This window comes from Pongo abelii, chromosome 2 (assembly GCF_028885655.2).
Source record: "Pongo abelii isolate AG06213 chromosome 2, NHGRI_mPonAbe1-v2.0_pri, whole genome shotgun sequence".
Classification (NCBI taxonomy): domain Eukaryota; kingdom Metazoa; phylum Chordata; class Mammalia; order Primates; family Hominidae; genus Pongo; species Pongo abelii.
This window is the reverse complement of record NC_085928.1, coordinates 176,614,126-176,736,021: the sequence shown is the minus strand read 5'-3', so window position 1 is coordinate 176,736,021 and position 121,896 is coordinate 176,614,126. Positions and strand designations below refer to the sequence as shown.

The following is a 121,896-nucleotide window of genomic DNA, read 5'->3' as shown; positions in this document are numbered from 1 at the left end:
TGTGAAGAAGTATTCTCCAAGGCCTGAATAACATTCCGTATGTGAATGAATGTTTTAGGTCACCATGCGATGTACTAAAGATTACATGCCGAGTGATGGAGGCATCTATGTGTTCTTAAATAACATTTTTTACTTCCTGTGGATAGAGGTGGTAAGCTTTATGACTTGTATATGCCCCCAGATACAAGTAAATATGATTATTCCTAAACCTCATCATCTCTACTTCAAGGTTGGCATGATGGAAGGTGGAAATGAGTATTGGAGCTTTGATTCCTTAGGATTCCTTTTGTTGCACTCTCTCATTTCACTGCTTCGGATCAGGGAACACATGGAACTCAGAGGTTGTGGGCTTGAACAGCTCCAAATGCCATAGCTGAAGCTGGATGCTTTTTTTTTCTTTGTCTATTAAAGGATGTAAATATTGAAAAAAGAAAATCAGGGCTTAGAAGTTAGTTAGTTCCATCCTTCTTTACTTCATGACACCTTATATTTCCTAGAACTAAAGAGATAAGCTGGCATCATTTTTATGCATTTCTGATATTCAGAATTGAATCAAGACCTACTTTCTAAGGACTCAAGTGGCAAACTGAATAGTTTGTTTAAGGTTATTTCTCAGATACTTATATTTTTTGTGACAATCGAAAAAATTGAATTAGAATGAGGATATTTGAGGAGAAAAATAATTTCTTTGCTAAGTGGAATTCAATATAAGTGCCATTTAGAATTTAGATATTTTCAGATACTTATTTTTCCATGCATGTGAAGTTGAATATTATGCTGAATATGAGAGTCAAGAAAATATTTTATAAAATGAATTTAATCATTTTTAGTTTGGTTGCATAAAAATATGTTATCAGAAGCTATGGCAAATTGATTTTTGGATGCAGAGGGATTTCCAAGGCATTAAGCGATTTGCCTTTGCTTGTCAGCAACATGGAAGCAAGAAATATTTTATCTCATTTGGGCCAGTAGTTCTTGTCTGGTTCATTAGTTTTCATTGAAGTTCATCTACTTGCCACGGTTAATACACTAATGCTTTAATGAGTGTGTATAAATAAGCTGAGGCTGAATCTGGCCTGTAAATTTCTAGGGTGTAATTGCCTCTAGAATATACATACATAGTTGTCTTTCTTCTAATTGTTTTCAATTAGTATAGAATATAAGCCAAACTAGTACTTTTTACGTACAAATGTGTGTGTGTTTGTGTGTGTGTGTGTGTGGGTGGGTGGTCACTGCATTATTCAGAACTCTGGAAATTGGTTAATTAGAGTTTAAGTAGTTGATGGTTTCATGAGCACAAAATCTAACCGTTATAAAATTAGAGAAAGTTCAAACAGATTTGATAAAATATCAACTTCCTTCTAAAATTTTTTAACTTCTTCACCTCAGCACGGGTATAAATAGCTTCTTTATTCCATGGAAACTTTACTAAGTTTTCTATTTTAACATACATCATGTTTACTATAATTTTAATGTCATTGTCACAAAGAAAACATGGGCTTCTTGGGGGCAGGAACAATAAAGCATTCACTGATGTTTTCAGTAAAAAACTGCAATGGATAAAGCCAAGTAAGCTTAGCAAATATTTATTGACTCTTATTATGATCTTCTACCTCTTATTGCTTCCTTATAAATAGTTTTCCTCCTCTTTCTTTGTCCCTCCTCCCAATATTTAGTACTAAAACTTATGGCCTTATACATGTTTATTATATCTGTCAGAGTTCATCTCTTTTCATAGCTATAGCTGCTACGTCCAAAGCATAGAGCCATGTATTTAGCCTGTCCTCTCAATTGCATCCTGTCTCATATTAAGCTTGTCACGGAAGGATTCCATATCTGTCTGATGCATTTCCCCTGTTTTCTTCACTGCTTTTGCTTCCTAAAATCTCGCCTACTGGTATAACCACCTTTTAATTTGTCTTCTTCACTTCAGTACTTTTTCCTTCAGTCTATCTTTATTGTTTGTTTATTTGGAGATTATAGAACTGATTTTATTAAGATAAAAACTGACAGCATGCATGGCATGAAGTTTACAATAAAACAAGGTTTTCACAGAAACCTAACAAATGACTAAAAATATTTCACAATGTAGTACTAGATTCAGATCTAGACAATGTCAAGAGCCGGTTGTTCTCATGATTCAAGACAGAGCATTTTAGGTATCAGTTAATTATTAGAATATTTTTTAAAAACGTTTTTCTGTTTGTGTGTGTGTGTGTGTGTGTGTGTGTGTGTGTTTTAAAGTGAACCGGTGACCCAGTATGAAAGTTTAAACTTCTCTTGAGGACAGAACTTTTGAAATTATTCAAACTTTGAGTAGATTTAATGAAAATTGTGCTGTCTGTGGCTGATCCCTTCCACCAGTGGTTTCAGAGTTTGAAACTCAAAAAACAGAGACGCTTCAAGAATTCTAACAGTGTGGGTCTTTTCCTTTTCCTACTCTTCCGTCTACTATGCCACCTTCTTCCCCTCCCCAAATATCTCAGCCAGTGCATTCTATGAACAAGTTGATATTTATAACTTCATAATTAAAAAATCAAGGGTCTTGTCTAATTTCAAGAATTAACTCCTCCAAGACAGAATGATAAGCTTGTTTATACTCTCCAATAAAAGACTTTCCTCCTCAGTCAGTTACCATCTTCAAAATGGCAGCTTTGGAACTTATGAAATGGTCTTTGTGGAGAAGAGCATTAAGCTCAGGCAGGGAACACCTTCGCTTATAGATTTCAGGTATTTACAACATCTAAACAGTCTATTATAGTCCTCATTTATGGTGTCAATGACATTTTTTGAAAAAGTAAAATATTGTGAGCATAGAAGCAAGTAGTTAGTTACCTGTTCTTTCCATTGTTTTACCATTTCCCGAATCAGGCCCCAAATTTTAACCCAAAAGAACCTGTCCATCTCCCTTCCTCCCTCCACATCCCTCCCACCCCCAAATAATACACCAATAATAGCCCAAAACTACACACATGCTATGCTGTAAAAAATACATAGTTAACACTACTGGGAAGAGGACTGTGGATTGTAGAGATGCTCTTTGAAGATCTACAGTATCTTTTTTGCTCTCCCACACATCCAAATCTGCAGATTTTGTTCATCATTGAAGACCCTTTGTTTTTCTCAGCAAAGTGCAAAACCGGTTGCCTTGAAACATTTATCCCATTCCCCTTCCATATGTGCACACTATATAGCTCCGAAGGATGTTAAAGCACTTGTGTTGCTGCAGGACACAGAAAGCTATACTTACTCTTCAAGGGACATCTTCTCAAGTCCCTTCCATGGTGTCAAGACAAGTAGAACTCTTTCCCTTCCCTCTTGAAACCCACGGTCAGATGTCACAGAAGCTGGTATTCAGAAGGATTAATTCTGGTCATCATTCTTGTTATCATCCTCTGAGGGGTAGAAATACCACACTGGCCTTTCCTCACATAAGGATATGTCAACCTGTGAGCACTTGACGTTGGCTTCCTTGGCACAAGCCAGGTCAGCCTCATCGGAGGCTTTCCATTTCATCAGGAACATGGGCTGTCTCTCCACTGGAGTCAGTAGCTCCAATAATCCTCTGTGACTCAAAACCCAGGGCAAAGACTCTTGGCTTTTCTGACTTACTTCTTCTTCTTAGGTTTGACCTCCTCTCCTTTAACTTCAGAATCAGAAACAGCTTTGTGCTTGCCTCCCTCTGACTCATCTGTCTTGTGCTGTTTTCTGTGACTGCAGAAACTCAGCAATGAGGTTCTCATCTGGCTCCCCCTGTGTTTGTCATCCTCATCTGAGAAACCCTTCCACTTTAGTGGCTATCCCACTTTACCCTTTACCACACAACAGTGGAGAACTTCTTCCACCACACACTCCTCCTCCTCATTCGGCACCTCTACCACATTTTTTTCTTGTTTAAATTTTTCCCCATGGTACCTGCCAGCTTTCTGGTGATGCTGAAAGGGTGACGCTGCTCAAAGCAGCACCCAAGAGCCAGAGAAGAATCGATGCCATGCTGCTGGCTTGGTGTGGGGCTCGCTGGGGACTGGCGCCCAGGAAAGCAGCAAACCTGGTGGTTGCGATGGAGCCCTTCACTGAGGCGGTGAACCGCAGGCCCTGGACAACCACTGTCTCCTCTTCTGAGCCCCTTTCATCTATCTTTTATCCTAACAAAAACATTTTTATCTAAAATATATAATACCCGTGCTCTTTCATAGCACCATAGGGTGATTATCATCAATGATGATTGTATATTTTAAAATAACTTAAGGAATATAACTGGATTACTTGTAACTCAAAGGATAAATGCTTGCGGGAATGGATACCCCATTCTCCATGATGTGCTTATTTCACATTGCATTCCTGTATCAAAACATCTCATGTACCCTATGTATATATTTCTCATGTACCCCATGTAAATATATATTCCCACTATGTACCCACAAAAATAATAAAGTATTCAAAATAAAAAATAAAGTACATATTAATTTATATCACTCTTCTGTTTCAAAAATCTCCCACATATAGCCCTTTGATATCCACTATGAAACTTAAGCCACATTTCCTTACTCATTTCTCAAAACTTTCCACACTCTATAATTCACTATTCTCTAAATATTGCCATGGGATTATTTAGCTTGATGTATTTTATTATGATTTATTTTGTATATCAAAAAAATTCTCTCATCTATTAGTCATTTTCAAACAACTAGCTTAAATATGAAGACTTTTCTGCAGTTGGATTTAATCTTATGTTTTTGGAAATCACATTTTATTTGAACTTCACATCATACCTTGAAAATAATCATTTATGTAAATATTTATCTTTTTTGCTATATTGTAATCTTTCAAAAGACAGACAAGACAGTGCTCAGTTTAGTGGAACATTTGTCCAGTATGAGTGATGGTAATGTTCTCCAGCCACATCTTTCTCTCTTGATTGAATCTCTCTCTCTATCACATTGAAAAGGACCAGGAAGACTTTTATCTCTGAACCCTCTAGACTTATGACATTAAAAAGCATGAACCTAGCTCATAGTTCTATGATTTTACCAATTCTTGATAAGCAGTCAGAGACAGTAATACAATTGACAAAGTAAATGTTACTAACAGAGTAACATTTAGTTGCATTTCACATCATCTTATTTCTTCTTTTTTGTTTTTTGTTTTTTGTTTTTTGTTGGTGGTGTGCTACTTATCTTTGTTGACTTAACCAGGAAACTCCTGCATGATAGCAAACCTGTTCTTACCTCTTATTCTCTCCTGACAGATACTACTGATAATACCCAACGGAGTTCTGTAAACACAATATAATCTGACTAGGTAATTGGGGTTTTTTTTTTTTTTTTTTTATCCCTTTGATTCTTGTCAATATGTTACACGTAAAACTATGTTATACGGACATTTCTAGTTCTTTAAGCCACATACAAATTCAGTAAATGTTCTGCCACAATTAAATATACTAGATGCTTAGATGAGTATATTCTTATTTTATCATTTATATAATATTTTAAATTACTTTATCTGCTTTTTAAAAGCAATTGTGCTATTAACTTTTTCTTTCTTTTCACTCAGATTTCATCAACACATTGGAAATACAACACATTTGCAAATAAGTTGTGATAAAAATACTTATAATGTGGCTGGAGTTTTTATTTTTAGTTTTTAATTTTTATGGGTACATTGTAGGTATAAATATTTATGGAGTACATGAGATTTTTGATACAGGCATACAATGCATAGTAATCACATCAGGATAAATAAAGAATCTTCATACCCCATTGTGTATCAAAATATCACCTCAAGCATTTATCCTTTGTTTGTGTTACAAACAATATAACTTTTTAGTTATTTTGAAATGTACAATAAATTATTAAGTATAGTCACCCTATTGTGAAATGTACAATAAATTATTAACTGTAGTCATCCTATTGTGCTATCAAATACTAGATTTCATTCATTCTATCAAGCTATTAATATATTTTGGTACCTACTAATTATCTCCACTTCACCCTCTCCCTAGCTATCCTTCCCAGCCTCTGGTAACTGTTACTCTATATCTCTGTAAATTCAATTGTTTTAATTTTTAGCTGCTGTAAATAAGAGAAAACATGCAAAGTTTGCTTTTTGTGTCTGGCTTATTTCACTTAACATAATGACCTCTAATTCCATCCATGTTTTGCAGGGTCTCATTTTTTAATGACTGAATAGTACTCCATTGTGTATATATACTACGTTTTTTTTTTAATCCATTCATCTGTTGATGGACGCCTAGAATGCTTTGAAAGCTTGGCTTTTTGGAATAGTGCTGCAATAAACACGGGAATGCAGATATCTATTCAATGTACTGATTCACTTCTTTTTGGGTATATAACAAGCATTGGATTTCTGGATCATGTAACAGTTTTATTTTTATATTCCAGGAACCTCCAAACTGTTCTCCATAGTGATTGTATCAATTTACACTCCCACCAACAGTATACTATGTTTCCTTTTTCTCCACATTCTTGCCAGAATTCATTATTGCCTGTCTTTTGGATGAAAGCCATTTCAACTGGGGTGAAATTATATCTCACTGTAGTTTTAATTTGCATTTATCTGATGATCAGTGATGTTTAGCACCCTTTATGTGTCTGTTTATAATTTCTATGTCTTATTTTAAGAAATGTCTATTCAGATCTTTTGCCCATTTTTTAAACAGATTATTTGATTTTTTTCTGTAGAGTTGTTTGAGCTTCTCTTTTTCACAGTAAACATATATTTTAGTTATGAATTCCTTGTCAGAATGATAGTTTGAAAATATTTTCTCTTATTCTGTTGGTTGTCTTTTCACTTTGTTGATTGTTTCTTTTGCAGTGTGGAAGCTTTTTAACTTGCTTTGATCTCATTTGTTCATTTTTGATTTGGTTTCCTGCCTTTTGCTTTTTGCCAGTTCTTGTAGGGTACTCCTCAAGAAATCTTTGCCCAGAACAATGTCCTGGAGAGTTTCCTCAATATCTTTTTTTAGTCGTATCATAACTTGAGGTCTTATATTTAAGTCTTTAATCCATTTTGATTAGATTGTTTTTTACATGGTGAAAGGCAGAGTTTTAGTTTCATTCTTTTGCATATGAATATCCAGTTTTTCCCACACCATTTAATGAAGAGACTGTTCTTTCTTCAATGTATGTTCTTGGTATCTTTGTAAAAGATGAGTTTGTTGTAGATGTGTGGATTTGTTTCTGGGTTCTTTATTCTGTTCCATGAGTATAAGTGTCAGTTTTTATGCTAGTATCATTCATTTGTTTGTTACAGCTCTGTAGTATAACTTGAAGTTATACCGTAAATGTGATTCCTTCAGTTTTGTTCTTTTTTCTCAGAAGAGCTTTCACGATTCTGGGTCTTTTGTTGTTCCATATAAATGTTAGATTTTTTTTCTATTTTTGTGAAGACTGTCATTGGTATTTTGATAGGAATTGCATTAAACCTGTAGATTGCTTTGGATACTAAGGACATTTTTAACAATATTGATTCTTTCAATCCATGCTCGTATTTTTTTTTTTTTTTTACATTTTTGGATTTCTCATTAATTTATTTAGTCCATGTCTTATAGTTTGCATTGTAGAGACTGTTAACTTCTTTGGTTGAGTCAATTCATATACATTTTATTTTATACTTAGCTATTGTAAATTAGATTATTTTCTTGTTTTTGATTTCATATTGTTCACTGTTGGCGTAAAGAAATGCTATTGACTTTTGTATGTTGACTTGTATCCTGCAACTTTACTAATTTTTTTTTATCATTTCTAATAGTATTTTGTGAACTCATTAGATTTTTAAAAATATAAGATCATATCATCACAAACAAGGATAATTTAACATCTTCCTTTCCAATTTAGATACCCTTTATTTATTTCTTTTGTTTAATTGCTCTAGCTAGGACCTCTATTACTATGTTTAATAACAGTGGTGTGAGTGGGCATCCTTGTGTTCCAGATTTTAGAGGAGAAAGGATTTCAGTTTTTCCCCATTCTGTATCACACTAGTTATGTGGCTTTTATTATGTTGAGGTATTTTCTTTATAGACCCAAGTTTTTTTAGGGTTTTTATCATAAAGGGATGTTGAATTTTTTCAAATGCTTTTTCAGCATCAATTAAAATTACCTTAGGTTTTCATTTATATTTTATTGGTATGGTGTATCATATTGATTGATTTTCATACATTGAACCATACTTGCATCCCTGGGGATAATCTCACTTGGGGGTTCTCTTGTAGGTGACCTGCACCTTAAAGTTGCCTTTAAGATTTTTTTCTTTTGCATTTATCTTAGAGATATGATGGCTGTGGGTCTAGGGATGGTCATCTTGCATGGTATCTCACAGTGGTTCTCTGAATTTCATGAGTTTGAATGTTGTCCTCTTCAGTGAGGGGGAAATTTTCTTGGACAATATCCTCAAATATGTTTTCCAAGTTGTTTGCTCTCCCTTCCTCTCTGCAGTAATACTAGTGAGTTGTACATTTTGTTTCTTTCTATAATCCTATTATTTTCAAAAGTTTTTTTTCATTCTTCTTTCTACTTTTTTTGTCTGATGTGTGATTTGGAGAACTGTTCTTTGCCCTAAGATCCTTTTCTCATCTTGATGTATTCTCATGTTAATTCTTGATTCTTCTATAAAATTCTTGTAATCAGTTTTTCAGCTGTATCAGATAAGTTTGATTCTTTCTTAAAATGGCTATTTTGTCTTTCAGCTCCTGTATCATTTTATTGGATTCTTTACATTTCTTGCATTAGGTTTCAACTTTCTACTGAATCTCAATTATCTTTGTTGTCTTCCAGATTTGGAATTATATGTTTGTCATTGGAGTCATTTCAGCCTGGTTAAGAAATATTCCTGGTAAGCTAGTGCAGTCATTGGGAAGAAGACACTCTGGCTTTTTGAGTTGCCAGAGTTATTGCACTGGTTCTTTGTCATCTGTGTGAGCTGATATCCCTTTTATTTTTAAGTTTCTGTCCTTTGATGTGGCTTTTTGTTTTTTATATTATTTGATGCCCTTTAGGATTTAACTGTGGTATAAGTTGGGAACAGTCAATGGGCTCCATTACTGGATGATTTTAGGGGGTAAAGACTCAGCTCAACACTCCTGGGCTGTGTGTTCTCAGCCTGGCAGTGGAGCCAGGCCCATCTTTGTTCTCTGGACCCTCTAAGTTAAGCACCTGCTGCACTGCAGGGTCTGAGGTGTTCCTGGTCACTGGCAGCAACACTCAGATGGTAGGTGCCAGCAAAAGCACTTTGTTGAGACAGTGGAAGCAGGGTATACTGTCATGTGTGCATGTACCAGTGGGGGTGGGGCAGTGGAAGCAAGATCCATGCAAGCATGTGTTCCAGCAAAGCAGAGGGTGAGTGGTGGGTAAGTGTATTCCAGCAAAGCAGTGGTGAGAGGCTTCGGTTGAGCGTATTGGCAGGAACCTGTGGGCAGGTGCATGATGGTGGGGACTTGTCTGCAGAAGCTATCTGATGGTTTTGTTTGCTGGCAAAGGAACTATTGTGGTGGCCACTGTGAAATATGCTGGCTGGGCATCTGAAGCCATGCTGCAAGTGGCCATGACCAGGCAGGGATCCCAGTAGAGGACAGCAGACACAGCGGTGCTCACATAGACTGGCCCCATCCCCTGTGCAAGACAACTGTGCTCTTTCTAGGTCTGACAGTCAACCAAAGACCAAAGCCATCTAGAGGAACATAGCAAGCCTTGGGTGATAGGTGTTCCTGGCTGTGCTCCACTGCAGCTGTTCCCATGAGTTTCACTCAGGCTGGAGGTCTATCCTTGCCACCTTTCCAAGCAGCTCTTGCCTCCAGCTCAGATGTTTGTGGTGATCATGGGGTATCCTGCAGCTTGGGTTTCAAAAGTCTGTGGAGACTGTGGGCCAATGCTCTCCTATTTAACTCACTCCCCCTCCAGGGGCTCCTGGGAGGCCAGGAATCAGTCCTGGTGCTAGGAAGTACCTTGCAGGGTTCTCAGCTTCCTCTCCAGTCAGTCCATGGTCTGTATCCTCCCTCTGTCTACTCTCAATGCCTTCTCTTTGAAGATCTGATTGCAGTGTCCCAGTCTTCTTGATGATATGGTCTCTCAGTGGGAGATGCTCATCCTGGCTGCATCTACTTGGCCATCTTGGCTCTTCTCACCAGACTTGTTTTAATGCCACAAAATTGCTCACAGTTTCCTTATTGATTCCATTCTTTCTTTGTCCCTCCAGGCCATTCTTTCTCTTCTACATGCTGCTTCATATACTGGGAAGCTAAACTGATCTATTTACAAAATTTGGTATTAGTCTGCTCAAGAATTTAGTATTTTCCAGGTTTATTCTTAGAAGGTTGTAGTTTCCACAGTTTTTTAATTTCCCCTAGATTTTTATTTTGTATGTATAGAAGTGTTCATAATGATCTGTGAGGATCTTTTGTATGTCTGTGGGATCTACAGTAATGTGACCGTTGTCATTTCTGATTGTGCTTATTTAAAAACCTTTATTTTAAAATAATTACTATGGACTTTAGTTAATAATAATATTTAAATACTGGCTCATCAGTTGTATCAAATATATAACAACAATAAAACATATTTAAAAATAAGGGAAACTATGGGCTGGAGGAAATGAGTTATGTACTAACTCTCAGTACTTTCTGCTCAATTGTTCTGTAAATATAAAATTAATTTTATTACAATGTGATCAGAATGTTGTTTGCAATGTTTCTATTCACTTATGTTGTCTTTGTGATCTAATATAAGTTCACTGTTTCAGATGTTTTGCACTCACATGAGAAGTTGCATTTTTCATTATTAGGGCATAAAGTTAGAAATACATAATCATAACTGTTACACCATTTTTTTGTTATATCTTTTCATGTCTATTTAGCCTGCCTCATAGCAAGAGTGATGTGTTAAAGTTTTCTGTTTTTAATATGGTTATTGCTAGTTTCCAGGAATCTCCTTCAGTTTTTGTTTTATAAAAGTAGCTAGTATGTTATTTGGGGCAGATATATTCATAATTGTTCTATCTTTTTTTTTTTTTTTTTTTTTGGGGACGGAGTCTTGCTCTGTCACCCAGGCTGGAGTGCAGTGGCGTGATCTCGGCTCACTGCAGGCTCCGCCTCCTGAGTTCACGCCATTCTCCTGCCCCAGCCTCCAGAGTAGCTGGGACTACAGGCACCCGCCACCACGCCCGGCTAATTTTTTGTATTTTTTTAGTAGAGACGGGGTTTCATCGTGTTAGCCAGGATGGTCTCCATCTTCTGACCTCATGATCCACCCGCCTCGGCCTCCTAAAGTGCTGGGATTACAGGCATGAGCCACCGCGCCCGGCCAATTGTTCTATCTTTATTTTAATTCATAGGCTTAAGTTTTACCTTATAGTCTCAGGAAAATAAGAAAGAATTGCAAGATATTTTAAAATTTAGCCCCAGAGTTCACATAGTACTACTTGTACTACTTTGGTCATACCCTTTTGTTCAAGGCAGCCACAAATACACCTACATTCAATGAGATGGGCATAGATATCACCACTTGATTGAGGGATTTTTAATATCATATTGTAAGTAAAGCACTTGAGAGAGATTATGTGGTAGGTAAAATCGTTGGAAAATTCTATCTGCAAAAAAAAAGGCATACAAAAAAGTGGGAAACACAGATATACACACATATATAGGTATAGATATACATACATACAGTATAGAAACAAAGAAATCAACAGAACAACTCAGAGATGACCCAGATCTTTGAACTATCAAATAGTGGCTGTAAAAAACTCATGTAAAAAACTAATGTTAATGTATGTTTAACATTTTTGAAAGCAAAGGTGGGCAGCATACATGAACACCTGAGGAATCTCAGCAGGGAAATGGAAATCATAAAAGTCTAAAAATACACAAAACACCATTTATTGCCTACCTATCAGATATGTGAAATGTTTAATACATGAAACCTAAAATAATAATATATTCTCTCAGTACATCTGTGATGATACTGGCACTCATACACTTGCGGTGAAGAGGTGCACTCATAGAACTAATATGGAAGTGAATTTGCATGTCTAACAAAACTCCCAATTGATCCAGCAATCTCCACTTCTAGGAATTTATCCTGAGAATAAATTTCAATATGATAAAAGCGCACATGGTCAAGTGTATTTTTTGCAGCACAGTTTGTAATCAGAAAAATGGGAAACAACATATGTTCATATGTGGGGAGGGTGAATAGACTATATATAATATATTATTCAATAGTCAACTAAGTAAAAATAATGATAAATAGTTCCATGAACTGATATCTAATTTTCAGAGTATATCTTGATAATTTGCTGTGACAAAAAGCAAATTAAGAAAGACTGTGAACTAACACAATAGAAAGAAGAAGCAAGATGACATTAATAGAAACAAATAAGAATGGTTATCTATGGGGGTGGATGGGTATGAGACACAAGCACAGAGGCATGGAAACATAGTAAATAAATTGGGGGTTACATTTCTTTCAGAATACTTACTTTTTAAACAGTGCTGATTTTTAGATCTAGGTTAATATTTTATATACTTACCAAATAAGTCAATTATAATAAATAAATAAATGAGGGTGAAATTTTAAGTACAGGAAAAAAACTACTCATTTTTAAAAATAAGATGGTCTCGGAGGGGCGCGGTGGCTCACACCTGTATTCCTAGCACTTTGGGAGGCTGAGGTGGGCGGGTAACGAGGTCCGGAGATCGAGATCATCCTGGCCAAAATGATGAAACCCGGTCTCTACTAAAAATACAAAAATTAGCTGGGTGTGGTGGTGTGCGCCTGTAATCCCAGCTACTCCAGAGGCTGAGGCAGGAGAATCACTTGAACCCGGGAGGCGGAGATTACAGTGATCTGAGATCGTGCCGCTGCGCTCCAGCCTGGCCACAGAGCGAGACTCCGTCTCAAAAAATAAATAAATAAATAAATAAATAAATAAATAAATAAAATAAAATAAAATAAAATAAAAAGATGCTTTCTCTCTTTTCTTATGTCACTCTTTCTCTGTTCTTCTCTCTCAAAACTTTGTTTGAAACAGTAACACAATGGACAGTTTCTATATAATCTTTATCTTTTAAATTTTCTGACCAGCCATGGAGAAATATTATACACAAGTAGAATAAGTACTAAATTCTGATTTGGAAGCTTTAAGTTCAGACTTAAGAAAGTCATAATATTTACGATCTTCAGAGTCTATATTTATATACAAAAAATACTAATTCTTATTTCTGGAAAATATGATTGAAAAATTTGTAAGATAACACATTTAAAAATAATCCTTGAGGGAGTAAGGTTCTGAATAATCAACTCAATTTGTTTTCTGGCTGTCTTTGTCAGAATTATTGAATAATTTATTATATAATCATGCTTATTAATTCAGCAAACTAAAATCAAACAGCAAAGGATTGTTGACTTTTTATTTTTCTCAATAATTCTATTTAGCTAATTTTAGGCTAATTGGCTCAGTAGTCTTGAAAAAGTTTCTCAAAGAGCATGGACCACAAGTGGTTTGGAATCTTGGATTCCTGATTTTAGTCAGGTACGAAATTCCTACCTATGCTATATTCTTATCATGTAGCATAGTACATTTTTCTTAAATTTCTTAGGCTTCTTGATTTCTTAAGCAGTCTTAAATTTCTTAAGCTTCATGTACTATGATATTAACAAAACAAGAGTGCCTACTTAGCAGGGTAACATAACAGTAATTGATTAACCATAGGCACTCAGTGAATTTTAACAATTTATTATTGAATAAACTAAGACATAGATTATTATTTTATAATGATTTAAATCAATATATTTTAAAACAGAAAAAGGTAGGTCTGTTAAATATAAAAACAAGATATTCAAAAGAAATGTAAAATAAATCAACCTACTATATTATATCAAGAAAAACGGGAGAAAAAACAAATTCATAAACAGGAAATAATAATAGAGAAATAACTAGTCAGAGAGCTATTTCAAAGAATCAGGAATGCTTTGCATATAGTTCTGAAAACATGTATTTAATGTGTGATTTTTTTTAAAGATAAATGTACATGCCAAGAACTGATTTTATTAGCATGGAAATCTAAACAGAAAATTACCATAAGAGAAATAGATTAAGCTGTCAAAATGCAATACTTCATTTCCTTTAGAAAGAAAGCACTTGAATAAACAGTTTCATGTGATAATAGTACAATGCATTTAAGTAAGGAATAATTCTAATGTCCTTTTCACTGTTTCTGAGAAAAAAGAAAAATTGCGAATTATTTCTATAAACTTAATCTGGCTTATTTTTTTTTAATCTTTAGAAAGTTTTATTGAAATTTTTTTCATTGTTTCTTCCTATATTTTAAATTTGGATACTTAAATCCTTTATAACAATTATTTCTCATTTCTTAATACAATTGTATCGGGTAATGCATTTTCCTCCCCACTTATTTGGCTATATCCTTAAAAAATATATTGATACATAATAATTGTATACATTTCTGGGATACATGTGATATGTTGATACATGCATGCAAAGTATAAGGATCAAATCAGGGTATTTAGAATATTCATAGTCTCAAACATTTATTTTTTGTGTGTTTTGGAAAAATTTCAGACCTTCTCTCCCACTGATTTTGAAATATACAATGAATTATTGAACACAAAACTTATTTTTTCTATTTAACTGTGTATTTGCACCCATTAACCAATCCCTCTACTCTCCCCTCATTCAATCTCTGGTGAAGATTATTGTATTTTCTACCTCCTTGAGATCACCTTTTTAACTTCTCACCTATGAATAAGAACATGTGAAACATAATGACTTCCAGTTTCATCCATGTTGCTGTAAATAACAGAATTTCATTCTATTTTACAATTGAATAGTCTTCTATTATGTGTGTATTTATACCACATTTTCTTTATCCATTCACCCACTGATAGGAAGTTAGGTTGATTCTATATCTCGGCTATTGTGAGTAGTGCTGCAAGAAATATGGGGATATGGGTAATACTAATTTCCTTTCTTTTGGATAAATAGCCAGTAGTTGGATTGCTGGATTGTATGGTAGTTTTAATTTCAATATTTTGAGAAAACTCCATACTGTTTTCCACAATATTCTCTCCAACAGTGTATAAGAGTTCCCTTTTCTCTGCATCCTCACTATTATTTGTTACTTTTCGTCTTTTTCACAATAGCCATTCTCACTAGGGTAAAATGATAACTCATCGTAGTTTTGATTTACATTTTCCTGATGGTTACTGATGTTGATTTTTTCTAATAAACCTACTGGCCATTTGTATTTCTTCTATTGAGAAATGTCTACTTAAATTCTTTGCGTTTTATTGGGATTATTCATTTTGTTTTGTTGTTTTTGTTTTTACTGTTGAGTTGAGTCCTTTGTATATTTTAGATATTATTTCATCATCGGATGAATAGTTTGCAAATGTTTTATTCCATTCTGCAGGTTGTCCTTCTTTCTGTTGAATATTTTCTTTGCTGTGCAGAAGCTTTGTAGTTTAATCTAGCTGTATTTGCATTTGTCTGTTGTTGTTTTTGTGGTCTGTGCTTTTAATGTCTTAACCATAAAACCTTTGCCTAGATAAATGTCCTGAAACGTTCCCACTATTCCTTCTGGCAGTTATAGTTTGGGGTCTTACATTTATATTTTTATTCCTAACAAATAACATCTTGCTTTTAGTGATTTTTCGGACATGTCTTCTTTAAATAGGAGTTAATTGGTTTTGTGTCTATTTTTTTGAATAGTTTGAAATTTGAAAGAGTGGCTATAAATGTATTCCAATTTAAATGTTATTCTGATTCATTTCAAAATTATATGGATTGCTAATTTAACATAGCTTATTCTATGGTATGCTATTTTTAAGATTATGCTATTGCCATATAGAAGATATTCAGATTTCTGGCATATAATAGCAATTTTTTGAAACACTATATACATGATTTAATTTATTATGATGAAGTGTGCACATTTCTCCTTGTCTTTATATTGAAAATATTGTCATGGAAACTTGGAATTCATTTTTATTAAAATCATATGCTAATATCCGTGTGCTCTCTTCCATTGGAGATTTAAAAGAAATTATTTCCAGCTTCATCCATGTCCCTACAAAGGACATGAACTCATCATGTTTTATGGAAACCATCATTCTCAGCAAACTATCGCAAGGACAAAAAACCAAACACCGCACGTTCTCACTCATAGGTGGGAATTGAACAATGAGAACACATGGACACAGGAAGGGGAACATCACACATCAGGGCCTGTTGTGGGGTGGGGGGATGGGGGAGGGATAGCATTAGGAGATATACCTAATGTTAAATGACGAGTTAATGGGTGCAGCACACCAGCATGGCGCATGTATACATATGTAACTAACCTGCACGTTGTGCACATGTGCTCTAAAACTTAAAGTATAATTTAAAAAAAGAGAAATTATTTAAATTCAATTTCAAAATATTAATGAATAGTTTGAAACTCTGCAATATTTGGGGTAGTGAAGAACAAAATATGCCTATGTTTAATAATACATGCAATTTGTGAATGCCCTTTCTATAAGTTCTATATGTAGACATAAGACATATATCACAAATCTCTGGATTTTTCTTTTCTTATGCACCTATTTTAATGAAGCAAAACTGAAATACCATGCAAAAATATTTGGCCTATGCAAAAAATATTACAATGTTTAAACGCAAGAGATAAAAACAGATTTTTTAGCTGAAAGGCAGGCTGGCTCAATATGATCTGATTCCTTTGACAGTTTCTTTTAAGAAAAAGGAAACAATCCCAGTACTTGGTAACTACTGAAAGGAAATGGAATTGTATGAAAAAGACACATGCACGTGTATATTTGTAGCAGAACAATTCACAATTCAAAAGATATGGAACCAACCTAAGTGCTCATCAGCCAACAAGTGGTTAAAGAAAATGTGGTATATATACACTATTGAATACTACTCAGCCATAGAAAGAAATGAAATAATGTCTTTTACATCATCTTGGATGGAGCTGGAGGTCATTATTCTAAGTGAAATAACTCAGTAATGGAAAACCAAATATTGCATTGTTCTCACTTAAAAGTGAGAACTTAGCGATGAATATACAAAGGCATAAGAATTACGTAATGGACTTTGGGGGTGAGGGATAAACGACTACATACCGGGTACAGTGCACACTGCTCAGATGACAGGTGCACTAAAATCTCAGAAATCACCACTAAAGAACTTACCTATGTAACCCCAAACCACCTGTACCACAAAAACAATTGATATAAAAATAAAAATTTAAAACAGAAGCATCAATTTGTATTCGATTGACCTAAATAATCTAGGTGAGTAGAAGGGTCTAATAGTAACAAAACTTTAGACCAGGCTTAGATAAAGCAGAGTAGAAGACAATTATTTTTCCTGGTAAAATTAAAATCATGATACCAAGAACTTGGGCACATGTTACATTTTTAGATTTTACTTTAGTTTTAAATTGATATTATGTGGATAAACAATATTGGTGAAACAAAATCCTGCTTTATAAGTGTGAGGGAGCACACTTTGATGAGCTTTCGTAGATTTTATTAGATAAAATGATAATCAGAAGCTTATAGAACCGAGAGGACTTGAAAGAAAAAATAAGAAAATATATTACATATATAAGCAGCAGTGTATTCCAGAGTACACACACTAATGAAGTTGGATAAGCAATATGATTTTCATCAAACAGCAGTAGTTACTCTTTGATTAATTCTATCAAATTATGCTATTATGATTTGTTGAGGTTGATAATATTTACATTCCAATGGAGATGCTTTTAATAATTTATTCTTTCTTTGTGATAAAATATAATTCAAAATTTTAAGCTAGTAGAAGAAAACTGACTTGTTGAACATGGGCTATGGAAATCTTTGCTCCTCTTACTTTAGCTACCTATTCTACTTTTTGATTTCTGTTTTATCTTTATAAGAGACCTCAAAGCTTCTGGGTATATCAGAGACAGATTTTAATTTGAATCTTTGACGCTTATTGTCATGATGGAGGCTAGGCACAGTAACTCATGCCTGTAATCCTAGCACTTTGAAATATTAAGGCAGGAGGATTGCTTGAGTCCAGGAGTTTGAAACCAGCCTGGGCAAATAGTCAGATTTTGTTTGTTTAAAAAAAAAAAAAAAAGTGTGATGCTGGAGAAATACCTCTGACTCTCAATTTTCTCATTAGTAAAATTTAGATTAAAAATCCATCCAGTGGGATATGGATATTAGGTAAATTTTGGTGGCTTGTTTTATCTCTCTTTTTTTTCAGATTCTGTCCATTCTGTCCATATTATTTTTATGAAAATTGATTATCCTCAAAAGATACCACTCAAAAAAAAAGCTCACCATTTGGTATCTCCCTTCAATATATTCATAATGTATATTACAGTCAATCTCACATAGTGTCATTTCTTTTTCAAGGTTATTGGTGAAAATTACACCTTTCTATTGCATGTAATGAATTAACTTCTTTCCATGCACCTAGAATCATACTGGTTATATAATTGCCTTACAAGAATTGAATAAAGCAATCTTTTGATCATTTTTTAAATGTTTGATTAGAAGAGAAACATCAGTCAAGACCAACATTGAAATGTGTGTTTATTTTGCTAATTTTAGCATTTTCCTAAATTCCTGTAAGATGCATCTAGAGTCATCACCGGGCTAGAAATAATCTCTCTGAACTCTGCTATAATTGTGTTATTTCAATTTAACTGCTCAGGTTGGTGAGGCAGAATGTGTAATTGTCAACAAAATAATTAGATTTCTTACTTTAGAGAAAACAAAAATAGTTTGAAATGCGTATTTTACAAAAAATGCTTGCAAATTTTCTTCAGTTTGATCCTGTGTATTCCATGAAACTTACAGTGAAATGTTAAAGAACTTACCCAAGTAACCCCAAACTAAATTTTTTGACATAGATATCTTAACCCAACTCACCTGCACCAATTTAGTTCAAAAAACTCAAAATTCATTTTCTAGAAATTAGTTATATAAATTATGGTATTTTCCAACAGTACAATACTATTTAAAATTTGAAAAATGAGGCAGATCTGCAAGTACTGATGTGGAACAATTTTCGTGTTGTACTAAAGAAAAGGTAGAGATGAGTATTTTCAATTGCTACATCCTGTAATCAAACAAGCAGAACAGAAACTGGTAACTTGTGATTGTGGTCTTGGGGAGCACATTTAGAGATGCATATCTTTTTATCATAACATTTTTGGCCATTTGATTTTTTTTTACTATGCGCATCTGTTAATTCCTAAAAATAAAATAGATAGTAAGAAATTAAACATGAAAAATAGTATTTATTGGCATGAATCCTCAATCTAAAGCATAATAATTTAATTTCTTTTTATTAAATAGATTTATAATCTAACAATTCCACTTCTAAGTATAGATACAAAGGAAATAAAATCAATATGTCGAGAAGACATCTGCTCTCCCATTTTCATTTCAATGTTATTCATAATAGGCAAGATACAAAACTAACTTTTGTCTATTGATGGATGAATGGATTTTAAAAATGTGGTACATGAACAATGGAATACTATTCAGCTTTAAAAAAAAAGGAAATCCTGTCATTTGAGACAACGCAATGAACCTGGAGAACTTTAGGCTAGGCAAAGTCAAATACTGCATGATCTTGCTTATTTCTGAATTGAACTTATAAAAGCAGAGAGAAGGATGGTAGTTGCTGGAGCTGTAAGGAGTGGGGGAAGTGGTGAGATGTTGATCAAAGAGCACTAAGTTTCAGATAGACAGGAGGAGTAAGTTCTGGAGATCGACTGTACAGCATGGTGACTTTAATTAATGATGTGCATATAAAATTGCTAAAAGAGTGTATTTTACATGATCTCACTACAAAAAATAAGTATGTGAGTTGATAAATATGTTAATTAGCTTCATTTAATCATTTCATGACGTATACATATCGTAAAACATGTTGTACACCATAAATATATACAATTTTCATTTCTCAATTATACCTTTATAAAATGAGATTAAAATAAAAATAAGTAAAAAATGTAAACACATATAAAAGATGTTTCTAAGATGCCAAAAATAAATTAAAATTTTTTACATACTTTACTACTGCTTTTAGAGTATAGTCAAAATTCTGGATAAAAATTAGCACATGTGGAAAGAAAGTTATATTTACTTGTTAAGATATCTATGTCATTTAAATTTTTCTCTAGTTATAAAATAGTAAGAATAAAACACACCAAGGAATTAAAAAAGAAAATGACCTTCAATATGTTTATACAAGCAATTCAACAAGCTACAAACAGAAATACCTAACGTAAATGATGAGTTGATGGGTGCAGGAAACCAACATGGCACATGTGTACATATGTAACAAACCTGCACATTGTGCCCATGTACCCTAGAACTTAAAATGTAATAAAACAAAAAAAGAAAAGAAGACAATAGAAATCCATGATTCTACCATTGAAGGAAACCACATTTTGATACATTTCTTTCTAGTCATTTTCTGAGCATAGTTCTGTTTACATTATTAAAATCACACTGTATGTAAAAAATTTTTAAGATAACTTTTCATAATATTTAAGCCTAGAAATAATGTATTCTTAAAAAATAAGTGATTATTATAGAGTCATAATCTGTGAATTGTAAGTTCAATGAAGAATGTTAATGAGTAATTACCAAGGTCCTTAACTTTTAATCACATAATTTTCCAGTTGGGACAACCTGCTGTCACCACCAGTAGAGTTTAGACATCCTTTTGCAGCATAGCAGATATTTAAGTGGGTTTAATTAAATTAATAGCAACCAGCATACTTTTATTTAATGCATTGTACAATTTTTGAATACTAAATTATCCACAGTTTGTGAAATTAACTTCTAAATGAATTTTAAGCCAGGAAAAAAAAGTTTTAAAGTTTCACTTATAAACTCCAACGAGCAAAAGACTCCTTAGATCACTATCACTTTGACTCTAAAATGTAATCTTTAAAAAAAAAACCAAAACTACTTAAGTATCACAAGGTATACTAACAACAAAGCTATAAATTCCTTGAAAGAGATAATTTTTTTAAAAAACCATTCTGCTAGCTCTAATACAAGTGTCCCTTTTTACTTAAGAAACAACATTACACCAAGTGCAGTGGTTCACGCCTGTAATCCCAGCACTTTGGGAGGCCGAGGTGGGAGTATCATGAGGTCAGGAGTTCGAGGCCAGCCTGACCAAAATGGTGAAATCTCGTCTCTACTAAAAATACAAAAATTAGCTGGACATGGTGGCACACGCCTGTAATCTCAGATACTCAGGAGGCTGAGGCAGGAGAATTGCTTGAACCCGGGAGGCAGAAGTTGCAGTGAGCCAACATCACGCCACTGCACACTCCAACCTGGGCGACAAAGTGAGACTCCATCTCAAAAAAAAAAAAAAAAAAAAAAGAAAGAAGCAACATTACATAAGGAACTTTATTTCTACAAAATCATTTTTCCATCACACTTAGAATTTTAGTCATACAATTCATTCTAGTTTTGTAAATGTACCATCTGACATTTATTTTATTCCAAAGTGCTATTATATGATTTAATATTTTTAACTTATCAATTCCTGACTTTTTGTCCTTTTATAGCCTATTTTCTGCCTTTTAGTGTTACTTTCTGTTTTTGATTCCTTCCTTCCCTATCACCACCATATATCGTCTTTCATTCTATGTCTCTAGAAAATGTCCTCACATGACTTCTTCCTGTCTGGTCCCTAACTCAGCTATGATCACCTGACCTTGACATATTCTTTGTTTATTAATGCAATAAACACAATCTGTATTGTACTCTTCATTTATAATTTGCTTTCTCTAGCAAACTTTCCTGAGAGCAAAACTACCCAATTGGTCACACTTTTCTCTGACACCCTAAAGTGCAATATATATCAAAATTGCTTTGTGGGATAAGTCAGTCACCTACTTTTACAGATATAACACTTCCTCAAGTGAAAAAAAAACCACTTCGGAGAAAACAATATAACCTTTATTTTATCTCTAGAAATGCAAATAAAACAGTCAAAGTTCTTCAATCAGATGAACCCATAGAATTTCCAGGTGAGTTAAAACGAAATAATTCTTCAGACAAAACTTTGTCATGTGATAGAAAAAACCAACAACAGCAACAAGCTCTACTGGTTCAGTTCCAGTTTCTGAGGTCGCATCCATGACTATGACTTTTTACATGTGTTTAGAAATTGCTGCATCCTCGCTTCATTTTTCTCCATTCCTTCAGTTTGATTTTTCTGCAGCTACAGACATTGTAACTGAAGTACCTGCATCTTCATCTTACTCTTTCCTGAATATATGCTTGTTTTTACTTCTTGTGATAAATACCAGTAATAATGACTTGCTTTCCCTTAACTCTGTAGCAAGAGAGATCTGTGGAAATTCAGATGGGTCCTCACTGGATTCAAGCAGTGAGAGAGGCCAGGCATGGTGGCTCATTCCTGTAATGCCAGGAGGAGTTGTAATCCCACCTCGCTCCTGTAATCCCAGCAGGAGTTTAGAAGACATAAGGTCTCGCTATATTGTCCAGGGAGGTCTCGCTGTGTTGTCCAGGCTGGTCTCTAATTCGGCCTCCTGAGCCTGGAAGATCGCTTGAGCCCAGAGATAGAGACCAGCCTGGGCCACATAGCAAGACCCCATCTCCAGTAAACAGAAACAAACAAACAAACACCGAAAAACATAGTTGGGCATAGTGGAGCATGCCTGTAGTTGCAGCTACTTGAGAGATTGAGGCAGAAGAATAACTTGAGCCCAGGAATTTGAGGAAGCAGAAAGCTCTGATTAAGCAACAGAATGAGACCCTCTTACAGAAAAAAAAAATATAAAAGAGGTTAGGGATAGATTGAGGAGAAAGAGAGTAGAGCTTAAATGGAGTCTAAAATTGTGCTAGAAATTGTGTCAGTTTCAATAGAAAAATAATGAAGCTGATTTGTTTTGCATTTTATTTATATTATATATGTGTTTGTGTATATATGTGATTTTCCAATTGATATTTTTCAAAATGAACTCACAGACGCTGCTGTCTCAAATTCTTAAATGTTTTCTAATATTTGTCCACTGCCTTTAAAAAGGAACAAAAATTTGGGGTGTTTAATATGCTTAGTTCACACTTCACTTCATTGATAATTTTGCCTACCTCGCTATACTTTGTTGTGATTTTTAATGTTGATTTTAATGTTTAATGTCCATGTGGAGAAGTAACTTGTTTCTGTCTTTTACTGACTCTAAACAGTTTGTTTCCTTATTTCTGGATGGCTAAAAATGAACTTTTATTAAAATTCAATCATAAGCAAGTGGCTTAGTATACATTATTCTGGAATCATTTTATCTGGAATATATGGGCCCTTTGAAACTATTTCCAAAGTTTTAAAAATTATATTTTAACGCACTTTCCAATTTGCTGGTTTCTTTCACAGGAATAAATGTTTTCCATATTTTGGAAGGTCTTTATTCTATTACATACCTATTATTGTCTTCCTAAATGCTTTAAACTTTTTCTTTTTTTTCACACACTATAATCTTCTCAACCTTTTCTTCTACTTCAATAAGTTCAATGTTCCTTTTCTGATTTTTAATTTAATTTTTTAGTATCTCTAATAATGCTTTATTTGTCTTCATTTTATTTTCTTAACTTAGTAGTATACGTCTTTATGTTTTCTTGTTATATTTTCAGCTTCTCTTTGTGTCATAGCTGTATTGAACTCATCTTTTTATTAATTTATATTTTCAAGTTTTTTCACGTTTTCTTCTGTTTCTTGGCCTATATGTTGTACTAGCCAGGTTTTTCTTCTTTTTAATAATTAATTTTATAAATTAATTAATGATGAATACATAAGTAAACAAATAGAATACATAGATATGATGGGAATTAGGAAAAATAGCTAACTGGCAAGGTATATATATCTTGGCAATCAGGTCAGGAGAATGAATGTTGAGTTCAAGAATTTTGTACTTGCTTATTTATTTCTTTGGTTATCACTTTTTTAATGGTGACAAACCTTACATCATGTCTTATAAAGCTGCTTTAACAAAATTGGCATCTCCTCATAAACTCTTAATATGTAGATACTGAATTGACATGCTCTAAGACAGAACTCATCAGGTCACTGGAACAATGACTAGATAGAGTACATATAACAACTATTTCAGGTGTGCTCATAATCTGCATGATTTTTATTGCATAAACTGAAGGAATTGGCTGAAACTACATTTTGTAACTGTTCTGTTACATTCCTTTCAGGATTTGGAATAGATGAAATAAATGAATGTCTAATACATGTCTTGACCTGCCAGAACTATTTTATACAGCACTCTGAACAAAATCCCTTTCGTAATATTAACATATATTGAAAAATCCTTCTCACAATGAAAAAGCAAACCCATTATCTTATTCCAGCATAACTTATAAAATAACTATTTAAGTAATAAATATTTTCCTTTGAAGCTTTTTTAAAAAAATAAACTTTATTTTTTAAGAGAAGTTTCAGGTTCATGAACAAATTGAGAGGGATATACAGAGATTTCCCTTATTCCCTCTTCCCCCCATATATGCATGGCTTCTCCTATTATAAACATGTCCCACTATAGCGGTACATTGGTTACAACTGATGATCCCACATTGACACATCACTATCACCCAAAGTCCATAGTTTATATGAGTTCATTTTTGGTGTTGTAAATTCTGTGGGTTTGGACAAATGTATAATGACATGAATCTACCAGTATAATATCATATAGAGTAATTTCACTGCCCAAAACATACTTTCTGCTCTATTTATGTATACCTCTTTGACCCTAACCCCTGACAACCACTGATATTGTCTCCATGGTTTTGCCTTTTTAAGAATGTCATATACTTGGAATTAAACAGTATGTGGCTTTTTCACTTAACATTAATTTAAGTTTTCTTCATGTCTTTTCATGGTTTGATAACTCATTAATTTTTAGCACTGAATAACATTCCACCATCCAGATATCATAAAACAGCTTATCCATTTACATACGGAAGGATATCTTAGTTCTTCCAAGTTTTTCTGAGTGTGAATAAAGCTGCTATAATCATTTGTATGCAGATTTTTGTGTGGACATGTTTTCAATTCCTTGCATCAATACCAAGTACTGCAGTTCCTGGATCATATGATAAGAGTATGTTTAGTTTTGTAAGAAGCACGCCAAACTGCATTCCAATGTAGCTGTACTGTTTTACATTCCTACCACCAATGAATGAGAATTTCTGTTACTCCAAATGCTCATCAGCATTTAGTGTTGTCATTGTTCTGGATGTTGGTCATCCTAAATAAGTGTGTGGTGGTAACTTATTGTTGTTTTAATTTTCCTCATTATATATGATGTGGATTATCTTTTAATATGGTATTGGCATTTCTATATCTTCTTTGGTTAGGTGTTGTTAAGGTCTTGGGCCTATTTTTCAATCAAATTGTTGTTTTATTTTTGTTAAGTTTTAAAAAGTTCTTGGTATATTTTAGATACAGACTTTTTTTTTTAAATGAAAATTATTTACAGGTTATATTAAACCCCATATTGCCTTCTATAGGATAATGACCACTATTTTGTTGGTATCCAGCCATATAGATAAAATAATCTAAAGTAACTGTCAAAGTGGTAAAATTATCAGCTCACTCATTTTAAAAGTCTAAGTACAAAAGGTTGGAGACATTTTAAAAATATGTGAAACGTAAATAAATGCAAATTTACATAAATAAAACGATTAGTGTTGTTGAATTCTATGATATAAAGAACACATAAAGCCACACGTCATAGAATCAACAATAGCAGGTGCAGTATAGACAGAAACAAGATTGTTTATTTGCATTCTGCATTAAAATTAAATTGATAATGGGCTGAAAATTGTAACTAAAACATACTACGACTTGTGCTTGTGTCACAGATTTATCCATAGGTTTCATATGTTCTAAATCTGTATTAAGAACTTTACTCTTTTAATTATCACTGTCAGAACATTAATTGAGAAATGTATCTTATATACCACCAGGAACCATTAAAAATTTCCTTAAAATAAAAATATAATCACTTTTTTTAAACAAATGACAGCACTTGTCTGTGTAAAAAAATTTATCTTTCTACCGAGATTTAACTAGATTTGGCTCCCTTGTCTCGTTTATTATAACAAATATTTGAAGTCTACAAGCCTCATCCTTGCTGACAATAAGAAATTATCTAGCTCTAAGGTAGCATTTTTTACTTTATGTATCCAGTAGCATTTGAGTCCTAATTTTGCCAATTAGAATGTGTCTGCATAAGAACTTGATTCAGTGATATCTATATCAGTAGTCTGAGTGCCTAAAACAATATTTCTAGGTATTTCTCCAAAGCAAATAAAAATGTACATTCACACAAAGACGTGCACATTGTTTTATGAAAGATTTATATAAAGTAGCTTAAAAACTGGAAATAATCCAAAAAGCTCACCAAAAGATGAATGAATCAACATATTGTGAGAAAGTCATGTGGGGATTTAAATTAGTTCATCCACTGTAGAAAGCAGTATGGAAATTTCTCAAAGAACTTAAAATAAAAATACACGTGCACTCATATGTTCATCACAACACTATTCACAATAGCAAAGATGTGAAATAAATCTAGACGCCCATCAAAAGTAGACTGGAAAAAGGTAATGTGGTATATATATGACACAGAATACTACACATCCATAAAAAAGAACAACATCATGTTCTTTTCAGCAACATGGATACAGCTAGATATTTATCCTAAGCAAATTAACGCAGAAATAGAAAATCAAATATCAAATGTTATTTATAAGGAAAAACTAAACATTGGTTAAACATGGACATAAAAATGGGAAAAATAGATACCAGGGACTACTAGAGGGTAGAAGGCAGGAGACGTGTATGCATTGAAAAACCACCTATCGGTAGCATGCTCACTGGGTGATAGGATCATATGTCAAACCTCAGAAATGTGCAATTTACCCGTGCAACCAAAGTAAACCTGTATCCTCTCAACTTAAAAGTCAAAAAAAAAAAAAAAGAGAAAGAAAACAAGATACTAACTTATTACAGCTATATAACAAGAAAATTATACAATTTTACTTGTTTATTTAATAATTTCAACTTTTATTTTTTGTGGGGTATATACCCAGTAATGGGATTGTAGGGTGGAATGAAAGTTCTGTTTTAAATTCTTTAAGAAAATCACTGCTTTCCACAGTGGCTGACCTAATTAATTTACATTCCAACCAACTATGCAACTATTTTCTTTCTCTGCAGCCTTTCCAGCATCTATTATTTCGGACTTTTTAATATTAGCCATTCTGACTTTTGTGAGATACTTTATTATCGTGGCTTAGATTTGCATTTGTCTGATGATTAGTGATGATAAGCATTTTTTTCATGTTTGTTGGTCACTTGTGTATCTTCTTTTGAAAAGTGATTATTCATTTTCTTTTCCCATTGACAATTTAATACTACATCTAGTGTGCACATATGCAGAAACCCTTATTTCCCCAGTGGTGCACATGCACCCATGGTTCCCTTTCCCCACTGGTGTGCACTCCTCTGCTGCTTCATCACTGCCCCATTGGTGTGCACTCACCCATGGCAACCCCCACTGGCCAACTGGTGTGCACTATTCATGGCCTCCCTGCTGCCGCATTGGTGTGCACTCACCTATAGACTCCCCAGTGCAGCATACTCTCTCTCAGCTCCCCATCACCATGCTGCAGTGCTTTTTCTGGCATTCCCCGTTGGAATGTTTCCTGCAGACCAGTAACAACTTGGCTCCTCCAGCACAGTAGATGCTTGACCTCACGGGCTAGAGAACAAAACCGCAAAACTGGTTTTAGTCCCTTAGGGCCAGAGCACACAGCCCAAGAGTGCTGCTCTGAGTGTTAACCCCCTAAAGCATCCAGAAATGAAACCAACTGATTAAACCCAACTTAAACCACAGTCAAATCCTCAAAGGCATTGAAGAATATAAAAGCAAAAAGCCCAATCCAAAAGACAGCAGCTTCAAAGATTAAAGGAACATCAGCCCACACACATGAAAAAGAACCAGAGCAAGAATTCTGGCAACTCTAAAAGCCAGAGTGTCTTCTTACCTACAAGCGACTATACTAGCTCGCCAGCAATGGCTCCCAGATTGAAATGGATGAAAAGGTTGAAACCCAATCCAAAGAAATCAATAAAATGATCCAAGACTTTAAAGATGACATGTCGATCTTAAGAAAGAATCAAACTGAACTTCTGGAAATGAAAAATTTACTACAGGAATCTCATAATGCTATTAGAAGCATTAATAGCAGAACAAACCAAGGTGACAAATGACTCTTAGAGCTCAAAGACCACTCCTTCCTATCAGCACAGGCAAACAAAAATAAAGAAAAAAATAATTTTAAAACATGGGTGAAATCACTGAGGAAACTGGGATTGTGGAAAGAGACTGAATCTATAACTTATTGGCATTCCCGAAAGAGATGGAGAGACAGCAAGCAACTTGGAAAACATATTTGAGAATATTGCCCATGAAAATTATTCCTACCTAGCTAGAGAGGTTGACATGCAAATTTAGGAAATTCAGACAACCCCTGTGAAATACTATACAATATTATCATTCCCAACACACATAGTCATCAAATTCTCTAAGGTAAATGTGAAACAAAAAAGAAATCTTAAAGGCAGCTAGAGACAGAGGGCAGGCCACCTACAAAGGTAACCCCATCAGGCTAATAGTGGACCTTTCAACAGAAACCCTACAAGCCAGAATAGGTTGGGGGCCTATATGCAGCATCCTTAAAGAAAAGAAATTCCAACCAATAATTTCATGTCTAGTTAAATTGAAGCCTCATAAATGAAGAAAAAATAAAGTACTTTTCAGATGACCAAATGCTGAGGAAATTTGTTACCACAAGAACTGCTTTAAAAGAAATCCTTTAGGGACTGCAAAAAATGGAAATGGAAGACTGATAACTGCCACCACAAAAACACAAATATGTAGATAGCCCACTAAAACTATAAAATAACTATATTATAAAGTCTATATAACAACCAGATAACAACACAATGACAGGTTCAAATTCTCACCTATCAATATTGAGCTTGAATGTAAGTGGGCTAACTGCCCCACATAAAGTCAGAAACTGACATGTAGGATAAAGAAGCAAGACCCAACGTGATGTTATCTTCAAGAGACCCATATCACGTGCAATGACACCCACAGGCTCAAAGTAAAGGGATGGTGAAATGTCTATCAAGTAAGTGGAAAACAAAAAAGAGCAAGGTTGCTATTCTTATTTCAGACAAAACAGACTTTAAACCAAGAATGATAAAAAAGAACGATGAAGAACATTACATAACGATAAGAGGTTCAATTCAACAAGAGCAGTTAACTATCTTGAATATATATGCACCCATCATTGGAGCACCCAGATTCATAGAACAAGTTTTGAGACCTGTGAAGAGACTTTGATAACCTCACAATAATAGCAGGAGACTTCAACACACCACTGAAAATGTTAAACAGATCATTTAGGCAGAAAATTAACAAACATATTAGGGACCTAAACTTAACTCTTGGCCAAATTAACCGAAAAAACATCTGCAGAATACTCCACCCCAAAATAGCAGAATATACAGTCTCCTAATCTCAAAGCACATACTCTAAGATCAAGCACATGCTGGTACATAAAGCAATTCTCAACAACAACAACAAAAAACATAACTCATATAAACCATACTCTTGGAACACAGTGCAGTAAAAATGGAAATAACTACCAAAAAGAGCTCTCAAAACCACACAATTACATGGAAATTAAACAAGCTGCTCCTGAATTACTGGGTACTTAATAAAATTAAGACAGAAGTGAAAAATTACTCGAAACTAATGAAAACAAATATTCAATACAGAGACTATTTTGGACATAGCTAAAGCAGTGTTAAGAGAAAAGTTTATAGTGCTAACTCACTACATCAAGAAGTTAGAAAGATCTCAAATTAACAACCTACCATCACACCTAGAGGAACACGAGAAACAAAAGCAAACCATTATCGAAGCTAGCAGAAGAAAAGAACTAACCAAAATAAAAACTGAACTTAACTGAATGGAATTAAACAAAAATCCATACAAAAGATCAACAAAACCAAAAGTTGGTCATTGAAAACAGTAAGATTGACAGACCACTAGCTAGATTAATAAAAAGAGACAGAAGATCCAAATAAACACAATCAGAAATGGCAAAGGTGACATTACCACTGACCTTACAGAAATATTAAAAACCCTCAGAGACTATTATGAGTGTTTCCAATTCTGTGAAAACAGATGTTGGTAATTTGATAGGAATAGCATCAAATCTGTTATTGCTTTGGGCAGTATGGCCATTTTAGCAATATTAATCCTTCCTATTCATTAGCATAGAATGTTTTTCCATTTCTTTGTGTCACCTCTATGCACACAAACTTGAAAACCTAGAGGAAATGGATAAATTCCTGGAAACATACAGCATCCCAATATTGAACTTGAAGAAATTGAAATCTTCAACAGACTGATAATTAGTTCTATAATTGAATCAGTAAAAAAAACTAAAAGAAAACAAAAAACTACCAATCAGAAAAGACCTGGAGCAGACGAGTCATTGCTAAATTCCATCTGATGTACAAATAAGAACTGGTACCAATCCTACTAAAATTATTTCAAAAAATGGAGGATGAGAGACTCCTCTCTGACTCATTCTAGGAGGTCATTATCATTCTGATACCTAAACCTGGCAAAGACACAACAACAACAAAACTCTTCAGGCCAATATCCCTGATGAAAATAGATACAAAAATCCTCATCAGAATACTAGCAAGCTGAATCCAGCAAAACATTAAAACCTAATCCAACATGGTCAAGTAGGATTTATTCCTAGGATGCAAGATGAATCCAAATACACAAATAAACAAGTTTGTTTCATCGCATAAACAGAACTAAAAACAAAAACCACATGATCACCTCAATCAATAGAAAAAAAAGGCTTTTGATAAAATTCAATATATCTGCCTGTTAAAAACTTTCAATAAACTAGGCATCAAAGGAACACACCTCAAAACAATAAGAACTATCCATGTCAAACCCACAGCTAGTATCATACTGAACAGCGAAAAGCTGTAGGCATTCCCCTTGAGAAGTGGAACAAGATGAGGATGCTCACTCTCACCACTCCTATTCAACATAGTACTGGAAGGCCTAGGCAAAACATTTAGGCGAGAGAAATAAAGTTTAAAACAATCCATATATGAAGCAAGGGAGTTAAACTATCTCTCTTTGAAGAGGATGTGATTCTATATTTAGAAAACTCTATAGTCTCAGCTCACAGGCTTCTAGAACTGATAAATAACTTCAGTAAAGCTACAAGATACAAAATCAATGTACAAAAAAAAAGTAGCATTTCTATACAGCAATAAGTTCCATCTGACAGCCAAGTCAAAAACACAAATTTTTGTGTATTTTCACAGTATTATTCACAGTATTATTATTCACGGTAGCCACAAATAAAACAAAACAAAACAAAAAAATACCAAGGAATACATCTAATCAGGGAGGCGAAAGAACTCTACGTCCAGAATTACAAAATGCAGCTGAAAGAGACAACACAAACAAATGGAAAATGTTCCATGCTCAAGAATAGGAAGAATTAACATTGTTAAAATGCTCATACTGCCTAAATCAAATAAAGATTCAACATTATTTCTATCAAACTGCCAACATCAGTTTCAACAGAATTAGAAAAAATAATTCTAAAATTAACATGGAATAAAAAATGAGCCCAAATAGCCAAAATAATCCTTAGCAAAAAGAACAAAAAGAGAGGCATGACACTACTCGACTTCAAACTATACTACAGGACTATAGTAATCAAAACAGAATCATACAGGTACAAAAACAGACATGTAGACCAATGGTATAAAATACAGAATAAAGAAATATAGCTACACACTTATAACTACCTGATCTTAGGCAAATATAACAATAAGTAGCAAAGGGGAAATTACCCCCTATTTAATAAATGGTGCTGGGATAAATGACCAGCCATAAGCAGAAGATTGAAACTAGACCTCACCCTTTCACCATACACCAAAATTAAGTCACAATGGATCAAATATTTAAATGTAAGACCTAAAACTATAAAAACTCTAGACAACATAGGAAATTTCACGGGTCTTGGAAAATATTTCATGATGAAGCCTTCAAAAACAATTGCAACAAAACAATAAATAGACAAATAGGACCTAATAATACTAAAGAGCTTCTGCACAGCAAAAGCAACTACCAACAGAGTAAGCAAACAACCTACAGAATGAGAGAAAACATTTGCAAACTATGCATCTGATAAAAGACTAATATCCAGAATGCATGAGAAACTTAAATTGAAAATCAGAAAACAAAAAATACCCCCATTCAGACACAGGCAGAGACATGAGCACACACTTCTCCAAAGAAGACATAAAAGAGGCAAACCAGCATATGAAAAAATGCTCAACATCACTAGTCATGAGACAAATACTAATCAAAATCACGATCAGATGCTTTCTCACAACAGTTCAAATAGCTGTTGTTAAAAAGTCTAAAATAACAGATGTTGGTAAGGTTGTGGAGAAAAGGGAATACTTACACGCTGTTGGTGGGAATATAAATTAATTCAGCTACTGTGCAAAGCAGTGTGGAGATTTTTGAAATAACTTAAAATGTAATTAACATCGACCCGGCAATTCCATTACTCAGTATGTAACTAAAGGAGTACACATTGCGCTACAAAAAAGATGCATGCATGCATATGTTCGTTGCAGCACTATTCACAATTGTGAAGATGTAAAATCAGCCTAGATGCCTATCAACAATGGACTGGATAAAGAAAGTGAGGCACATATACACCATGGAATACTTGGCAGCCATAAAAAGAAATGAAATCGTGCCCTTTGCAGCAGCATGGATGCATTTGGAGTCCATTGTCCTAGGTGAATAAATTCAGGAACAGAAAACCATATACCACATGTTGTCACTTGTAAGTGGAAGCTAAACATTGGGTACAAATAAACACAAAGATGAGAACAATAGACACCAGGGCCTTATTGATTGGGAAGGGTGGAAAGAGGATGAGGGACAAAAAACTAGTCATTGTGTAATATTCTCACTACCTGGGTCATAAAATCATTTGTAAACCAAACCCCAGTGACACACAATTTACTCATGTAACAAACTTGCACATGTACCCCCTGAACCTAATAAATAAATACAACAAAAAAAATTAACAGGCAACATGCATATAATGGTTTAATGCTTTATTTTTCCTTCTTTCCTCTATTTATAATTCTGGTATGCAAATATGATTTTATAATGAAAAATAAATATGATAAAATATTGCCAATTATTACCTCTGTAATGGTTACTGGCAGAAATAAATTATATAACTGGTGAAGAGGAAAAAGTTTTGGTGATCTCTATTTTTTTTCTTTTTTTTTTTTTTGTTTGCGGTTTTCATGTCAAATCTAAGAAACACTGACTGATCTAATGTTTCCAAGATTTATGCATATATTTTCTTCTAAGAGTTTCAAAATTTTATCTTTTACATTTAGAAATTTTATTCATTTGGGTAATTTTGTATGTGGTATGATGTAGGGGTTGAACTTCATTATTTTTTGCATGTGGATATTCAGTTGTCCCAGCCCAGTTTATTGAAACATCATATTTTTCTCTACTGAAGATTTTTGGTACCTTTATCAAAGATCAATTGAAGGTAGATATGAGGGTTTATTTCTGAACTTTCAATGCTGTTTCATTGATTTTCATGTCTCTCCTTGTGCCAATACCACACTGTCTTGATTACTGCAGCTTTACTCTAAGTTTGAAAATTATGAAATATAAGTCCTTAAATTTGCCCTTTTTTTGCAAGATCATTTTGTTTGTTCTGGATCCCTCGAATTTCCATATGAGTATATTGTGGTCGGTACATTTTTGCAAAATTTGGAGAATATTGCCATTCATTTCTGTGATCCATAAATATGAAATGTCTTTCCATTTATTTATGTCTTCTTTAATTTCTTTTAGCCATTTTTGGACAGTAGTTTTAACCTATTAGCCCAAACCAAAAATGGTTAAAATAAAATTGGAAAGATTAAGTATCTCCTGAATTTTACTCTCTGTCTATAAAGTTTGAGTTGCAACCAACAAAAGACATTAGCTGTTACTGAAGATCAAAATAATTTCATAAAATTTTAGAACATCCTCAAAAAAGGAAGAAACCATCAGGATGTTTATTTTCACCAAGCATCTTAGACATGGGATAAGATTATGGAGGTTAACTATTCAGGATATTTGCTTGATTAAATCATATGGAAGAGTAAGCCATTTCAAAAAAAGTATAGATATATACACACTTATTATCACTGCTACAATTTTAGCTCGATTTCTTGGAAATTTTTACTGTATTTTAGATATCATACATGATTGAAATGAAAATGAATATATTTTAGGTTACATTTCTGGTAACAGTGTAGTCGTTAAATGCAATGTTTAAAAAATCCTATTAAAAGTTTTTTTGAAAAAATCTAAAGTTTTACCCTTTAGTTTATGCACTGGGCAGAGTTTGTATTGTTCTATAGGCCCATAACTTTCTGTGAACTTAACACTTTATCTTCACGTCAAATGAGGAGGTAGCCTCATTGCCTTTACAATATTTAGACTTTTCTACGATATATTCACTATGTAATTATTAACTTTAGGTTAACAAGTTATTTTAACTTTTTTTTTTGAGATGGAGTCTCGCTCTTTCGCCCAGGCCGGAGTGCAGTGGCGTGATCTCGGCTCTCTTTCTTTCTTTCTCTTTCCTTCTTTCTCTCTTCCTTTCTTTCTTTCTTTTTCTTTCTTTCTTTCTTTCTTTCTTTCTTTCTTTCTTTCTTTCTTTCTTTCTTTCTTTCTTTCTTTCTCTCTCTCTTTCTCTTTCTTTCTTTTTTTCTTTCTTTCTTTCTTTCTCTCTCTCTTTCTTTCTTTCTCTTTCTTCTTTCTCATTCTTTCTTCTTTCTTTCTCTCTTTCTCTTTCTTTCTTTCCTTCCTTCCTTCTTTCCTTCTTTCCTTCTTTCTTTCTTTCTTTCTTTCTTTCTTTTTTTTTGAAGTCTCACTTTGTCACCCAGGTTGGAGTACACTGGTGCTATCTTGGCTCACTGCAACTTTCACCCACCCCGGGTTCAAGTGATTCTCCTGCCTCAGCCTCTCAAGTAGCTTGGATTACAGGTGCCTGCCACTATGCCCGGCTAATTTTTGTATTTTTGGTAGAGAGAGAATTTCACTGTGATGTCCAGGCTGGTCTTGCATTCTAGACCTCAGGTGATCCGCCAGCCTTGGCCTCCCAAACTGCTAGGATTATAGGCATGAGTTACCACACCTGGCCTCCAGGAGCTGTATTAATAAAGGAAGTTGGTTAAAATGAATATTGATAAAAAGTTATATTTTTTAAAGGTAGGTTTTAGAAAACATATTTTGAAAGGAAAATTAATATATATACTATGCAGTAAATTATATATATAGTTACATATGTGTGTAGGTGTATGTGTGTGTGTGTCTTTGTGTGCATGTGTGTGTGTGCATTTATGTGTATTCTGATTTGGCAGCTGGATCAGAAATAAAAGTCATCTTCATTTATTTCTGATCTAATTTTCTTGCCACTAGGAAAAGAGCATTGTAAGGTAATGAAGTAACAGTAGGTGTAATATTTGAATGCTCTTATAATTTAACAACCTGAGTGTCCATCAATAGATGAATAGATAACTAACCTAGCATTTCCTAAGCATCACGGGGCTGCTATGAGGACTAATTGAAATATGATATATAAAAATACTTGTCACACTGCATATGAACAGCAAATGTAAGTTAATGCCTGCATTTAAAATGATGACTTCCAGGTTTCTAAATCCAATGGTCTATTTTATAATTAATCGTAATTAAATTGTGCACAACATTTGATGCAGATAACTACTTCATTTTACTTTTAATTTTGTTCTTTTGCTTACTTTTAGATTACACATTTATAGTTTTCTTCCAACATATTTGTGTTCATTTTTTTCTCTTGTATTGCCTTCTTTTTCTACCATATCTCTTAACATAGGAGTGCTCCACTGCCCATTCTTTCTCTTTTCTTCTCAAATGGAACTCAGTCTCTTGGCAATATTATCCAGATATGAATTTAAATATTATAAATAGGGTGATAATTTCAGAAATTCTCATTGAACTTCTCAACTCCAGACTTTATACCCAATTTTTTAATAGATATATTCACCTCGATGTTTAATGAACATTGCACATCCAAGTGAAGTTCCTAATCTACATCAAATCTCCTCTATTCAGTGTCTTCCACTTTTTAGGTTATAATGATTCCATTCTTCTAGGTGTTTAGACCAAAAACATGAGTTGTCCTTGACTCCTCTCTTTATCACAAATTCCACATCAACGTATCTATTACCCATGCATTCTGAATGGTATTTAAAATATGACCTCTTATTCTTCTTTTGAAGGCTACCAGTTTTTGTCAGATTCTCATCATTTCTTCCCTGGGTTACTGCTATCATCTTTTAACAAGTTTCTTGGCTTTTATTCTTGGCTCTTTATAGTCTATTATCAAGACAGGAACCAGAGAGCTGTGTCAAAAGGAGTTGTAGCTGAAGGGGCACATCTAAGAGGCACTGTCTGTTAGATGCAGATCACAAGATACTAAACCTTGAGCCTGATGCTATAATTGAATGAGACTTCATGTTGTGTGGAGATAATGGTTTTATATTGCAAGAGAAACAGAAATAATTGAAGCTATAGGTAAGACCAGGCCAAGGTAATTTGCAAAATATGGCAATAAATATGGCCAATTATCTATATCCCTTTGCAATGTGACCTTCCTACCTTTCCCATCAGAAGATGGAGTTTATTTCCCTACCCCTTTCTATTGAACTGGCCTTGCTTACCTAGATGAATAGAATATTATGAAAATGATTGTATGTAATTTCCATGGCTAACGTCTTAAAAAATCATCAGCTTCCTTGCTTGCTATTTTGAGATACTGCTCTTTGACTTCTCTATAAGAAAGTCAGTTTCACCTCCTGAAGCATAACTGAGTCATTCCTGTCAGGACCTATGGCCTGTGTTGTGAAAGACCACTTTGGACGTTCCAGATTACCACCCCTCTATCTAAATACAGCTGTGTAAATCAGCTTAGGCAAAACCAGCAAAGGAAGTGCACAGGAAACAGAGAATTTTGGAAATAATAAATACAGGTGTTTTAAACCATTCAATTTTAGGATGTTTTAGAATGCAATAAAAAAAAAAACACATGACAACTCTAGTTGAAATAAAATTATAAACTGTTCTCAATACTCATAATTGCTTATTCTATTCTTTTTTTTTCCACATCATGCCGGTGATCTTTAAGAAATTAATTAACATTGATAAATTTTATTGTTTGTCTCCTCTACAAGTGTCAGCGCTACAAAAGCACAAATTTTTGTCTGATTTGTCTAATGATGCCCGATATACATCAGGGGTTAATAATCAAACAAGTGGATAAATCTGAATTATGATATAGCAGTATTACATTTAATATTTCTAAAAAAAGTTAATTGATATGCTTTATCACTTGTATAATTGCATCATAAGTGGAAAACATTTTTTCTTTTTTTATTTATATGGTATTTCTTAATTTTTCAATATTTTAAATATTATTTTTAATTTTTTCATAGTATTTTAAATTTTTTTAAACTTTTTTCTTTCCTATGTCATGTTTATAAAATGAAGTTTATATGGGTGATCTCTACAGGCCTTCATATTCTGAGTTGAAAGAATGAAAAACATGAAGACTCAAGTATAACAATTGCTATCAGAAATATTTTGTTTAATATTTGGAAACCTAAAAATCTATTCTGCTTCCAATGTCAGTCTGAAACCTAAACCCTGACACCAACTTCAAACAGCAAGTAAAAAATAAATCAATTAGTAAAAGGCAGTTTTCAAAGAAAAGTGCCAACCTTTTGCATAGCTTTCAATGTCAATGGATCTCACATTTCAAATACTGACTGGGAATACAAATTTGTTTTAAAGAAATCCTACATTTGTGACACTAACCTCTCTACTTATCTCCCCTAACACCGTATCGATAGATTAGTTTTAATGACATAAATTGTCCTCAGCAAGGCTGATGTTGACTTCCATGATTTTTCTGTTTTATGATTTAACAATCCCACAGAAACTCTGAATATTTACAGAGGTAGAATTTTTACTTTTTTAGTTACTAAGTTACTTATGAACTGATAGATTCCCCCCAAAAAATACAAAGAAAATTTTGAAAAACCCAATGTAGTAAATAATGCAAAATATGATTTGAAACATTAGAAATTAAATACTGTCCATCTCTCCCACTAAGTTATAGCATTCATATTAGTGAAAGATGGAACCTGATATTGTTTGGATATTTGCCCCTACCCAAATCTCGTGTTGAACTGTAATCCCCAATGTTGGATGTGGATGTGGGTCCTGATGGGAGGTGTTTGGATCATAGTGAAATGGGAGATTTCCCTGGTTTTCCACACAGGACATGTGAAGGGGTGCAGCTTGCCTGTTCTGTCGCAACAGCTGCTCAAACCTCTGAGGGGAGGGGTAGCATACAGATGGGTAGGTGCAGGAGCCCAATTGTGCATGTGTTACACTGTGCCCTTTGACCCTTGCTGTCTACAGACAGCTTGAGTGTTAACCAGCTCAGTGGACTCTCTGCCTTTCTGCAATGGCAGAGGGCCAGTGTGACCACTTTCTGTATCCCAAGCTCTTGTCCAGCATCCTGGAAGAATTGGGTCACACAGGGACTCAGGTGAATGAGGAAGTTTTGTTGAAAGGTGGAAGTGGCTCTCAACGGGATGTATGAGGATCTGGAAGTGGGGATAGAGTGGGAAGATGATCCTCCCCCGGAGCCTGGCCTTCCAGTAGTGGAACCCCTCTCCAACCGTCCCTAGCCAAACTCTTCTTGGCGTTCAGACGTTCCTCCCTTTCTCTCTTTCTCTGCCACATTATTCCACCGTTCGTCTGCTTGTCTCCTTGACTGCTCCTCTGCTTCTGGAGCCTGGGGTTTGGGGTTTATATGGGTACAGGATAGGGGGTATGGCAGGCCAAAAGGCCACTTTTGGGATGCAAAAACAGGAATGCCTGTCTCCATTTAGAGCCATGGGGTCTCAAAGCTTGAGGGTGGGGCCTCTTCTGGAGAACTGCCCTCTTCTAGCCAGTATTTCCCCGTCTTCTGTCTTTATCAATGGGTTGGATCACTTAGGAATGTCTTGGGCCATCCCCTTGGTGCTAAGTGAGCTCTCACTCTGAGTTCACAGGATATCTGGTCCTTTAAAAGTGTGCGACACTTCCTCCCCACTCTCTCTCTCTCTCCTCTTTCTCTATGTGACATGCCTATTTCCCCTTTGCCTTCCGTCATAATTGTAAGCTTCCTGAGGCCTCCCTAGAAGCCAAGCAGATGTTAGTGCCATATTTCCTGTAAAGCTTGAAGAACTGTGAACCAATTAATCCTCTTTTCTTTATAAGTTACCCACTGTCAAATATTTCTTTACAGCAATGCAAGAACAGTCTAATACACACCTTGTCTTACACTTTATCTTATTCTATTATAACTGTAAGTCTGAAAACAGCAGTTTCAAGAAGTTTTAGTCACCTAAAAAATGCACTTTGGACATAAAGGAAAAGCATATGTGTCTCCAACTCTATATTCTTTTCACCATACTACACTTCTTCCTGTTTGCACTGAATAGCAGTGTTGCACTTTAGATTCTTTGGAAACTAATATTGGGATAGAGCATGGTTTCAAGATATTCTTTAAAGGTAAACACATGTAAAAGAAAGGGGGAAGAACTGGGATCAGGTATTGAAAAAAGTCTGACTGTCATGTAGACATGACAAACTCTGGGAAACTAGCAGAGGGTTTAGGAACAATTATTGTCTGTCACCGTGTCTCAGACTGGGCCAAGATGACTTTACCTTTATACCCCTGCCTCTCTCAGTCACTAGGTATGAGCTGACTTTAGGCGAATCTTGAAGGAGTTGACAGCTGCAGGCTCTCTGTCAGCTGCCTGCACACTCCACAGCCAGAAGACAGCAAGTCATTTCTTGAAGGGGAATTTGGACAACATATTTTGTGTCTAATACAGATATTACTTTAAAAAACTGCTTTTTCTAGAATTCTCTACAATAATCCATATCCTTTCTGTCCTAAACATGAGCACTTGGAAACGGAGTAAATCCCTTAGAAATGCCTTTAATTATGTAAAGACTATAAAATCTTATGGATTCTAGTGATAAAAATAAAAGAAGTACTTGGGAAATAAACAAACAACAATGTAACAAATTTTGATCTTCTATAGGAAACACTCCCTAACCCTTTAATATATTCCAGTTGGCACATGAAAAATTCCTGTTATTTTACATGCCATATTTTATTGTAATTTTAAAATCTTTTGTGTTTTCAGAAATTCATGGAGGTTGAACAGAATCTTATTCAGCTTTATAATACATAATACTTACTAGAATGTCTAGCACTTACTAGACAACTAATTAATGTTTTCTGAGTTAATGTAAAATTTTCACCCCTGGCCAGACACGGTGGCTCACGGCTGTAATCCCAGCACTTTGGGAAGCCAAGGCAGGCAGATCACGAGGTCAGGAGTTCAAGACCAGCCTCATCAACATGGTGAAACCCCCGTCTCTACTAAAAATACAAAAATTAGCTGGGCATGGTGGTGTGTGCCTGTAACCCCAGATACTCAGGAGGCCTAAGCAGGAGAATCACTTGAACCCTGGACGCAGAGGTTTCAGTAAACTGAGATTGCACCACTGCACTCCAGCCTGGGTGACAAAGCGAGACTCTGTCTCAAAAAAAAAAAAAAAAAAAAAAAAATTACATCTTTCTCTCTTTGCAATTCTGACACCACTTTCTCATTCCAGCTTTTTCTTCTTGACTATGTGGAGGGTTTAGTAAGAACACAGAAACAAAAAGATGCATAGTAAATGAATATTAAAATTCACAAAATTATTTTGGCAATTCTCAATAGAGACTAGATATTATTTAGGTATTCAAACAATAAAGTAAGTCATTTACTTTATCATAGCAATAAAATTTTTAGACTTCTTAAAGCAAATAATTTATATTTCTATTTTGTTTTTTCTGAAAGCAAGTTGTTACTTTACCTTTTTACTGGTCACTAGACAACTCACATATAAGAAGCAATAAATGTTACCTTATCACATATATCACATTCCTCAGAAAAAAATAATAACTTTAATATAGAAACATTGAATAAAAATCTAAAGAAGGGAATAACTTCTGAAGAATATCATAAAAATGAAAACTACATTTCTAAAGGCAAACAGACAAAATGCAAGTAGTGTGAATTTCCTTACAATTTATCATAATTTGAAGGTTTTTATTCTTTGCTACACTATTTGCATTAGAGCCATGTATGTTTCCATTCTCCTGGATTGCCATCACTATCTCCAGATTATTTTTACAGCATCACCTCAAATCATCTTTAATTCAATCCTTGATTTATTTCTGTTATAACACCATATAGTCTAACCGTTTAGCTTTCATCTTCCAGCAACTGTGGTACACTCTTTAAATTTTTAGATGTGTAAATTTTCTTGTTTGGTTTCTGTGATTATCTGAGTGAATTTCAACAGTCAAATTGATGAGTCATCTTAATCCAACATCATAGTATTTGATCTTCTTTATGTGTTACTCAATATTATGTCTGTTAGATGCATCTATGCCAATGCATTTAAATAGTTTTTTGTTGTTGTTGTTGTTGTTGTTTGTTTGTTTGTTTTTTTGAGACGGAGTCTCTCTCTGCCTCCCAGGCTGGAGTGCAGTGGCATGATCTTGGCTTACTGCAACCTCTGCCTCCAGGGTTCAAACAGTTCTCCTGTGTCAGCCTCCTGAGTAGCTGGAAATACAGATGCCTGCCACCAGGCCCAGCTAATTTTTGCATTTTTAGTAGAGACGGGGTTTCACCATACTGGTCAGGCTGGTCTCGAACTCCTGACCTCAGGTGATCTGCCTGCCTCGGCCTTCAAAATTGCTGGGGTTACAGGCATGAGCCACCACTCCAGGCCTCAAAACATGTAAACAAATAAATTTTGAAAAAGAACTAGACAAGAAGGAAGGAAGGAAGGAAGGGAAAAAATTAAAGAAAAGAATTCTCTGGAGCTAGAAAAAAAATGCAAATTATCTAGGAATAAAATTATAAACTTTAATAGGAGACATTAAAGAAAATCTACATAAATGATTGCAGTATATTCCATGTTCATAGAGAATAAATGCCAATATTACAAACATTCTAAGTGTCATTAAATCTATCCCTATATTTGAAGCAATTCCACTCAAATTAGTTTACATGTTTTGTTTTGTTATAGATAAATGCTCTCAGTTTTGGAATAGTGCTCTTAGGTCCTGCAAATCTTGCTAAATTTTGCAATTGTTTTTAACAGTGTGGCGAAAAAAAATGCACTGGTGATGTGGACAAAGGTATTTATAAAGGATTTAGTAGTGTCCTTTGACTTCTTTTTGTAAGCTGGAATTGATAGAAGGTGATGCTGCCCTCAAACTAGGGTATCCAGTTTCTATGGTGTTAATAATATCTCAGAAAAACAGAAACTACGTGGAGACACTTAGCTGTCAGAAGAAAGTGAGAAAATTACGCTAATTGTAGCAAGACCTTAAGGACATTTAAAGTGCCTTGATCCACAGAGACATGTGATGTTTTTAGATACAAGATGTGCAGAATGAAACAGGAATTGTTTGTATAGCATGACAAAATTTCTTACATCTGGATTTCAGAAGTCTAACTCTGCTGAAATAAAAAATCATGATTTTTTTCAACCTTCGTTCTAGATGTAATAGAATACACAGACCTAGAGCCCACTAATTAAATAGCATTCTGTGTCACCTTAAGGAAATGTCCTGTGATGTCACCACAAGCCTATACAGTAATTATACCCCTGAATCTTTTCTGAACAAAAGAATTTGATGTGACATCTAAATATGAAAGTCACAGGGGACAGAGTTATAGCCAGACATTCAGAGTTACAAAATAAAGTGTCTAAGCAGACATTAATACAAGGATCTCTGATATTCCATCATTTCTGTTATTTGAGTTGGGGCTTATGAATGCCAGAGGATAAAATAGCCCTGGCCTAATCCCATCTCACAGTGGGTTCAATGGGTTCACAGATGTGACCCATGGTTATTTTTCTTATGCCTCAGTGCAAAATTTAGATAAATTATCAGCTGGCTGAACCTTTCTATAGGTTACTTTACATGTAAAGTAAGAGCCATTTAGTAGAAACTCAAATGTTTACCATCATTAACCTCCATTGTTTAAAAAAATAAATGTTCTGAGTAATAAAACTGCTTACCTAGTAGGAATCTTTACTCTTTTTTTTTTTTTTTTTTTTTTTTTTGATTCAGCAACTCGCTCTGTCACCCATGCTGGAGTGCAGTAGTATGATCTTGGCTCACTGCAACCTCTGCCTCCAAGGTTCTAGAGATTCTCCTGCCTCAACCTCTGCAGTAGCTGGGATTACAGGTGTGCACAATCATGATGGACTAATATTTTTTTTTTTTTACTTTTAGTAGAGATGAGTTTCACCATGTTGGCCAGGCTGTTGTTGAACTCCTGACCTCAGGTCACCTACCTGCCTAGGCCTCCCAAATTGCTGGGGTTACAGGCATAAGCCACTATGCCCAGCCAGAATCCTTACTTTAAAGTTGAACCTGGTGCTCATGTTGAGATAATTATGGTCATAACTGGCTGTTGTCATGAGGCCAGCAGAAGTTAATATATTCTCTGGAAGAGAGCTCATGCCATGGTGATACGGTTAGGCTTTTTGTCCCCACCCAAATCTCATCTTGAATTGTAATACCCATATTCCCTACATGTGAATATAGACACCAGGTGAAGGTAATTGAATCATGGGAGAGGTTTCCCCCATGCTGTTCTAATGATAGTGAATGAGTTCTCATGAGATCCAATGGTTTTGTAAGGGGCTCTTCCCAACTTTGTTCAGCACTTCTCCTTTCTGCCACCATGTGAAGGTGCCTTCTTCCCCTTTGCATTTTGCCATAATTGTAGGTTTCCTGGTGCCTCTCCAAACATGAAGAACTGTGAGTCAAACCTCTTTCCTTTATAAATTACCCAGTCTTGGGTATTTCCTTATAGCAATGTCAGAATGGACTTATTCAGTAAATTTATACGAAGCTAGTGAGACATTGCTATGATACCCAAAAATGTGAAAGCAATTTTGGAGCTGGGTTACAGGCAGAGGTTGGAATGTTTGGAAGGCTCAGAAGAAGAAAGAAAGATGTGGGGAAGTTTGGAACTTCCTAGAGACTTGTTGAATGGCTTTATCCAAAATGCTGATAGTTATATGGACCATGAAGTCCAGGCTGAGGTGGTCTCAGATGAGATGAGTAACTTCTTGGGAATTGGAGCAAAGGTGACTCTTACTAAGCTTTATCAAAGAGACTGGCAACATTAGCCCCCTGTTCCAGGAATCTGTGGAACTTTGAACTTGAGAGAGATGATTTAAGGTATCTGGCAGAAGAAATTTCTAAGCAGCAAGGTGTTTAAGAAGTGACTTGGGTGCCTTTAAAAACATTCAGTTTTACGTATTCACAAAAATATGGTTTGGAATTGAAACTTATGTTTAAAAGGGAAGCAAAGCATAAAAGTTTAGAAAATTTGCAGGCTGAAGATGCAATAGAAAAGAAAAATCCATTTTCTCAGGGCAAATTCAAGCTGGCTGCAGAAATTTGCACAAGTAATGTGGAGCCAAGTGTTAGTTGCAAAGACAATGATAAAAGACAATGGGACCAGAGCATTCCATAGATCTTCATGACATCCCCTTCCATCGAGGCCAAAAAGCCTAGGAGGACAAAATGTTTTCACGGACCGGGCCAAGAGCCTTGCTACATTATGCAGTCTCAGGACTTGGTGCACTGCATCCCAACCTTGGCTAAAAGGGGCCAAAATACAGCTCAAACCATTGCTTCACAGAATGTGAGACCCGAGCCTTGGTCGCTTCTACATGGTGTTTGGCGTTCAGGTCACAGAAATCAAGAATTGAGGTTTGGGAACCTTCTCCTAGATTTTGGAGGATGTATGGAAATGCCCGTATGTCCAGGCAGAAGTCTGCTGGAGATGTGGAGCCCCCATGGAGAACCTCTGCTAGGGCAGTGCAGAAAAGAAATGTGGGGTCACAGCCCCCACACAGAGTCCCCACTGGGGCACTGCCTAGTGGAACTATGAGGAGATGGCCAACATTCTCCAGACCCCTGATCCACCGACAGCTTGTATCATGCACCTGGAAAAGCCACAGACACTAAACACCACCTCATGAAAGCAGGTTGGATGTTGGCTGTGCCCTACAAAGCGACAGGGGTGGAGTTGCCCAAAACCATGGGAACCTACCTCTTGCACCAGAGTGAACTGGATGTGAGACATAGAATCAAAGATCATTTCGGAGCTTCAAGATTTGAGTGCCCTGCTGGATTTCAGACTTGCATGTGGCCTGTAACCCCTTCATTTTGGCCAATTTCTCCCATTTGGAATGAGTGTATTTACCCAATGCCTATACCCCCACTCTTTCTAGGAAGTAACTAGCTTCCTTTTAATTTTATAGGTGAGAGGGACTTGCCTTATCTTAGATGAGACTTTGGACTTGGACTTGTGGGTTAATGCTGGAATTAATTAACAGTATGGAGGACTGTTTGGATGGTATGTTTGGTTTTGAAATGTGAAAGGGACATGAGATTTGGGAGGGGCCAGGAGAGGAATGACATGGTTAGGCTTTGTGTCCCCACCCAAGTCTCATCTTAAATTGTAATCCCCATAATCCCCATGTGTCTAGGGAGAGACCAGGTGGAGGTAATTGAATCATGGGGGAGGTTTTCCCCATGCTGTTCCCATGATAGTGAGTGAGTTCTCAGGAGCTCTGATAGTTTTATAAGAGACTATTCCCTCTTTGCTCAGAAATTCTCCTTCCTGTTGCCCTGTGAAAAAAGTGCCTGCTTCTCTTTTGCCTTCTATCATAATTGTAAGTTTCCTGAGTCCTCTCCAGCAATGCAGAACTGTGAGTCAATTAAACCTTTTTCCTTTACAGCTTACCCCATTTCAGACAGTTTTTTAGAGTAGTATAAGAACAGACTAATACACTAAACATGAAGAGCAAAACTTAATCATGAGATGTTAGCCATAAGAATAAAAAAAAGTTCTGCGTATTCCATGATTTTTTTTGGATTTGTCTCTGCCTCCCAAAGAGTTATGCTTTAATGCAAACGAAAGAATAAAATCTAAAATGACCATTACATTGCAAATTCCCATACGAACCTGAGGAGCAAAGTGCTAATTGATCGATAGAACACAATGTTAAAAATATCATAAAATAGAAAGTGGCCTTCCTGTCATTTTACTATGGAAGTGGTCCAGGAGATTGAGGGTTTTAGGGCATTAGTTACCCATGTGTATGGAAACCAGTGGGGAAAATCTTAGGCAAAAAGTTGACAATAAAAAATAGTGCTTAGCCAAATGGGCAGTGTTCCCTATTGGTACAGGGATATTCACAAATGCTCAGCAGATGTAGTGACAGTGCCCACAAAGGCCTGCAACAGTGTTTGGATGGTGGTTCTTTGGAGATGGCAGAGAAAGTGGAGAACTGAAAGTAGAGTTGGTCTAAAAAATTATTACAATCTCTTCACCTGCAGCTTAGAAAAGATAGATTCACATCACACAAATGTCTTACCTGGTAGGTACTCCAGTGGAAGAGTTATTTTTTTCCTTTATGTCATCCAAAAACTCTTATTCTGTTCTGTTGCTTTACCATGCCTTAAGAAAATACATACTTTTCCTATCTTGTGGGATATCTGAGTGTGTTCTTGACAATGTAAAGTTTAAAGAAAACCATTACAGGCATGTGACATCTTTTAAAGGCATTTTCTGGAATCAGTCCTTATAAATGTTCTCACATCTATTTGATTAAAAGCTAATCATACACCTACTCCTGGTCACAAGAGTGCCAAGCAAAAGAGGGTTGCATCTACTAAAACGAAGTCTTAACAGCAGATAGTACTCTTGACTCAAAAACTCAGTGAATGCAATAGTGCTTAGATAGGATATAAGGGCACAGAAACAGAGAGGTGGCAAAGTGGAAAACAAAAACAGAGACAGGAAAGCATGTCCCGTGATATTTGGTTTGTTTTATGGACACACTAACGTCACTCAAGGATGTATTTGACCAACTTTTCAATAGACTCTGGCAAAAAGCTGAAAATAAAATTAAAATTAAAATAGGGATAAAATGTAGTAAAATATGTATACAAAAATATACCCTCACTTATATGTTTATAGCAGCACTATTCACAATAATAGCAAAGTTGTGGGATCTGTTTAAAAGTCCATCAGCAAATGAGTAGATTAATAAATTGTGATATGTTTATACACAATGGAATATATTCAGCCATAAAAAAGAATGGAATCATATTTTTTGCAGTAACATTGATGGAACTGGTATTCATTATCTTAGGTGTTACAACTCAGAATCGAAAAGTCAAATACCAAATATTGTTACTTATAAATAGGAACTAAATGAAATACACACATGGACATACAGAGTAGAATAATAGTAATTGAACACAAGGGAAGGGTGGGAGAAGGGTGAAAGATGAGAAATGACTCATCTACAGTATAGGCTATTTGAGTGATGATTACACAAAAAGTTGGGACTTCACCACTACACAATATACACATGTAAGAAAACTGCACTTGTACCAATAAGAGAGAAAAATGTAGATCATATAAGTAATTACTAACTAGCCAAGAGATGTTGAACTTATTTATAGAAACTTTATGTCTGAGTTGTATTCATGACCAAAGGAACATAGGATTTCTTGTGAAAAAAATGTAAAGCTAGAATTAGAAATAAAGTACAAAATAGTAAATTATATTAGTGAATAAGTTTCAAGTTCAAAATAGACACTAATACTCCAAAAAGCAAGCAATTACTATAAATTTTCAAAAATAAGATAAGATATATGGTAATAGAATTCAAATGCTGTATGCCTTCTATTAAGAAACAAAACTGCAAATCTTAAAGAGTAGGTAGTATGTCTGTTCTAATTATTTTATCTTCCTGACTTCTATTTTCTCTTCCCGACTTCTCTTCCTGACTTCTATTCAGAAACAAAACTGAAAATCTTAAGGAGTAGATAGTATATTTGCTCTAATTATTTTCTCTTCCTTCTCAAAATCTACTTTGCACTAATAACTTCTCAAATTGTATGAAAATGATACATATCTCTTCTTTTTTTCTACCTAAAATATAATCTTGCTTATGTAATTTACTGCCTTATTTTTTACTTCTTAGAAGAGAAAAAATAAATGGAACAGAAAGTATATAACGTTGAAAACACAAAAATGTGAATTATGAAATATTTAATTATTTCTCCTGAGTTATGTCACCCTGCCACTTTTGAAAAATCATATCACCTATTTTTGCTTATTTTACTTATTACTAATATTTTTAAGTAAGCACCCTGCTTTGAAAAACGTTTTAAAGTTTATTACAGCCTTAAATTTTTGAAGCTGGTTTGTCAAGTAGTTCAAAAAGTTTAGAAAGAAATTGTCATTTTAAATGGAAGACTGTTTTTATGCATGGCTAAATGGGCTGCTTATTTCAATCATAAGAGAAATGTTAATAAATGTTAATATCATGTTTCTTTTGAATGTGAAACTCTCAAAGGGCAGAAATTATGTTCTTCTATAACTGTACAGGACTTGGTGCATTGTGATCGTTTTTGTTCAAATAACTTTATTTACTTGCATTAAGATTGCTACAGAACCTATAACTTGTAGAATGATTAGAAACATTGTTACAAAATAAATGGAAAGCTTTTTCAACACTGTTTTATACAGGTATCCATGCATGAACAGAATCTGCTTATTTGAAATTGTACAATGATCCTATGACTTCAAATATACCAATAGTAATACTAGTAATAACAATAGCTCATCAGGTGTGATAATAATCTTACAAACATGTTTATATAAGTTGTTTAGTTTCATACTCACAATAATCCTACAAGCACTAATGTCATCCTTTTTCTTGGATAAAGAAACTGAGACTTAGAAAGGATAATTATCTTGCATAGAGTCACATAACGAAGAGACGAACAAGCTGAGATTTAAAAATACTGTCTCTAGAACTAAGACTTTCCACCTTAATGCTATAGTATGGTAATATGATTAAAACAAAATGCTGTACAGAGCAAGTTATCCAATATTAGAGCTTTTGTCAAAACAAGCAATTTGTGTTCTTTCCCAAAGAAATATATCCCGTAACTTCATTATTTCTGACTTTATTAAGATACTAGTCTTGAAATATTAATTGCTGTGTTTTAGTTCACACTATTTTTATTTCTTTAAATTGTTCCTTAACTCTATCAATTGAATTAATTTCAAGCTGCAAGAGCAGCTTCCAGTTTTAAATTCACCTTTGCTAAGTACTTAATTGAAGCAGTTATTCTTAAAAACATTTGACTGAGGAGAAAATATTTTGTGTTTGTTTTGTTTTCTATTTTTAATTGCAAAAAAACTTTAAAAATAGAATGCGACTAATTTTGACCATAAAGATTTTAAACAACACCAAAATCGAAAATCTGGTTATATGGAATTTAACCATATATGGAATTTAACCATATATGGAGAATCTGGTTATATGCAAGTGAATAATGAAATAGTTTACTTTCGATGAGCCAGAGGGCTCCACACAGTCCTGGGGCAAACACACACACAAAAGAAATGTCTTTATGTTTTTCACATGTACCTGTAATTCTAGTGGCATGTTTTCACCACTTCCTTGAGGGTGTGAAAAGTTCATTCTTATTACCAACCATCCTCTCTTAGTACCAGAAAAGAAGTTAAGAATTGAGAAACTTAAAACAACGTGATTGTCTGAGGGAAACGATGGCTTGGGAGGAAGGGATGACAGGAAAGGCTGTGGGATAAATAACCAAAGCCGGAATCTAGATGGAAAAAAGAAGATGGAGCCAAGTGATCAGGTGGACTGACTGTGAGTTCCCCTGAGTGGCCATTGAGAAATGACTACAAGTCACACTGCCTGGTAAATTACAGCAGAAATAGTGGAGATGAGTTATATATTTCAGACTAGTCATGAGAAACTGTATTCACTTCAAGCACAGAAACCACTCCCCTGATGACAAGATGATTAATAGTTCTCTTCCCTACTGCAAATACCCTGAGAAATGATTAAATGAATGGCAAGGAAGAGCCATGAATTTGTGTCAGCACAAGTCTTCAATTGACTGAAAGTTACCTTCACCTATCAGGTTTGAGGTGTTTTTTTTTTTTCGGCCTTCAGTGTAAATGGAAAATTGTGTACTAAGTTGAATTCTTTTATGGAGAAATAAAGCTATGATTTTGCACACCAAAATGCTAACTTCAAAATTTAAAGCTTTTAAAATATTTTCTACAGCCAAACCCTGACAAATTTTACTCCCTCATGCTCACCCAGATAAACAGTATTAAATTAATCACATATTATTGTCCATTTGAAAATTTTAATCTTCATTTTTTAATGTTCATAACTACCTATTTCTACAAAATAATTTGATTTAGGTATTAAAGTTGCAGATACTATAAGTGATACTCTAAAGAAAAGCCATGAAATAAATGAAGCAGTGTAGGGAAAATTATTATGCTGTGATACGATTTGGCTCTGTGTCTCCACCGAAATCTCACCTTCAATTGTAGTAATCCCCAGGTGTCCAGGGTGGGACCAGGTGGATGTAATTGGGTCATGGGGGTGGTTTCCCCCATGCTGTTCTCATGATAGTGAGTGAGATCTCAGGAGATCTGATGGTTTTATAAGGGGCTCTTCACCCTTTGCTTAGCACTTCTCCTTGCTGCTCTATGAAAAAAGTTGCCTGCTTCTGTTTTGCCTTTTACCATGATTTTTAGTTTCCTGAGGCCTCCCCAGCAATGCAAAACTATGAGTCAATTGAACCTGTTTCCTTTATAAATTACCCAGTTTCAGGTATTTCTTCACAGCTGTTTGAGAAAAACTAATACATACTAGAAATCAAAGTTCAAGATAAATGCACATATTTTGCCAAGTGTGGAGGCTCACTCATGTAATCCCAGTATTTTGGGAGGTTGAGGTTGGTGAATCACTTGAGGCCAGGAGTTCAAGACTAGCCCGGCCAACATTGTGAAACTCCAACTCTACTAAAAAAGCAAAAAAATTAGGGGGTTGTGGTGGTGCACACCTGTAATCCCAGCTACTCGGGAGGCTGAGGCACGAGAATTGCTTGAACCCCAGAGTTGGAGTTTGCAATGAGCCGAGATCACGCCACTACACTCCAGCCTGGGCAACAAGAGTGAAACTCCATCTCAAAAAAAAAAAAAGGAAAAAAAGATGAATGCATATTTTTGTGTGGCTTCCTGGAACCCAAATTTAAATGTACAAATATGAAGATGTGAAAAGTTCATTATCTGAAAATATAATAGTTTATAAAACTAGGTAACCTCTTTTCTAGTACATTAAAATAAATTCACCTCAGATATATATCTTCATATTCAAATATATACTGTAAGTTTTCTATTGCTAATATAAAAAATTGCCACAGATTTAGTGGCTTAACACAACACAAATTTATTATTGAGTATTTCTGGAGGTTAGAAGTCCAACATGGGTCTCACTGGGTTAAAATCAAGATGTTAGCATGGGAACATTTTTCCTGGAGGTTCTAGAGGAGAACCAGCTTCCTTGATCTTTCCAGCTTCCGTAGGCCATCTCCAGAATGATGACTTGTGGATTCTTCTCCATCTTGAATACCAGCAAGTGCAGCACTCTAACTTCTGCTTACTTGATTCACATTTCCTTCCCTCACTCTGATTCCCTGCCTCCATTTCTCACTTATAAGGATTTTTGTCATTATATTAGGCTCAATGGAATAAGGAATAATCCTGGATAAACTTCCCATGTAAAAATTTTAACTTTCTAATAAACTCCCTTTTGCCATGTAAGATATTCCATAGTTCTGAAGATTAAGGAGTGAACATCTTTAGGGGCCATTATACTGCCAGCTACACATACATTCATGAAATTATTGCATGTTATGTGAAAACATTTTCAATTCAGTTATTTTTGTATTAATGCACTATTACACTAATAGATTTGAGGAAAACATCTTAAATGTACTTCTTAGCAGATCTTTATATATGTAGATAGATTATTGAGTTTATGTAGATAATTAAGTTCATGTAGATAAATTATGATGATTTGTGGTAATAAAGCTCAACACAGGTTGCACATATATTCAAATGTCTAAAGGTAATTATTCAAAAATCGTTTACTTAAAATTAAGTTTTGGGTATAGTAATATATGAAGCAAAGTTACCATATTATTATGAAATTCATTGAATCTTTGTTGGTATGTGAGAGAAAAAACAATGTTATATGTATATGGAAGATTTTCTGTTTTTCTCTCTCTCTATCTCTTTCTCTTTCTTGGTAACAGCTATATTGAGATATAATTCATGGGCAATTATGTTCTATCTTTTGAAGAGGACAATTCAATGATTTTCAGTGCATTAAGAAAGCTGTGCAACCATCACTTATACCTAATCTTAGAATATTTTCATCAACCTTCCCCAAAACAATATTAGCAGTCACTTTTCAGTACTCTCTGCCCACAGCTCATGATAAACATCACTCTACCTTCATTCTCTATGGATTGGCCTATTCTGTACAATTCATTTAATGAACTTTCCTATACTTAACATAATTTTTCAAGGCCCATTTATATTATAGCACATTTCTGTACTTCATGTTTTTATCTTTTGAAGTGTGTTATAATTTTTAAATTAAAGTCTTCATTTATAAAGACAGACTTTATTTTGAGGCAGTTTTAGGTTTACAGAAAAACTTATTGTAAATACACTCTCTCTAAGTACAAAGTTTTCATATACCCCCAATACTTCTCCCTGAAGTTTGCCATTTCCCATATTTTAACCTATTGCATATAACGTTAGCTGCAGTTCTTTTTTTAAGATTTTCTTTTTGAAATTGAGAAAGTTCCTCCTTTACTCCTAGTTTGCTAAGAATTTTTATCATAAATGTTTCACCAGATGCTTTTTCTGCCTCTATTTATATGATCATATTATTTTTGAATGTGGAGCCTTGTAAATGTGGAATAAATCTCATTTAGTCATGGTATATAATATTTTTATACAATGTTATATTTAGTTTGTGTTGAAAAATTGTGCATCTGTGTTCATGAGAGATAATGGTCTTTCTATAGTTTTTTTTTTTTTTCTTTTTCCTTTTATTTTCTCTCACGTCTGTGTCTGGTTTTCGTGTTGGGGTATGTTGGGTTCATAGATTCAGATAAGAGGTATTCCTATTCACTCCTTATGTTTTCTAGATGAGATGGAAGAAAAAGGCATACATTTTTAAAAATGTTTCCTAGAACTCACCAGTGAACTCATTGGAACCTGATAGTTCCTGTTTTAGAGGTAACTTTGTAAATAGGTCTAATTTTGTAAATAGATATGTGTCTGTACAGATTATCTATTTCAATTGGTTTAAGAAGAATATTGCTCTCATAATATTGATTTATTGAGCTTTTAGTGTTCATGCAATTGGGAACAATAGCCCCTCTTATATTTCCAATATTAGTAACTTGAATTTCCTCCCCTTTTTAATTAGTTTGCCTCTCTGGAGTTTTATCAATTAATTAATCTTCAAGGAATAAACATTTAGTTTTGTGGGTTTTTCTCTATTGATTTAATGTTTTCAGTTTTATTGATCTTTTTAAAGAATAAACTTTTGGTTTGTGGATTGTTCTCTATTGATTTTACATTTTCAATTTTATTGATTTCTGCTATAACTTAAAATTAATTTTCATTCTGAATACTTTAAATTTTATTTGTTCTTCTTTTTCTAGTTAGCTAAGGTGAGATCTTCAATTATTGACTCTTCTTTCTCAACATATGCATTCAATGCTATCAATTTCCCTCTAAGAACTGCTTTTTCTGCATCCCATAAATTTTGGGAAGTTGCATTTTCAAAATTATTTAGTTTATTTTTTATTTATGTGCTATTTGGAAGTGAGTACTTAAATCTGTGAGATTTTGGGCTTGATCAACTATATTTTAGTTAATAATTTCTAGTTTAATTATATTCTGGTCAGAAAGCATGTTTTATATGATTTCTACACTTTAAATTTGTCAAGGTGTATTTTATAGCAGAAGCTTGGATCTGACCTCCCATTTCTTATAACATTATTGTTATTTCCCTTATTCATAAGCTATAACCATCTCTTAGATAAATTAATATTAGGAATAATAAAATACTTTATTTTTATTTACGTTTCGCTTATCCTCTTCCTTTCTTTATGTAGATCCACATTTCCAACCATAGTACTTTTCTCCTTTCCGAATAATTTCTTTTAATATTTCTCATAAGGCAGGTCTACTCACAAAGTGTTCTCTCAATATTTGTTTGTGAAAGTATTTATTTATCTTCAGATTTGAAGAATGATTTTGCTGAACATAGCACTCTAAATTGATGAAATTTTCCTTTCACTACTTCAAATGTTTGTCTACCCTTTTCTTGCTTACATTATTTCTGAAAATAAAAGTCCTAAAATTCTTATTTTTACACCTCTGTTGGTAAGGTGTTTATTTTTTTCTTCTTCTGTCTTCTTTCAAGATTATCCCATTGTCTTTGATTTCCTGTAGTTCGAATATAATATGTCTGGATATGGTTGTTTCAATATTTTGTCAGCTTTTTGTTTTCTCAGCTTCCTGAATCTGTAGTTTGATGTCTATCATTCAATTTGGGAAGTTTGCAGTCACTATTGCTTTAAGTATGTCTATGTTACATTCTTTTTTCACAATTATTTGATATTCTGTTCTTCCTTTTTAAATTTTTTTTCTTTGAATTTCAGTTTTGGAATTATTTATTGGCATTTCTCATTTCTTCAAATTCATGGATTCTTTTCTCATTTGTGCCTTTAGTGTAGCAATTAGGTTTGAAGGGAGGGGAGATGTTCAAATTCCCATGATTAGGTCTGAGTGTTTTAGTGAGCATGGTCTCATGGGCTGTGACCTTCTTAAATGGTGCTCAGTGTGTTTGTTGTTGTTGTTGTTGTTGTTTTGTTTTGTTTTCCTTATATATGACAAGGAGCATGGAGGGAGCTGAACTCAGGGATTTTTCTTCCCCAGGATGGTTAGGCTCTGGCAGAACCCCAGTTGGTTAGGCTCTAGTAAAACAGCTTCTTTTGAAGTCAGGCACTGATAAAAGAAACAGAATGCTCTGGGCATATTTCAAAATGGCTCCCCATAATGACAGTAAGAAGGAATTTTACTCTGATCTTCATTGTAAGAATCTAGTAGGGTTCCTACAGATAAACTTCAAAGACATATGAAGCCCTCCTAAAATTGGGCACCCCTGGCATTTTTAACTCTTAAACTTATCTACATTGAGCTTTGAACAATTTTTGAATTGCAATTTCTCTTTTCCAACCCTGGTACTGGTTTCCACAGGGGTCTCTGTTCCTGGGCTTCTGCTTCAGTAAGCTGTGATTATCTGCATCTGCCTCTCTGCCTTTCCAATTTCTGTGGCAGTAGTTTTCTGTTACCTGACCTCTTTGATGAATCTCAGAGAGTTGCTGATTTTATTCAGTTTGTTCAGTTTTTTGGTGTTATTATGACTTCCAAGCTGTTTACATACTGCGTTAGAAATCAAGTGTCACTTCTTTTGTTTTTATTGCTGAATAATATTCCAGTGTATGTATCTTAGATTCCAGTGTACATATATTAGATCCTGGAAGACTTCCAAGTCTTAAAAATTGATGATTTTTATTATATAACATTCTCAGTTTGCCTTGGAGATATATTTGAAATCAAGCATCATTATTTCTTGCTTGACATATCAGAGTGAATTAGCTGTAAGGTCTGATGAATGTTTCACCACCCTCACCTTCAGATTAAAAATTCTGAAATGATTGGTTAATACCACATTACAGAGTGGAAAAATACGGAATTTAGTTTTGGGGGATTCTGTAATGGAAGATGGAATGTATATCTCAAATATATATCTCATCACAGCTCATCTTGTAAGGAAATTCTCAAATGAAACAAAGGGTTTGAGATGGTGGTCCATCCAAAATAATAGTAAAATTTAATTGACCAGTATCTATATACTTTGTCTCCCAATACTTTATTTACAAAGATTAAACTTAACTTCAGATAAGAAGATGACGTAATTTTACCACAGAAACCAGAAAATGCATTCACACGTCTCCTTTGGAGACAACTCAAGGCTTCATGGGTTACTGAAGATTCAAAGTAAGATGTGTTACTAACTAATGTCCTCTTTTTGTATAGGTATGTTAAAATCCTGTCTTATATTCTGCTACTCGTGAGGTATATTTTAAATCTACTCTTAACAATAGTACTATAATTGATGAATTAAAGGGAGCAGAAAGAAGAAGCAAGATTTAAAATATATATGTGTTGAAGATGCACTATTTTGTGGAGGGATGGGTACACTGTAGCATAGAGAATGCTGTGGTTCACATATTGGTTTTTAATTTTTTTTATTATTCATTTTTCTTGTCATATAGGAAGGCTATTTTCTCAAGCTCCTTTGTGACATTATTTGGAACCTGGGTTTATATCTGGCCAAAACGATGTAGTAGGAAGTTTTAAATATCTCTTCTAGGCCTGTCTACAAAATTCTCAAACAATAAGGCTTACTCTATTTTTCCTATCTGCAGCAAGTTTGGGTGCCACATGCTTAAGATTACAGTGACACAAAGATTGAATAATGATGGATCCCTGAGATGTTGCTTGGAAGATAGCCTCCATGAAGAGTCAAGCAACCTGTTTTGAACTATGACATAAGCAAAAAAATAAAAAAATATGGTAAGTCAAAAAAATTTCAGTTTAATTTGTCACAGAAGAAGAGCCTGGCCTACTCTGACTAATGCCTGTGCCATGATACTGCACAAAGCAATCAGTAAGTGAAAAAGTAGTAGCCTAAACAAAATATGACAGGCAGGGAAAGAAAACATAAATATTCAATTATTTTGGTAAGGAAATTTTACGTTACTCTCCATAATGGGAATGAGAAATGATCTATTCTAACCACCACATTGCCTTCTTGGGTTATAGTGCATAATGGAGGGCACATAATTTACCATTGCTGATTAAAATTTGGCCACTCAGGATGGGCAGTAGCATGATAGAGGGATCAAGGATACATAACCTTAATCTTTTCTTTCATAAACTTTTTGTTCATATGCCCATTAAGTAAGTGCAAAGGTGGCAGGGAAAAGGCTGATTTCCACAGAGTAGGCAATCTTGCTGTTATTATATATTATCTCCCCCTGTAAAGTTTTTAGAAATTATTCATTTATGGAAGGAGTTAGTAGTCTCCTCATTTGAGCTGCATGCTTCTGAGCATGCCTACATTTATGCCTAGGTGAATCTAACACCAAAACACAAAATAGTACGGAGTTGCTCAAGTAACATAGTCACTTGGTATCTGATGGACAGGTACTTAGTTTTTACCTGAGTCTGTTTGCAGATCAGCAGCTATTTCTCAAAGGGAGTATATTTACTTCTTGGAGCAAGAATGACTGTGCTGCAAAACCACATGGCCTCTCTGCTGTGATTGTGATTCTCTCATTGGGGTTTGCAACATTGCCACAAGATCAGTAAAGTGTCTTGATCACTCACAGACACTGTTCACATTTACTATTCTGTTTTCATTCAATTCTTTCCAACTCCTGAAATCTGTCCATTGTGTCTTTGGGATTCCCTGTTCATTATTAGTAAAACTCTTTAGATTCTCAGTAGATTCTTCACTTATTTTACTTTCTTCCTCTAATGGAAACTTCACTCTCTCTAAGTACACTGTTTACCCTGTAGCATTTCAAAGTTTTTTCTCATAAACACACACATACACATACACATACACATACACGTACACATGCACACGCACACACATGCATGCATACACACACAAGTTTGGAAGAAAATGGGGGGAATGAACACAATGATAGGTTCTCTTGCCAACTTTAGGCATTTCCCTGTCTCTTCCTAACAATTACCAAAATTGATTTTTGTAGTATCAAATGCCCACTGACCCTCATTGTTGCAATTATATCCCAAGCCCCAGGTCATCTCCCTGCATTTCTTTACAATATTACCTCCTAGTCAGAGTTAATCTTGCCAGTCACACTTTGTCTTAATTCCTCTACCCATTTTATCCTCTGTTCTACCTTAAACATCAGCTTCACCTCACTCTTGGATTACTGCTTCCTTTATTTCCAGACCACTCCCCTTAATGCGTCAACTTTTATACTCTTTGGCTACCCTAAGACATCCAATCCATTAATTCCACCACATTTTTACTGTCTCTCAAGTGTCTGAATTGTTTAACTTCTCTCATTAACTATGTAAATTTTAGCAGTTAATATTTATTTAGTCTTTCCTTCGATGTAGCCTTCAGCATTGGACATGTCTTTTATTCTTCCTATTCTCAACAAAATGACGACTTTACAGAATCTTTGCTGCCTATTTTATAACTGTGATTGTGTGACCAAATTTGGAGAATAATATCTAAGAATAATAAAGAAGTCTTATTTTAAATTGGTAGTCATAAACATTACGTTGATCCTTAATGCCGAAAAACGGAAAAGCAATAATTATTCTTCCATTTTTCTTAATGTTAGTTTTTCTCTTTTCTCAATACTTCATCCCCCTACACAGAAAGAAACTGGATTTACATCTCATCTGAAACAATCCCCACCTACGAAAAATAGCAGACAAAATATATGGTGGAATAAATTTTTGAAGTCACTTTACATGAGGTTAAAAAAACAGCAACCTTGGGAGACAGGCAGCAAATGTGTTTTTTGTTTATTTACTCAGTTTACAGCATTTAGTTTTTGGGCTGAGGCACAGAAAGAGAAACCTAGATAGTGCCTGGAAGATTCCTTGAACTGAGGAGGTTGAGATCAGTGCCTAGGGAGACAAGGGTAGAGAAGACAGCTGCACAGAGAACTCCTGAGATCTGCAGAGTATCCCCTTTCATAACTCAGGAGAATATTGATTGGAGATTAGGTAGGAAACTACCTAAGGCTAGAAAAGAAGCATTTGAAAGTATCAGAGGAAACTTGGCCCAATACTTAAACAAGGCTGGGAATAGTGAGTTTCTATTGGCCAGTTGGAAAACCACATAATTTGCAGGGCATTGGAGAGGATAAGGAGAAGAATTTTGCTTGTGTAATGGAAGATAATTAGCCCTAGACTAAAGACTGCTCTGATCTAACCCAATAATTCTTAAAGTTAATACCCAAAGGATAAAATGTTTCCAAGTAATTTAAAAGTTTCACAGACAAGAAGGTAAAATCTCAATGTCTGGTATTTTATAAAAATTATCAGGCATGTAATTTAAAAAGGGAAGAAAATAATACCTATTATGGAGAAAAAAAGTCAATCAATCAAAATTGGCTCATACTACTCAGATATTAGAAATAATAGACATGAGCATATTAGAAAGTTATAATTGAAGTTCACATTTAAAAAGTTAGAAATAGTTATCTAAGACATAAACGTGACCTAAGTCAAACTTCCAAAGATGAAATCAATATTGTCTGAGATGAAAAAAAACCACACTGAATGGGATTAGAGGTAGATTCAATATTGCAGATAAGAAGAGTAGTAAATTTGAAGCTACAACCACAGGACCTATCTAAAATGAAACACACCAATAAAAATCATTAGAACAAGTGAAAAGTTCATCACTGAGCTCTTAGACAACTTTAATTGGCCTAATATATGTGTAATTTGAGTCCCTTAGATATATGAAAGAAAGGCTGTTACAAAAAATATTTGAAGAAATAATGACTAAAATATTTCCAAAATTGTCAAAAAATACATATCTAAAAACCCAAAAAGTTAAACAAGCCCAAGCACAAGAAATACATATAAAAGTATACCAAGATAAGTAATAATTAAATTGTTTTTTAAAACAATGATAAAGATAAAATTGACATATAGGGTCTAATTAAACTTCAGAGCAACTGCACAGTAAAATAGACTATCAACAGAGTAAACGGACAACCAACAGAATGGGAGAAAAATTTTGCAAACTATGCATCCGACAAAGGTTTAATACCCAGCATCCATAAGAAACTGAAACAAATTTACAAGAGGAGAACAAACAACCTCATTAAAAAGTACAAAAGACATGAATAGACACTTTTCAAAAGAAAGTATACATGCAGCCAACAAGAATTTGAAAAAAAGCTCAACATCACTGATCATTAGAGAAATATAAATCAAAACCACAATGAGATAGTATCTCACACTAGTCAGAATGGTTATTAAAGTCAAAAAATAACAGAAGCTGATGAGTTGTGGAGAAAAATGAATGCTTATACACTGTTGGTGGGAGTGTAAAGTAGTTCAACCATTGTGGAAAGCAGTATGGTGATTCCTCAAAGAGCTAACAGCAGAACTTCCATTTGACCCAGCAATCCCATAACTGGTATATACTCAGAGGAATAAAAATCATTCTACCATAAAGTCACATGCATGTGAATGTTCATTGCAGCACTATTCACAATAGCAAACCCAGGAAATCAACCCAAATGCCCATCAATGACAAATTGGATAAAGAAAATATGGTATATATATGTCATGGACTACTATGCAGTCATAAAAAAGAAAAAAGATCATGTCTTTTGCAGGAACATGAATAAAGGTGAGGACTATTAGTTTTAGCAAACTAACACAGAAACAGAAAACTAAATACCACATGTTCTCATTTATAAGTGGGAGCTAAATGATGAGAACTCACGAACACAAAGAAGGGAACAACAGACATTTGGGTCTACTTGAGGGTGAAGGATGGGAGGAGGGAGAGAAGCAGCAAAAAATAACTTTTAAGTACTAGGCTTAATACCTGGCTGATCTAATAATCTATACAACAAACCCCTATGACACTAGTTTACCTACATAACAAACCTGCACATTTTCCCCTGAACCTAAAAGTTATAAAAATAAATATAGTATATATATATATATAAAATTATAAAATAAATAAGAGGCAAAAAAACATTTTGTGCAAAGGAAAAAATAAAAGTAATAGCATATTTCTCATCAGAAAAATGCAATATAGAAAAATGTGTTGCAACACTTCCAAGTTACACAAATATAAAAATAAACAAATATATAACTTGACATTCAGCAGAAATATGTTTCAAAATTAGAGGGTAAATTTCTAGTTCTAGGATGTAATGCTGTAGATTCAATTTTCCTTGTTACTTTTCTCTAAATAAAACTAAAATCCTTGGAAATAATTCAACAGTCAGCTGTTACATGGTTCTGAAATTTGGAAAGAAAGTGGACTGTCTAGGACATCAGAGTTTGAAGAAAGATGCCAGAATGGATTGCTTGTGTTTTTGTCTTATCGATCCCTAACTGTGGGTGAAGATGCTTGTAACCCAGAACCACAAGTAGGTATACAAAAAAGTAAATAAAGTCGTGTGCAGTGGCTCACGCCTGTAATCACAGCACTTTGGGAGGCCAAGGGGGGCAGATCACAAGGTCAGGAGTTTGAGACCAGCCTTGCCAATATGGTGAAACCCCATCTCTACTAAAAATACAAAAATTAGCCAGGTGTGGTGGTGGGTGACTGTGATCCCAGCTACTGAGGCAGGAGAATCACTTGAACCCGGGAAGCAGAGGTTGCAGTGAGCCGAGATCGCCCCATTGCACTCCAGCCTGGGCGACAGAGCAAGACTCCGTCAAAAAAAAAAAAAAAAAAAAGAAAAAGAAAGAGAGAAAGAGGGAGGGAGGGAGGCAGGAAGGAAGGAAAGAAGGAAGGAAGATAAAAATAAAAATGTACCCTTCTTTGCCAAAAGACAGGGAAAGGGAAAGCCTAGCAGAGATTTCCTTAGTGGTAAGCACCCCTTCTGACTTCTGACTGAAGCCTTTAATATCTGTAGTCATTAACAGGAATGTGTATAAATAAATAGAAAATTAATTAATTAACTAACTTATTTTATTAAATAATTGCATGCCTATTAAGTAAATATATGTCATGAACTGTCTCTGCCACATGATTTTATCTTCAAGAAGTTTATATTTTAGTACAGGAGACACTAAGTAAGCAATTATGATCAGTGTAATAGAAGTAAACATAGGGATCTATAGGAGTATGGAATTGGGGGTCTCAGACATGATTGAAATTATGTAAATGTAGGTATGGAATTTTTCTCACTGGTAATGATTCTTGGGCTAAATTTTAAAATACAAATAAGCATTATTTAGGGGGAAAAGGAGAAAGTTAGGTGTTCCAAGCAAAGGCGACAGCATGTGCGAATATAATAAGATGGGGAACAGCATGTTAATTGTTATTTTCAGCTACTGTTACACCTTAGTAATTTAAACAACACTGAGGAAATAGATGAGTTCCAGAGAGGAAACTCAGAACACCTGAACAGAATAACATTGTGAAAACTGGGAAAGTAGATACTGGCTGAAAAACTCACCTGCAAACATGCTGAGAGTAATGTTGTGCCATATTTGCTTGGCCATCTGGCAATATTTCTGAACTATGATGTCAGACCAAGACAAAAATTTGGCAAGCAATGTAAATTATGGTACTCAAAAATTAATGACCATGTCTCCTACAAGCAATAGAACCACATTACTGGGTCAGTGTTATGTTTTCTCAGAATGCTCTGTTAATTGGGCCTCATTCATGTCTTTTTTCCTCACTGTACTTTCCCCTGAAGGCAAAATTTTTATTTTCTTATAAGTGTATACTATAAAACTAGTTAATACCACGTCTTTTTCTCACCTACAAGTCATTTTTATATCTTCCAGAAGACTATTAATGGGTATGTGTTTATTTCCTACATGTCAGTTTTATATTTCAAGTTTCAGAATTCACCATTTTTCCAAGATATCTACAACTTTGCAATGCGTGTCCTTGCATGTAGTCATCAAGAAGTAGATTATACTTCCCCACTCTTAGATTGTAGAGTGGCTGTATGCCTTGTTTTAACAACAACAAAATGCATAGACATTTGTGGTGTGCTAGTTCTGAATTTAGACATCAAGATGAATTGTGTGTGGCTAACTCTGTCTCTTGAGATCACTGTGTGAATAAGCCCAAACAAACCTGCTGAAGGATGAGAGACCATCTATATCAGAGTCAATTCACTTCAACTGAAACTATTAGACATCATCCATCCCCAGCCTATTTCTAGATTTATGCAGAAGTCTGACTGAAACTAAATTTCAAAGATGAATAAATATGTATTGTCCTATGCCATTGGATTTATATGTGGTTTGTTTCACAGCATTAGAGAAGCAATACATAACACATAAAACACTATATTACTAAAGGTGAATAGTGATGCTGTAATATGATCTTGTGCCTGCTCTCTCTTTATCCTTGCTAAAGTATACTTGCCACTTTTCTATTAGGTCGCCCAGAAGTACTTAATTGCAAAGTGGAGAGTACAGTTAATTTAAATTTAAGTGCATTGAAACGTTTGCTGAGTGCTATAAGTGTGAGAATCACCTTCTTTTTTTTTTTTTTCAATTGAATGCAATATTTGTTCTCAATAAGACCTCAACATAAAAGCCAAAATACGGCCACCTGCAGAGGCAAGATGTACCTCTGACTTCATATCTGGTTTAGATGCCACACATATATCAAGAGGATATGAGAAGGTTTATCACTCACATAATGAGACTTTTTAGGAACCCAGGACAACTAACAAGCAGGTACAAAAATAGCCTGAGAAGGCCAAGAAAGTTTATTTTTTTAAGGTAATTGGGGATGTGGCTGGGTGAGAATTCCCTTATGTAGTTTGCACTCTCCTCTGGTGCCAAAGGTGCAGGCTCTCCTATTAACTTGTGCAGATATAGGAGGAAAGAACAACAGGCAGGTGTGAGTTATAAAAGTGGTCAGAAATCAGACATCAAAAATGATGTGAAAGACTATTACAATTAAATGCTGATGTTTACCTGATGATGGAAACATGGCATATTTCATTCAATAAAATTGGAACTTTTTCAAGTAAGCTATTATGGTTCCCTATGCAGCCTAGCACCCCAGATCGGAGAGGGAGATGGAAGTTCCATTGAATGCCTGCTCAAGAGTCAAGCGCTGTGTGTTGTGAGAATTGTTATGAGTGCCTCGTTCACTATCCCTGATATCTGGAGCTCCAAAAAGGATAAGGGGTATGTTGATGAGGCCTTGTCATGTGGCTTATATTGCAGATGTAGAGAGACATGTATGACCTACTTTATCTATGAGAGGTAAGGGATTTCTACCGTTCTTTACCCCAAAAAAAGGCAAAGTTGTTAAGAAATTATTATTGCTGTCATTGGATTGCCAGATAGACAAACTAGAAGGAGGGTTGAAGTTTAAAAGCTGTCAGCAAGGAAACATCAAAAAGGAAGTCAGTTTATTACAAGAGAAAAGTTAAAATTATATTTGTGAGAGATTATATTCATGAAACACTTGAAAATGGAAGGCACAGGTTTACTTTAAAATCTTGTATAATTCTTACTCTCTGGCAATAACGTTTATTAGGTATATGTGATTAAAGAAGTAAAAGGTAGAGAAGTAAAGACTAGCGAAAACAAAAAACTATATATGGGACAAAATATAGATTGGTAATTATCAGAAGGAATGAGACACAGACACAATTTGGAAAGGGACATTTTAGAAAAAGTAAGTAATCAGTGAGATAAAACTTGATTTCTACATTTTCATTTGGAATATGTGCATATAATTTATCATCCATAGTTATTTTATATTTTGATAGTTTTTTAGTAAAATGGTATATATTTGTGGGAGAAATGAAATGCAACATCACCAAAAATCATAGCACTTCACATATTTTCTTTCAAAAATTAATACACAGAATATATAGAATAATAAAACAGAATATTGACAACAAATAACTTTATAAATGTTAGTTTTCTAATTTTTTCATAAGAATGTAACAAGATTGATTTTATAAATGAGGAAAATTTAATTTACAGTGAAATTTTTAAATCTTAAATGCAATAGGATATAAACCAATGTATAGAATATTTAATATAAATACATATAATAAATAGACTGTGGAAATATAATCATATAGAATATATTCTTTTTTAGCAGATGTATTGATATATACTTAGTACAAAATTCACCCATTTAAAGTGTGAAATCCAATTTTTAAATTATATTAACAGGATTATTTAAGGATCATCACAATTTAATTTTATAGCATTTCTTGCTCTTAAAATGAAACACGTGTAAACTATAGGCTTTAGGTGAAAATTATGTGTCAGTGTAGGTTCATCAGTTGTAACAAAGGTACCACTCTGGTTGGGAATATTGATAATGAGGGAAACTATGTATATGTTGGAGCAGAGAATATGTGGGATATCTCTGTACCTTCCTCTATTTTTTCTGTGAACCAAAAACTGCTCTAAAATATAAAGTGTATATATATATTTAAAAGGTGTATGAGTAATGATGATAAAACGTGATTTGGAAAACACTCACAATATATAAGAAAGAAGAACTTTTTGAAGTCACTGGAAAGCATCGAAGAGCAGATAGAAGCCTGGAGGTAGTTACCCTTTGAAATACTGCAAAAGGAAAGGATAAAATTTAGAGCTGTAGATTGTCTTTGTGGCTGTCTTCACTGAGGGCACATCCCAATACAACAGTTACAGCAGCACAAAGCCATAGCCTTACATGCTCACTGTGGCAGAGAACAAAGTTCAGGAATGTATAAAAATAGCTGGGAACTAAAACAGGAAGCCCTAGATTTAAGAGTACCACAGAACAACTAAAGGAATGGGAGTAAATTTATATATACATCTCCCAAATCCTTCATTGATCCTTAACATACAAATGTCTAGGGGACATCCCAGGGTTTTTCTTCCCCCCAAAGCAGAAAGAAACCAGAAAGTGATCTACACATGAATGAAAAAAACTCACTGTGTCACCTCTGCAAGTTTGGGGCTTTGTTGATTGTGCCTTTGTGAATCTATGAGCAGCTTTGGGAGCAGAAAGCTGAAACACTAGTGCTTTGGTCTATCGAAGGATATAAAACGCACAAATGGCAGAGAAAGTGGAAATTTACAAAGAACGCCCCAGAAGTAAGACAACCACAGAAAGGGTGAGGCTAAACCTTTGAGGATAAACAGCTGAAATTGTCTGTGTAGACACAGAGGACATTCATGGGAGACAGGCTAAAAAACAAAACAAAAAAAAGTCAGCAGCAGGAACCTGAAAAAACTGAGAGAAGATATCACATTCCAGAGAAATACAGTTTTCAGTGTGAGTTCAGACAACTTAATTGTCTACTAGAAAAACAACCCAACAAATTTTATAAGAACATAACATAAAGTGAATACAATGCATTTTCTACAATATCCAGTCTTTAGCCAAAAATTAGTAGATATGAAAATTAAAAGAAAAATGTGACCCACTCACAGGAGGAAAAAAATGCAGTTAATAGAAAATGATTCTGAGGTATTGCTGTTGTTAATATTTCAAATCAGCCAGTTTATAAATATGTTAAAATAACTAAAGAAAAACATAACAAAAATGTGAGATCTTAATGAGTGAAGAGAATGACAACAAAAAAATAAGAAAAGAAAAAGTCAGGATCTGAAAATTATAATAGGTGAAACAAATTTTACATGATCAACACAGCAGATTAACGATGACGAAATAAAGAGTAAATTTTATCACAAATTAATAGATACAAGAACAGATAGCAAAAATAATAATAAAACAATAAAAAACTGGGTGTCAAAGATACATCAAGTAGTTCAAAAAATACATAGTGTCTCTAAAACAAAGAGACAGAAATGAGTAGACAAATATTTGAAGAAATACTGGCCAAAATTTGCACAAATCTAATTAAAATTATTAAATTTTAGAGCCAGTAAACCAAATGAGTCCTAAAATGTATAAATTACAAGAACACACTGTCTAGCAACTTCATATACTAATTGCCCAGAGTCCAGTTTTCTTTTGACAGCAGCAAAAGAAAACTGATTTATTACATAATGAGTGAACAAAGGTATGATTAAAACCTAACTTCTCACTAGAGACAATGGAGGCCACCAAGTATTTAAATGGCATAAATGAAAGGCTAAAAGACAAAGAAAAAAGTGATATCTCAATGGTCTAAAATTTGTAAGAATCATTTTGGACCTATCTCATTCCTACCTATCATGTCAAGTTGCTTCAGAGACACAACAAACATTTTAGTTAACAAAATTTAACAAAAGAAGAAAAATACTGCTCCTTCTTTTCTGGAAATAAAAATTTACACATCACCATTTGAGGAATATAGATAATACTGTCCTTTATACTAGAAGAAAATTTCTAAAAGTGAAAGAAGAGAAACACTTTTATTAGTACAGCTGTCCTATTGCAATGTGACTATCAGAATAATTTATTTTATATTTGTTATATTAATATATCAACATTTTTTATATATTCACCTTAAAATAACTTGGGTTTAGCCACAATATCAAATCTGTAAAAACTGGATTGAGAAAATCATTTTCTGGGCTTGAGTGTAACTACTCTAATGGTTAAAGCCTAGAAAGAATTGTAGAGTTACAAAAGGTTACAGCCTAGAAAGAATTGTAGAAAACTAAATTTCATTTCTGCCTTCTTCTGCCATGAATGTGCAAGCATAGAGTGTTTACTTTTATAATGATAGTTTTGTATTATTCACCGAAAACAATTATCACCATGAGATATTTTTTCTGCTTATAAGGTAAAGAAGAATTATTATATAATGAGTTAAATAGCATTTTCATCTGCCATGTCTGTTAGCTTGAGCTGAAATAATCTAATCTATTAAGGTATTTTGCTTCCTTTAAGAATAATTTTAGTGGCATATACTTTAAGTGATATGTCCCATTAAAATTATCTCGTTGAAAGCATCAATGCACATTTATTCTTAAAAAAATGACAGCTGACAGGAATTCTGTACATATTAACTTTAGTCCTCCGCTCATCTTTTATTTTTCGTATGAGACGATAGCATTCTAAAGAATTAATAAAAAATATCATTTTCTTGATGTGGAGATTAATAGGATGTTAAAGTTTTAAGAACATTCAACGGATTAGAAAGGGATTATCTAGTTTAAAGTCACAAGAGAAAGGAATACAGTAAATTGCTGTTATACTTGGGAAATTTATTCATAAGTAGAAATTATGTGATATAACAGAGGAGTTATACAGTTCAATCTACTTTAGAAAAGATAAAACTATGCCAAAATGACTAACCCATGGGTAATAGCTATCAGCCATTATTGTCATAGTTTCCCAAGTCCTAGACAGGTATTATTGTTATATATTGTACTAAATTTAAAATTTTAAAGGAAAGTCAAAATTGGGGCAACAGTCTTTGATAAATATTATAGCATATGATAATCATTTAAACAATTAAATCAAATGTCATAAGCCAACACTCCATTATCATGATTACATATAGAAAATGTTAAATACTGATTTTTTTCAATGAATTTACATGTTCCCCTATTTATAAAAATTTAAGAAAGATCTTAAGACGCATCCACACACATTAAGGTAACAGTACTATTCAGATTAGTGAATGTCAAAAAAATCTGTCTCAATTTTATAATTAGAAGGTTCAAGCCATAATTAATCAGCATTCAAGGGTAAGATATATTCCACCTTTCCCTCATGTAGATTGGCTTTCCTTTGCCCAGTACCCTTAGGTCCCCACTGGCTAGCGGTAAATGTGTGAGATGCAAGTGGAGGATATTGCCTGGTAGGCAGACTGGGTGAGAGGAATCTTTCTTGTCTGACTATTGGCTTCAGGCTTACTGGGTCTGGAGATAGTGAAAATGTATGACGATTTGAAGGTGCTTAGGAGGTAACAACTGCAACCCTTTAATTCTAATTTCTGTGAATGGGCAATCTACGTTGTGCTTCAGGTAATCTTTCAGGGTCCCTCCGTGGCATGAGTTTGTCTTTTACCACATGTAAATATTAGCTGAAGGAATCTCCTTGCCTTCTGGCAGTAACTGTTTGTCAATATACTGAGAAGCTTTGGACCACTTTTTCTCTCACTGGTTCACTGCTGGCTCAGAGAATATTCATCAACTTTCTTGCCCTGATTATCTTTGAAAGTACCCTCTTCTCCTGACAGACCTATTTTTATTCTGCCACATTTGCAAATTTGGAGAAAAGTCAGGAAATAGGCCATCTATTACCCCAGTGCAGGGACGTTGCCGTCTCTCTGAATGACCATAAAAAAAAAAAAAGAAAACTCTTCTGATGAAATAAGTGTAATCTGTCCCTCTTCTACCTCCTTGGGATTCAGTAAGGGTAAGGGAGGAATGAAGGCAGGACATTCTGAGTGGTGCAATTCTCTTAAAAAAAAAAAAGTCTACATAATATAGATAATTCTCTTCCCTTTACTCTGATTCCTTTTAAATCTGTGATATGGCCCAAAGGTTCGAGAGATATGGAATTGATTTCTGGAAATGTCCTTTGTAAAATGGGACTGCACTAATCTGCATTTGTAATCTTATATCTATTGTATAGACAGACATACACACACCCACACACACACACAAACACGCACACACACACACGTATATTTAATTTATTTATGTTGCCCAGGCTGGAATGCAGTGATACAATCATGCATGGCTCACTGCAGCCTTGACCTCCCAACTCAGCTGATCCTCCCACTACAGACTCTCAAGTAGCTGAGACTACAGACGCATGCCACTATGACCAGCTAATTAAAAAAAAAAAAAATTTGTACATGTGGGGTCTCACTTTGTTGCCCAGCCTGGTCTTAAACTCCTGGACTCAAGCAATTATCCTGCCTCAGTCTCCCAAAGTGCTGAGATTACGGGCATACCACACCTGGCTTCTATTTTATTTTTGTGTCTTGACTAAAATTTCAATTTTAACATCACTTAGAAATATTGAAATAATAAAGTGAGCATATTTCAATTCATTATCTTACAAATTTAAATTATTTTTATTTGTCTAGATTTCCAACTGTGAAATTTACGGGCCAATTATTTTAAAGATTTTAAGGGTCTCAATACACATTTAGAATTATTTTCCACCAAACTTAAACTTTCACTCCTACTATCAGTGTATGAAAATACTCCTAGGTGAAATATAGCATTTGATTAGAATTAAATGTTAAATTTTTTATTCACTGATAATGTTATAAAATTTGTAGGATAATTTGTTTTTTCACTTCTGTTAGGCTTCAAGTAAATTATTTTTAAATTATTGGTGCCATAATTTATAATCACATTATCCCTAAAAGTCTTTTTAAAAATTTTTAAATTTATTTTTAATGATACATAAATGTAATATCTTCAGAGTACATGTGATATTTTGATACATTTATATAATGTGTATAATCAAATCAAGGTAATTGGATTATCCATTATCTTAAGCATGTTTCATTTTTTATGCTGAGAACATCTGATTATTCTCTACTGGGTGTTTTGAAATATACAACAGATTATTGTTTATCGTTGTCACTTTACTGATTTGTAAAACACTAGGTTTTATGTCTTCTATCTATCTGTATTTTTAAACCCATTAATCAAATTCCATTCATCCCTACTCACTCTTCCTGACCTCTGACAACAAGCAATCTACTCTCTACCTTCAGGAGATCCACTTTTTCGGCTTTCGTGTCTGAGTGAAAACATACAGTATTTGCCTTTCTGTGCTTTGCTTATTTCACTTAAAATAATCTCCTACAGTTCTATCCATGTTGCTGCAAATGACAAGACCTCATTTTTTTATGGTTGAATAATACTTACTGTGTATATAGACTGCATTTTCTTTATCCGTTTATTTGTTGATGGGCAGTTAGGTGATTCAAAATTTTGACTATTGTGAATAATGCTGCAATAAAAGTGGAAGTACAGGTATCTCTCTGATTCAGTAATTTCCTTTCTTTGGTGTATATATCCAGTGGTGAAACTACTTAACCATATAGTAGTTCTATTTTTAGTTTTCTGAGGAATCTTCCTGTTGTTTTCCATAGTGGTTGTACTAATTTACATTTCCACTAACAATGTACAAAGCTTCCCATTTCTCCACATTCTTGCTAGCATCCTTATTCCCTGTCTTTCTGAGAAAAGCCATTCTAACTGGGGTGAGATGGTATTTCACTGTACTTTTGATTTGTGTTTCTCTGATAATTAGTGATGCTGAGCATTTTTTCATATATCTGTTGACTATATGTCTTCTTTTGAGAAATGATTATTCTGATGTTTACCAGTTTTTTAAACTTATGTTTCTTGCTACTGAACTGTTGGTGTTATGTGTATGTGTGTGTATATACATATATAAGTGTATGTGTGTGTATATATATTTTTTTAATTAATCCCTTGTCAGATGAATAGTTTATAAATATTTTCTCCCATTTTGTAGTTTAACTCTTCACTTTGTTTCCTTTGCTATGCAGAAGACTTTTGTCTTCATAAAATCTTATTTGTCTATTTTTCCTTTTGTTGTCTGTGATTGTGAGTTCTTAGTCAAAAATATCTTGGCTGAGACAAGTGTCCTGAAGCATTTCCCTAATATTTTCTCATAGCAGTTTCATAGATTCAAATGTTAAATTTAAGTCTTCAATCCATTTTGATTTGATTTTTGTAGGTAATGAGAGATAAACACCCAGTTTCATTTTTTGCATGTAGATATCAAGTTTTCCACTTGTCTTTTTGTCTTCTCCTGAACACTCCAAACTTTTCTAAACTCTGTACATTATCCAGTTCCAGAGCCACTTTCACATTTGTAGGTATCTTTGTAGCAATGCCCTGCTACTCAGTACCAATTTCCTGTCTTAGTCAATTTGCGTTACTATAAACAAATACCCTAGGGTGAAAAATGTATAATGAAAAGAGGTTTATTTGGCTCACAGTTCTTCAGGCTATCAAAAAAGAATAGCATCAGCATCTGCTTCTGGTGAATGCCTCCAGCTGTTTCCACTAATGATGGAGGGGAAAAGGTAGCTGGTGGGTACAGAGATCACATGGTGAGAGAAGAAATGAGAGATAAAGGGGAGATTCTAGGCTCTTTTTTAAAAAAGCTTTCTCAGGAACTAATAATGTGAGAAATATCTCAAACTCTCACCCCCCAGGACGGGATTGATCTGTTTATAAGGGATTTGCCTCCATTACCCAAACATCTCTCTTTAGGCTCCACCTTCAACATTGGGTGATCTCAATTCAATTTGATGTCAAAAGGGTAAAAAATCCAAACTAGAGCAAGAATGTTCCATTTGCTGATGAAAAAAATTGTATATTCTGTAGCAGTTGGGTGAAATACTCTGTAAATGTCAGGTTGAACTATTTAGTCCGGTGCTTAGCTTAACTTTAATGTTTCTTTAATTTTCTGTCTGGGTTACCTGCCATTACTAAGAGTAGGATGTTGAAGTCCTCTGCTATTATTATATTGCAGTTTATCTCTCTTTCTAGATGTATTAATTAATGTTTGCGTTATATACATGGGTGCTGCAGTGTTGAGTACATACATATTTATAATGTAATATTTCCTTGTTTAACTGACCCTTTTATCATTTTCTAGTGTCTTTTTTTGTTCACAGTTTTTGACATGTAAAATATTTTATCAGATATAAGTATCACTACTTCAGTCTTGTTTAATTTTTATTTCCATAGAATATCTTTCTCTACTGCATCACTTTTTGTGTATCTTTATAGGTGAAGTGTTTTTTATTGTTGTTGTTGTTGGTTTTGTTTGTTTGTTTGTTTGTTTGTTTCCCTGAGATGGAGTCTTACTCTGTTCCCCAGGCTGGAGTGCAGTGGTGCAATCTCGGCTCATTGCATCCACCACCTCCCAAGTTCAAGCAATTCTCCTGCCTAAGCCTCTCAAGTAGCTGGGACTACAGGCATGCACCACCACACCCAGCTAATTTTTGTATTTTTAGTAGAGACAGGGTATCACCATATTGGCCAAGCTGGTCTCGAACTCCTGACCTTGTGATATGCCTGCCTCGGCCTCCCAAAGTGCTGGGATTACAGGTATGAGCCACCATGCCCAGCTGAAGAGGTTTTCATATTTGCAGCATTTACTTGGATCTTGTTTCATTTATCCTCTCTGCATCTTTTAATTGGAGAATTGAGACTATTTACATCCAACGCTATTATTAATAGATAAGGACTTACTACTGCCATTTTGTTACTTGTTTTCTCGTCATTTTATATATCCTCTCTTCTTTTCTTAGTAAAGTGAAAACTAAATTAACCACTCTCCTTTTTATTACTACCTTCCTTTGTTGTTAAGTAATTTTCTCTGTTGGTATGCTTTAATTCATTGATTTTAATTTTTATTGTATTTATTATAGGTTTTCACTTTGTAGTTAACTTGAGACTTAACAAAAATCAACTGATAGTTACAGTAAGTTATTTTAAACAGATGACAACTTTTCTCTGATTGCAAAGAAAAAAAAACAGAAACAGAGGAAAAGCTTTAAAACTCTACACTTTAACTCCATGCCACCATATTTTGACTTTCTATTGTCCCAGTTTACATGTTTTTATATTTGTTATCTCTTAATATGTTACTGTAGCTATTACTGTTTTTGGTAGATTTGTCTTTTAGTCTTCAGGGTAGAGTTATGTGTGGAATGCATAGCACAATTACAGGGTTAGAGTATTCTAAGTTGTGTACTTACTTTTCCAGAGTTTTATACTTTCAAATAGTTTCTTTTTGCATGTTAGTAGTTTTTTCTTTCATATTGAAGAACTTCCCTTAGCATTTCTTGTAAGACAGGTCTGATGGTAATGAAGTCCCTCATCTATTGTTTGGGAAAAACTATTTCTTCTTCATCTTTAAAGGAAAGCTTTATTAGATACAAAATTCTTGGTTTGCAGTCTTTTTCATTCTGTACTTTGAATATGCCATTCCCACTTTCTCCTGGCCTGAATGATTTCTGTTAAGATGTCAGTTGTCAAATGAATTTGAGCTTCTTTTGTGTTATTTGCTTCTTTTCTCTCGCTGATTTTTTTTTCTTTTCTTTGTTCTTAACTTTTGAGAGTTTTCTTATTATATGCCTTGGGATAGTTTTATTTAGGTTTAATCTTTTTGGTGTTCTGTGACTTTCCTGTATCTGGGTATTTATATCTTTTGCAAATTTTGAAAAATTTTTGTTGTTACTTCAAACACACTTTCTATTCCTTATCCTTGATAAATTCACTTTGAACATTAGTAATTGTTGGATTTACATCTTTGAAGTAATTTTCTAATCTTCTAGTTGTTCTTCATTTATTTTCATGTTTTCCCCTCTTAAGACTGTGTATTCTTCTATAGCCTGTCTTTGAGCTCACTGTCTTTCCTCTGCTCAATCCATTCTGCTGTTGAGAGCACCTGATACATTTTTCAGTTCAGCAAATGTATTTCTCAGTTCCAGGATTTCTGTTTTATGTTTCATTATTACTAATTCTATGTCTTTGTTACATTACTGTGGTAAATTTCTAAACTGTGTTCTGTGTTATTTTGGAAGTTTCTGTTTTCTAAAAACTGCTAGTTTAAATTCTTTATCAGGGAGCTCACCTATCACTGTCTCATTGGGTTTGGTCACTGGTGTCTTGTTTTGTCCATTTGTGGAAGTCATGGTTTCTTGTTTGCTATTTTTTCTTGTGGACATACATCATTTTTTGCATTGTAAGATTAGCTATTTATACCAGTCTTCTCTGTTTGGCTTGCTTTGATTTGCATTTGTTATGTTTGCATAGAGATTTCTGTGGAACATACCTGTTGAATTCCCTTTTACTGCTGAGTCACTGTCTGCCTTTTCGGCACTAGCTGTAGCCTTAGGCCCAGGTTTTCCTCAGCTTTAGCAAACATGGAAGGCTGCCATTCCCATATGAGGAAGGTAACAAAAGAGAAAGTCTGGCAGTGCAGGAGGGATGGCTAGATGTTCATGCCCAGGAGACCCGTGGAACGTACTGCCTACCTTGTGATGCTGCTTAACAACCACTCTTATTTGATACCTAATTTGGCTGATACATAGAGCAGAGTTTTCTGGTCGGAGGATGCTAGTCCTACTTCCATCTTTTGTCTCTGTTGTCCTTAGGAATTTTTTTCCCTTCAGGCACTTGTGATGTTCCCTTGGGTTTAAGTAGGGATAAGTCTTCTGACAGAAAACCCAGGATGGTGGTAAAGCTTGATATCACTCTTTCCAGTGAAGTAACCAGGAGTCGAGGAAAAATTTCGCATGCTTGATGTCTGGCAGATTAGGAAAAGGGCATCATAGATATAAAAGTTAGATTCTTCTATTGTCTGCATAACGTATTTTTCACTTCCTTGCAGCCCTGGGGACTGCATTATTATCATATTTAAATTCAGGGATATTGCTAATAAGAATCTTGGTACTTTGTTTTTGATTTTCTGTGGAAGGGGACAAGTGAAGAAAGCTTGCTTGTAGTGTGCCACTTTAGTGACATCCAGATTTCTATCCCTGAAAAATTCTATATCTAATATTATCACGGCTTTCTCTACCTAGTTGGATGAAAATGAGCCTTTACCCCAAGATTAAATAGGATTTTGAAGGTAAAGAACTCGAAAAGTCTAAATAAATTATATATTCCAAAAAGTCATTCAAAGATTCAAGAAAATTCTGTGAAATTTCACAGAGTTGCAATGTAAGAGATCATTTCTCAAAGTATGTTCTTTAATTTTATCCTTACTATAAATCTTCAGGGAGTAAGTTTATTTACATTTTATAAAACATAAACAGTTTCCAAAAATGATGCAGATAATTTGAAAAATGACTTTTCTAGTTTAATCATCTATGTTTATGTCCAACATGTTTATGAGACATTTTATAATAGTAACAATTAGGGATATCTCCCTCCCCAGAGACATCCCAGTGTAGTAAAGATATAGTCTCCTACTTAACCTTTTTAGAGAAAACTGGTTAACTTTCAGAGTAGAAATAAGATTGTTCTCTCCAGAAGAAGGGTAGGTAGGCGCTACAATCTTAATATTCGTGTTCCCCCAAATGGATATGTTGAAACCTAATCTCCAATATAATGGTATTAAAAGTTATTAAAAGGTGGAGCCTTTGGGAGGTGACTAAGTTGTAAGAAAATAGGCCTCATGAATGAGGTGCATGCTACTTGAAAAAGACCTCAGAGAGCTGCTTGTCTCTTCCACTATGTAAGGACACAGTGAGAAAGCACCATCTATGAACATGAAAGGGGATCTCACCAGACACAAAATCAGCTTGTACCTTGATTATGGACTTCCCAGCCTGTAGAATTATGAGAAATAAATTTTTGTTGTTTATAAACCACCCAGGTTATGGTATTTTGTTGTTGCAGTCCAAATAGACTAAGATACTGGGTCACTAAATGAGAGTTTCCTACTTACTAGGCAAAATGATGTGTACTCGTTGAAACTGTATATAACCATATTGAAATCCAAAAGATTTTACACAAAAAGCTTCTAGAACTAATAACTCAGTTGAGTAAGTTGGCAGGAGACAAGATCTATATACCAACAATGCATTGTATTTCTACATAGAAGCAATGAGAAATGGAATTTTAATTTATCTCTGTCTAGCTATCTACCTACCTGCCTTTAAATATATGAACCAACAGATACATAGGGACAGGTATACCTAAATGCATGCAAGATTTGTATGCAGAATACTACAAAACATTAATGAAATAAGTCAAGGAAGATATAAATAGAGAAATATACCGTGTTCATAAATTGGAAAACTCAAAATTGTTAGTAATTCTCTTCAGATCGACATATGGATTTAATGCTAACCAAATTAATATTCTAGCAAATAAACTATTTTAAAAATATTCATGGAAAAAAAACAAATAAATTAGAATGGCCAAAATAATTTTGACAAACTAGAGTTGGAGGAATCTACTACCTAGTTTTAATACTATCAAGTTAAGTAATCTAGGCAGTGCCAAATTTCTTAAATTGTAGATATGTAAATACATGAAAGACTATAGGGGAGTTCAGAAATTTATCCATGCATATATGGTCATTTATTTTTGACAAAGTTGCAAAGAAAATTCATGAAAAAGGAATAAACATTTTTAAATTAGTGTTGCTGAATAAATTGGATATTCATGTACAAAAAAGTTCATTCATTTGTACTTCTTATCATTTATAAAAATTGATTAATTAATATTTTAAAATCTATGTGTTTATGAATGATTTTTTGCTTATGCATTCAATAACTTATATAAAATGTGAAGCAATATTTTGTACCAGGTAAGTTTACAGGTTATGGAATCAGGCCAACCAACCAGAGTACAAATTAAAATCTTCAACTCTGTATAACTTTGCAAATATAATTGATCTTTTATGGGTTTAGTTTCATTATTTGTGAAACTATTACATTTATACTTAGTTCATGGGGTTATGGTGATAATTAAATGAGGTTATTTATATAAATGATAATGAAAGAAAAATGTTTACTTATAATTACTTTGTGCTAGACATAAGCCTACAAGCTTTAGATGTATTGACTCTTTTACAGCTCACAACAAATCTATAATGAGTTACTTTCAATCCACGTTTGGTATATGAGAAAAGGAGGCATATCGAAATTAAGCAATATGCTTAATATTAGAGGCTTAGTTAAAGTGTTAGAGCTAGAACTATAACTCAGACTGCTAGAGACTATGCATTAATTACTCTGTTCTAGTATTAACACAGTGACCCATTGGAATGAGATGTGTTTATAATGTAATATATTTAGTATATAACATTATATAAACTAGATATATATTGTCTTTTGAACACATTGCACAGAAAATACATGAACCTTTTCTTGACAAGTCAGCGTTATCACTAATTCAATATTCGCAATGTAGGTTTTAAACTACTATACAGAAACTTTCTTTCTTTTTCTTTCTTTCTTTCCTTTCTTTCTTTCTTTCTCTTTCTTTCTCTCCTTCCTTCCTCCCCTCCCTAACTTCCGTCCTTCCTTCCTTCTCTCTTTCTTTCTTTCCTTCTTTCTTTCTTTTTCTTTCATAAACCTACTAGCTGTAACTGTATGTTATAGTTTAGTAAAATCTTTTCTCTTGCAAGACTTTTTCTCATCTAGATAATGACACAATGTAAAATTCATGAAAAAGTAGAGTAAGCAATTTGATATGTTCTCAACAAATATAAATTGTTATGAATTGATTTATGATCTAGTTGTTTTGTTCTAGAGATTTTTAGAAAATTGTATTCTTATTCTTAATTTCATTGTCAAAACAGTGATTATGCTAGTCATAATTATATTTTATGAGGAACTGCTTTAGTAAGTATCACATCCTCTTGCTTCAGGTGGATTAATGTAGTTTCATGTGTTTATTTATAGAGGCTACCAATATGATACAGATGACACAGAGAAAAGACAGAAAATATTAGTTTGATAATGTGTATAATTCATGCTAAATCAGTTATTATTTTCTATTACTCATATCCTAATGGAAATGAACATAAACATCTCATCAAGCAATTTTTCAGTTAGATGGTAGCATGGAGTATATTCAGAGTCAGATAGGCTTATACCATCATACCAGTACCTAAAAGTATCAGAGCAGAGTTATATATGTTTGAATTGTTATAAAGAACATGTAAATTTTTGGTAGAAATGTAAGAAAGAAGAAAAGGAGGAAAGTAACTGGCAGAGTTGGAGTAGGCTTTCAATTTGCCTTTGTACTTTTCTAATTATCTTTGTATAATTATAAGATGATTTTTCAAATTCAAAACACATAGTCATAATGGGAGTGGTTTTTATAGCAATTCTAAATGCAGAGAAGTCAAAATTGTGTATCAAGATTTCAAGCAAATTTTAGCCTTCTTTACATTAGATAGGCAGTATTTTGACATTATAGTTAGTGGCCTATAGTGAAAAAGTAAAATCTTCCATGATCATCGTTTTAAGGTGATATGAAGAAAAAAACAAGTAATATTTCTGGAGGCTGGGTTCTTTGTTATTACACAGCATGAAATAGAGTACAATTAGAACAGTTGGATGATATGATTGGTAGACTGTTCATTGGTTTTCATCTTCAAATGTCTTAAAACTACTCCAAACAAAATACTAAAAGTATAAATATCTGTAATCATTTTATTTATTGGGAATATATGTGTTCAGTCAGTTGCAAAATTAATTGCAATTAAATTTCTGGAAATTTCACTAGAATTGCCTTTTCTGTGAAATTTTAAATTGTTCTTGGAAGTTATGTTAATTTGGATATCAGTCTGCTAAACCTTTAAACACACTCCTGAATGACAAAGCTAATTCACCAATTGTCAACCTCAAAAAACAAGGTAAAATAAATATACATTGGGTGAGAGAAAATGACTTTCCTTCAAATAGAATATAAGGATATATTCATTAATGAAGGTAGAGGCAATTAAGAAAATTTAAAGTATTAATAAATTTAGAGAGAGAACTAGTTTTACTGATTTTAGTGTGTCTGTCTAATTAAAAAGCATGAAAATCTAATGAGCATCTTTACTTACATCCCAGATTCTAAATGCAAATGAAGGAGTCACTCATCAAAGGCTTCAATGGCTAAACTTCATGATTATATACTAAACAGGAATCTAACCAAGAAACTCACGGCTCCTCTTGAGAAGATGCCCTGCTAAACCACTAAGGCAAAAATCACTTTTTATGACCTCACCCAGTGTTTGATAGAAAGAGATTAGCAGCTTGCCTGTAATCTACTCTCTTCATTTACTGGGAGATTCTCTGCAAAGAGAAATGACCCAGTCAAATTTCCTTGCCAAATACATTGTTGGTATGTTGCGGTGGACGTGTCTGTATATAGAATGCTTTAGCAAGATAAACATGGTCTCTTGAGAATTGCTTATGGTGAAGAAACCCAAAATCCATCGACTCATGGGGTATGACTTTATAAGAAATATCATGTAACCTGTAACTGTTACAGTATACAATGAAGTTTTGTAACCAAACAGCTTACTTATGTGCAAATAATGGCTGCATACATTTCTTACAGTCATTGATTGTTAAATCTTGATCAGAATCTGTCCTAATGTGAGAAGAAAGGACCTAGAAAGCTTCTGGGTAAAAGATTACATATATATATATATATGTATGTGTATATATATATATATATATATATATATACATATATAGAATCTTATTCAATTTCATGTGCACTTGAGTTTATTGGTAAAGTTTAATATAAAATAAATTTTCTAATTTGTGTGAGTCTCATTTGACAATCCAACCATGTGTCTTTGTTCAGGGTGTTCCCAAACAAATTGTCTTTCAGAACTTTGAAGTACAATGTCTAATAAAGAAGAGGGAATTAAAAATATGATGAGAATTTGATGTCCTTTGTGTTATCTCAGTTATATCCCTGTGACTTTGTACAATTTATATAGCTGCTCACACATTAAACTCTCTGTTTAATTATTGGCCTCTTGGAATAAATTTTACAATGGAGTGATCAAAATCTTTTATGTTGTTCTGTTTCAAACATTTAGCAAGTACATGTTTTGAAAGGTCACTTGGGTCTAAGAAACCACACTTGTAAGTGGAGGATGAGGTAAGTAGAAATTCATTAAAAATTATCCAGCAATTTTAGTTGATAAAAAGCTCACTCAATATTGTGAATAAATTAATGAAGGGAATGATGTACTATGGTGGCCAAATATCTAAGTTGATATTGTGTGATATTGGAGTGAAGATGATACACTTTACAGTCTAATAGATCACAATGGAAAACCATGTTAAGTTCTAGGCATATCATTTTGAGAGAGATATAAATACTGATTTGCCTGGGAAAGTCCTACTTTATATTCATATCTGTTTTAGGAAATAATCATTAACAGTGGCCTTTTTCATTTTCAATAGTGTTCTGCTTTAAATGATGAATATAGGGTCATTCTAGATATAGACAAAGTAGAATATGTTTAAGAGAAATCAGTTTGCATGATAAAGGACTAAACATGTCTAACATGGAAATTCCGGGTATTAGGAAACTTGTCACAATTTTATTCAAGTATTTGAGAATGTTTAATAATTTATTTTCTACCTACCACAGCTGGCCAGCATTGGAAATGATTCCATAGCAGGATTTGAGTTTTTCCTGTTACCGCAACATGGCTTCCATCATGACTGAGAGTCAGGACAGCTTCTAATGATACTTCATAATTTATTCTAAAACTTAGTTTTTAATTAAAAAAGTGTTTTTGCCCATTCTGTGGTTAGGATACCATGTACGACATGCAAGAGAGAGGTGACACACAACAGTGCGACTAATACAGGGCTTGCTGTGAAAGTCTAAAAGGGTGAGATCATATACAGATAAGAGAATCAGGAACATTTTACTAGAGAAGAAGGCCTTGAAGATAGTACTACAATGTTTGTCTATGGTAAGTAGCACTATGGGGTAAATTGTCTATATTAGATTCATAATGCACACAAAATCAGAGAGGAGAAAAATGTAGCAAACTGTTAAAAAACAGTGAATAACTTGATCAATTAGTTCAGGGAGACATAAAGGGAAAGAGACCTAGAAGTGAGGAATTTGATAATGGTGTGAAAGTTATTAAATTGTATTATTTTATTTAACTTTTTAAAAATGAAGAATGATATGAGAGTGGAAGAGAAAGCAAGTTGTACACGTCATTGAAAAATGTTCTACTTTTATTAGAACTTGAGACCTTACTGATTCCTAAGATCTCGCCAAAGGCTCAAAGTTTGTGCACTAACAAAGTTGGAGAAAAATGGGGGAGAGAGAAAGAAGAAGGATGAATTATGCTCTGGGAATATATAACTCAGTTGTTTGATTTTTATTTGACTTCTGCAACACTCAGGTTACATACAGAAGATGCTTGACTATAATGACTGGGCTCCTGCAAGATCATAATGGTAAGTGAAAGTCCAGTTGTCTCATGACACATTTCTAAAGAAGGGGCCCAGCGTGGTGGTTCATGCTTGTAATCTCAGCACTTTGGGAGGTCAAGGCAGGTAGATTGCTTGAACCGAGGAGTTTGAAACCAGCCTGGCAACATGGCAAAACCCTATCTGTACAAAAAATAGCCAGGCATGGTGGCCCACCTGTAGTCCCAGCTACTAGGGTAGCCGAGATTGGAGGATTGCTTGAGTTCAGCAGATCGAGGCTCCAGTGAGCCATGATCAACCCACGGCACACCAGCCTGGGTGACAGAGCAAAACAGGGTCTCAAAAACTAATACTAAAAAACAAACAAACAAACAAAAAAAAAAAACAAAAGAAAAAAGGCCAGGTGCGGTGGCTCACTCCTGTAATTCCAGCACTTTGGGAAGCTGAGACAGACGGATCACGAGGTCAGGAGATCGAGACCATCCTAGCTAACACGGTGAAACCCCATCTCTACTAAAAATACAAAAAATTAGCCGGGCATGATGGCGGGCGCCTGTAGTCCCAGCTACTTGGGAGGCTGAGGCGGGAGAATGGTGTGAACCTGGGAGACGGAGCTTGCAGTGAGCCGAGATAGCGCCACTGCACTCTGGCCTGGGCGAAAGGGGAGACTCCGTCTCAAAATAATAATAATAATAATAATAATAATGATAAAAGAAAAAATAGAAATTTCTGAATTAAATGCTTAGGAACGTTACAAGAAGTGAAATTTCTAGCCATACCGGTGTGACTATGATATTTTCTGGTCTAATTCCTGAGGAAGTGTCTTCCACTCTCCCATCATTATTTTCCATTTTGGTGAATGTACGTTGTATATGGTAGCTACATGTTTGTGATACTTATAAACAGATGTAATTATCAGTGTGTATTGGGGTAAAACATTACTGAAAAAAATTTAATGTGGAAGCAACAATTTTGTGCCGTTTGTATGTTTATGAAAGCGTCCATTAGTTTGTTGCCAGAGTCTGTTGTTTGACACTCAACCTCCTACCCTTGCATTCTTCCTGAAGGTAATACTGGGAAACAGCTATTTGACTCCTCAATGCTACCTGCCAGGCTGGTTTGTCTGAGACTTTGTTTTCCAGCAGGTCCCAAGTAGCTCTGTTGTTTGAAGCTGTGCTTCAGTGAATCCTTAAAATATTTTTTGTGCCTTCTCTACTTTCCAAACAATAGCTATAACAAAGAAGCATTTTTTTCTCAGTGATAAGCCAAGATAAATTATTATAGAAACCCTGCCTTTGGAGAAATTCCTAAAAATTCAAAACCTTTACTTTAGCATCTATCCTTTGCTTTAATTTGTCAGTAGATATATATCCTCAGTATTGTGTTTATGTTAGTAAGAGCTAATCTTCAAGCAGGTATTTTTAAAAATAAACATTTTGTTAAAAGAGCAAATTCTGAGAAACTCACTAAAAGTTGAACCAAGATTAATGAAAAAAACAATAATTAATCAAGATTATTGAAAATGCTCCTTTTGAAAGTAACCTCTCACAAGATTTCTGAGTCTATGACATGTACATTTTTCCAGTAGGCTATTGCCACGTTCAGCTGTTTACTTCTTAGGCTGGCTGCCTTAACCTGCCAGATAGTAACTGGAACGTTAGCCTACACCTTCAGGGTATCAGATTCCATACATAGAAGAGGGAATGAAACAAAATAATTTCTGCTGAACATCTGCAGTTTTTATAAAAAGTCCAGAGTTAAGGCCTAACTGAGAAAAGGGCTCAGAGGAGGCTGACTAGAGTTTGGTCAAAGTGAGAATCTTCATTACCATTAGTTGGAAGAAAAGTTTACAGAAAGTTTACAAAAAATTCTGTAAGCTATTTAAAGAGTTTTATTCTAAGCCAAATATGAGTGACCATGGTCCATGACACAGCACCAGGAGATCCTGAGAACATGTGCCTGAGGTGGTCAGGCTATAGCTTGGCTTTATACATATTAGAGAGACCTAAGACATCAATCAATACAATATACATTGATTCAGTCCAGAAAGGTGAGACAACTCAAAGTGTGCATGTGTAGCAGGGAGGGTTTCCAGGGCATAAGTGAATTCAAAGATTTTCTGATTGGCAATGGGATGAAAGAGTCTCGAAGGACTTGGAATCAACAGAATTGAGTTTCTGGGTTAAGAGAAGGGGTCGTGGAGACCAAGATTTGTATTATGTAGATGAAGAGTCCAGGTAGCAAGCTTCAGAGAGAATCGATTGTAAATCTTTCTTATTGGAGTTAAAAAGATGCCAGACTCATAGCTAATTCTCTCCTGGATTAGGAGAAAGACCTGGAAAAATAAGTGGATTATCTATAGAATGTAGATTTTCTCCACAAAAGACAGCTTTGCTAGGCCATTTCAAAATATGTCAAAGAACTACATTTGGGGGTAAAATACTGCAAATTCTTTCAGGGCCTGGTGTTATGCTGGTATCTTATTGCTACTGTTAATCAAGTTTAGCCAAAGCTGTTTCCTTACATGCTTGAGTTTGGCCTAAAGGTTTTTCTGTACATCATGAACTACAAGTGGAGGTGTAAACCAACTGTAGCCCAATCACTGAGTATTGGCCAACCAAATGTAGCCAGCTTTTTGAACTATTTTTAAATAAGGCAGACACCAAGCCGTAATCAATCCAGTTGTTTCTGTACCTCACTTTCAATTTCCGTACATCATTTCACTTTTTTTGTCTATAAATTTTTTTCCAACACATGGCTGCACTGGAGTCTCTGAATCTGCTGTGGTTCTGGGAGTTTCTTGATTCATGAAGAATTCATTGCTTAATTAAACTCCTTTAAATTTAATTCAGCTAAAGTTTTTATTTTAACAGCTGGTGTTAGAAACGAGATCCGAAGTATAGCTTCTAGCAGCCCCCAGGAGTGGTGAGTGAATAAGCAAGGTACCTTCAAGGATCTACTTGTGTCCCTTAATCTCTGAATGTCTTCGAATCATGAATAAATCCTCTCTCAGATTTTGGAGCTCCACAGATTTGTGTTTTGAGCGCTTTGAGTTTCTTTGAGCAAATTTCTGATCCAAACTGGGTTTGGAAGTTGCGATAGAAACTGGACTGGGTCCAGAATTAAATTTGATCTGGTAATTAACTGGCTTGGATCCAGTTAGAGGCCTGTTACATCTTACTGGGTGAGAAAGAAACTGGTAGTAAATGGTAATATTGCAGGGATTGTAAAATTTGGCTTTTAAAAATTCACTGGGATTTTTGTGTTCTACCCCTTTGTTTCATTTTTCTTGAGTGCTTAAAAAAAAAAATCATTGGCTAAATTAATCAAGGGAACCTGAGAACAAAGCCAATGTTTTAGGTAAAAATGGAAATGGGATCCTTAATTTCCAAAAAGCTGAGTTTCTTCCAGCTTATACATTAGGCCCGGGAAGCAGAAAGTCCTAGAGAAATGGTGAAATCTCATAAATATAACTAGGAGCAGAACATTCCAAATGAACAACAATGCACTGAAGTGCATTAAACAAAAAAAAAAAGAGGACTTCCAAATTAGTCTCCTGTAGGGATGTTGATTCTTGAGCTTCTAAATAGATTTCAACATTTTTATTTAAATCACTCTTATTTTATTCTGGCCAGAATGGAAAATATTAAAATTCGGGTCCCCCATGCAGCTGGGTGGGTGGCAACTTGCAAAATAGAGAGGATTTTTCCTGTGGTTCCATGATTTCACTTTGTAATGTGGCTTGGGCCCTGGAGCCATGCTGTGGTAACTAGGGTCACTAGGGTTGCTCAGGGAAGGGGAACACAGAAATCTGACATGCAGGCAAAAACGTAAGAATTTCTTACCAGTCAGACTTCTGGACTCTCTCTCTCTGTGCAAACCAGTTCAATAAATAGTAAAAAAAAAAAATCACTGTTTATCTCTTCTGTAATGTTTTAATTAATGGGAAAAAGAATGTGTGAGGCTAGTCTTAAGCTGTAATGAAAAAAGTGTGCTTTATGTGTCTTTCTGTATTGTTCTCTCATGAAGAGGGGTGCCTTGGGACAGAATGAGGCCTTAGGACCCCATTAGCCCACTCTTCAAGCCAGCCTAGAAAACTGGTCAGTTACAAACTTTGCCACAGTACTCTGAAAACCAAAGAAACAAACAAAAATTGGATGAGGTCTCCATTTTGTTTTATGTCCTTGGTAGCTTGACTTTGTAACCATGTGGCAGTACTTTTTTTTGGTCTCTGCCATTTTACAATGGTGGCACAGGTTCAATACTGGCTTAAGAAAAATGAGTACTTTTTGGTTAATATCTTTGTGACTTGTGCCACTTGCTTACTCTCTTCCTTCCTTGAATAGCTTCTGGCTTCCTTTCGTATATCTTCCTTTCTCTGAGCTACCTCTAAAGAGTCCAGATTTTGCAAAAACTGCTTACCACCCCTTCGAAAATACATCTCTCATGGTTAAGTCATAACCTTAGTCGAGGCTTGTTGGTTTCACCTGTAAGATTACTTTTGGTAAAGTTTAAAAGCCAGAATATTGGCTGCTTGTCCTGGCTAAAGGCGAGTAATAAGAAATTTAAAATGATTTTTTAAAGAGGGCTATGGTTGAAAGTCAGCTTAATTAAAAGTGGGTATCCAAGCTATAGGTATCTTTAAAATCTTTTGTTTTTTCTCTTCTTGGATCTTGTTCTTTTTTCGGAAAAAGGTTTTTTCTTCTCAATCAACTAAATTATTTTGTCTTGCCACCCTTAATGCACACATGAGAGGACCTAAGATAACTTCTGATGGCCTGGGACTCCTTGGGAAAAACAGAGGAATTGCCACAAACCCTGTTTTTGGAAAAACCTGTGTTTTCCTCAGGAAAACCCAAGAATTGAAAGTCAATAGATCTCTCTCAAAGTCTAACTCTCTGTTTTGTTTTGTATTGTGTTATCTGAGGTTTTTTACTTTGGTGGGTGTGACCCCTAATAATCTGAGCGAGGTCTCAGTTAATTTAGAAAGTTTATTTTGCCAAGGTTGAGGACATATGCCCATGACACAGCCTCAGGAGCTCCTGACAACATGTGCTCAATGTGGTTGGGGCACAGTTTGGTTTTCTACATTTTAACAAGACAGGAGACATCAATCAATATAAGCAGGGAGGGGTCTTCCAGGTACAGGTAGATGAGAGAAAAATGATTGCAATTTTTTGAGTGTCTGATTAGCCTTTCCAAATGAGGTGATCAGATATGCATTTCTCTCAGTGAGCAGAGGGATGACTTTGAATAGGTTGGGAGGCAGGTTTGCTCTAAGCAGTTCCCAGCTTGACTTTTCCTTTCAGCTTAGTGATTTTGGGACTCCAAGATTTCCAAGATTTATTTTTCTTTCACAGGGTTATCAGAGATTACTTTTCATTATAAGAGAGCTTTAGTGTGTAATAAATAGGTAGGAAATACAGTTTTAGAAATGGGCTGATTGCAAAATGTGCTGATTGGCTTTGGGTTACCATGCAATAAAATGCACAGTAAAAGCATTGCACTGTCTTCTCCCATGGCATTTCACTCTTTTTGGGGGGTCTAAGATCTGTTTTTGTCTTCCAGCTGTACTTGCTTATTAGCTCTAGAAACTGCTCGTTTTACTAGCCCTGTTTATTGAAGGGCTCCATCCTGAGGCCAATTAAGAAACTGGAAAATAAAAAAATTTTACAACTACTGGATTTTCTTCTGCTTGTCTGTGTAGTTATACATGTATTGTGTGTGTGATATTTATATAAAAGAGCTATAGTTAATTGGCTTAAAGAAAAATAAGTGCTTAAATCAAATATTTTGAAGAAAAATTAAAACTTTGGTGTCTTTTAGTTTATGTAACTTTGGTAATCTTTTGGAAATAAAAGCAGCTTTAAAACTATTGGTAAAATAAAGACATTTGGTCTAAATTAGGCAGGTCAGATATTAGGTTTACTAAATGCTTTAAGGTCATAAATTGCTTTGACTTTAAAAAAAATTCAATTTGCCTACTTTGGAGACAATTATAAATTGCTAAACTAGTTTATAACCAATGTTTAGTTTGTCGTACCCATATTCCTGGAAAGACAATCAAAGCTTCACATAAATTTCACTACCTGATGGGCCCTTTAAACATTTATAAAGGAATTTTATTCAACTATCATTTTCTTTTTTTATTTTCAAGTTTCAATTATTTATTTATCAGTGTACTCTCCAACACATTACATCAACATGATTTTATGCATTCATTGGAGAAATATTTCCTGGTTAAGTGGGAAAATTTGCAGATGGCTTCTGGAAGACTTTCATTCTAAAGCAGCAGTGAAATATTTCAATTAGAAATATGGACCTTCTTTCTTCAGTATGCTGTAATGCACATTCACTGAATAGAAGTTGTATTGATTGTTGTGACCCAGTTTGTTCCAGGGTTCTGGGTCATTCTTTCTGTCCCAATTAACATCCGGATTGAACAATGCCAGACACAAGACATGCAGTGACTACTACCAGGCCCTGGGCTAAGTAGTATCTCAATCAATTGTCGTTTCCAATGCCTGTTTTTTTGGTTGTTGTTGTTGTTGTTGTATAAAAGGTTTCCCATGCAAGAAGGATGATGTTATAACCCTAGACTATTATGCCACTGTGTATTTTCAACAGGTAAAGAAAGTTTTTTATGGTGCATTGAGGACAATCAACCCCGTCACAATCTAAAACCCAAAGATTGGAACTTCTGAGAACGTCAGAGGAAGACTGCCCTTGCCATCCATACTGCAACAAAACTTCAGGACCTTGAACTTTGAGTTCATATTCTCACAACTGAGAAGGGTCCCTTCACAGTCTTGAAACTGTATAGCCATTGGTACACTTAAGATAAAGCTAACCAGGGAAGTTTCTCCCCAGAAGAAGATGGCATCCTTGATGTAAACAGCTTTCCCGAGATCACAGATCAAGAATTTTCTACTATCATGAGGCTCTTATTTTGAATATCTTTTTCTTGCTTATGCCTCTATAAACAATAGAAGTGAAAAGGGAGTATGCTGTGTACACTTATGGGGTATACTTTTGTTTGTGAGGGAATTTGCAGCCAGCCTTATACTTGGATAACTTTATACCTTGATAAATGAAAAATGAAGGCCCAATGTAGGTAAGAAACTTAAATGATACATATGTTGCCTCATAATCAGTCAGAAACAGAATGTTGGTTTACTCCTCTTAACTCACATCATGGGTTAAAGAGAACTTTGCCAGGAGGTCTTCACTCTTCTAGAAGGGCATTATTTGTTAGGTCCTCCTCTTTCCATGATTTGGAGTAAAAGAGGCAATGATTAGAAATGTATCCCTCATCCTTGAGGAATCACCACACATTACTGGATATCTACCCAAAGGATTATAAATCATGCTACTATAAAGACACACGCACATATATGTTTATTGCGGCACTATTCACAATAGCAAAGTCTTGGAACCAACCCTAATGTCCATCAATAATAGACTGGATAAAGAAAATGTGGCACATGTACAGCATGGAATACTATGCAGCCATAAAAAAGGATAAGTTCATGTCCTTTGCAGGGACATGGATGAAGCTGGAAACCATCATTCTCAGCAAACTATCATAAGGACAGAAAACCAAATACTGCATGTTCTCACTCATAAGTGGGAGTTGAACAATGAGAAGACCTGGACACAGGGAGGAGAACATCACACAATGGGGCCTGTTGGGGGGTGGAGGTGTTGGGGAGGGATAGCATTAGGAGAAATAGCTACTGTAAAAGACGAGTTGATGGGTGCAGAAACCAACATGACACATGTATACCTATGGAACAAACCTGCACATTGTGCACATGTACCCCAGAACTTAAAATATAATTTAAAAAATCAATTAATAATAATAATAATAATAAAAGAAATGTATCCATCATGATAGCCCCTTTAGCAGATTCTATATAAAGGCTATGGTTGCACAGCAACAGACTTTAAATTATTTGTGAAAGTTATTCTAAAGAATATAATTGTCTAAACAGCAAGGCATCTGTGCAGCCACTGACACTTTTGGCCTATAAAGAAATACATCAAATGTAGGTTATAAAGATTGAGTTGTAGGGGATTAATGAAGAGACTGTTTAGTTATCTAGCTCATTCTTTGATTTATTTAAAGTGGTTTGGCTTATGGGGACCCTGGGTAGTGAACATACTCCAAATTCTTGGTATTATCTTCCCCATAGTCATAATAGTAGTATCCCTGGTGTGCTGTATTCTCTGAAAGGTCTTAAATGTTTGCATGAAGTCATCTCCAGAATGTCAAATGGTCTCTCTTCAACTGAAATTACAAGAGCTAAAAGAAATGTGTGAGAATGAGGACACCATAACCTATGAATAACATACTGAGATTCGAATCCCAAAATGATGGTAACTGAGAGTGGTGCTAAGGCCCTAAGTTTTGGTCACACTCTCAACTGAGTGAGAACCTGATGAAAAGGGGAATTTTTAAATCAAAATTATGGGTTGCATTGTTTTGGACTGAACTCATGCACTAGGCCTCAACAGACGAAACCAAACCGAAATGGAGTCGCCCATGGTCAATGCCACATGATAAAACTAAGAATTTAAGGAAACACATAGATCTTAGAAGAGACCAGGTTTTGTTTTTCTTCTGCAAACAGGATGCTCCAGCATAAGGAGGTACACTGTACTCGGTCCTTGTTTCCACTTTACAGAACCCACAGTTCTACTGTTTCTGAGAGGCTTTCAAGACCGATGGTAGACTCTGGATATTAGCCCTTTGTCAAATGAGTAGATTGCAAAAATTTTCTCCCACTCTGTAGGTTGCCTGTTCACTCTGATGGTAGTTTCTTTTGCCGTGCAGAAGCTCTTTAGTTTCATTAGATCCCATTTGTCAATTTTGGCTTTGGTTGCCATTGCTTTTGGTGTTTTAGACATGAAGTCCTTGCTCATGCCTATGTCCTGAATGGTAATGCCTAGGTTTTCTTCTAGGGTTTTTATGTTTTAGGTCTAACGTTTAAGTCTTTAATCCATCTTGAATTAATTTTTGTATAAGGTGTAAGGAAGGGATCCAGTTTCAGCTTTCTACATATGGCTAGCCACTTTTCCCAGCACCATTTAATAAATAGGGAATCTTTTCCCCATTGCTTGAATAGACACTTCTCAAAAGAAGACATTTATGCAGCCAAAAGACACATGAAAAAATGCTAATCATCACTGGCCATCAGAGAAATGCAAATCAAAACCACAATGAGATACTGTCTCACACCAGTTAGAATGGCAATCATTAAAAAGTCAGGAAACAACAGGTGCTGGAGAGGATGTGGAGAAATAGGAACACTTTTACACTGTTGGTGGGACTGTAAACTAGCTCAACCATTGTGGAAGTCAGTGTGGCGATTCCTCAGGGATCTAGAACTAGAAATACCATTTGACCCAGCAATCCCTTTACTGGGTGTATACCCAAAGGACTATAAATCATGCTGCTATAAAGACATATGCACACTTATGTTTATTGCAGCACTATTCACAATAGTAAAGACTTGGAACCAACCCGAATGTCCATCAATGATAGACTGGATTAAGAAAATGTGGTACATATACACCATGGAATACTATGCAGCCATAAAAAAGGATGAGTTCATGTCCTTTGTAGGGACATGGATGAAGCTGGAAATCATCATTCTCAGTACACCATCACAAGGACAGAATACCAAACACCACATGTTCTCACTCATAGGTGGGAATTGAACAATGAGAACACATGGACACAGGAAGGGGAACATCACACACCGGGGCCTGTTGTGGGGTGGAGTGAAGGGGGAGGGATAGCATTAGGGGATATACCTAATGTTAAATGACGAGTTACTGGGTGCAGCACACCAACATGGCACATGTATACATATGTAACTAACCTGCACGTTGTGTGCATGTACCCTAAAACTTAAAGTATAATAAAAAATAATAAAAAAAAAAAGACCAATGGTAGCAGTAACATCAATGACTAAAGTTTTGGTCAATCTCTCAAAATTGGGAAAATGACCACAAGGGCAAATTGTTAATCTGTATTAACCTAAAGCTGCCTCTGTGCATATTTAAGTTCAACCTAAAGGTTTTGTTGTACGTCGTGAACTATAACAAGTGGAGGTGTAAAATGACCATAGCTCACACCCATGCCAATCACTGAATTTTGTCCAATTAAATGTAGCCAGCTACTTGAACTGTATTCAAATAACGCAAATGCCAAGCTGTGACAAATCCAGTTGTTTCTGTACCTCACTTCCAATTTCTGTACATCATTTCCTTTTTGTTTTTTTTTTTTTCTATAAATCTTCTTCCAACATGCAGCAGCACTGGAGTCTCTCTGAATCCACTATGATTCTGGGGTCTGTTGGATTTGTGAATTGTTCATTGCTCAATTAAACATTAAACTCTTTTAAATTTAATTCAGCAGAAGTTTTTTTGTTTTGTTTTGTTTTTTTTCCCCAACACTAGTCTGTTCTGTTAGTTTAGGTCTCTGTTTTAATGTTAACACTGGTCAGCTGTGCCAGAATTCCAGTGAGAGGAAGGCATAATGAGGCTTGTCCGACCACCTATTACCATCATGACCTGAACTAGTGTTTCAGGTTTACTTTAGAATGCCTGTGGCCAAGAGGAGGAGTTCATTCAGTTGGCTGTGAGGCTTAGAATGTTGTTCTTGGATTATACACTCATAGACTTGTATTTGGATCTACAAAAAATGCTTAACCCAGTGCCTAACACAAGCTAAGCTATCAAAAGTGATACTTATAAAATAAAAATTAAAAATAAATTAGAATATCAAGTCACTGTACTCTTATAACTTTTTGTGTGTTGTTAAACAACACCTCTCCACCTTTCCCCGTCACTCATCACACACAAATTAAAAGACTTTATCAACTGTTTCTAGGAGCCTAAGGCCACATTTTTAGGACAACCCAGCCTCCTTTTTGAGTTATTGTCTGGGAAAGCTCAGGAATGTCAACATAATTTATTGCTTGTTCTTATGAATACCTGATAATAGGCCACTGATACTCCTTTTCCAGAGCATTTACTAAAAAGGTTTTAGTAAATTGTGAATCCTTCTTCTGTCCCTCTGAAATGTATATACAACTCTTAAAACTCAAGAATGTCTCAAGAACCTGAAAAACCGTTCATTTGATGTTTAATCATTAGGAAGGATGAGGCTGCCAGTTCCTGGTCTCTGTGGGAGAACAGAATCCTAACTTTGATAATTACCTACTGGCAGACACAACTGGCCAAATTGCATTTAGATATGAACCGATACTTTGTAATTTTTCACTTGACTACTGAGCTCCTGCTCACACTCCTCCCTACTCCCCTCCTTCTCTCTTGGAAATGCCTAGTCACCACTGTAAACATTGAAGTTGAGTTCAGTTCATATTGGACCATCTTCTCTCTTGCAATAATGTATTACTGAATGAAATCTCTTCTTACCACTTTAACTAGTGTTTGTTTTCATTTGTCTTTGACAATTGTCTTCTCTTTTCTACTTTATAATTGAGTAAATTAACTCAGATAATTTAAGTAAAGTCTTTTAAAAAGGTACTATTATTCCTTTTTTATAGATGAGAAAACTGAAGCAGAGTATAATTAGTAACTTGCCAGAGGTGATACAGTTAGTAGGTGATACAATTATAGAAACTCATGTGTATCTAATTGCATGATGTGGGACTGGATGATGAGGTTATGGAAAAAGTATAACCTAATGAATTACATCCGTAGGCACTGCAACTAGACTGCCAGGGTCAGCTCTTCTAACTTTGTTTGTTAGCTGACTAATCTTGGGCAAGTTACTTAACTGTTTTAATTCGATTTCATCATCTTTAAAAGGTAATATTAACAATTCCTATCTCATAAGATTGTGTAAAACTCCAGGGCTTATTTATGTAAATCACTTAGAAAAATATTTACCATATGATATGATTTGGCGCTGTGTCCGCACTCAAATCTTATCTCAAACTGTAATCCCCACGTGTCAAGGGAGGGGTCTGGTGGGAGGTGATTGGAACATGGGGGAGATTTCCCCCGTGCTGTTTTCATAATACTGAAGGAATTCTCAAGAGATATGGTTGTTTGATAAGTGTTTGGTATTTCCTCTGTACATTTCTCTCTCCTGCTGCCATGTAAGACATGCCTTGATTCCCCTTTGCCTTCTGCCTTGACTTTAAGTTTCCTGATGCCTCCCCAGCCATGCAGAACTATTAGTCAATTAAATCTCTTTTCTTTATAAATTACACAGTCTCAGGTAGTATCTTTACAGTAGTGTGAGAACGGACAAATAAACCATACATGTGTACTCAATGTATTAACATTTTTGCACCATTGCCACTATTGTTATCCTACCATATTGTATTTTATCATTATTTTTTCTCTCTTTCTAGTTTGGTAAAACAAATGAATCAGTTTAAAAATTACTTACAAAACAGCTTCATTATTATGTAGAGTAAGAGGGTAATTAATCTGGACATTTTCAAGATTCTGAACTTTGACCTAGGCAAAGGTAACTGGAACTTTTGTTATTTGAAGTTTTGACTGATGTAGAGATGCCACTAGATGAGAAGATGATTAATATTTCAGGGATAAGAATAACAAAGTTTCCAAATAAATGCTAGAATTTCAAGACCAAGGGAATAGAGAGAAAGCAATCTTATGGAAAAGGATTTTTAGCATTCTTAAGGCAAAGTCCTAACATATCAATAGGCATAGCAGAATACAGGTCAGCATATAATATTTATTTACTTGAGATTTTTCCTGTATTGACCCTCATGGGGTATTCTTCAGAGTAAGTGAATGCTTACTCTCTGACTGTGTAAAGAGAGTGAAAAGGAGAGACAAATAAGTAGAAATAAACAATAGACAAATAAATAGAAATCAGTAGTGTCTCAAAGACCTGGTGAAGATCCTCTTCCTAAATCACAGGGAAGGTCCTTATGGTGGTGTCTAAAGTAGACTCAGTCAGTCCTTTTTGCTTTCTGTAGGACTATGCACATTCCCCTGAATTGGAAGAGAAGCAATCACTATAGCTAAGCTCAGGGTCACCGTGGTTCCTTGGTCTCCCAGTTTAGATATTGGCTGACAGGGAGATGTCACATGCTTTTAGACAGCCTTGTTGTTATGATGAGGAGAACCTGCATACCAGAGGGCAAATGGAGACAAATTTGTCTAAGTGCACATGATAATAGGAACTTGAAGCCACCTCCAATGATATCAGTAGTACTAAGAGATTAGATGATCAAAAGTTAATCCAAAGGACTGTCCACCTCAATGAGAGGTCTACAGTGAGAATAATGAAGAGTCGTGCCCCTCTTTTTAGTTCGCGATGCCATATGACTGAATCTATTCCAGGGAAAAGAAAAGAATGAGCAAAACCTATACATGACAGAGTTTAACTTTGAATTTATAGATAAATCATAAATTTCGCACAATTTACTTTTGTCATGATAGAACTCTGTCTTCATTAACTAAGCTCAAGAGATAAATAAAATTTAGTAATAGAAAATTTAAATAAATTGAGTTGTTGTGAACCTTGGTTTGTGGTTAGAAATGCCTCCTTTGCTTACTTATAATCACAAACAAATCGTGTCTTCACCATTTTCATCCCAACTACTCAACTGATGTGATTGGCCATCTCTGCAGGGAAATATGCTCTACTTGATCACAAAATGCCATAAGCTGCTCAGTTAAATCACTTTGAACTAACAGTATTTTCTCTCAATATAATATATTCTTCCTGTTCTGTGACTTCCTGGTGCTGGTTTTCTACTTAATATCATGAAAGCATGGTCATGGTAGCTGACTTGGTGTTTAATCTTTTGAGATATTGTGGGTTATTTTAATTGACAGTAGTCTAAACACATACTGTTACATTAGGAACAGAAAATATGAATAACATTTATTGAGTTATTTCTTACAAGTTCTTGTTATAAACTTTTCACCTACTATGAAAGGTGAGTACTTTTTGTTCTACCAATGAAGAAGCTAAACTCAGCAACATTAGTCTTGCTAGCCTATGAAGTAGAGTTAATTTCAAACCTATGTTTCCATAATCATGTTAGGCATTATTTACACTACAGAGTAACTTCATAAGTAGCTGGGGACCGACCTAGATCCACATTCTCCTCAGGGAGAATCTGTCCTTGTTTCCCTTATACAATATTGAAATCAAACATGGAGTAGATTCCTGGGCCCCAAATCAGGCCTATTGAATCAGATTAAGTGGCCACAAGGCCTGTGAATCTGCATTTTGTTCACACCTCAGGGAAGTATTTGTGGGTAAGTTTTTAACATTGCATATTGTTCCTTAACAGAGAATTTGAGGTGAAAAATGGATGAGAGAAATTAAAATTTATGAAGCTTTTGCATTTTCCAAAATAAGACCCTACTTATTCTTAAAATAATTACTAAAATGTTATTTCTGCCACTACAGAATTCACTATCGAGAACTAATATTTTAAGGTTGAAACAAACAAAAATGAAAACTACCAGAAGTTCTTGAAGGAGGCCACAAACTGTAAAATTTTTGCCACTACTCCAGCTTTTTTGGTGTTATGGTACTTTGAGATGTATTACACCATTACTATTTAATCAGCTTTTAGAACTTTTGCAAGCCTAGTGTGGAAAGATTAAAGGTGGTTTTTATAAGAGAAAAAAATGCACCTTTAGCAAATGTGAAATATTCACATAAGAATTCATTAAATTAAACTTTTTTCATTATCTCAGCTATAGAAACTTATTCCTGTACTTGATCAATAAATCTGTTATTTAAAATTTAATGATTATCTTTTGACTTTTCTCTACAAAATACCGTTCTGATTAATAATTAGTAACTCTTATGTCCCTCTCCAGCATCACTTGTTATTTGACTCTACCATTAGCAAATCCAGTATATAATTATTTTTATAGCTACTTACTCCCAGTGGATTCTCCTAAGCTATTTTTTATATTAAGAATATTTCTTACATAGAAATAGGAGTGGATAATTAACATGTATTTACAGATTAAGTTAATTCTCTGAAATTTGATTATTATGTAAAAATACTTCTGCCTTTATTATAAGTTGATGACCATAACTATTTATATATAATCAGAAAGCTTAGATATAATAGAGGGAGTAAGTCATATATAAATGTTGCTATTTATTTATTAATATCTTCTCTCTTTATCAAAGTTATATGAGATAGTTATAAATAATTTCACTAGCAGTCAGGAGAAGAAAAACGCTGTTAGTTTGATTTAGGGAAAAAAGGAATCCTCATGAAAAATACAGTTTTGACTTGACAAGTACAGAAGGGGATAAATGTTTTACAAAAAAAAAAAACTGTATGATGAAAGCAAACAGATGAACAGTTACAAATGAGCAATCATTGGTTATTTATTTATCTGAAACACAGTGGCAGAAGAAAACAGTGAGAAATTATACAGGAAATATAGATTGAAGTCAGAGAATAACTTTCTAAGGAATTTGTATTTGACTCTTCAGATCAACATTACCACTAATTGAGCACCTATGGAGTCTACCTTTGTGATAAGCACATTCTGTGTATGAAATAATGTCCTAAAATATCAGAGGTTATCTGCCTATTAATCCAGGACTTTGCAATTAATCCTTTTTTTTTTCTTTCAGAGTAAGCGGGGAGTAAGAATATTTTTGAAAATAATTACACATCTATTTCTCATTGTTAATCATTGCAACATTCTAATTTCATTGCATAATCAAAATTATTCAATAAGTATTTTTGTTATATATAAATGATATGAGATATGGGTATACATATTTATATATATATAAAATACATATATGTTTTATATACCTATTTAATATGGTTTGGCTCTGTGTCCCCACCCAAATCTCACCTCGAATTGTTAATAATCCTCACATATCAAGAGCAGGGCCAGATGGTGATAATTCATTCATGAGACAGTTTCCCCCACACTGTTCTCAAGATAGTGAATAAATCTCATGAGATTTATTCTTGTGAGTAAATGGGGTTCCCCTGCACAAGCTCTCTTGCCTGCTGCCACCATGTAAGATGTGACTTTGCTCCTCATTCACCTTCCATCATGACTGTGAGGCCTCCCCAGCCATGTGGAACTGTGAGTCAATTAAACTGCTTTTCTTTATAAATTACCCAGTCTCGGGTATGTCTTTATTAGCAGCATGAGAACAGACTAATACACTATTATACATGTTTACATAACTATTACATATATATATATAATATACGTGTGTGTGTGTGTGTGTGTGTGTGTTATGAGATCAACTTCTTGTAGTCAAAATTAGTCACAGTACTGTTCAAATCTTGAGGGTCCAGAAAGATCAATTGGCTTATGAAAAATTAAGCAACTAGTTAGTATTAGTGCTGAGATTAGTTCTGAGATCTTCTGACACCTAATTCCAGGTTGCTGTTTTTTTTTTCTGTATTGCTCTTTAGAGCATGCTCATTAATCTGCTAATTTAGAATAGCTGGGTGAAGATGTATTTGCATTTTTAAAAGGCTGCACTATATTGTTGATGCAATTTATTATCAGGAAGAATAACTCTAACCAGGTTAATGAAGTCTGCAATGTAGATTTAATTGCCAAAAGTATTTAAGTGTTAAATTAAATGGCTTACTTGAAAATACATGTTCGAAAGGTCTTTGATGTCAACTAAATAGGTTTTAGTTAATCTTGTTTTTTTGCTCATTTAAATAAAAAAGTATTAATACATTGAATAGGTTTTCATGGCTTTAGCTCATCTTATCAATATTTTCAAATGTAATGTAATGTAATTCAAATGTAATGAGCCATACTAAAAAAGAGAGCTTTTATTCTTTAGTATTATTTAGTATAGTAAATAATACAGTGGAAAAACAGCATTTTTCTACTAGGAAGCTGAACATATATTTCAATCTAGGGAAATTTTACTCTTCCAACCGTCACATTCCATGACATGAATTTATAGTATTGGGGCAGCTTAGAAATCTTCTTAATTAGAGTTATACAGTGTTCTTGAGAATAATAAAGCAATGTAATAAGCACTCACTCATGACACAGGTTAAAGATACAATTGTTTTCTCAAAAGCCAACCTGAAATAGATAAATACAAGTTTTGATTTAAATAAAATCTGTCAAACCAGTTGGCCTCCTTCTCAGAAGAGTATATATTTTACATTTCAGAACATGTGGGTAATAGTATATCTATCTCATGGAGCACCTAAATTAGTAATTGTAGTAAAATGAATATGTATCTTCATATTCCTAGGAATATATTCACCATATTCCTAGGAAAAGATGAATTGTTCTGCATCATTGCAGTTTTAACATGCCTAATCAGTAAGTAGGAGTTTTATTTTTATGACAAGTAGCGACTGAAATGATTTTTAATGCAGTTTAATCAGTAAGTAACAATAACTCACCTCAATGAACACGCTTTTGCATTCCAGCCAATCAATGAGGGCTCCTCACTTCTAAAAGTCAAGCAATTAAAAATGGAGTATCTTATGAATGTCAACCACTCAACAGAGTCTCACTCTATACAAATGATGTCAAGTCACTCGCTTGGAAAAATTCTACCAATCATTGGATTCCAGGCTTTTAAAAAATTCTACAAAAAAAATTAGCACTGCTCTATTTGGAGATACTGTGCTTGACCAGCAAAACTCTTTCTAATTGCCTTAAATAGTACATTTAGGTTAAGTTGTTATCTTAGATATCAAATAGGATTTCACTCTTTGACAGTTTTGAAGGTTACACTGAGATCATTTTGAAGACCTTTGCTTGGCTGCTTTTTAGGGAACCCTTGAATCAACGGGCATGCACACTGGGTTCTTTTTGCCCAATTTCCATTTTGCTTCAAGATTTATTTTTTCAAGAGTCAGTCTCAACAACAATTTGAGCTCTGTCTTGTTATTTTGGAATTTTTAGACCAATATGTCTTAGTATAATGTCCTTAGGCCTAGAATTTTACATGAAGTAATTAGATCTTTTTAATCTAAGATTTCACATGTCCCTGTTTTCTGCTGTATACCATTGCTTGTAAAATTATCTGGTTAAAATTCAAATGAGTTAAATTTTTAGTTTTTGAAGCTCTCTGTGGCTTAGCCCCTCTATTTGTGACATGAGGATAATATTCTCTATTTCACAAGAGTGTTGGAAAACTTAAATGAGATACAAAAGAAACCACTTAAATGGTTACTTAGTAATAACTTTTTATGGAATTTGGGTAATAGTCTGATTTCATATAGCAATAAATTTTAGCCACATATCCTTCTAAAATGCTGTTGTATTGGTGTCCTATCCTTCATCTGTAACTCTAGGCAAGGTTAAGGAAGACTACACTTCTTTCATTTTTAGATGACATGTTTACACATAAAAATTAGACATTTGAAAGTTTCTCATTCTTATTTTTTTGGATTTTATTATCTTTTTTCCATATTCATTGCTCAGGCAATACACAATATATTGAGAATTAGAAGTTATATATATATATAAAATATATATAGTTTTATATATTTATTATATAAATAAATATAAATATATATAAATATATAAATATATTATATATATATATAGCCAAAAAAGGTGAACCTGTTAGTTAAAAATGTAGAATGCAGAAGAAGTGGTGGAAATTACATGCCTAAGTTCTCAATAGATTTTTCTCAAAATGGAATGATGTTTATTTACTTAAAGTGAATAATCAAAATAAAGAACATACAGTCTTTTTTACTTTTTTTTTTGTTTGAGATAGGGTCTCCCTCTGTTGCCCAGGCCATGGTGCAGTGGCATGATCACAGCTCACAGCAGCCTTGACCTCCTGGGCTCAAGAGATCCTTCCACCTCAGCCTCCCAAGTACCTGGGATTGGAGGAATGAACCTCCATACCTGGCTGTTGTTTTTACTTTTGAAGAGTATTTTTGCTTTTGAATTCTATGATGGCTAAGCAGGAGAATAAAAATAAATTAGTGTCATATAAGTCAAATCCATTTGTATTTACCTTGAACTATATCTTAGTTTGTAACAATTTCTTAACAATATTTATATGAGTATTTTTGCCAATAAAGCACAAAGGAATGAGCCTATAAAATTTTGGGGCATATTACTATATCTGAAGACTGAAGTCTGGCAATGTCCTTAAGCAAAACATTCAAATATCATAAAGAAAATCATAAATTCCAAAGAATTTTCATTGTCAGAAGATGAGAATTGACATTAGATTTTCAAGTGTTTATATCAGAACTAGAAATGCTGGATTCATGCAAATTTCAAGGGGAAAGAATCACTATAAAATATATATTTTAATTTATTATGTTACCATACTATTATATAATAGTTATGCTAATTGCACATAATTTGATGTAGTATGACTTTCAAGGTAAAGTTTTACCAAGTCATTTTCCAAAGTAGCAAGTAGATGGCATTATATTACTATTCTTAATACATATGCCTAATAGTAAAATTCAAGAAAAAATAGTTCTAAACCTTTTACTTTCAAACGAATAAGAAGAGTAAATATATCTGATCTTATTCAATAATCTATTCACTTGAGTCCACCTGAATCTAAAGGTATTGCACTTTTAGTGATTTTTGTGAAATAATTGCTTTAAGTAAAACTAATTACTTTGAGAAAACTACTTAGCATGTCAAGTAAACTCCTCAACATGAAATCAAGTTCTCTTTATTTTATGACATTTAAGACTCTTTAATGTTTTCCAGTTTATAATGAAATGTTAATCTATACTACAATGTTCTCCTCTCACCCGAAACCAAGATAAATGAACAAAGTAATTAAAACAAGAAAGGCAAATAATGGCAGTCCTTACTTCAAAGAAAGAATGCTCTTCAAACCATAACCACATTATTTCAAAAGCATTCACAAGGGAAAAAGACAATCAAGGATTCTAGGAATCCATGTGTAGCTCTTACTCAGATATAGACAGAAAAAGAAGCAACAACTACATAAACCTAATTAATATTTACATGCTTTAAAAGCTCCATATATTATGCATGCCCTCCCAAGAAAAGTTGCAGGATCTTCTGGAGTATATTTACCAGAGAAGGGGCAATATGCCAGGGTTTTGTATTTTGCTATTCATATTGGAAGAAATCTTAAGATGCCAAAAATATTCTGTCATGATTACCAAGAGGCACTTTCAACAATAACAAAATCTTAATAAAAAGGCAAAAAAGGCAATTAAAAAATTAAAAAAAACAGACACGTGTTTCATTGAGCCTGCTGATTACTGATAACCTAATGAGGAGAGCCACTCATTGGAAATTCAAATTTAAGTCCTCATTTTTTGCTAAAAACTTGTACCATTCAACATTTGAAAGTTATGCCTATTTTCTACTTTCTATTTCTAGAAGAAAAGTTAGTGGCAAAAGTTGTAAAGATTTGGGTAAATTGTGGAGAATAAATGTTTTTTATTTTGTTTTTCTTTCAAGCACAATGGATCCAAAGTATCATCTGAGTTAGGAAAATAATCCAAATTCTAATGGTATAGGCTAACAAAAGGCTAACAAAATTTATATATGTGTGTATATGTGTACTGTATCTATGTATCTATATATATATAGAGAGAGATGTTATTCTATGTACATATCTCCATATGTTCAGATATATTATCTATATAAGTGGATGTTATAGAATTCAGAGGAAAAATCCAAATGCATTAAAGCAAATAGACGTAATAAAAACAAAAGGAAAAGAACACTAAAAAATGATTATGAAAATGTTTAAAGTTAGGGTGGAATACATTTCCTTAGATGAAGAAAAAACTTAATTTGTAAGGTTGAAGGTTAATTTTTATTCCTTGAAAATTTTATACCTGGTTATCAAGTTGTTAAATATTCTGGTAAGGTTTTATAAATTCAAAAAAGATAATTTTTCAGTCATTCAAGCATGAAAACTTAATTGCCCATGATAAGTGTGTGTTGTATGTGTGGGAAGGCATCACTCATAACTAGCTTGTGCTACCTTTGAATGTCTAGATGGTATAGCATCTGACCAGAGGATGGAAGTGTGGCAATGGCCTCATGATTATGGAATTCACTGACTGTAACATCCAGATGCAGCTGGCCTCACAAAAGCCTGGAAAACCTTTCAAAAGACACATCTAAAGCAGAAGCTTGGAAGCAACACTCCAGCAGGATGGCGGGCGGGGGGAAGAGCTATCTTTCAGGATGTAGTATATATGTTGAGTAAGAAGCCCTGATGTGGTGTTGTGTACGCAAAAGAAGAAATGGTTTTTCCCCCAGAAAAGAAATGTGTGGCTCCAGGATTCAAATGACAGAAGCAGCAGTAGGCCAAATTTCTATCATTCCCACGACCCTTGGAAGAACTTTTTGCCTTCTATTCTCACGGTTTTGGATTCTGCAGGGTTGGAGGTTCTGAGTCTAAGGAGATGCTTTCTTGTCAGGGTCCTATTTAACTGCATGCTGCTGGTAGGTACCTTCTTTGAAATCCTTGTAACTAGGTACCAGGGACCTGCTAGGGAAAAACGAGTCACCACACATACAGAGGTAATGGATGCTGATAGAAAGCAGGAGGAAAAGTTACTTTTACTAAAGTAGCTCAGGGAGAGATAAATTTGGAACAAAAGCGATCTGCTTGTGTGTTTCCCAGTATCACCTTAAATAAGTGTGAATGTACAAGTGTAGCAATCTGAGCCTGAGGGATAAGTATCAAAAATTCAGACCCCTCAGGAATGAAGATTTGATTCACACTGCCAGACGAACCACCAAGATCTGCCCCGATTGTGGTTGAGGGTATGGAAAATTAAAAATCACGTTTTGGGAGGAAGATGTTTAGTGCTTGTGTAGCACCAAAATCAAATGCAGCAGTTAAGACTATAGTTCACCCCACAAACTTCTCTTGTCTTAGGTACCCTCAAAAAGAAAAGTCCAATATAGAAGCTGCTCCTTAACATGGGCTGGATAAGGGTAGGCTGGGGTGATCATGAAAATGTGTGTCTCTGATCTTATGCTTCAGGGACCATATAGACAGATAGCCTCAGTTTCTGCACTCAGAATCTACCATCATAATAGCTCAGAACCCTTGCTTTTCATGGAGTGCTTCCAAAGAATGATTAGGTGTGGCAGGGATAGAAAAACAGGCTCATTCCTGTGAGGTTGTGGAATTCTAGGGGTGAAATTGGCTTGAGAATGTCCCATACATAGGTCTGACCACAACTTTCTTTGAACTCCCTTTCAGTGTGAGATTCTTCCTACTTAACTTTCTTCCTTCCCGTTCTCCTTCACAAAATTCACATGCTTACCCTGCATTGTCTGACTCCCTTCACCCTGCCTACTTGCATATATAATAGTATATATTATACTACACATTTTTTCCCTACCCCCTCACTACCCTTCTTAGTCTTTGGGTAAAAAAAAAAATAGCAAGAATGTATAAGATCTAGTATTTGATAGCACAACAATGTGCCTATAGTGAATAATAATTTAATTGCACATTTAAAAATAACTGAAAAACTGAAATAATAGAATTGGATTGTTTGTAACATAAACTATAAATGCTTGAGGTAATGGATACCCCATTTACCCTGATGTGATTATTATACATTGTATGCTGGCATCAAGATACCTGGGTTCTGTTTGTTTGTTTGTTTGTTTGTTTGTTTGTTTTCTTTTGAGACGGAGTCTCTGTTGCCTGGGCTGGAGTCCAGTGGCACAATTTCGGTTCACTGCAAACTTCACCTCCTGGGTTCAAGCGATCCTGTTGCCTCAGCCTCTGGAATAGCTGGGACTACAGGCTAATTTTTGTATTTTTAGTAGAGACGAGGTTTCACCGTGTTGACCAGGCTGGTCTCAAACTCCTGATCTCAAGTAATCTACCCACCTCCGCCTCCCAAAGTGCTGGGATTACAGGCGTGAACCACTGTGCCCGGCCAGGTATCAAAATATGTTATGTGCTTCAAGAATATACACACCTGCTACGTATCCACAGAAATTAAAAATTACAAAAAAAAGAACTAAATCTTTTTTTAAAAAAAATGGGAGTAGTTATGGTTATAATGCTATATAGCATACATCTATTTCAACATATATTACAAACTTACTGTAAAAATAATATACATAAAAAATATGCCTAGAAAAGTCACATTTTCATAGTGTCACTAAATGTTTAAAATTGCTACAGAAATTTTCAAGAGTGTTTTAATAACATTAGAGAATGACCCTAAAAATATAAGTTGGAGATTGAAAATCATTTATGTGTTCAGTAATATAATGATGATGATGATGATGATGATACTTTTGATATGATTATCATGATCACAGTTCTTGGAATGTGTGCTTAATGATTAATATTTTATGTGCCTTTATAAATAAAGTATTGGCATAGTTCTGAAATTAATACTTATAAAAAAAACTCAGAAAATAATTTCTAGTATTTCTCGAAGCCATTCAATGACAAAGGTCCATTTTAGAATTTGTACAATGATTACCAGGACTAGCGAGACCTTGTCCATTGTCTTAACTTTTTCAACCTCATGAAAAACTCAGCGGATGTACAGTTTTCATGATTTGTGATTATAACTGTGTATATAATAAAGGCCACTGATTGTATTAGGTAATAATGAAAAGTTAAAATCTACCTTTCTGAAAACCCAGAATAAATTTTTGAACATGCCCATAAAAAAGACTTAATTTCTAACATTTATTTATGATAGAGAAGAAATAGGAATTATTTAGTCTCAGGGAAACATATGGAGACACAGGGCTTGTTTTTGAAACAACAGACAGAACTGTGATTGTATTAAATTTAATTCTATTTATCCTTTCAATTAATAGATACATATATGAAAATGCCTAAACAAAGTTTTTGCCTCTAAAATATGTTGTTTTAGTATTAAAAAGTACTGGAAAAATTGTACATTCTTTCTATCCAAACAGCAATAATGATTATCCAGCCTAGTAAGGAAAGGGCCCACTTCATCTGAGATGAACGGTTACAAATCAGCTCTTTAAATGTATTCTAATGACACCAATACATGAGTCTGATATTCTAATTTATATTCTACTTCTGTTGTTGCTGTATTCAAATAGTAAACTTACTTGGGTTTTTCATCATTTAAAAATTAATTTTTATTTTTAATTATTATGGGTACAAAAGAATTGTACATATTTTTGGGAATCATGTGATGTTTTGATACAGGTATACAATCTATAATAATCAAATCAGGGTAATTGGGGTTATCCGTCACATCAAGCATTTATTATTTCTTTGTATTAAGTTTATTGCAGCATTATTCATAATAGCAAAGACATGGAATCAACCCAAATGCCTTTAATGATAAACTGAATAAAGAAAATGTGATACATATATACCATGGAATACTATGCAGCCATATAAAGGAATGAGATCATGTTCTTTGAAGGGATATGGATGAAGCTGGAAGCCATTGTCCTCAGCAAACTAATGCAGGAACAGAAAACAAAACACTTATGTTCTCACTTATAGGTGGGAGCTGAGCAATGAGAACACATGGTCATGGGGAGAGGAAGAACACTCACTGGGGCCTGTCTGGGGAGATTGGGTTCAGGGAGAGCATCAGAAAGAAATAGCTAATGCATGCTGGGCTTAATACCTAGGTGATGGGTTGATAGGTGCAGCAAACCACCATGGCACATGTTTACCTGTGTAACAAACCTGCACATTCTGCACATGTACCCCAGAACTTAAAATAAAATAAAATAACATTTAAATAGAATAAAAAATAACATTCCAATTCATTTTTAGTTATTTGAAAAAGTGCAGCAAATTATTTTAACTACAGTCACCCTATTGTTCTAGTGAATACTAGATATTATTCATTCTACCCGTATTTTTGCGGTCATTAACTATCCTCACTTTATTCTCACTGCCCACTTCTCTCTTGCCCTTCCCAGCCTCATTCTTCTCTACTCTTTATCTCCATGAGTTCAATTTTCTCTCTCGCTCTCTTTTTAGCTTTCAAATATGGGTAAAAATATGCAATATTTGTCTTTGTTTGCTTCCCTTATTTCACTTAAAATAATGACCTCCAATTCTACTCATGTTGTAGCAAATGCCAAGGTTTCATCTTTTTTGGCTGCATAATATTTGTTTGTGTATATATGCCGCATTTTCTTTATGCAATTTTCCTTTGAAGGACACTTAGGTTGATTCCATATCTAGGCTACTGTGAATAGTGCTGCAATAAATATGAGAGTGCAGATATTTCTTTGATATACCTGTTTCTTTTCTTTTGGATATATATCCAACTGACAAGAGATTAATAGCCAGAATGTGTGAGGAGCTCACACAACTTCATAGAGAAAAAAATAAATAATATGATTAAAAATAGGGAAAATATCTAAATAGAAGTTTCTTAAAAGATGCACAGATGACCAACAGATATATGAAAATAATGTTCAGCATCACTAATTAGAGAAATGCTAATCAAAACTACAATAAGATATCATCTCACCCCAGTTAAAATGGCTTCTGTCCCCAAAACAGGCAATAAGAAACGTTGCCGAGGATATAAAAAAAGACAACCCTTATGCTCAGTTTGTGGAATGTAAATTCACACATTTTTATTTACTCTTCACTATGAAGTACAGTATGGAGATTTCTCAAAAAACTAAAAGAACTACCATATGATCTAGCAATCCCACTGCTAGGTATATATCCAGAAATTTTTAAATCATTCTAATGAGCAATAATATGCGTATGATATTTGTCATCCCATTTTAATTTTTACAGTCGATTATAGAAATTGGTAGATCCTTATAATATTGACCCTCTACAGTCTAAATGTTGATTTAAAATATCAAAATAGCATTTGCTAGTCAATTCACTTGAGCTTAGTAAGATAATTTGATTTTATTCTTCAATTCCTGCTCAACAGATTGAATACTCTGCAACATCAGGGAACTGTTACAACTGGTCATTGTGGGTAAAAGCCATCTCACAGGAAAAAATGAAGGGGGAAATCCAGAGGTGATTCTTCAGCAAGAATACAGACAAGGAGCTTATCTGATGTTCATTTCATTGATTAAGGTTTTGTTTCACAAAGTTATAATGAATTACCACTTTTCCTATATGAAGGACCTAATAATTTATCACATAGAGGAAGACAAATGTAGATGAATGTGTTGACAATGTGGGAAGTGCAAGATGTACACTTTTGTATTATACAGATATGTGATCTCTTTTGAAATTCACTTAGCTAATGGGATCTTCTGTGTCTGGAATCTGGACAAGAAGCAAATAGAAAGTGAAGAAAGGAATTCTATGATTGAAAATAGCTATCATTTTTATTATTGTAAATTCTACCTTCTCCCTCCAAATATGTGGATAGCTATATTACAGGACAACTGTTTTTTTTAATTTTTTTAAAATAAATATTGAGTAGTAAAATCATGGCACAAAAACTGTGCTGATACTTCTTAGAACTTCCCAGTTTATAAAGTTGCCACGCATAACAAAAATGTTTAAAGTGTCATGCTTTTAAAGATATTTTATTCGTTCATCTAAAACATAGTTTCCATAGACCAGAAAGAAAACTATGTTTTTAATAAATTAATAAAATATTGTCCACTGAGTACCGGAAATTGAGAAAGCACATTGACAACAAACAAGAAGCCGGCATGACATATACGTTCTTACAAACAAACAAATAAATAAGATAATTTCAGATAACCATTATGTTCCAAGGACAAAAATGATACTGTGAGACAGACTAACTTTATTAAGATGTTCTTTAATATAAAGGGATCGAGGAAAACCTCTTAGATTTTATGTGTTTTGACCTCTGAACTAAAACCTAAACAAGTGGTAGTAATCCATGAAAAAACTTGTGTATACTGAATTCTGAGATAGTGCTCTTTCAATTAGATCTGTTTGTTTAAAAATATAAATATGGATATATGTACTTATTTATTATAATCATGTACTTAATGACTAAACATATTTTTAAAGTATTAGATTAAAATGAATCATTTTTTCAATAGCTTGTGGATGAGAGCTTAAAATATTTCTACAATTTAAGGCATCACAATACACATGTGATGTGAAATTCGTTGTTAACAACAGTGGTTATAAATACATATTTAAAATTGTTTCCATGGGGATTCCTAAATTAATGACTGACATCAAATCTAAATACATTATTATTATGTGTTTAGACATAAATGCATAAAAATATCTTGCTATGTGCCTGAAGCACTTATACAAGTGTTGTAGCTGGTGTCAGATCACCTTATTCTTCTTTCTCACCTCTGCTTGTTTTTTTCAGATGCATTCAATTTGCAGTTTCTTTGAGGGAATTTTTTCTTACCCGTATGCCAATTTTGTGAGAGTTAGTTTAGTTAAAACTTGATAGTATACTTTCCAAGTCTACTTAGCCAGGCATAGGAAACCTCAATACAGTGTAATACAAGTCAAGGCCGAGAAACGGAGAGGCTGCTGCTGTCAAACCTCCAGTTCCCCAGAACTTCCACCCCTACTTCTTGATACGTCACACAACCCACATGACATGTGAGATACCAGGCACAGACCAAGTGAACACCTCAAGGACAAACTGTATATTAAGTATAGTAAAGGTTTTTTTTTTTTAATTTTTAAATTCTGGATTTAAAAATAGAAATATAAATTCTATTATCTATTTATCTCAATGGATCATTTTGAACACTCCCTGGGCTGCATGTGTGTACCTCGGAAAGATCTGTTCACTTCATATTTGGACTGGAGTGGGGAGCTAAGGCAGCTCTCAGACTAATGGATATTTTTACTGAAGAAAATGTCTTGTCTCAAAGTAGCTACATTTTTTTATTGCATCCTTTATCACAATACAGCTGAAAAACCCAGGTTAAAGATGCTGCGACATTCTTGGTCAGCCAGAATATATTTAATAATGATGGATTAAGGAACTGCTAAAAGAAAGAAGAGATAATTGAAGTGTCTGTTAGGTAGATAAAAGCATTAATTCTGATAAATATCAGTTACATTTTAGCTCCTATCCACATAACTTAATGGTAATTAGTATGATACATAAAGTAACTTTTTTTCTAAAAGTAAACTTTTACCATCCAAGATTTAAATGCAGAGTATTTTACATTATTCTTGCAGTAAACAAGGGCTAACTAAAAAAAAAAAGTCCTTTAAAGGTTTAAATGATCAAAATGATCATAACTGTTCACATTTCTATAGTATATTTCCCTAAGAGAAACTTCTTTCTTTAGGTAATATTACTATTATGATGGTGACATGTCATTAAATTCACATAGATGCTATGCCTTTCATTTGTGGAATCCCTCCTTATAATTAACATAGAGGAAAGAAAAGAGAAGAGGCCTCCTTAATCACAGGTTAGTTCTGTAGTAACTACATTATTGTAACATCAAGGAATCATTCAGAACACTGAAAGCCAAATAGCAAATAATCATATTTTAATCCTCAGCTACTAATTCCCAAGTATTAATAAATACACTCTGCCCTGTAGTTGTCCTCCCTTCTTTCTATCCCCAAAATGCTGAGTGGACAACATTTTTTCCTAATGCATTGACAGATCTTATCACATCCTTTTATTTATTTATTTTTTTTATGGGAGTAGGGTGCCAAAATCCAGTTATATAAGAGTTTTGCATCACAAAATACACAATCCATCTATAAATCATGGCATGGACTTTATATAATCCCTTGTTAACAGAATAGGAAGAAATAAGACCAAAATATGTGAAATACAGAGAAATATAAAATATAAATTTTAAAAATGCAGTCATGAGCAAAATACATGACTGTGTAAGATAGTCAAGTGTATTCAACACAGTTTTTCACAATATATGACTGTGTAAGATATTCAAGTGTATTCAACACAGTTTTTCAAAAATTGCCTCTAATACATGTAAAATGTAAACGGTGTGCTGAATTAGGTGCTTACTAAGTTTATTACTATTGTTTTACTGGTTTTAGTATAAATTATTAATTTTAACCCCTTCTTTCTCACCTGCATTTATTTAGAGCACAATGCAAGTCAAAGCTATAATTCACTCTGATTAATACATAGCTCTATATTTTTATGCTGGGACTCTGTTATATTAATATTCTTCTTGCATTGCATAGAGACTTTCAGGCATTTCATCAATAACTTATAGTTTGACTTCCTATATAAAAAATAAGGTAAACTCAAGAGGACTATTTTCCTATTCCCATTCAGTTTGGATTGATATGGGTAAATTATCATTTTTAAAGTACTATTTGCTTACCCTAGCAATGCTTTTGTTGATGTTAAATGTTAGCAATATTAGAATTTCATAAAAATTAGAATTTTATTAAAATGAAGTAGTCTATTAAATTGAATATATAATTGTGCATTTAAGTGCCATAGCAATACTCTTTCCACATGTACACAAAGAAACAGAAGGTTGATGAACTTTTAAAAATTTTTCATTCATGGTTAATTTAAATATAGTCTATGTTGCTTTACATGATAATAGACACACTTGTTATGACAAAGTACCAGGGTTCGATAATTTTAAATTGATTAATATTTCATACAGTCACATTTCTATTAAGACAGTTTTTAAAGGTAATTATACAGGACCTAATTTTATATATATATATATATATATATATATATATATATATATATATATATACACATACACACACACACAAACTCACATTTATCTGTATTCAGTAAGAAATAAAGAATTTGGGGTTCATTTATTTCTTAGATTACTGAAGCTCATCTTCATTGAAGGCCAAATTTTATTATTTATTAAGAAAGTGAGATTAATCACTTTAATTGCAACTAGGGTTTAAAAAAACAGCCTACCAGAAGTCCAAACACTGGAGCAGAATAAACTTTATAGTCAGAATAGATGTTAGGTTTTTATAAAAGGAAATTTCTACATCATGAAAAATCTTTTCCTAGCTCTACATGTGAGAGCTTTACAGTTTTTTAACTGAGTCAGCATTCTTACTAGGTAACATTGCTTGAGCCTTAAAGTGCAAACATTCTTGAGAAAAATATTGACCTGTATTTATGAAAAGTATCAATAATTGACATATCTATTATTGTGATCACAAGGTATTGATGCAAGTTTTTAAAGGCACAAATGCAGGAACTGGAAAGGCCCTTTAAAAAAAAAAGACTTTGAATAAAACAAGACTGTGTAACGAACATATTTGCCCTATCCCTAACCCTGACACAGTGGTGCTGAAGGGGTGAATGGAGCTAAGGCAAATGAACTGTACAGAAAACCAGAACGAGTTTAAGGTAATACATATTACATCAAGAATTTAAGTAACTTGTAAGTTAAAAATAAATCGTATGCCTCTGTTAGAGGATGGAAAAAAGAAAATTATCAACTTAAATTTTCTGCTGATTCTTTCAGTATCACACAGTTTCCTCATGGATTTTATTTTCTCTTTGTTTCACAGATTTTATTAGTCATTACTTGGGAAGTAACTCTTTATCCCATAATGATTATAAGCAAGATCAATGTAGTATTTATTTCTGTTTTATGCTTTGAGTTTTAGGAAATTGACAGATTTTGTGAATAACACTAGCTTATATTCTCCAGGGCTCTCTGTATGTTTCTGTATATTTATGTGTAATACATCTGTTGCAGTATGCAGCTCCTCTCAGAATCATTTTCTAGTTTCTGCTCAGCAAAAGGGTGAAAGGAAAACAACTTAGAAGACAAAAATGAAATTGTTGCCAGGCTGCAGCTCTGAATGAGACTTGGAGGCTCCTTCAGTTTTTTGAAGCAGCATGTGTCAAACTCATGATGAATCAGATTTTTATATTCAGAATCAGAATCCTCTCAGCTGACACAGCTGATGTCAAAGCTTTGAGGGTACAGTGCAAGATTCCTGTTTGCACTGAAACACTGAGCACTTCCACTGGAAATTTATTTACCTAAAAAAATTGCCTCACCTGCAATTGAATGCTGGGGTGCAGACATCCAGGAAACCTGCATTCTTTCTTAGAACAAAGGCAATGAAAAATGTGAGGTGACCTTTTTTCTTTCTACAAATTGCCTCTGAGAGCATATGTACTTATTAGTTTGCTGCCACCTTTCTATGTCATCAAGTCTAGCTGCTCAAAGCCCCATGTACATCCGTTTTATTAGATAAAATAATTCTTGAAATAGAACACTATGTTAAACTATAACATTTTTCTGAGGGGATTAGGTGAGGGATTTTAAAAAATTTATTTAAAAGGGCTTACATTGAGGAGTGTGTATGTCCTCTTCTATTTTGAAAGAAAATCGATCATATTCAAGGGTTTCTGTGGTAAAATTTATTCAAGGCTGGGCAAGGTGGCTCAGGCCTGTAATCCCAGCTCTTAAGGAGGCCAAGGCAGACGGATTGCCTCAGCTCAGGATTTTGAGACAAGCCTAAGCAACAAGCCAAAACCCCATCTCTACCAAAAATACAAAAATTTAGATGAGCGTGGTGGTGCATGCCTGTAGTTTCAGAGCTACTTGGGGGGTTGAGGTGGGAGGATCAGCTAAGCCTGGGAGGCGGAGGTTGTAGTGAGCCTAAATCTCACCACTGCATTCCAACTTGGGTGACAAAGACCCCGTCTCAGAAAAGAAAAGAAAAAAGAAACATTATACAGCAGTGTGCTAAGCAGGGCTATGTTATTGTCTAACCATCTTATTCTGAGGGTTTTTCTATGGAATTGTTCAAGTATATAATGAAATTGGAGTTTCTCATGTGTATTATAAACAGACATACCTATATGAATCATTTAAAAAATAACTTTATTATCATGCTTCTCTAGTACCCTAAATTGCCAAGGAAATTCTCATTTGTAGTTTGTGTTCGGCAGTTAAAAATCTCTGATTTAAAGAAATTCTGACTCTTGCCCACAGATTTAAAGAAATAACTTGAACTTAAAGTGATTTTTTATTTTAGATTGAAATTATACTTAACCATAATACAGGTATACATGGTAAATACTGTTTTTCAATAATAAATTATAATGTGTAAGTAAATAATAAAAAGCTGGCTGAATATACACACACATGAATGTACAGGCAAGGAACTTCATCTTCTAAGCCATCAGTTTCAAGCCAAGTAAGTGATCATAGTTTCAACTTACAGTTTTACAGTACTATACTTTTAAAAAATAATTTAACCGTTTTAAACACACAAAGCACACAATAACTTTATATATTTAGAAATTGTTCATCTTTATTTCCTTTAGTTAGTAATTACCATTGTTTGTAATTCTTTAAGTAATAATATGTCAGTAATTTCCATTAACATTGAAAATTGAGTCAAAATGAACTTTAGAAATATGGCGATAACATAGTACCTATACTGGATATTTATATCCTAAGAAAAGAGAAATAGAGCTGTGAATTTAGATTAGAATATTCTAAAATATTAACAGTTAATGTAAACTGTACGCTATATTATTACTGTTTTAGTAACTATGATAAGAAGCTATGGTGTGGGGTTGTACCAAGGAATTCTAAATGAAATGAAGAAAATGTTAAGAAAGAAAGATCAAACTGGACAATGGATCTCAAGGAACTTTTAATTAATTAAAAATTGAACAATAATTATTGATAACCTGACTAATATTAAATAATTCTTAGTCAAAATACCTTCCCAAGTTATTCTTTATCACATCACCTGGTTCATTTACTACTTATTATAATAAAAATATTTTGTATATTCTGAAATAATGATATTTTATTCTTTAGAGTTTTTATTTTATATCTTACTGTTTGCCTCCACATGGGAAATAAGTTGCATCATGCATATTTCTGTTTTATTTATACACTTTTGAATCAATGGCACTTAATTCATGGTCAGACACAGAATAGGTAGTCAAATATTGTAATGAAATAATTAATGACTGCATTAATTATGTAAAGTTCCCTGAACATGCTCTTGGAAATAATGCAACTTTGTTTTTAGTGTAAGAGAATTTCAATCGCCTGCCTTTAATATAATCTGGATTTGTAACATATATGGCAGATATATGTATTTTAACTTTGGTATTCTACCTGTATTTACTTCATTTTCTTCTCATGTTCAAGCCAGGCTATTGTTTTCATTCTTTTTTTCTTGTTCAGGCATTTTGTCATGCCTCTATTTTCTTACTTTGAGGTGATTTGTGTTTTTAGGATTTTTATTTCTAAATGCAAAGTGCAATTGGGGTGGGGAAGACTAGTTTTTAAGAGAAAGACAGAGTTAGCAAGAGAAAGATCTACTATAAATTCATGGATGCTGTGATACTCAGAGATACTCTTCAGAAATGAGATTTATTGTTCAGTCCTCTACTCTCAGCACTCTTTAGGAATTGTTTCAGTTGAAGCGAGTCATCTGTCCCAGGGCCTTAGCCTCTCCATACTATTTGTGGAACTCTTCACCTGGTTTTATGAGGTTTCCTTTAAGATCACTTGATTTGTCTCTTTGTCCATTCACTTTTTCTTCCTCTCCATTCTAGAGGAATTAATTCAAGCACACTCCAAAATATAACTACTGTATGCAAAACTTCATTTTACACTCTGCTTGCAGGGGAAACCAACTTGGAAATGTTAACACAGCATTTTTGTCAGAAAGAAAACACTTAGGTGAGATTTCGAACTGGATTAAATATCTCCCATCTGGAAATGAGGATTCCATAAGCATGGTGTGGAGCAGAGAGAGAGCTCTTGACGAAGGTAGCAGTGCAATTGTTAACATGCTCACCTGTAATAAAGTGGGATGATATAATTGGTGGGGATATGCAAGCTAGGTATTCCATCAGTCCTTGGAGAATATAGGGGAAATAATAACATTGAGTACAGTAGAATTGCTCAGTTCAATTACTTTGGGAAAAATAACAAAAAACAGAGCAATTAATTGGCAACTAATGCTAACTGTAAAGGTAAAACCAAGTCTCCTTATTATTGTGCAAAGTAGATCTCATCTTCTACATTGGGTAGGAAGAGAAAGCTGAGGACCAGGCCCATGCTTAATTGTAAGAACACTTGACCTCTAAAGAAAGTCCCATGGTTAAATATTCACACAGAAACTCTGGGAGATGAGGCAGAAACACTAGTAGAATGGCTTCTAGAAATATGAAAGTATAATAACATATATAGACTGTAGTAAGCAGAATAATGTCCACTAAAGATATTCTTAGCTCCTAAAGCTTTAGTATCTTTGGCTATATAGAAAAGGGGAATTAATATTTCAGACAAGATTAAGATTGTTAATAAGTTGACCTCTAAATGAGAGGTTATCCTAAATTACGTTGGTAGGCATAATGTAATCATAAGAGACCTTAAAAGTGAAAGAAGAAAAGCAACAGGAAGATTTCTTAAAATGCTTCCAGTTCAAGTCAGAATTAAGGTGAACATTAGATCCCACCAGCTTTTCAGAGCTGTAGATGTTTTGCTGTTGTTCCTTCAAAAAAGAAGAATCTACAATAAACATGTTCATTTGAGAAAAATACTGTGTTTGTTAACTTTTTCTAGCCATCCCCAAGTTACTTTAAACTTTGCATGTTGTTCAAGAACAGAGTATATCCTGGTTAGGATGTGTTCATAGCTGATGTATCTCCAAAAAGTTTTTCATGAAGGCGGCTAGCTTCTGAACATCTTCAATCATGACAGCATTATAGAGAGAGGCCCGGATGCCTCCCACAGACCTATGCCCTATCAAGGACAACATATTGAGTTCAAGAGCTTTATCAAGAAATCTTTTTTCTAAAGCATCATCTCCTTTGGCACTGCCAATGCAGAATGGAATATTCATCTTGCTTATATTTTGGGGCCCCACTGGACATACGTAGAATCCTTGCGAATTATCAATAATCTCATAAATCATTTGAGATTTGATGGAGCTAAGCTTCTCCATGGCCGTGACACCTCCATTGTTTTTACTCCACTCCAGGACCAAGCCCATGATGTAAATGCTGAAACATGGAGGCATGTTGCACAAGGAGCTATTTCCAGCCTGCACCTTGTATTCCAGGACCGAGGGGCACTCTTGGAGGGCAAATCCCAGCAGGTCATCATGGACAATCTCCACGGTGACCCCAGCAGAGCCAGCACCAGCAAAATGCCTTTGCTGCTACTTTTTCTAGTCAGATTTCAAACTTCCCTGTGGACTTAATAATGTAAGTTGCAATTAATTGTTTCTAGAGTCACAGGAACACACAGCATAGAGGGTAGGTGGGGCCCTCTACGTGCTGAATCTAGACATCTGTGGGGTCTCCTGGGTTCAGCGGCTGATTGAAGGTCAACATTGCCCATTGGAGGAGTGGTTTAAGAGTACCAGGCAAAGGGCAAACTGTAGATCGATCTTTATACTGTTATTACAAGAGAAGTGACATACTTTATGTATGTTTATATTAGCGAGGTCTGTTTTTAATACCATATACTTTATATTTCTATACATTTATATTTCTAATAATACAGTTAACACTGATACATGTAGACACTTTTAGAATTTATTAAATCCTTGGCCTTGTGCGTTATTCCATTAGCAACAGTTGCACCCCCTCCCCAGTCTTCCCCTTCCTCTTTTTAAGCTGTTTTATGAAAAAGATCTAGAAGTTCTTGATTCATTTTTACCATTCTTTCCATAGGTAGAAGAAAAAGTTGATTGGTTGGTTGTTTTTCAATTACGACATTGAATTAAACATTTCTGTTAAATTACCTTATCCTTTGTTCTCTTGACTGTTTTCTTTGTAATGTTTGATGACGAGAGTGATAGTTTGCTGAAAAGTCTTTCCCCTATTGTTTATCTATTGTCAGTACTTTATGTTGAATATGTAAAGAACATTAAAGTCCTAAAACATCTTAAAAAAAAAAAAGGTGAAAGAAGAAAGAACCACACAGATGGCAACATGGGAATTTGGGCAATGGTGCTGCTGAGTTATAAGCCAAGACATGCAAGCTTGCTCTTGAAGTTGGAAAATGCAAGAAAACATATTTTACTAGAGCCTGCAGAAGAATGCAACCTTGCCAACACCCTGGTTGTAGCCCAATGAGACCCTTTCCAGACTTCCGACCTCTAGAACTGTAAGATAAATTTGCATTAAGACCCCAAAATATGGGTAACTTGTTATAGTAGCAGTAGGAAACTAATACACTTACTGAGATGCCAAGGTTGCTGTGGCAGATATGGCAGAAGGAATTAAAAAGCAACAATTTGCTTGCAATGATATTCTGTGTAAGATTTCAGGAGTTTGGACTGAGACTCTTGCAATGAAGTGAATATCAAAATAAGGCCAGTCACAAAGAGCATTTTGATTTTTAAGTGCATGTAAAAGTTATGTTGAATAGGTACTCATGGACACAAAGATAGAAACAGCAGACACTTGGACTCCTATAGTTGGGAGGTTAGGGGAAAGTGAGTGTTAAAAACTATCTTTTGGGTACAATGATAACTATCTGGGTGATGGGTACACTAGAAGCATGAACTTCACCACTATACCAGTATATTCATGTAACGAACCTGCACATGTATTCTCTGACCCTAAAGTTTAAAAAAAGAAAAAAAAAGGTTAGATTTACACTACACTGTAGTCTAAGTGTACAATGACATTATGTGTAAATTATGTACGTATCTTAATTAAATTTCATTGCTAAAAGATGCCAACAATAATCTGAGTCTTCAGCATATCCTAATATTTTTGATGCTGACTGATCAGGGTGATTGTGCTGAAAGTTGAAGTGGTTGTGGCAATTTCTTAAAATAAAATAATGATGTTTGCAAAATTGATTTACTCTTCCATTCATGAAGGTTTTCTCTGTAACATATAATACTATTTGACAGCATTTTACTCACAGTAGAATTTTTCAAAATTAAAGTCAATCCTCTCAAATCTGCTTTATCAACTAATTTGAGGTCATACTATTTTTAATTCTTTGTTGTTGTTTCAATAACATTTACAGCATTTTTACCAGGAGTATATTCCATCTCAATAAACCACACTCTTTGCTCATCTATGAGAAGTAACTTCTCATGGGTCAACTTTTATCATGAAATAGAAAAAAATTTAGCCATATATTCAGGCTCTGCTTTTAGTCCTAATTCTCTTGCTATTTTCACCACATCTGCAGATATTTCCTCCACTTGAACTGCTCAAAGTCATCCACGAGGATTGGAGTCAACTTCTTCCAAACTCATGTTAATGTGGATATTTTTATCTCCTCCTATGAATGACTCACCAAAGTTATTAATGTCACCTACAAAGGTGAATCCTTCCAGGTTTTCAGTTTCCTTTGTCCATATTCGTTGAAGGAATCGTTTCTTAAATAATAAGATTTAAAAGTTGAAATTACTCCTCAATTCAAGTGCTGCACAATGGATATTGTGTTGGCAGGCATGAAACAACATTAATCTCCTTGTGCATCTCCATTAGAGCTCTTGGGCAACGAGTCACGTTGCCAATAAATAAGTAGTCTTTTAAAAAGAATCTAATCTAAAGGAGCAATAGGACTCAACAATGGGCTTAAAATATTCGGTAAACCGTGCTGTAAATAAATTAAACATCATCCAGGCTTTGTTGTTCCATTTATAGAGCAGAGGCAGAGTAGATTTATCAGAATTCTCAAGCACCCTAGACTTTTCAGAAAGGTAAATGAACATTGGTTTTAACTTCAAGTCACCAGCTGCATTACCCTGAAGCAAGAGTTAGCCCCTCTCTTTGATGCTTTGAAGATAGGTATTGACTTCTTAGCTATGAGAGCCCAAGATGTCATTTTCTTCCAATAAAAGACTAATTCATTTACATTAAAAACCTGTTGCCTTTTGTAGCCACCTTTATTTATTATCTTAGCTAGATCTTCTGGATAACTTGTTGCAGCTTCCATATCAGGACTTGCTGCTTAACCCTGAATTTTATGTGATGGAGATTGCTTCTTCCCTTCTACCTTATGAGCCAACCTCTGTTTGTTTCAAAAGTTTCTTCTGGCAGCTTTCTTACATTTCTCTGCCTTCACAGAATTTAAGAGAGTTAAGGCCTTGCTCTGGATTAAGTTTTGGCTTAAGTGAATGTTGTAGCTGATTTGATCTTCCATTCATACCACTACACTTTTTTTCCATATCAGTAATAATGTTGTTTTTCTTTCTTATTATTAATGTGTTCACTGGAGTAGCACATTTAATTTCCTTCAAGAATGTTTCCTTTGTATTCACAACTTAGCTAGCTGGCAAAAGAGGCCTACGGCCTATCTCAGTTTTCAACAAGCCTTCCTCACTAAGTTTAATCATTTGTAGCCTTTGATTTATTGGGAGAGAAATGCAACTCTTCCTTTCATTTGAACACTTAGAGGTTATTGTGGAATCACTAATTGGCCTAATTTCAATATTATTGTGTCTTAGGGAGTAGGGAGTCCCAAGGAAAGGGAAAGAGACTGGGCTATGGCTAGTCTATGGAGCAGTCAGAACACATTGAATATTTATTGATTAAGTTTTCTGTCTTACCTAGATGCGGTTCATGACATATCAAAACAATTACAATAATAGCATCAAATATCACTGACCACAGATCATCTTAACAGGTAATAATAATAAAAACTTTGAGATATTGCAAAATTACCAAAATGTGACACAGAGACACAAGTGAGCCTAGGCTGTTGAAAAAATGGTGCCTATAGACGTGCTTGATGCAAGATTGCCATAAACCTTCAATTTATAAAAAATGCAGTGTTTGTGAAGCACAGACAAGGTCTACCTATATGTTAATGAGAAAGTAGCATTCTTACTAACATGTTCACTGATTGCTTTTTTTAACATCAGGAAATAACTTGGCTCTCTGAGAGCAAAGATTAAGTGCCATCATTTGACCAAAAAAAGAAGTTATCTGGTATCTGGTGGTATTCAAACATCAGAAGTCAGGCTGCCTCAATTATTGTTATTGGAAGCAACATCACAGTGGCAACCATAGGAGCCTAAGTTGCATAGAGTTATAATTTTTTTTAAAATAAAAGACAGTTTTCCTACTGGCAAGATAGATGAGCAGCCAGTGAGATTATGACTATTCATACTCTATAATCAAGAAAGAAATACGAACGTTTATGAATGAAAAAGGTAGACATTTCAAAAGACCACCACAATTTCATCATACAGACTCCAGAACTCAGACAGTTTTGGGATCCAAAACACATTAACTGAAGGGTCAGTCAGAACCCCAGGAGGAATGACTGACAATACCACAGCCATTGTGCACAGTGATGGTTCCTCAGTCCTTCCTGGAAGAGACCAATGGTCATTTTACTTGCCTGGTTATACACTGAGAAAACGGACCACATAAAATCTTTTCAAAACCGTTAGACAAGGTCTTGAGCTAACATTGACAGCCAGCATTCAAGCTGTCATTGTGACTTCTCGGTCAGAGTGGAGACAAATGTGAGTGAGGTGATGAGTAGAGTCTGGCCAAGTCCTCACAGTGGGTCCAGAGCTTCTAAGGCCACAGTCCATTGGTCATTTCCCTGGTTGCTAAATGTATAGTTGGAACTAACATAATTGATACTTCCACAATTCCTACATTTGCTATTTGGCCCATGTGGGGTGAGAGCTGTCTCAACATGAAAGGACAACTGAAAGTTTTTAAACTGTTCTTCTATTATATAAGATAGTAAATATAAAAATGTCACATCCTAAAATGGGTGGCAGAAATAAGTGCTATTTCTAAAGAGTCTAAACTAAAGAATACAAGTGAAGTGTCCTCATTTTATCACCTGTTAATTCACCAGCATGGCCTGTGCAAAGACCAGCTGAATTCAAGGATGACAGCAGACTCCTTTAATCTCAAGCAAGTAA

The 121,896-nt window shown here is 34.4% G+C and overlaps 1 protein-coding gene and 1 pseudogene across 1 annotated transcript; both read right to left on the bottom strand.

The window, feature by feature from the left end:
- Positions 1–3,363: 3,363 nt before the first annotated feature.
- On the bottom strand, positions 3,364–86,574 carry LOC100456223 (chromobox protein homolog 1-like; annotated as a pseudogene).
- A 30,013-nt stretch (positions 86,575–116,587) lies between these two features.
- On the bottom strand, positions 116,588–119,945 carry LOC100455857 (phosphoserine aminotransferase-like). Its single transcript, XM_054551165.2, has 3 exons — positions 119,754–119,945; positions 118,564–118,605; positions 116,588–117,195 (listed from the first exon to the last, which is right to left on the bottom strand). Exons 1-3 carry the CDS (start codon positions 119,943–119,945, stop codon positions 116,665–116,667), a joined length of 765 nt encoding a protein of 254 aa, XP_054407140.2. The 3' UTR covers positions 116,588–116,664.
- Positions 119,946–121,896: the final 1,951 nt, after the last annotated feature.

What these genes read in the sequence shown, in the direction of transcription:
- LOC100455857 (XM_054551165.2), bottom strand. Translation starts at nt 119,945, where the DNA reads ATGGAAGCTGCAACAAGTTATCCAGAAGATCTAGCTAAGATAATAAAT. An exon ending in GGGCTAACTCTTGCTTCAGG is followed by an intron (nt 118,606 to 119,753) that starts GTAATGCAGCTG and finishes TTTAAACTTTAG; the next exon opens with GGTCAGAGAATACATGTGCA. An exon ending in TTCGTTACATGAATATACTG is followed by an intron (nt 117,196 to 118,563) that starts GTATAGTGGTGA and finishes TAGAAAAAGTAG; the next exon opens with CAGCAAAGGCATTTTGCTGG.